The 121,251-nt window shown below is 38.5% G+C and overlaps 1 protein-coding gene and 1 non-coding gene across 3 annotated transcripts; both read left to right on the top strand.

The window, feature by feature from the left end:
• The first annotated feature begins 4,704 nt into the window (after window positions 1-4,704).
• Window positions 4,705-4,844, top strand: LOC122890642. Its single transcript, XR_006381111.1, has one exon. It is a non-coding gene; the product is annotated as a U4 spliceosomal RNA (small nuclear RNA).
• Window positions 4,845-7,870: 3,026 nt separating this feature from the next.
• On the top strand, window positions 7,871-118,952 carry KLHL2 (kelch like family member 2). 2 transcript variants are annotated; one of them, XM_044224797.1, is made up of 15 exons: window positions 7,871-8,059; window positions 21,460-21,585; window positions 33,573-33,679; window positions 45,734-45,855; window positions 69,166-69,328; window positions 84,480-84,589; window positions 89,024-89,140; window positions 90,381-90,530; window positions 105,447-105,564; window positions 109,724-109,921; window positions 110,786-110,887; window positions 112,150-112,278; window positions 112,887-113,027; window positions 116,540-116,683; window positions 117,833-118,952. In XM_044224797.1, the coding sequence occupies exons 1-15, from the start codon at window positions 8,034-8,036 to the stop codon at window positions 117,859-117,861; spliced, it is 1,782 nt and encodes a 593-aa protein (XP_044080732.1). In that variant the 5' UTR covers window positions 7,871-8,033; the 3' UTR covers window positions 117,862-118,952. The 2 variants fall into 2 exon arrangements, with proteins under 2 accessions (XP_044080732.1, XP_044080733.1); XM_044224798.1 differs by lacking the exons at window positions 7,871-8,059; window positions 21,460-21,585; window positions 45,734-45,855 and having other exon boundaries at window positions 33,590-33,679.
• Window positions 118,953-121,251: the final 2,299 nt, after the last annotated feature.

Consider the following 121,251-nt stretch of genomic DNA (forward strand, 5'->3'; position numbering starts at 1 on the left):
CAGAGATGCATAGAACAATGTGGAGAACATGCAGGAGAGTCTCCATCTTGTCAAAGTAGCTCGCCATAGAAAGTTGCATTACCTGTTTCTTCAAAGTAGAGTAACTCTCTGAGTGATTGTATCTTTGTACCAAGTGGCCTTGTCCTGGCTTATCTGTAACTTCCTGCTGGACATTTCGCTTGGATATCTTACTATTACTGCAAATTCTTAGGCTTAATGCCACACCCATTATCATTTATCCCATGTGATTTTCTTCTTTTTTATCAACTCGTCACCAGATGGGACACGTGGTGGCTCAGTCGATTGGGTGTCTGCCTTCAGCTCAGGTCAAGATCCCAGAGTCCTGGGATAGAGCCCCATGTTGGACTCCCTGCTCAGTGGAGAGTCTGTTTCTCTCTCTCCCTCTGCCTGCTGCTACCCCTGCTTGTGTGCTCGTTCTCTCTCTCTCACTCTCTCTCTGCATCAATAAATAAATAAAATCTTTTAAAAAAATCTGTCACCATATTCTCTTTTTTTATCCATATCAAAACCCCAGGGTATTTGACAACTTCATATTCCTTTGCCTCCATGTCAAATTAGTCAACAAGTCGTGCTCCCTCTTTCTGGGGCACCTGGGTGGCTCAGTTGGTTAAGTGTCGTCCTTTGGCTCAGGTCATGACCCCAGGATCCTGGGATCAAGCCCCGCATTGGGCTCCCCTCTCCCTCTCTCTGCCTGCTGCCCTGCCTACTTGTGCTCTCTATCTCTCTGTCAAGTAAAAAACTTTAAAAGAATAATTTTAAAAAATCACCCTTTCCTGTCCAGGACCATATTCTCTTTTCCTACTCTGTGCCTTTCTCTTTCTTAAGTTCTCAAGTCAGTACTCGCCTTATTTGTGAAGACCTTGTTGTCTGGTACTTTTGTTTAGTTAATTTGATTTAATGTATTGGGTTTATTTCTTGTGTCTGAAACTTGTAACAAGTTTCTTAAAGGCATAATTCTTGCCTTAAGTTTTTTTTAAAGATTTTATTTATTTATTTGTCAGAGAGAGAGAACAAACACAAGCAGGGGGAGCAGCAGAGGGAGAGGGAGAAGCAGGCTCCCTGCTCAGCAGGGAGCCCAATGAGGGACTCATCCCAGGACCCTGGGATTATGACCTGAGCTGAAGGCAGACACTTAACCAACTGAGACACACATAACCCCCAACCGCCACCCCCACCAGCTCCCAACCTATCACAGTATGTTCTTCAAATACGTCATTTAATAAATGTTGCTGGTTGACTGGAATCCAAGTAAGTTCGCCTTCCTTATTTATGGGGAGCATTGATTTTATGCTTCTAAAAGAAAAGAGAAGAAAAAATTAATATATAAATGTTGTATACAAGTGTTCAAATGCACATCACACGAGTCTGAGTTAGAATATACATTCCTGGAGGTAAATGTTTTGGTCGGTGAATATAGTAAATTGTGCCAGTATGTTCATTCAAAATATGTGTTGCATGCATACTATGTGCTAGAACTTTTCTAAGCCTGCATATGCGGGGGGGGGGACCAAACAGACTAAAATCTATGCCTTCATGGAGCTTACATTCCAAGGGGGAAGACAGATGATAAATGAAATAAACATGTAAAACACCTAGTTTGTTAAATTGTGATTTATAAATAAGTGCTTTGGGGAAAAATAAATCAGAAAAGGAGTTTAGAGAGTATTGAGAATACAACTGCAACTTAAAATAGGGTGGTCAGTGCTTTCCTTATGTGGCATTAAAAATTGATATAATACCGAAGTATAATATAATTAGCATTTGCTTGAATCAGTTTGCCTCAGAAAGTATGACTGGGAATATTTTTCTTGTGATTTAGTTTTAGTTGGCTTTTAACAAAGACTTCAAAATGGCAGATTAGGTTCATTTTTAGTTCAGTGAAGAATAGTTCTCATACATATGCAGCCTGGATTCAATTCTATTTCTTGGGTTGGATTATTACCAAGATCTTAACAAGGAAAATGAAGAAATATGGATGCCTCAGGAATTGACTAACCACTTATATCGTGCATTAAACATGCTTCTCTGCATCCAGAAGCTGACTAGAACCAGATTAAGAACTAGAAAGGATTTCTTGGCAAAGGATCCTGACTCACAAAAATAATTCCGAGACTTGGGCTGAGCTCAAATTTTAGGATTTATGTGGAAATTCATGACTTATCTTCATATTACCATGTGAACAATTTGAACAAATAATACAAATTCCCAGAGGCTTTGTTCTCAAAAAAAGTCTGGTGTTCAAGAATATTTTTCATCTCTTCTGTCAGCATTGTCCTTTATTTAAGTAAAGCATTCCTTTCCCAGTGTTATACAGTACATTAAAGAAAAAGACACATTTCAACATCATACTTTGTTATCAAAAATATTGTGATTAAAATAATATAGAAGACATTGAAATGTATTTTGGAGAAAGGAGAGTAGGGACTAGGGTATAAAATATTATTTGGCTAAAATAATACTAATAAGGAGTTACCTCATTATATTAAAGCTATTATATTAAAATGTAATCCACTAATCAATTATTCTGTTAACTCATATTAGATAATCTCTAAGTTTTATTAGGGATGAAGAAAGGACATTGGAGATGAGTAGCTGGGGACGGCCAGAGGTGATAGATAATTGATTCCAAAAGGGAAAAAAAAAGGAACAGAATGGGGAAAATGAGAATGCCAACAAAAAATTTATTTCACTGCTTGGGTTAGGGTCCACGCTATGAACAGTCAGCTGTGATGGACACACAGAAGATGTGGGTAGACATTTGTGTGTGTGTGCGCGCGCACATGCACGCATAACTTCAGATGAATGACAGCATGCTAATAATGTTTCCTGTAATTTGTCAAGAATTTTTACTTGCTCTTTCTTTCCCCCAGCTTTGCTGACTGTGTAGAAAGATGTTTTAGATAATTCTCTAATGAGGTATTACATCACTAGACTACATAAATAGATACCATATAACTCTATGCAAGTAAAAATAGATTAAGTAGATTTTCTTTTCTTAAAAAAAGCACAGAGAAACTGCTTACCTGATATACATTAGTGTGAAGTCTATTTTTGGATATTTCCTGCACCAAGTCCAACATATTTCCAATTAAACTTTGCAGCAAACAATTTGCTTTCATTTCTCCTGGAGCCTCCCATACAGGATAATGGGCAGGTGTGCTATGTGAGAAGTAGGGTGGGTATCGTAAAGACTGTGAAAACAAGGAAGCATTTGCAGGGTAAAGTGGAGTCATAAAAATGAAGGATTCCTTCCATTAAGGATTTTCTATTGGTCTGGAGCAGAAGACTTACATCACACCATTTAACACCACAAAGCATGTAATAAATACCTTTAATGTACTGACAAATCCATTTGCTAAACAGCAAAATCTTGCAAAGATATTTTGAAATGCTTCATAATATATTAGGTACACTACGCTTCTTCCAAATCAGAAGAATAAAAGCAAAAACCCTAATTTAAAACTAGAAAAGCAACTCAAGTAATGCATTTCAAACTACCTATTTAGGATAGAAAATAAGATTTTTTTTGAAGGTCTCCATCTTCTTTAAAAGTGTATTTTTGAGTAAGTGATGCTTTTCATACCTGCTATATTTACACTGAGAAGTATTACAGAAACAGGATCTTCCAGCTTTATACTCTTTGGTGAAATTAAGTCTTTTCTTTACTGGATAAGTCTCAGTTCCCAGATTTTTGCCATGTGATGTGTTTGTGCCTGCCATTGTTACTGCAATGTCCGATTTCAACTCAGTCTAAGTAATTTTTGTCACCAGTTACTGTCATGGATGTGTTCCTCTGTGTGCTTCCTCCTCCTTCTCCTCCTCCATCATCTTCTTTTCGTTCCGTCTTCTGCACAAGTGATATATTCGGGTTATTCACATTAGCTTTAGGTTGTAGTTACTAATATGGCTAAAGACTTGTTTTATTCCAACAGTATAACAAATGAACTTTTGTGTCATCCCTCTGTGGGGTGTGAAGAACTCATCTAAAGAAACATCAGGAGATGAGTGGAGCTAATAACCCACGCAGGGAGAGCTCAAACACCTTTGCATATCCAGTCAGCTCCATACCAAGGAAAGTGGAAATGAGAAGTCCTTGGTGGCCTTGGGTAGCTACTCCTAATCTTTTGTGTCCTTTAGTTGAGAAAATGGTGAAACTGACATAAAAATAAAGATGTATTAAACGTTTTTCCCCCCACAAATTGACTTGCTTTCTTCTTGTCGAGCACTGTCATTTACTTTTCTTGTGAATGGTAAAGCATGGTTGGGTCTTGGGGTTGCATCTGGCCAAGGGTCAGCTTTGTGAAGTTACTTGGCCCATGCAAAGATGAAAATGGAAACTGGTTTCATAAATTGCTACTTATCTTAGGCAGGTCTGCTTATATCTGAAAGCCAAGGATTCCACCACTGTCTTTTCAGAAAACAACAAAAGCTCAGTATGGATTAATTAACATTTTTAAATTGCTTCAAGATTCTTAGATGAGATGTTGAGTTGTGGGTTTAGTTCTTCCATTTTTTTGCAAGGAACAGCATCAGGGCAGAGACTTGGATTAGAAATATGGACTGCCTTCAAATCTACCCAGTGTCCACCATGCTAGGATACTAGAGCTTGTAGGCTGACATTTGACTCTCAGTGAGGTTGAGCTATTCTAAGGTAAAAAGACCATTTGTAAAATCTACAAATTTAGCTTTGCGCAGTGGCAGTATCGTAGCCAATGAGGTTTATCCGAGATGCGATTATTGCTAATTGTAAAATCTACAAATTTAAAACTAGATATGAAAAAGTAAAGGTTTGGGTACATACTTAGCATTCTAGATGACCTGGATCCCTTAAGGACCAGAGAATTCTAACAGATATAATTAACCCAGGGGAGGATGTGAAAGGAGCTATGGTTTGAAGTTGTGTGCCTACTTGTCAGACTGATACATCCTCATTTGGGTGGGAATATACACAGCAATAGAATAATTTTTTTTTTCTTCTTGAAAGAGTTCCTGAAATGGCTGATCAAACAGCTCTGCTCACTCACCTTATATGTAGAAAAAGAAAGTCAGGCCAAAGTTTTGATCAAATCTAAGTTAGTGTGTATCTCTTGGGTCCAGTACTTAATCTCAGCTCAGTCAGGTATGACTGACAGTCATGTAAATGTGTAGAAATAATAATAGCAATGACCATTTATTAAGTGCTTTCATTATACACTTATGTTATACATTTTAGATAGATTATTTCATTTCATTCTTACAATGATCTGATAAAGTAGGAAGGTTTATTTTGGAATCTGAAAAAAACACCAATAACTCATTGTGTATGGGGCACCTGGGTGGCTCAGTTGATTTAAGTGTCTGCCTTCTGCTCAGGTCAAGGTCCCAGGGTCCTGGGGCCGAGCCCTGCAATGGGTTCCCTGCTCAGCAGACAGCCTGCTTTTCCCTCACCCACTCCCCCACTGCTTGTGTTCCTTCTCTCTTTCTCTCTCTCTTGCGCTCTCTCTGTCAAATAAATAAATAAACAAAATCTTTTAAAAATCCTCATTATGTATGCCCTATTCACGGTGGATCAATAATGCCACTACATATGGAGAGGTTAGCCTATGCTAAGGTATACTAAAATATTGCTTTTTTTCCTGGAATACTTCACTAGGCCACCAAGACATTTCTGGTCCTCCTCCAATCCCATCCACTGTTCCTTCTCTGTCTCTTTTAATGAATTCTCTTCATCTTACTATCTTAATATTGGAGTGCCCCAGGGCTCATTTCTTTGTCCTCTTCCATAGCTACATGATGTAGTGGATCTCAGCCAGTTCCACGACTTTAAATAACATCTGCATGCTGACAAACTCCACGGTTATGTCCACTTCAGATATACTTATCTAATTGTCTACACCTATCTTTACATGGAGGTTTAATAGAAACCTCCAACTTAATCATGTCTAAATCAGAGTTTACAAATACTTCCCTCCCCTGACCAAATCTGTTTCTTCCTATCTCCCCAATCTCAGTAAATATCAAGTCCATTCTCCCAAGAGCCCAGATCAAAAAACCTGGGGATCATCTTTGACTCTATTCTTCTTCTTATACTCATATCTAACCTATCAGCAATTCCTGTGTGCTTTATCTTCTAAACTGAATCAGAATCTGCCCACTTCTCTCCATCACTCTGAATTTTCCAGGCCATCCTTATTTCCATTCCAGCTAGGCTAAACTGTTTGCTCTCTTACTTCCCCGCATATTCTGCTCATATAGCAACCAGTCATCTTTTGAAAAACAAAACAAAACAAAACAAAACACCACTTTTTTATTATGGGCCTTGAAAAACATACACATACACGTAAATGATGACCATCCTCATGTACCCATCACTCAGCATCAAAAATCAACATTTTGCCCATTTTTAAATAATTTTCCTTCAATTCCTTACCCTTCCTTTTTCTTTTTTGGTGGAGTATTTTAAAACAAATACCAGCAAAGCTGTCCTTTTAATTATCAGATTAATCCGCTCACAACTTCACAGTAGCTCCTCTTCTTGGTGAAAGAAAGCCAGATCTTTTACGATGGCCTACAGTGCCTCTGTGATCTGTCAGTACTCCCCACAGGATATCTCCTCGGACTGTCTCCTGTCCTCACTCTGCTTCAGCCACACCAGAGGTTCTCAAACCTTAGGGCATCAGCATCATCTGGAAGCCTTGTTACAGCAGACTCCTAGGCTCCCCCCCCCCCCGAGTTTCTGGTTCAGTAGATCTGAAGTGGGCTCAGTAGATCTGAAGTGGGCCTCCTGAATTCGCATTTCTAACCAACTGCCAGACGCTACTGTTGTCCAGCGGGCGTATCTGGGTGACCACCTGCTACATTGTTCTTCTCCCTGCTCCCCAACAAGCCAGGCAAGATCTTGCACAGGAGTCTCTGCCTTACTCTTCCCTGGCCCTGAGGACTTTTTGCTTTCCTGCAGATTGATTTTATTCCACCCCTGTTTAAATGATATCATTTGAGGGGACTTCTCAGGCTACTCCTAAAATAGCATCCCATTTTCCTCACTCTGATTTTCTGCATAGCATGCATCCTTCGTTTGTTTCTTAGCCCGTCTAGATTGACAGCTCCACGAGCAAGGAGACCTGGTTTTGCTTTCTTACCGCATCCCCTACCAAAATCTTGTCTAGTAGGTGCTCACTTCACCTGTACAACGAATGGATCCTACACTGAGAAGGGAGGCCCAGGTCCTTGCTTGGGAAACTGGACAAATTCATTTCTTCTTGCCTCAGTTTCACCATTTGCTAAGAAGTAGTTGGTGAATGCCTACCCTTTCCATCTCCCTGGGCATAGAGAGGTTCAAATCAAAAGAGAATGATGTGAACAGCCTGAGAAGCAGAGCAGTAAGTCAAGAGAGAGCGCTGATATGCTGTGCTTTCGGGTGCCCTTTCCCCGCACAGACAACACCCCCTTCTATTTTCTAGCACCCCCCCCCCCCGTGACCCAAACCCCAGCTGCGGGCGGCCGCCGCCCCCGTCCCGCCCCGCACCCGGCTGGCGCCCGCACGCCTCCGCCGGCAGCAACAGCAGCAGCAGCGGCAGCAGCACCCTCCGCAGCGGTAGCACCCTCAGTAGCAGCCGCAGCAGCAGGAGGAGGAAGGGGAGGCGCCGAGGGAGGGGTCCTCGGCCGCCGCGGGAGGCCGCATCGCCGTCCCGTCACGGCGTCGGCGCGGCCGGGGCCGAACCCGGAAGTGGCCGAGCCCGCGCGCCCGCCCGTCCCGCCGCCGCCTCCGCCGCCGCCGCCGCCTCCACCGCCGCCACCGCCCCGCACTCCAGCGAGCGCGGGAGCCGCGCAGGCAGACGGAGCGCGCCCGGCCGAGCGGGCCATGGCCGCGGGGGCCGCCGCCGCAGGTGGTGGCGCGCGGTGAGGCGAGCGCGGCGCCCCCTCTGGGGCGGATGGAACGCGGCTCGGCGGGCGGGCAGTGCCGGCGTCCGCGGCTGGAATGGTGCTGGCGGCGGCGGTCGGTGCCTGCGTTCTGAAGCCTGAGAGGAGCCACAATGGAGACGCCGTCGCTGCCTCCCGCGTGAGTGAGCGGGCGAGCGGGCGGGCGGGCTGGCTGTGCCGCTGCGGATAAGCGCGCCGCTGCGGCGCGTGTCGCCGGCCGCGGGGGCTGCTCGGAGACGGCCGCCCGGTGCCCGCCGGCGGAAGCAGCCGGGAGCCGCCGGGGAGCGGACGCCGGGGGCGGCGGGAGGTGGAAGCTGCGGGGCGTGACGAGGCGCGGTTCCCGCAGTCCTGAGGTGGACGCGGACGGAAACTCAGCCTGGCCAGGCAGTGACTTAAAGCCCTGTCCAGGATTTTTAGGGAAGGGTCTTCCGATCCCAGGCGAATAGAAGATTCGGTGTGGGGCTGAGCTTGGGGACTCTGCCTGTCCTGTGTACGCCTCCCTGGAATGCATGGGCTGCTGGTGTCCAGCTTGCCAGCCCCTTTCTGAGGGACGGGGATGTGCTGCACGGGAGTCCGTTGAAAAAAGGGAACTGGAAAGTACTAGACACCGGTGTCTAAATGAATTGGTCTTAGGTCGCTTGCTTCTCTGAATTTCTAGCAAAATTATTATCTGAGGAGCTTTTACATCACTCTAAAGGAGCCACGGCTCTTCAGGGCATGTGACCTCTTTTACCTGGCACTGCAGAAAATTGTATCCAGAAACCGGAGCATCTTCTGTTTCCTTGGTACCCTAGGCAAATTAGTAGTGTAGCGACCTGCCAGGCACAGGTGTCTTTTTCCTTGGTACCCAGATACATTCAAGATACCTGCAACGAAACTACTTTCCAGAAATAATAACAGTTGCACAGTTATTGTGGGAGCTATCAAAGATTTGCATTATTCAGTACAGTATTATGTTTTGGAAAGTGTTTAGTAAAAGTGGACTATAAAATCCTCAGGAGTTTTGAAAATTTCAATTTTGACTTGCCTTCCTTAGGTTAACCTTTAGGAAGGGACAAGAGCCCTTTGAATCTGACTTTTCAGACCTCAAGCAAACCTCATTCTGAGAACGGAGTACCTTTTCATGGGAGCTTATTCATGGAGCCTTACGTTTTTCACTTAGATTTGGCCAGCTTCTCTCCATGGCACCAGCCTCTTGCGGTTAGTTGGCAGAGTTCCAGCCAAAATGTGGATATTTGGCTTGGGCTGAATAATATTTTGATGTCAAGTTCTTTTGGGAGAGCTAATAGGATCCTGGAACTACAATTTCTAAAAGTGCCTTACAGCATTTTTAGCTTGAGTGGAACAGGTCATCGGGATCTGAGGAGTCCACCGTAAGGCTGATGAATTGACCCTCTTGGGCGTATAGAAGCAAGGCTCTTGCTTCCTGATCATTGTGGCTTTGAGGGGTTTGTAGGCTTTGTTTTCTGGTCATGTTCTTCAGTGGCGTTGGGAAAGCACCTGAAGCCCTAGGAAACATGATGGTGGGTTGTTAGCATCAGCAGTGTGAATACAGCACATGGATTCTGTCCAGGCTCAAAGGCAATTAAGGCAGGAAATGTTACCTGTATGTAGGTAGTACATGATATATAGAATATACCATGTCGGCATGTTAGTTGTAGTAAATCTGCCCCCTTTATATTCCATTTTCTGCAGTCCCATTTTACTTTTGAAGCAGAGGGAACTATAGGAAAGAACAGGGGCTCTTAGAATGCAGGTGAAAAAAGGGTGTGGACAATAAGGCTCTGGAAGGAGAGAGTAGAGACATAGAAAATGGTTTAAATAGACTTAATTGAAAATGAAATTGATGTGTGCATGCAAACATTGATAAACAGGATCTAGGACAGATCAATTAACCATAATTTTGGTATCTAGCACAATTCTTTGGTATTGAGACTCCATCAGTAATGCTGGAACAATGGCAGGCTGAGATGTGATGGAAGGCTAGGAATGCCCGCAGGGATCAAAGAACTGTTAAAACTTCTTTTAATTGTGGGTGTCTAAAGTTGGTGAGACTTTTTCATTGTGCTTATTCATTTAATGATAAATACAAATAGGGTTTGTTTTCATTTGGTCTCTGTAGAATTAATCTTCAGTTCAGAGTTTGTTAGAATCTGTAATAGTTTTCCTTCCTACCACTTGACCTCTTTGCCTTCACTCCCATTAGCTTACTTTTTTCTTCCTCACTAAGTCATGGGGTGCTGTGTTTGAGAATTGCAAGATGGTGTCTTTGGGGAAGGAGCTTTATTGGGCCTCGCTGGGCTAAAGCTTGGTGGATGGAGGCAGTGGAAGTTATTGGGAGGACTCAGCTTTTTGTAAGGTTAGATTTTTAGCCTGAGTTTTAAGGCAGGGAAAGATGTTTGATGTGGGCTTCAGTCTTGGGTGATGTGGTAGGAAGCAGGGACTTAGGTCCTCTTTGGGGTTTGTTAATTCATTAATTCTGCAAATATTTGAATGCCTGTCTCTGCCTGACACTGTGTAGGAGCTTATGCTGGTGCTTCTTCTCTAACAGCTAGTTTCACAGTGTTTTCAAATCCCACCTTGTTGCCCTTTGGCCTGTTAGCACATGGTCTTAGAGGGGTGGAGTTTCTGTAGTTTTTTGGGATAGGCTTGTTGAAATTAGGTTTTGATTTCGTGTACTCTTTCCACTCTTTGCCTCCACTTTCTCCTCATCCTTTTTGACTCTCTTGTTGTCACTGGGCTTCATATCTCTGCGTATTGTTTTTTGCATTCTATATGTAGCAGTTTGATTGTCTTACATTTTGGAGTCTGGGTGATATGAAGATAATGGGACATTTGCCTCTGATCGAACCTGAAGGTGTGTTACTAAAAACTAGATGTAGGGTAGTAAAGGAAATCCAGGTGGTAAACTGAGATATGCAGCCTTGACCCTAGGAATGTTTCACACATTCTGGCTTTTATGGTTATTTTTGCAAAGGATTTTCAAAATGATTAAGTTGAGGGAAGACAGGTATAGAATGGAGTGCATTTCTTTGACCACCCCTCACCAGTTTCTTAGCCTTCATTTTCTTTCTGGCTCCTCTTTCACAAGTTGACTTTCTCTCTACAAGCCTTATATTGTTGCTTTTCCTTCACAAAACTAAGCAAACATGCCTCAGATACAACAGTATCTTGGACCAGTGATTCCACATCACTGGAGACTCTTGGCATCGGAGTTGTTCAAGCGTAGGCAGGCAAACATCTCGTTGACCACGCTCTAAGGGATTTAGACAGCAGAAGATGGGTTGAATTAGAACAGAAGTTTTCAGAATTTTGGATTTCACTGACCTGTGAAGTTAAAAGAAAAAAACTCAGGTACAACACAGGATTGCTAAGTTTTTTGTTTTGCCCAGCAGGAAAAAAGATCTATAAAATAATAATTATCAACTTTTACTGTAACTCTCACTATCTTTTGGTAAGAGAAAGGACGTTTTAGTGTCCCTTTCCAAATACAAAGAAGGGCATTATCTCAGATTAAAGGCTAGTCCTTAAATGGAATAAATTTAGTTTTATGAAACCTTACTACATTTTCCTTATTTTGTCACAGACCAAATAAGGTCTGTGAAGTTCCCTGAAGCCTGACATTTGTAATCCACTGGACCAGATGACCTTTAATGTTCTTTCTACTTTTAAGATTCAATTACTGGGGATTTAGAACCCTGACACAGGTTACCCCCATATTCATTGGTTTGTCTTTTATAGCACATTGGAATATATTCTTGTTTTTGTATAACTAGACATGAATGTTAAGTTGGGCATCTGTCAGATCATAGGTGAATCTCCTCAGTGACAAAGATGTTTAAAATATTTAGGAGCAGTAATGGCTGACAAGATGATGTTGAGAGAAGACATGGATCAGTGAGTTTTAAAGGAAGTGTTATATAAGGAAAATTCTTAAGTGTATTTGGGAACTTGAGATGTGGATTCTGGAAATAGGTAACATGTCAGCAGTAGTTTTAAAATTTTCTGATGCTGGGAAATCACTCGTCCTCCTCCTACTGAATAGCTCCAATCCTTGTTTCTAGTCTGTACTTTCTAATGCACCCAGTAGGCATTCAATCAATATTAGTAAGTATGCTTTCATGAACGTGACTGTAAATTTACTCACCTGTGGCTGTTAAGGAACTGCATCAGGAATGTTTATGAAAACAATTGAACTTCTTAAGATCAGATGGAGGGTTCTTTCCAGGTGATACAAAGAATGAAAATTGTTTTTTAGATGCTCTTCTATAGAATTCTTCCAAATTCCAGATGTATTTACTGTTTATAATAAGGGAGTTCAGGTTTTTCATTCAAGTTTATTGGGTGCTTACTATGACCAGGCTTTGGGGATATCTCAGAAAACAAAGTCCTTGGCCTGGGTGGCTCAGTTGGTTAAGCAGCTGCCTTTGGCTCAGGTCATGATCCCAGTGTCCTGGGACTGAGTCCCACATTGGGCTCCTTGCTCGGCAGGGAGCCTGCTTCTCCCTCTGCCTCTGCCTGCCATTCTGTCTGCCTGTGCTCACTCTCTCTCCTTCTCTCTCTCTGATAAATAAATAAAATCTTTAAAAAAAAAAAAAAAGAAAAGAAAACAAAGTCCTTTTCCTTGTGGTTGAAACTGATAGTGAACAAATGTATAATACATTTACTGTAGTGCATGGGTCAGTATATTTTGTGTTATGTGCTTTACTGTTTTACATTTCAGGCTGTTGGCATTTGCTGAAGTTTTTTTTTTTTTTTTTTTTTTTTAAGATTTTATTTATTTATTTGACAGATCACAAGTAGGCAGAGAGAGAGGAGGAAGCAGGCTCCTTGCTGAGCAGAGAGCCCAATGCGGGGCTGGATCCCAGGACCCTGGGATCATGACCTGAGCCAAAGGCAGAGGCTTTAACCCAGTGAGCCACCCAGGCGCCCCACTAAAGTATTTTTTTGATCAGTTCTTTTCACTGATCCTGCCTTGAAAAATAAGTTCTGCTTTTCATGTCACTACTTTTTCTTGGTTTCCTCCTGTAGTTTTTAGGTTGTTTAATGTGATTTACTTTATTTCGTTTAGTCTTGTCAACACTCTTGTCTGTAGGTCTCTATTATCTTTTTTTAGATGGTTAATTTTCATAGGTTATCAAGTAGAGGAGAAGTTGGGACTCATTGAACACTTTTTTCCTGTTTTACATGGCTTCTCTTCTATTACTGTTTGTTGGCTCCTCCTCACAAATGCAGGTCGTGGCCAGTTGTTTTTAATCAACTATTAATCACTATGTTGTGGGTCCATCTGTATCTTAAGCCTGGGTTCTAGATCTGTGCTTCAGTCGTGAATTGTCAGCTTCTTACAGAACATCTACTCTTAGCTTATAGCTTAGATTCGACATGCCTAAAACTGAGTTCTCAAACTGACTTCACTTTGTAACATCTGCACTTATTCAGTGGTTAATCATTCGTCTGGTCCTAGATACCCAAAGCCATGGAAGGGTCTCTGGTGTCTCTCTCTCTCTCATCGTCTTCCACTTCTTATCAGCTTCCAGGAAATGTAGAGTCCTGGTTTCAAGTGTTCATTCTGACTACTACCATTCTGACCAACGGATTTTATCCCTTGATACCTGCATTTTTTTCCTCCTACCTTTTCTCCTATTAACCTCTATGTGTTCTTTCCTCACCTTTTAATCCATCTATGGTTTTGACCCCAACAACATCTTACAGTCACATCCAATGACTTAGCAAACCAGTGATCAGAACCCTCTTACCATTTTGGCTTAATCTTATAGTATGTTCAAAATTATTATTTGCTTTTGACCTCCGAGAGTAAACTCTGCCTTATCACATAGACTTTTCCTGTCCTGTCCCCAGTTAAAACAACTTGGAATTCTTCCAAGGCCCACTTGGAACCCTGTCTTCCTTCAGAGTCTTCCCTATTTACTCCAATTCGTTTCAGCCGCTCTTTGCATTCCTACAGTATCAGTAATCCATTATCCTGCACTTGCGTACTGACTTACGCGATTCCCTAGTGGTTTCAAATGTGCCTCCCAGTTAGATGGTAATTGGAGAAGTTTCCTGCATTCAGCCTCCTTTATATCCCTCACTCTGCTTAATGTTAGGGCATGTGGTCGGCATCTAAGCAGTGCTTACCTACTTGATTTATTAACAGTGGTGGTTGTCTGGAGTATTGCTAATAACTTTTGATTGATTGTTGCAATTAAAAATGAGGAAGGCCATTAAAATCCATAAAAATAGATCTCTACATTCAGTTTAGCTCCCAACCTCAACATTTTTCTTCTTAACTCTGTATTTACATTCATACAGTACTTAGTGCTTGTACAGCTCCCTGAGGCAAGTAGGTGAGGTGTTATTATCTTTGACTTTCCTATTACATTTCATATTAGACATATTTATGGAATAACAAAAGCTTATTTTATAAGTAAACCGTCTGAAGCTCAGAGAGACCAAGTGACTATACCCAAGGTCACTTGGTTAGTATTAGGTGTAGCAGAACTACAGTGCAGGTCTTCCAGTTGATTCTGGTCCTCTTCTAGTGCCTTTTCGTTCAAGTGCTAGAAAATGTGGCCTAGTCAACTAAATTGTCAAATCAGATTGCTGCCCTCTCTTACTGGCCAAGTGCTGGTAATACTATGAAAAGTGGTGAAAGAAAGGCCAGAAATAGGAGTTGCTAAAAGGCATGGGAGTGTTTGAAATGGATCATCAACTTCCTCCTCCCAATTTTAGCACATCATAAATATCCCACTCTGACAGTGCTTTGTTAACTGTTCATAATGTATTCTTTAAAATAAGATTGATCTTGCATAAGACACACTTTTACCCTGGTCCCTTTCCTGGTAATAGTCACTGCCAGGGACAAAAAGTGCCTGATTGTGCTCTGTTTGTCATGTAGGTGGGAGGGAGAGAGGGAGAGAGAGCTGAGTTGAACTGAAGCAGAGCTTTTTACAGCTCTATTGTTCTACTATCAGAGAACAATTATATCCCAACTTCCATCAGCCTCTCCACTTCAGACATCCCAACCACCTCCTCCTGCCAGTGCTTCTCCTCACACTTAACATAAAGCTACACAACTAAATCCTAGGAGGAAAAGAGGGGACATACGTGATTTCTCCCTCTGTCCTCCAGTAGGTTCAGTGCTCTGCTTTCATTGTTAATCCATTTTAGTAAAATTGGGTCTTTCCAGCTTTTCCAGCTCAGAGAATGCTGAAACATAACTTTTGGGGGGGGAATATATATATATATAAAATCAGTGGCATTACCTTTTGTTCTGTCACCATGCAAAGTTATTAAAATATTGTTGACTATATTCCCTGTGCTGCACCTCTCATCCTCGTGACTTATCTTATAACTGGAAGTTTGTACCTCTTAGTCCCCTTCACCTGTTTTACCTAGCCCCCAAACCTTCTCCTCTCTAGCAACCACTAGATTGTTTTCTATATTTATAAATCTGTGTCTCTTTTGTTGTTGTTTGTTTAGATTCCACATGTAAGTGAAATCATGTGGTATTTGTCTTTGACCTTTTTCTCTTAGCATAATACTCTAGGTTTGTCCATATCTTTGCAAATGGCAAGATTTCAATGGCATTATGATGTTTTTGTAAGGTGTTCTCTGACTAGATGGCATGATTTTTTCTTTGCTTTTTTTATTTGTCTCACAGATGCTTCCTATTCAGTTCTTAAAGGTCTTCATACTGAAGGTATAATCCAAATTCTTACATGTCAGGAGGGCAGATGTTAACGTCTTTTTAAGCTATATTTATCTGGTAATATGACCATATATTTGTAGATTATAGTTAGTCTGCTGGCTCTGTACCTAATAAAAGTTTAAATTCCAAGCACTTGAAGAGAATTTGCAGAGAATGTCTCTTTGTCTTTAGTTAATTGCAAAAATTGAAACCACAACTCTGCCACAAACCAAAACATGTTTCCAGTGGAGAAAGCCCTCTATTTTTACAACCTCTAAATACTGTGGTGGTTATTTGGGTAAGAGGAAGGATGTGAGAGTATTTCATTGGTAAACTGTAGAGTGACATAAGAAATACTAGTTAAAATATTGGTTATCATTGAATCTCTACTTCTGATATCTTGGTTTTGTGAATGGGAGCAATGTTAGTATGATAATTAGCTTCTGAATGCAAGTTTAGCTAGGAAAGCAGCAGAGGAAATAGGAGAGATGTAATAAGGTAATGGAGAAAACTTCAGAGCAGTGGTGGATGGTGACTCTGAAAACAACAGCTGCTGACGTGAACTTGGCAGAAGTTTGTGAGTAATGGTGGGTGACTCATTGCAAGCAAGGGAGTCTTGCAGCTTTTGAGGTGAACAGGCAGAGGGGAGAATGAGATGGTGGCCATCCAGGGGCTAAGTATTTGTGTCCTGAATGTGAAAATGTCTGGTTCCCTGTTAAATTTTGCAGCTGCATCATTCACATGAATTGTAGCATTGTTTCCACCAGAAAACCCTAAAAACATGAACAACCCATATTTTCTAAAGTGTTTGTTCTCAATCTGAGATGATTGTCCCAGGGTGGGAGGTAAGTGGGTGGTGGGACATATTACATCACCTTTTTTTTTTTTCAATTTTAAATTATACATAGCTGCTTTTCACCCCTACTCTTGGAGAAGCTGTCATTCTGATATATCTAGTCCTATAAAAAGGGCCTGCCTGAATCTTCATGTGAAAATTTTTCATGTTTGAAAAAATTGCTTGGGTCATTTTGGTCTTGTCCCCTGCCACTGGGAATCACTATTCCAGATCAAATACTATATATCTAAAGAAACTATGCCTCATTTCTAAGATGGCCTCAGAACCAGCCTCTGCTTGATTATGGATCTTGACTCTTTCAGGGAGATAGCCCTGTTAGAGTCTTTATTTTCTCCTTCTTGGAGAACTCATTCATTGTCTGTAGTGTGTCTGGGGGCAGAGTTAGAGTTACTTAGTTACCCAGTCTGAGAAGCCAATTCTTAGAATGAGAAGCTTCTCTGGAAAAGGCTAGCTCCCTGCTTTAGAAGGGAAGCAGGTAGAAGGTATAACTACACTTGACTGGTATAACCTAAAGGGTAAACCTTCACCTCCCACTTACCTGCTTCCTAGTGTATGTTCATTTTCCATACTTGTAGTTTTAGGCATGATGGGTCATTTTTTTTTTTTTTTTTACTCAGCTCTGCTTTAGAATAAGAGACCGTCTAACACAAAACCACATAGGAAGTGAAAGATTATGGAAAGGACTTTAATGTTGAAAATGTGTCTCTGTGCAGCAGGGTGCTGTATTTCTAAGTAGCTCTTAGTACAGAGAACACTTAAAAAAAATTCACTGTTATTTCTTACTTATTCCTTTAAGCCTTTCTTTTCTTTGTAGAGTTTTTGGAGTACATCAGAAAAAACAGGAAATAGACTGAAAATAGACTGCACCAATAAAAATATTGAGTATTGTATGGTAGCTGTCTTAAAGTTAATTCTCTACTGCATGAAGTTTTAATTCATAATTTCCTAAGCAAATATAAACACTTTTGACTCTTATATAATGATATTCCTTCTAGGGCTGAGTTGCTTTTGCTTCCATTCTGAGCATTGAAAAGCCTTCTATGATAGTTTTGCCAATCTTCAATATTTTATTTCCCCTACGTTGTAAACTCTTAAGTTCTTAAACTAGAAGCAGGTGTAAATTTTAACTTGTTATATATGTGGACATTCAGTGTTAACATGGTCAGAAAGTTTGCATAGGTTGCATATATCTACATAATTTTTTTGTCCTATAATTTTCTTTATGAAAGGATGGTGAGAAATAGTATTATGGAGTATGTCTTTTACTATAAAGTATTTCCCAGTCCCCTCTGCCAGATCTGAATGTTCTTTCATCTTTGGCTCCTAGACTTACTAGCTCTTTTTCTCAGGCCAAGTATAAATCATCTCTCTCTACACACACACACACACACACACACACAGGCCACAGGGCGTAGAGTGCACCCTGCTCTTCTCCCATTCCAGCTGTGGGCTCACCCACTGGAGGCAGTGTCTTGTACTAATTTATTTGTAAGGCCCCTTTAAAAAAACTCTCAAGGGATGGATAAAAAGGACTTATATCTACTTCTAGTTTGCAAACCCTGGAAGAATCAGATGCTTCAACTTACATTGATTCTTGGGGTGCAGAGGAATGGACAAGGATAGCATCTATGGTTGATGATGGAGGTTACATTAATGTTTGAGTGCCTGGGTTTCATTGCTTCATGTGCCTTCTGTGGAATCAATGTTCCCCACATTTCTTTACTGCTAAAGTTTTTCTAGCTCCAGACTCTAATATGTCAATTTGATATCTACTTGGATGTCTGATTATCTTAAAAGCAACATGTATGAAGACGAAGCTCTTGATCTTCCTACTGCAGACTGGTTGCACCTGCAGCCCTCCCATCTCAGTTAGTGGAGACTCTATCCTTCCAGTTGCTCAAACCAAAAAATAAGAGGCATTCTGATTTTCTTTGATGTGCCACATGCATTCTGTCAACAGATTTTTTTTTTTTTTAAACCGGGGGATTTTACCATACTTTTACTAGTTTTTGACAAATCACATAAAAAGAACAAGACTATGAGAGATCTAATATATATATATATATATATATATATATGTAATTAACAATTTTGATCTAGCCTAATAATAAAAACAGTAACATTTAAATAGCACCCACTATGTGCCAGACCCTGTTGTAAACATTTTACAAAGATTAATCCATTTGATTCTCACAATAACCCCAAGAAATGAGTCTGTTATTAAGTCTACCTTACAGATAAGGAAACTGCTAGATATAGCAAAAATAGAAAGATTAAAAAACAACAACAAAAACAACCCTTAGAAGTGTAAAAGTTATTCTTAAACTGTGGATCAAACAGAAAATAGTTGGATGGTACATTCATGGATGCTCGTTATATTAAAAAGTAAGCAAATAAATAAAATACAAAGGCTACTCATGGGCTAAAGATGACAGTGTGTTGTAAGTCAAAGATTATGATTCAACCAATTCTGTCCACTTAAGATCTAGAAAAATAAGAAAGGAAAATTAGAGGTAGAGAAAAAAAAAACTGGCTGGGGAATAAAAAACTAGAAAATAATAATATTGAGAGTACTACTCTGTCAACAGATCTTGTTGGCACTAGCTTTAAGATATACCCAGAACCCAGTCACTTTTTTTTTTTTAAAGATTTTATTTATTTATTTGACAGAGAGATCACAAGTAGGCAGAGAGGCAGGCAGAGAGAGGGAGGGAAGCAGGCTCCCTGCTGAGCAGAGAGCCTGATGTGGGGCTCTATCCAAGGACCCTGAGATCACGACCGGAGCCGAAGGCAGAGGCTCAACCCACTGAGCCACCCAGGCGCCCCAACCCAGTCACTTCTTATCACTGCTCCTACTTCCACTGCTGCTGCCATGCTCTGAGGCCCTGTCACCCCCTGCTGCATTATTCTCCTAAACAGTTAACCCTTTTTCATCTTTGCCCACCTTGACTATTCTCAATCAGCAACCAAAGTGATCCTTTGATAACGTATGTTGGATTGTGTCACTCTTCTGCAATGCCTCCCTGTTGTACTCAGGGTAAAAGCCAAAGTCCTTCCAGCATCCTACAGCCCTACAGCCCTTCTGTCTCACTGTCCCCAGCCCCAACCTTGGTCTCACGGTCCTGGAACACGCCAACTTCATACAGGTCTTTGCTCTAGCTCTAGCTCCTTCCGGACATTGTCTCACCTCCTGATCCTGGTTCAAATCTCAGTTCTCAGTTGGGCTATTGATGATCTGATGACCCTGTTGACTAGTGCAAGTTATATCACTCCATATAACTTCCCTCTCTCCCCTCTTCCCTCCTAGAGTCCAAGCTCTGTGAGGATAGGAGTCTTTTTGCTCATTGTTTACATGTATCCCAAGTGTCTAGAACAGCACTTGGTACATAGTTGGCACTCAAATAATATGTGCCTAATGAATTCACGAGAGATAATGTTTTAAAAATGAATGATTCTTTCAAAATGGGTTAGGAACAGAAGAGGTATAAAGAGAAATGCAGCAATAAATGATGATGTTTGCCGGTTCTTTGTGTGATATATATACAAGTAGGATTTCTTTAGGTTTAATTTGGTATCCTGATTTTTTTTTTTAAATTTTTTTATTTATTTATCAGAGAGAGAGAGGGGGGAAGAGAGCGAGCACAGGCAGACAGAATGGCAGGCAGAGGCAGAGGGAGAAGCAGGCTCCCTGCTGAGCAAGGAGCCCGATGTGGGACTGGATCCCAGGACACTGGGATCATGACCTGAGCCGAAGGCAGCTGAGCCACCCAGGCGTCCCTGGTATCCTGATTTTTTAAATTAATTGCTTTATTGACGTGTAATTTACATGCTATAAAATTCAACTATTATAATTGTACAATTCAGTGATTTTTAGTATATTTCTGGAGTTGTGCAGCCATCTCCTCAAAAAGTTCCCTTGTGTCCATTAGCAGTTAATTCCCCTCCCCACTATGGTACCTTGATTTTATTTGTTAATTTTTTTGCCCCCCGTGTTTCAAAAGAATAATTTATACAGCAATACTGATTTAGCCCATGCTCTTAAAAATTGTGTTTAAATATGAAGTTAAGTATCATTGTTTAATGTAGGACATTGTATTGAACATTAATAGAAAGAATGAGCTTGAAGAATCAGACTGGCTTCAGTCTCACCCAGCTCTACTATTTAGTTACCCAAATTGTTTTTTTTTTGCCTTCATCTTTTTATCTGCTAAATGGGGATAATAATAGTAATGAGTTCACAGAGTTGTTTTGAAGATTAAGCAAATAATTCAGTTAAATGACTTAGCACTGGGGCACCTGGGTGGCTCAGTGGGTTAAGCCCCTGCCTTCAGCTCAGGTCATGATCTCAGGGTCCTGGGATTGAGCCCCACATCAGGCTCTCTGCTCAGAGGCTCTCTGCCTACTTGTGATCTCTCTGTCAAATAAATAAATAAAATCTTAAAAAAAAATGACTTAGCACTGTGGCTGCTGTATAGTGAATACTCAGTAAACTCTAGCTAACATGATTAATCTCTTGTTAGAAGAGTAGGTCTGAAATATGTGGGGTAAATCAGCTGGCAGGTGTAGAGCAAAATTCAGATCAGATTCTGAGTTCCTGAAGTTTGTGTAAAATATGATCCTGTTCCTGTCTTGTAATATGTTTGTAAATAATATATGACTACAACAGATTGTTAAAAGCAGGTTAATTTCCAACACAGAGGATCATTTCTCAGCATTTTTATTTCCAGTTGTCTGCTAAATCACTTTTACTGAATTTTCTGTGCTAGTCTTTGACAGAGTTTTGACATGGTAGAGAATACCCCCTTTTTTGGTTAAAATCATAGTGAACATCAGAAAATGTTCTGAATTGTGCCTTAATCTTACATTGGGATATATTATGAGACTTCTTCTAAATGAGTTTGGAAGATTCATTGTATTTCTTGTAGCGTGATAAGCCTGAACTAAATTATCTGTAATAAGATCTTTTTTTGTTGTTTTTTTCTCTTATGTACAGATGCACAAAGCAGGGTCATCAGAAGCCTCTCGATTCAAAAGATGATAATACTGAAAAACACTGCCCAGTGACAGTGAATCCTTGGCATATGAAGAAAGCTTTTAAAGTCATGAACGAATTAAGAAGGTATTGTTCCATTAGTATACATGTAACCATGGATTTCTTCCCTTAATTTTTTACTTGTTTATAGTGAATATACTCTTCATGCCTCATTGTTGCTTTGTGTGATACAGAGAACATTAAAAGCTTTTTCTGCAGGTTTTTTATCAGAAGCATGGATAGTAAAAGACTGCTCTGCTCTATCCATGTGGCTAGTCTGAATTGAGATGTTCTGTAAGTGGAAATATATAATATATTTCTAAGATTTAATACAAAATAGAATATAAAATATTTTATTAATAAGTTTTAAGAATATCGATTACGTTTTGAAATGATACGGGATATCTTGGGTTAAATAGATATTACTGAAATTATTTTCACTTGTTTCCTTTTTTGTGTGATCAGTACAAGATTTTGACATTGCACATATATTTTATACCATATCTATATCTCTCTATCTGTATCTATATATCTATTTCTGTCTGTGTATCTATCTAATTTGTACTGGACAGCGCTGGTCTAGGGTTTTTAAGTTACCACAGAGAATATGGAAAGAAGACTGTCAGAGAGGGATACCTAGGTGACTCAATCGTTAAGCTTCTGCTCTCAGCTCAGATCATGATCTCAGGGTCGTGGGATCGAGGCCCACATTGGGCTCTCTGTTCAGCTGGGAGTCTGCGTCTCCCTCTCACTCTCCCTCTCCGCACTCTCTCTCTCACAGATAAATCAATAAAATCTTAAAAAAAAAAAAGAAAACTATCAGAGAAAAATGTGACTCTCGTGGTGGTGGAGGTCATAGTGGTAGGAATGTTGAGGATTGGTGACATGTCCCTTGCTAAGGTAATTCTCAGGTTTGTTTAGAGTCACTGATATGAAAGGAGTGGCTTTAAAAGTTGGTGGAGAGATGTCTGGGGTGGTTCAGTCGGTTAAACGTCGGACTCCTGATTTCGGCTCATGTCACGATTTCAGGGCTGTGGAATGGAGCTCTGTTCCATGGTGGGTGTAGAACCTGCTTAAGAGTCTCTCCATCTTTCTCTGTCCCCCCTTCCCAAAATTGATTGAACCACGGGTAATTTTCTTTTTTTAATTAAAAGACGAATGTATGTTGTAACAGTCTTGGTTTTCTTAGCTGTTTGCGGAAGACATGTATTTTTCTTTTTTAATCCCATCGTTCTCTTTGTGAAAGTCAGTATATTTAAAAGCTTGGGCAATGAAGAAGGTAATGACTTATACTTTCCTTCAGTCTGTTTCTGCTATGTCTTCCTAAAAGCCCACGCTTTAGGTCCATCATTTGTTTCTTCTTTACTTAAAGATTTAGTAAATATTTATCTTTTTGGTGCCGGAGATACAATGGTGAGCAAAAACAGACATGTAGCTTATGGTTGAGTGCAGGAAGCAGGCATTAATCAGAGAATTACACACATAGTTTACTGTAAATTTTAATGATAGCAAGTGCCACAAAGGAGGGCTGCCTGGTGCTCTGAACGTGGATTACAGTGGTCAGGAAAGGCTTCCGGGGAAAGATAGAAGTAATTATGTTGAGATTTAAAGCCAAATGAGGTAAAGAAATGAAGCCAGGATGGGGGTGTGGGAGAGATCAGAGGAGGGTTCCAGGCACAGGGAATGGCAGTGCCCACATCTGGTGATGGGAGGGAGCTGGCCTCATTGGAGGAACTGAGGGGCAGCTGGGGTGTTGATGGCCAGGGGGGTCACGGCTAGAGAGAGAAGCCTGAGTGGGCAGGTGAGGCTCAGCATTCTTAGGGCCGTATACATTTTTGTCTTTATCAGGAGTCATCATGGGAGGAAGCCATTGGAGAGTTTTAAACTGGGTGGAGATATGATCAGATTTTCATTTTGAAAAGAACATATTTGCTTCTAGGTGGAAAGTGGATTGGAGAGAGAGAAGTGTAAATTGACTATTACTTGCTTCCTTGTCCTACTCTGACGGCATTTTTATTTTTATTTATTTACTTTTAAAGATTTTATTCATTTATTTGAGAGAGTGTGCTTGCATGTGTGCAAGTGGGGGAGGAGGGAAGCAGCAGAGGGGGAGACTCCCTCTGTCAAGCAGGGTCAAGCAGACTCTCAGCTAAGTGCAGAGACCCACACAGGCCAGTCCTAGGACCTTGAGATCACCACCTGAGCTGAAACCAAGAGTCTGATGCTTAACTGACTATGCCACCTAGGGGTTTCTATTTTTTATTTTTCTTTTTACTAATAATTATTTTTTCCCAAATTTTTGTTTAAACTCTAGTTGACACATTTAACAAATTTTGTTTAAACTCTAGTTAACACATAGTGTAATGACAGCATTTTTAATAAGTGTTTTCATTTTAGTCTTTGGGTGAATACGTAGCAGGTCTGGCTGTGCTGTTTTAGTTTTTTAATTCCATTGTAACAGTCGTTAAAGGTAAACTGTACTGGCTACTAAATAGAACTGCAAGAAAAGTAAGAAACAATAGTCTGGTCATTTTAAAACTGATTTTTAGTGGCTCTTCTTTTTCTTTGAAAAGTCTAGAAAGACTTTTTCTAGGCCTGTTCACATTTCCTCCCCTGCCTGTGGGGTGTGGGAGCTGTGGCCTTCCATGGATGTGAGTAGGTCTCTGTTGACCAAGGCATGACTCACTGAACTTCGGGCAGGTCACACCTTGTCCTGAAGTAGGTGACCCAGGTTTGGGGATGAACTCTTTGACCTTGGGCCAGTAGTTTTACTTCTTTGAGGCTGAGCTGTGAAATGAGGGGAGTGGACAGGATGGAATGTAAGGTTTGTTGCTGCTCTGATGTTCTCTGAGCCTGTGAGCTTTTTTCCTGCTTACCTGCACCTGGTCCTGGGGTTATTTAACACTAGCCTTCCCGTACCTATTTATCCCATTTCGGGTGTGAACTGTGTGGTTCAGAAATAGTACCTTGTTCTTTGTGTCACACCGTTTCAGGAGCTAATGTGTCACCAGGCTGGAAGTTGATGATTTTCAGGACAAAGAGTGACCTTTGAAAAGCTGGAGGGTGTTGGCTGCCAGCTCTATGACCCTGTGATTGTTTTAATAAAGTCACTAGCAGGTAGTGTTTTAAAAAATAAACTCTCTTTGGGGTTCATTAGAACCCCTTTTTTGGTTTGTTTTTAATGTCATTCACTTTTCTCTTACCCCTTACAGCCCACTGAGTAATTAAAAAAAAAAAAAAAAGAAGAAGAAATCTCTAAAGAGGTTTACTCCATAAACAGCTGAAGTCTTATTTCCTGCCATTGCATCAGTTTCCTGCTGCCAGGAAGGGGTAGCTGAGAGTGGTTTCCTGACTTCTGGGAAGGAATATCTTCCTTGTTGTTACCACTCTGCTCTTGGGCCCTCACCCTCTACGTGGTAGAGTAACAGCGGTACAGTAGGGAATGTGTTTTATGAACCTTTGGCTGATGGAAGTGATTGATTTTTGGTTTTGTTTTCTTTTTTTTTTTTTATTTTTTTTTATTTTCAAAGATTTTATTTATTTATTTGACAGAGAGAGATCACAAGCAGGCAGAGAGGCAGGCAGAGAGAGAGGAGGAAGCAGGCTCCCTGCTGAGCAGAGAGCCCGATGCGGGCCTCGATCCCAGGACCCTGAGATCATGACCTGAGCCGAAGGCAGCGGCTTAACCCACTGAGCCACCCAGGCGCCCGGTTTTGTTTTCTTTTTTAGACAGGAGTCCCAGATACAGCTCTATGTCCTACCCCAATATGAGCTTGAATAGCTTAAAACTGCTTGGTTTAAAAACTCTGCAGTCACTCCTAAACAGTGTATTCAACAAGTATTTGTAGGCAGCTTGTTCTCCCTTGAAATCAGCTTGCCTGCCCAAAAGGCTATGTCAGAGCCAGAAACAGTATCAGACTTGGCCCATTCCCTGTGAAATTCTGGATTGCTGCTGGAGATGTCCAGAGAAGAGGAGGAGGTGGTGGAAAAGACTGTGGGCCAGAGAGGATTTTTCACAGGAGAAATCTACAGTGGCCCACAGAAGTGGTTTCTGCTGGGCCTGTTGGTGCACAGTAGCATTCATACAAAGGACAGGAGAGGAAAGGCATCCTTGCCTGGATAATTGCACGAGTAAGGGAGTGGATAAACAGAACTTGTTGGATAAAGTGAATCAAGAGTTCATGCTGGGGAGTCTCTGCAGACGAGACTAGGAAGTGGGAGAAGGACAGAATTGTGCAGGCTTAAATCACATGATGAATCTGGACTTAATCCTGTGGGCAGTGGGAATCAGGGAAGGCTTTTGTCAAGGGGAGCAGCATTTTAAGATTAATCATGTTGGAGGAACAACCTGGCAGTGTGGTGAAAGGACGGGTCTTTAGCAACACATCGTTGGCAGGAAAGTCAACCCTTTAAATTTCCCTAGCATGAATTGGCCGGGGTAGGAGCTTTTCCGAACACTAACATTTTCAGAATCAAATCAATAGGTCTTTACAGAGTGCTTATTATGTGCAACACACTGTATTGGGTCTGTGGCGGAGACAAGCAGACTAAATCTCAGACATGTTTTATTGAGAACATTATGCTGTGTGGGCTTTTTGAGATGACCAAAAAAGGGAAATGTCAAGAGGCAGCATCTTGCCTTCACAATAAATTTTAAACAGAAAAACTTCAGTTTTGTAGGTTATGGGATTAGACTGTATTTGAGCTTTAAAAATTTCAGATACTATTAGTTGGGGGCAGCCTGTTCCTTGTTTAGAAGGAAGATAATTTTGACCCTTAAGTTAGGAGTTGAAAGTTTTTAGTAAGGATAAATCATATGAAGCCATTCAAATGCTCCCCTATACATCACATGTAAGTCATAGATATTTACTGGTTCAGTTATAACAGCAGTTTTTACATTTCCAAAGATAATTTAAACCAGAAACCCTGAAGCTCTCTCTTAAAGGAGCCCTTACTGTATTTTTCCTCCTGGACTTTTAGACATTGTGGGTCCAGATCACTAGTAGGATTAAGTTACCTGTTGTGCAGCTATGAAAAATTTGAGTTGTGGCTCTTTAGTTATTTATATTCTGTTGCTTATTTGGCAAGTGAATTAAAGAACAGACTTAAGTGAGTCTGTCTTTCTCTTCTATACTACTGTTTTTAAAAGAGATTTTAGGAAATTACATATGTGAAATTTTTTATTGCTCTAATACCTATTTCTTCCTATGGTAAAAGATTGTGAGTTCTTTTATTTTCATGTTGTACTAGAGTAGAATATAAAACATTCCTTGAAATATAGGGCAGTTGGGAAGAGCCCCCAAATCAAATAGACTTGTTTATTTAGAAAATTTAAGATAATGGTTTGATGCTTCTAGGCTCAATTTAACTGGTAATCTTCTACAGTGTTTCTTTTTTTTTTTCTTTTTTTAAAGATTTTATTTATTTATTTGACAGAGAGAGATCACAAGTAGGCAGAGAGGCAGGGGGAAGCCGGCTCCCTGCTGAGCAGAGAGCCCAATATGGGACTCCATCCCAGGACCCTGAGACCATGACCTGAGCCGAAGGCAGAGGCTTAAACCACTGAGCCACCTAGGGAGGTACCCCTTCGACAGTGTTTCTTAAGCACATGATTGATCTCTTTTTCAGTGTTGTTTATTTTTTTGTGCATTTTTAAAAAATATTTTATTTATTTATTAAAGAGAGAGTGAGAGCGCGCAAGTAGGCAGAGCAGGCAGAGGGAGAAGCAGGCTCTCCACTGAGCTGGGAGCTCCACCTGGAGCTCTGTCCCAGGACCCTGGCATCATGACCTGAGCCGAAGGCAGCCGCTTAATTGACTGAGCCACCCAGGCTCCCCTTAGGTGGTGGTTCTTGAGGATGGATAGAATCATTGAACATTTCAAAGTGTACGAATAATAGATAGCAGTGAAGTAGTTTACTGACCCAACTTGTTTCTTTTCCCTTTCTCTGTGTTGTTGAATACCTACCACACATGAGATAGTGTTCTGTTTCAAAGCTCACTTTCACTAGGCCCTCTTAAATCCGAAAATCAGAAGCTCTTACTCTGGCTTTTTTCTTTTAATTATTATAGCTAAGAGTACCTCATGATTTATTTTACCAACTAAAAATAAAACCTTTTAATGAGGAAGTCTCTTTGTATACATCTTACATATTCTATCGCATAAGCTTTTCATCTCGTGTTCAGAAACTGCTCTCTGTATTGCTTTTCCCCCTGAAATCCCTCATCTTCCTCATTTCTCTTTCTCTGTTCTCCCTTTCCCTACCAGCTTTCCTCTGTCCCTAATACCTTCTTTCACTTTATTTTTAATTACTTTTTCCATCTTCTCCTCTCAACTGTGACCAAGTGTTCTTGCAGGTCGTCAGCTCTGGAGATGTTACCTTCCCTTTTCTGAGGTGTTCGGTGACACGCTTTCTTCCGTCTTCCTGTGGCTCTGTCTTGTCATTTTCCACATTGTTCTGCTGTCTCGATTCTATTTGAAAAGAATAATATTCTCTATTCTGGGACCCTTAAGTAGTTTTAGGCAGTTTCTAAGTCACTGACTAGTAGTTTTCCCTAACTTTCCAAATTGACTGTCACCACTTCCTGCTTTCTATTTGAAAATCTCAGCAGGTGCAAATCTGTTGAGGGGGTTGTGCTGTTTTTCAGGACTTTTACTATGGTGGTGAATCTTATTAAACCCAGCATCTAGATTTTTCTCTGTACTTAACTGCCACAGAAATTTAAATTCCTATCAAAATCAAACCACCATGGTTTTAAGAAAAAGAAAGAAGACAGTGGTGACACTTGTCAGGGAGTTCTGTTGCTCTTCGAGATTATTGACATTATAGCTGCATTGTATCTCCCTTGTCTGTTGAATAAAATTGTCAGGTACAGGAGGTTTGGTTAAATATGACTAAGTCAGCAGTCATGAAGCCTTTCATGTTTAAACCAGCTCATCTCCCCACCTCACCTCCCTTCGTGCGGAGGACAGTATTCCATGATGCAGCCATGTCCCGAACAGCAACTCCACATCTGCCTCACCCTCTGGTTCCTGGCCAGTTTTTAATTTCCTTGGTTTCTTTCCTTCTTGCCTTGATTTCTGATCCCTTGCCTCATTTCTTTTTATGTCTTGCTGTTATTTCTTTATTCTAACACCTGATGCTCTTTCAGAGATGACTGTGGGCACCTTCTTGGGCTCTAGTTTGTGGTTTGCCCATGGACTCTGGCTGGCAGGTCACCTCTCCAGCCTGCTGCTTCAGCTGTTCCTCTGATTCTACTCCATGTGGCAGAAGTGCCTCCAGGTTTTCCCTGGCATCCGAGGGAGGCAGATGGACAGATGCCATGTGATTGCCTCATGACCCCCACTTCCAGTAGAAAGTAAATACTTTTTTTTTTTTTTTTAAAGATTTTATTTATTTGACAGAGATCACAAGTAGGCAGAGAGGCAGGCGGGGCGGGGCCGGGGAGGGGGAGCAGGCTCCCCGCTGAGCAGAGAGCCCCATGCAGGGCTCCATCCCAGGACCCTGAGATCATGACCTGAGCTGAAGGCAGAGACTTTAACCCACTGAGCCACCGAGGCACCCCAAGTAGAAAGTAAATTCTTGTTTCATGTGACTACTCATTATTTTTGACCTCTCAAAGCTGGATGGCCTATTTTACTTTGAGAAAATAGATATACAACAGTGATAGGTTTTTTCCAGTCTTAGGAATCAGTCACTTTGTATCAGTAAACTAGAGGATGTCTTGGTGTGTTCAGGCATGTTTCATTAATTTTCAAAACAGTATTTATCCTGAGAAGGACCAGTTTGCATGATGATATTTCATTTAGGAGATGGAGTGCCTTTCATTTTTCTGGGCAATTTGAGTTTTACATAAGGCCTATATAATGTTTGCTCTTCTCTACATTTGAGCTTAGAAGCTTCTGCAAAGCCTCTTAAGGTTGGGGTTGGCCTCTCCTGTGTGTTCCCAAACACCCCACGCCTACTACACCTTAAAAGTTATAAGTTCATTTTTGTAATTACGTGCTAGCTTGTGTGTTTCTTTCCAGTCAACTGTCAACTCCTTGTTATTCATGGACGTGATCTTGCTGTTGTAAATGAGTGTAGTGTGTGCTTGCTTCGGCAGTATGTCCAGTAAATGAGCATAGTGCTGGGTGCATAGTAGCCACTCTCAATATTTGACAAATGAATGAATACATGTGAATTTTGCTAAATAGCAACTTTATTTGTTTTGTTATTCAGGAAGACTTTCCCTTCTGCAGTTCATTCCCTCATTAGATTTCAGGTAATAGGAATATAAACTCAGAAACTTACCATGTAGACTTTGGGTATGTGCTGGTAACGAAGTTGCTTTTTTTTTTATTGCCAGACTTTTCTTTTCTTTTTTTTTTTTTTTAAAGATTTTATTTATTTATTTGACAGGCAGAGATCACAAGTAGGCAGAGAGGCAGGGAGAGAGAGAGAGGAAGAAGCAGGCTCCCTGCTGAGCAGAGAGCCCGATGTGGGGCTTGATCCCAGGACCCTGGGATCATGACCTGAGCCAAAGGCAGCGGCTTTAACCCACTGAGCCACCCAGGTGCCCTATTGCCAGACTTTTCATTTGTAGCTCACTCCTTTCCCAGAAGTTATTCTGCTTCTTATGAACATGCACATGTGGAAAGAGGTAAGAGCCAGACTCTTTTAGGCACACAAAGTGTGCCTGAAAGAAGTTTGGCTGAAAGAAGTTTGATCAGCTCTCTCTTGTCTTTTGAGTGCTGTTTTAAAATATGGTATTCAGGGCGCCTGGGTGGCTCAGTGGGTTAAGCTGCTGCCTTCGGCTCAGGTCATGATCTCAGGGTCCTGGGATCGAGTCCCGCATCGGGCTCTCTGCTCAGCGGAGAGCCTGCTTCCCTCTCTCTCTCTCTGCCTGCCTCTCTGTCTACTTGTGATCTCTGTCTGTTAAATAAACAAATAAAATTAAAAAAAATATATGGTATTGCTGGAAACAAAAAGATAAAAAAATGAAACACAAGAACTAAATATGTTATTGTTTTGGAATGTGACCCCTAGATTCTGTGTGACCCAGCCTAGGGTGTGGCTGCATGCTAATTTGACAGTGTGTTTACTTTATTAGTTAACTAACATCAGCTAATACGCTGGGAAGGCCAAGCTAATTACGTGACAACCAGCAGGTGTTATGCTAGATGCTTCAGTCAATGAGTGATTGTAATTGAAGCTAAATGTAATTAATTATGTGATTTGGGGGTGTTCAAGTGTAATTCCACTTAAGTTCCATCTTGAAATTAGAGCACTAAGAAGGACTATTACTGACAGAAGGAAAATAGGTGTAAAGATGTACTTGAGTTGTGTCCAGATGCCCTGGTCATTATAGGAACACCTGGATGGCTGCATTCTTGAGGGGCTGTGTGCAACTCTGCTGACCTCAACTCCTCCCTCTCCTGCTCTTTGCTTGCTCTTCTCTCTCTCTGCTTTTCTTCTTCTGGGGGTCTCCATGGTTCTGTGCTGCTTCAGGTCTGTACAGCACACGCTTTTCTCTCTATTAGGGAGTTCTCTTGTTAAGAGAACTGCTGATGTGTACTTGTTTTTAGGACTCAGCTTCAGGTCAGTAGCTGAAGGAAGACTCTTCTGACCACTCCTCTGATTTAGATATTCCCCCAGCACCTTTACAATGATGTTTTCCACTTGATCCTATGATTTTGGCATCATCAGTCCTTTCTGCTAGGCAACTTAAGGGCACAGATGATCTTGCAGTGATTTGTTGAATTTGATTTTTCTAAATATTCTTGTAAAGGTAGTGATAAAAAACCCACTAAAATTAGGCCTTTTATAAATTATATATAGAACTTTAAAAAATGTTTCTAAAATATAGTATGTCAACTAATAAATCGTGCTATTTGATTTATACTTTTTTAAAAAAAAGATTTTATTTCTTTTTCAGAGATGGAGAGAGCATAAGCAGGGGGAGTGTCAGGCAGAGGGAGAGACAGGCTCACCACTGAGCAAGGAGCCCAATGTGGGACTCGATCCCAGGACTGCGAGATCATGACCTAAGCTGAAGGCAGATGCTTAGCTGACTGAGCCATCCAGGTGTCCCTGATTTATACTTTTTATTCCCTGTTTTATTCAGGTTTTACCAAGTCTTGAAATAGCACAGCTTTAGGTGGTTTTGTGTAGTGGTTAAAAGGCTTTGGAACCAGACTCCATGGATTTGGATCCTGGCATTGCCAATAGTGGGGACTTAATGGCTGGTTGTTCATCTTTAACCTTGACTTTCCCAGCTTTACATTTTGGGGGTAAAAAATCCTAATAATACCTACCTCATAAGGACTATGGTGGGGTCTAAATGAGATAAAAAAATGTAGGTAAAGCTGTTACCTAGCATTCTTCTAAAAACACCACTGGCTTTTCCCATGGTTACTTGTGAACCCATGAAATTCATAGACTTGCAGATTGGTTTTATATCCTCCAAGCAGACAGGAGACTTTGTCAGTTTTCCACAGTGGAGGACTCACAAATGCGTAACCTTAGGCCACCTTTGATGACTCTAATGTGGGACCTGCCTCATGTCTTATAGAGCATTGTGAGCCATTACAGTGACACCCATGAGCCATAATTCAGTCTAAAGGGCATAGCAGACTCATCCATAGGGAGGCCTGCAACACACTTATCATCACTGCTGTGGGACTCCTTTTTCTTAGTTGCTCTTGGATTGGAGGGAAAATAGATGCCAGTAGGATCTCACACCAAAAACTTTTGGTGTGAGCGCCACAGAAACAAATTTGTAAGCAGTGCAGAAAAATGGAAAACTTCGACTTGGTGAAGCTCATTGAAAATGTTGCTTGTGAGCTCCTAGAAAATTACAGAAGCAGACAGGCCACCCTTGTAGAAAGTAGAATATTGGAGGAGGGGGGGCCAGGTGTGACCTACGTGTGCTATACACATAAACTCAGTGCTTGGGTGTTTGAGGTATGGACAGGACTACTTTTTGGCTCACCACACCTGTTTCAGTTATGACATGACTACTGGTAAGGTTGGTTTTAGACTTGGAGCCTCTTTCTTGTTCTGGAAGAAGCGTCAGCACCACTTTTTGCCAAAAAAATAATTCTGTGACATTCTCACTTAGCTGGAAAGACTCATCTAGCAGCTTGTGTAGAATGTAAAAAGTGTTCATCACGTGGTTTTGAATGACTTAAAATGGATAATTCAGAATTGGAGGGATAATTATGTTTGCTGAATAATGGTTTGTTTTAAGGTAACAAAATGCTTTTTAATTTTGTATATGGTAATTTTTTTTAGCCTTGAGGAGTGAGATGGTTTGCTCTGGTAAAATGTTCTGATTAAGTTAAGCTTCAGATGTCTTATATGCCTTTTAAATAGCAGGTGTAATTGAATTTAAGTTTACCTTTGCTTCATGATCAGCATCATTTTAAGTATCATTTTTTTGTGTGTACTTTGACCCAATTTGGTTTTCTACATATGTTTTATTTTGTCATCATCTTAATGTCAGACTGCCGTCTGCCACTTCCGCTGATGTTGTTCTCAATTCAAACTACCTCCCCTTTTACAGTCCATTGATGGTTTGCTGCCAGTAATTTACTTTAGGTTGAGAAATCAGTAATCAAATTGGGAAAGATTTTTCTGTTAAACAAAGGCAAGATTCTAAGTGAGGGCCCAGTGCCTGCCGGGCATTTGTCATGACTGTTTCCTGTGCGCTTCATGTTTAGGAATTCTCTTTTAGAGGATGGCAGTTTTATTTATTTATTTTTAAAAAATACTTATTTATTTTAGAGAGGTAGAGAGTGCATGGATAGGCGGGATGGGTAGAGGGAGAGAGAATCTGAAGCAGGCTCTGTGCTGAGCGCAGAGTCCAAAGATGGGGTATCAATCCCAGGATCCTGAGATCAGGACCTGAGCTGAAGTCAAGAGTGAGCTGCTTAACCGATGTGCTACCCGGGTGCCCCAGAGGATGGCACTTTTAAAAGTTAGCCTCAACTTCAGAAGAGTGGGCTTTTACTGTAATATATTTGCATAGGATGTTCACTACATTTATTATTGGTATCATTAAAAATTTTTTTCTCTCTCTACTTTGTAAACAGTCAAAATTTGCTGTGTGATGTCACAATTGTGGCTGAAGACATGGAAATCTCTGCTCATAGAGTGGTGCTGGCTGCCTGTAGTCCTTACTTTCATGCCATGTTTACAGGTATGAAATGTCTTGTTATGGGTGTTTTTAAAATGTATCCAGATCTGGGCTTTTCTCTCAATATTTTCTTTTCTTATTAATGTTTCACTGTTAGGAAATTCAGTATTGCAGTGGAAGTAAATGCTCTTGCTTTGTTTCAAATTCCTCTTCCTCATTGTTTTTTGTTTTTGTAATCATGTTGTGTGTATGTGTACATTGCATTCACATACTCAGAATTTTATGCTCAGTTTTCCCCTTTATATTTATGTTTACACATATTGACTCAGTTTACTTTCCTGTTATTTATAACAACTTTTGGCACTTTGTTACTTTGGCAGAAGCAAAGTTTTTACTTTTTTACTGTTTACTTTTACTGTTTATGTTTTTACTCTTTCCATTTTTTTCAAGTGATTTTCACATATGCTTCACTTATTCTATATCATGAATAAAGAGATGTTTATTTAATATCCTTTGACTTCAATACATAAAAAAATAGAGTGAACACTTAGGTAACTGCAAAAATACAGAGAATGATTTCAGTACTTCTGGAAAAAAGTAATTTATGCCTGCAACAGTTGAAGTCCTTAACCTCATTCTTTTTTTTTCTTTTTTTAATTTTATGTATTTGAGAGAGCGAGCCTATGAGCACATGAGCAGAGGGAGAGGGAGGAAGAAGCAGATTCCCTGCTGAGTGTGAGCCTGATGTGGGCTCAATCTCAGGACCCTGAGATCATAACCTGAGCCGAAGTCAGACATGTAACTTACTGAGCCACCCAGGTGCCCCCTTAACCTCATTCTTTAAAAAAAAAAAAATAAATAAAAACAATTAAATGTGTTACTGCTGTACAAAGAAATGAATCTTTTTATAATCTTATGAGTATTGGTAGGACAAACAAAATACTTATAAATACAAGCATATTACACAAAAAAGCACAAATATAAAACCATTCATACTTTAGAAGTCATGAAGTATTTCTTGTGCTTAACATTTTGCTTAGATATTTTAAGAAATACAGAGCAGTGTAAGTGTGCTTCCTACTGCCCTGCCCTGGTAATGATATGCACACTTTAAATATGCAGTAGTGTATGGAAGATCTGGGTGCCTAGGCAATGATGCTGGTGGTAAGGGCTGTGATGGGCAGCACTGAGAGAAGGGGATCTGACATTTCCTAAAACCTGATAGGTTTAAAGGGTTCACACACATGAAGATGAAAAGGATGAAAAGGATGGGCTTAGTGTTTTAGGAGTAGAGGAGAGTCTGGAGCCCCCAGTATTCAGCCTGTTGCAGCCTTACTGTTCCTGAACAGTTAAATAATCAAGAATGTAGGAAGGATAGCAGAGGGGCTGTGAGCCAAGTTGGAAGGGTGCCTTTAGCTGAGGCTGATTTGAAAAGTCAATACTGATGAAGTGAGACTAGTAAAATTTTTATGTCCTAGGGTTCATTTCAGTGTCGTGGTTCACATCTTATTTATTTCTCCTGGACAGCTTTCTCAACAGAGTCTCTAGGCTTATGAGAGGAGGGTTCTTGTTGGAATGTGTTGGCCTAGTTTAGGAATTCACTAATATATAGTGTTGTCCCCTGTAAGTAGCATTCTCTCAATTGACATTTCTATTGCTACTTCCTTGTTGGAAACTATGGGAAGCTCATGTCATCAATTTATGCTTCAGTTTCCCCATCTGAAGAAGGGGGATGATCATATTACCCATTTCCTAGGATTTTTGTAAAAATTAAATGCGATCATGTATGTGTATTTCTAAGCTGTTTACTTGGCACATAGAAAATACACAATTAATTTTGGCTGTAATTATGGTTGTTATTATTTTAATTGAAGAATAGCAGACACACAATGTCCCATTAGTTTCAGGGTTACAACATAGTGATTCAGCGTCTCTATATGTTATGCTGTGCTCACCACAAAACTAGCCGCCATCTGCCACCATACAACAGTGTTACAATATCATTGATTATATTCCCTGTGCTGTACCTTTTAGCCCCATAACTTATTCACTCCCTAGCTCCCCTTCGCTCATTTTGCTCATCCTACCACCCTATCTTCTCTGGTAACCACAAATTTGTTCTCTTTATCTGTTTCTGCTTGTTTGTTTGTTCTGTGTTTTCGATTCTGTATATAAATAAAATCATGTGGTATATATATTTCTCTAACTTATTTCATTAGCATGATACCTTCTAGGTCTATCCATGGTGGCTCAAATGCTAAGATCTCGTACTTTTTTACAGCTGAGTAGTATCTATTCATAGTAGATATGTACCAAATCTTTTTTCCATTCATCTATTGATGGCCATTTGGTTTGCTTTCATATCTTGGCTATTGTAAATAATGCTGCTGTAAACATAGGGGTTGTATATATTTTTTCAAATTAATTTTTTTTTTGGTAAATCCAAAATATATAAAGAACTTATACAACTTAACACCACAAAACCCTGAATAATTCAATTACACAATGGACAGGGGACCTAAATAGGCATTTTTCCAAAGAAGACCAGTGATGGGCAATAGACACGTGAAATGATGCTCAACATCATTAATCATCAAGGAAATGCAAATCATATCTGTCAGAGTTACTAGAATCAAAAAGACAAAAAAAGAACAAGTATTAAAGATATAGAGAAAACAGAGCTTTTTTGCGCTTCTGATGGGAATGTAAGTTGGTACAGCCACTATGGAAAGCAGTATGGAAGTTCCTCAAAAAATTAAAAATAAGCATCCCACATGATCCATTATTTTTCTTATGCTCTAAGTTTAGAGTAGAAGATTGAGGAAGAGGAGAAGATTGAGGAAGCCTTAGACTGGAGTATTTTTCTTAAAGATTTTATTTATTTATTTGAGAAGGAGAGATAGAGATAGCCACAGAGAGCACAAGTGGGGAGGAGAGAGAGAAGTAGGCTCTCCACTGAGTAGAGAGCCCGATGTGGAGCTCCATCCCAGTACCCTGGGATCATGACCTGCGCTGCCAGTTTCCCCAACTGACTACTTTTTGATGAATGTTTTATTTTTTACAGAGTTACAAAAAATATATTATGAACTTAAAACTGCAAGATCAAGGTTAATTTCCTTTCTCTTCAAAAGATAGCACTTAGAGTCTCCAGTCTCCCTCAACTTTGCATATCCAGGAACATGAATGCTGGATAGGGGTGGAGGATCTTATTATATCTTTGTTCTCCTTTTCTGTTTACTTTATGATCTAAACTATATTTTACTTTCCCTTTTTTTTTTTTATGTCTAACAAGTCTCAATTCCTCATGTTTTAGCTGATATCCAATTTATGAATATGTGGGCTTTGCCTAATGATGGGAATGAGAGGCCCTGAAGATATTCTGATTCCATAAATATTCCTAGTTTTGCAGTCCAATCTGCTCCTGAGGTTTTGCTGTCTATATGTAGTCAAATGTACCCATTTCTTTTTTTTTTTTTTTAAAGATTTTATTTATTTATTTTACAGAGAGAAATCACAAGTAGGCAGAGAGGCAGGCAGAGAGAGAGAGAGGGAAGCAGGCTCCCTGCTGAGCAGAGAGCCCGATGTGGGGCTCGATCCCAGGACTCTGAGATCATGACCTGAGCCGAAGACAGTGGCTTAACCCACTGAGCCACCCAGGCGCCCCAAATGTACCCATTTCAAGTGCAGTGGTCAGTGACTTTTAGTAAATGTATTGAGTGATCATCACTGTAAATCAATTTTGAAATTTTTTAAAAAAGATTTTATTTATTTATTTATTTGTCAGAGAGAGGGAGAAAGCACACACAAACAGGGAAGCGGCAGGCAGAGGGGGAAGCAGGCTCTCTGTAGGACTCAATCCTAGGACCTGGGAATCGTGACTTGGGCTGAAGTCAGACACTTAACTGATTGAGCCACCCAGGAGTCCCAGTTTTGGAACATTTTTATTCCCACATTAATGATTTTGAATTCATCCATGTCATAATGTGTATCATGAATTTTTTTTTATTGCTAAATAAAAATTGTATGGATACACCACAGTTTGAATGTCTAGTCACCTGTTGATGGATATTTGGGTTGTTTCCAGTTTTGGGCTGTTATGAATAATCCTGCTATAAATATCCACGTGCAGTTGTTTGTGTGGACATTTAATTTTATTTCTCAAGGGAGTAGGTATATAGGAGTGGAATTGCTGGTCCTATGGTAAATTTCTGTTTAACTTAAAGAAGACTGCTATGCTGTTTATATTCCTACCATTAATGTACAGGAGTTTCCACTTCTCCACATCTTTGTCAACACTTGTTGCTTCTTTTTTTTTTTTTTTTTTTTAAACTTGTAGTCATTCTGTTGGGTGTAAAATGGCATCTCTTGCAGTTTTAATTTGTACTTCCCTAAGTACAAATGATGTGATGATGTTGAGCTTCTATCTTTTCATATGCTTACTAGGCTTGACTTTTATGGTTCTTTAGCAATAGATGCTAGTCACCTTTCTGGCAATCTTTGTACATTTTCTACTTTTGAATCCACTGAATAAGTACATCATTTGTCAGAGATTAGGTAAGGAAGATAAGGAGATTTGGTCTAGGTGGTTTATAATATGGACATACATTTATTTATGTTTTGCTAGAATATGAGTCCATTATTTCTTTTTCCTTTTCTTTTCTTTTTTTCTTTGGCCTGAGGCCCTGTTTATTTTTTAAAAAATAGTGAAACCAACCAACCAGTAGACCTTTACATGCTTCCATTGCATCATATGTTATATATATATTTTTTTTTTCCTGCTTCGTGGATAATCAGAAGTGTTTGCAATGGCACAGGGCATTACCTACTCTTGTTTTCCTGTGACTGCCTGTCAGGAAATGGGGAATATGCACATGTCCTTTATTGGCTCTTGTTTTTAATCTCCCATAAATTGTAGGGGAATTTTTCATTCTAATTATAGCACCTAAAAAAGAATTCTGTTACTCATTGTAATTCCAAGTATATGGGTAGAGAAGGGAGGTGAAAAGTAATTCTGTGATATACTCACAAGTTTTTACTCTGTGAAGTATGGGCCTATTTAGAGCAAGGCCAGGTGGTTTAACTGTTACTTGAAAAGCATGTATCAGATAAGAGTTCTTGTGCTGCTAGGTTACTTGTTACAAATGTGGCATTTAAAATGCTGTTTCTCTTACACAGATACATTTGAGGCTTATTTAGTGCCACAGGCTAAAATATCTGACATCAAGTGGGAAATAATGAATTTCTATTTTTATTCTTTGTTTTGTGTTTTTTGATGATTTCTTTTGTCATATTGAACATGATTCAGTAATTTAGAATAGGAAAAGGTAGATTATCATTTGCATAATTAAGAAGTGAGATTTTTAAAAAGGTGTTTGGTTATAATTGTCTAAGATTCATGCTTTCACTCATCAAAAAATATTTATTGAGCTTCTTTTGTGTGCTAGATCTAGGTGTGAGGACTTTAGAGATGAACAAGATAGAGAAGTCCCTGTTCTCATGATTCTTCTTAGCAGGGGAGGAAAGGTTAGAGAGTAGATGCAAAGAAAAGATCATTTCTGGTATCACTGACTGCTGTGAAGAAAATCAAATAGGGTGTTGTGCATAAAGAGCCTAAATTAGGATGCTTTAGTCTACACATGACAGAAACTTCACTTAAACTGGTTTAAATAGTAAGGAAATGTATTCTCTCATAACTGGGAAATAGGCTGGACTCCAGGCCTGGTCAGATCTGCAGTTTGAGAATTTCATCAGGGATCTGCTTCCTTCTCTCTCTGCCCTGCTGTTTGCAGTGAAAATGTTATCCCAGAGTTGCTTCCCCTTGTGAATGACAAGATGCCTATTGAGTGGACCCAGCATCTCAAGGAAGGAGAAGGGTGGGCATGCTTTTTCTTTTTTTCTCTCTTTAAGGTCTAGCAGACCTTTTCCAGAAGTTACACAGACTAGACCAAAACTGGCAGGGGAATGCGGCTACAGTGTTTGCCTCAGATTAGTGGTAGGATTGGGGAATTATGTACCATGACCATCATAGAGAATGGCTGGCAGGGACATCTGGGTCAGCTTTCTGGAATGAAAATACCTGTGTGTCAGTAGCTTCTTTGTGACCCAGGACTAATGACAAACAAAGGGACAATAATGATTAGATTACAAATGGATCTGAAGAGTAATGGAATAAAATTTATGTATTACATGTAGCTATAAATTTGCCATTCACTTTTTAGAATTTCAGCACAGTAAAAGATACTGCTTAGATGATATGATACTAAATGTGGAAAACCCAAAAGACTCCACTCCAAAACTGCTAGAACTTGTACAGGAATTCAGTAAAGTGTCAGGATATAAAATCAGTGCACAGAAATCAGTTGCATTTCTCTACACCAACAACAAGACAGAAGAAAGAGAAATTAAGGAGTCAATCCCATTTATAATTGCACCCAAACCCATAAGATACCTAGGAATAAACCTAACCAAAGAGGGACAGAATCTATACTCAGAAAACTATAAAGTACTCATGAAAGAAATTGAGGAAGACACAAAGAAATGGAAAAATGTTCCATGCTCCTGGATTGGAAGAATAAATATTGCGAAAATGTCTATGCTACCTAAAGCAATCTACACATTTAATGCAATTCCTTTCAAAGTACCATCCATCTTTTTCAAAGAAATGGAACAAATAATCCTAAAATTTATATGGAACCAGAAAAGACCTCGAATAGCCAAAGGAATATTGAAAAAGAAAGCCAAAGTTGGTGGCATCACAATTCCGGACTTCAAGCTCTATTACAAAGCTGTCATCATCAAGACAGCATGGTATTGGCACAAAAACAGACACATAGATCAATGGAACAGAATAGAGAGCCCAGAAATAGACCCTCAACTCTATGGTCAACTAATCTTCGAGAAAGCAGGAAAGAATGTCCGATAGAAAAAAGCCTCTTCAATAAATGGTGTTGGGAAAATTGGACAGCCACATGCAGAAAAATGAAATTGGACCATTTCCTTACACCACACATGAAAATAGACTCAAAATGGATGAAGGACCTCAATGTGAGAAAGGAATCCATCAAAATCCTTGAGGAGAACACAGGCAGCAACCTCTTCGACCTCAGCCATAGCAACATCTTCCTAGGAACATTGCCAAAGGCATGGGAAGCAAGGGCAAAATGAACTATTGGGATTTCATCAAGATCAAAAGCTTTTGCACAGCAAAGGAGACAGTTAACAAAATCAAAGGACAACTGACAGAATGGGAGAAGATATTTGCAAACGACATATCAGATAAAGGACTAGTATCCAAAATCTATAAAGAACTTATCAAACTCAACACCCAAAGAACAAACAATCCAATCAAGAAATGGGCAGAGGACATGAACAGACATTTCTGCAAAGAAGACATCCAGATGGCCAACAGACACATGAAAAGTGCTCCATATCACTCGGCATCAGGGAAATACAAATCAAAACCACAATGAGATATCACCTCACACCAGTCAGAATGGCTAAAATCAACAGGTCAGGAAATGACAGATGCTGGCGAGGATGCGGAGAAAGGGGAACCCTCCTATACTGTTGGTGGGAATGCAAGCTGGTGTAACCACTCTGGAAAACAGCATGGAGGTTCCTCAAAATGTTGAAAGTAGAACTGCCCTGTGACCCAGCAATTGCACTACTGGGTATTTACCCTAAAGATACAAACGTAGTGATCCAAAGGGGCACGTGCACCGGAATGTTTATAGCAGCAGTGTCCACAATAGCCAAGCTATGGAAAGAACCTAGATGTCCATCAACAGATGAATGAATAAAGAAGATGTGGTATATATACACAATGGAATACTAGGCAGCCATCAAAAGAAATGAAATCTTGCCATTTGCGGCAACATGGATGGAACTAGAGCGTATCATGCTTAGTGAAATAAGTCAAGCAGAGAAAGACAACTATCATATGATCTCCCTGATATGAGGAAGTGGTGATGCAACATGGGGGCTTAAGTGGGTAGGAGAAGAATCAATGAAACAAGATGGGATTGGGAGGGAGACAAACCATAAGTGACTCTTAATCTCACAAAACAAACTGAGGGTTGCTGGGGGGAGGGGGGTTGGGAGAAGGAGGGTGGGGTTATGGACCTTGGGGAGGGTATGTGCTTTGGTGAGTGCTGTGAAGTGTGTAAACCTGGCGATTCACAGACCTGTACCCCTGGGGATAAAAATATATGTTTATAAAAAACAATTATTAAAAAAAGGATACTGCATTATACTTTTATATTTTTCTCAGATATTTTTATGCTAAACAGTAATGGAAATTAGAATGATAGGATTTTTGCATTGAAATGGATCTTAAGAGTTTGCTGTCCTAACCTATTTACTTTTTAGAACTTTAGAGTGCATAAATAAAGTCACCAGTTTTTGCTGGGTTTCAGGAGCCTTGATTAAAGGTCTTTGTGATGGAAATGCTTCTATCCACAAATATGTCTGTAAACTTTTATAATTGGAAGGACTTCGTTTTATACTCAAAAAAAGTAGAGATGGTTCAGTGTTCCCTAGTGAAGTACTTAGCTTGCCCTAGAATGTATAGTGGATGTTCAGTGAATTTGACTAAAATCCTTCATAGCTAGAAACCCATGTTCAAGACTAATTCATGTGTTAATTTTGTTGAGTAAAGATGCTACATTTTATTTATTTATTTATTTATTTATTTTTAAAGATTTTATTTATTTATTTGACAGACAGAGATCACAAGTAGGCAGAGAGGCAGGCAGAGAGAGAGAGAGGAGGAAGCAGGCTCCCTGCTGAGCAGAGAGCCCGATACGGGACTCGATCCCAGGACCCTGAGATCATGACCTGAGCCGAAGGCAGCGGCTTAACCCACTGAGCCACCCAGGCGCCCCAAGATGCTACATTTTAGATTGGCACATGTTTCACTTTTTATTCTTCTAGTCATTCCTTTACCCATCCAGAATCCTTTACCTATCTATAATAGGTCAGGCATTATGGGATATAGAGAGAAGATGAAAAAGACATCTTGCTCTCAGGGAGCTCAAGAATCCAGGTAGGGAGAGCTAAGTACTATTAGAACAGAGTGGATTTGCAGGAGGTACCCAGGTGTACCCAGGGTAAGAGCCTAACCCAGCTTTGGGCCACCAATAGGTAAGTCTACATGGAGAGAGGGTCCAGCCGACTCCTGAAGAATGGGGATTAGTCTGGGGAATGAGAGTGTGGGGAGACAAAGAGGACAAAGCTGATAAAGGCATCAAAGGAGGATATTGTTCACTGCATGTGGAAAACTACGGGGAGTTTCTTCTGGATATATGTTAAGGCCAGAAGTGGAAGAGAGAGGAAGCTGGATAGTGAAGCAGGGATGGATTTGGAATGATCACACATGCCTGCACTAGGAGCAGCTGGAGGCTTTTGAGTACCATGGTCAGATCTGTAGAGTTGCCCTAGGGGCAAGGAAAGAATTAGGAGGTTGCTGTGCTGGTGTTGGCAAGATGTGGTAGGACTCCAGTGACCTAGTGGCGGAATGGATGGAGAGGAGAGGGGGCATTGATTTGAGGTCTCGCTGAGGTTCATTCTGAAAGTTTTAGTGAATGATGGGATTTATTTATTTGTGTGAGAGAAAGAGAGCGCACAGCAGAGGGAACGGCAGGTAGAGGGAGAGGCAGGCTCCGTGCTGAGCAAGGAGCCCGATGTGGGGGACCCTGGGATCATGACCTGAGCCGAAGGCAGATTTATAATTGACTGAGCCATGCAGGCATCCCTACAACTCTCTTTAGTATGTGTTTTGATTCTTAGTATTACTGGCATTCTCAAACTATTAGTGCAATCTGTGGCAAGTTATTACTGTTTTTGTAGATTAACATGAAACAAAGATTATAACAATTTTAAAGCAACATATAATAGAAGTTGAATTTGTTGAAAGCAGATACAGTTTTCTGGGGAAAGAATTCATTAAAAAGAACACATATGGAATATATGAATTAGCAAAGTACGTCTTATAGTAATATCTTAAAAACTAGGATATTAAAAACTGCTTGTCATAGGACTGATTTCTCACTCAAATATTTAAGTTAAAGTCAGACTTTTTTTTTTAAGTTTTATTTATTTATTTGACAGAGAGGGAGCACAAGCAAGGGGAATGTGAGAGGGAAAAGCAGGCTTCCCACTGAGCAGGGAGCCTGATGTGGGGCTCCATCCCAGGACCCTGGATCATGCCCTGAGCCGAAGTTAGATGCTTAACCAACTGAGCCACCCAGGCGCCCCAAAGTCAGACTTGTTTTTGTCTAAACTAGGTCATGCGTAAGTCCTGAGGGCTGAATTCACTCCTTGAGAATTGAGTATGTGGCTTTATACTTGTGTGGCCCCAGGCCCTGCAAGGCTTTATACATTGCCATAGCCCTATAGGTGAATTAGATGTGGGCTTTGTCTAAAGTCCAAGTCCACAGTCCCAACTATCTTCACGTTAGACACAAAAGAACTTTGAGATGATACAAATTCCATCTGTCTGCAAGATCCGGAGAGAGTAGGATAGGTGTTGTGCCTTATATGCAAATGAAGAATTATATTTCTGTATTTCTCAACCTTTCTTTTTTCCTCCCTGTTTTTAAAGGGGAAAAAAACAGGCTGAGGCAATACACACATAAGCCAGTCCCTTGTCTTCCTACTGTATGGGCATATATACCTCTTCCTCATTAACTGTCTTCCCTTGTAATAACTGGTAGACGTTCCCCCACCTCCATCTCACCCCTATACCCCTCCCTGGGAGGTGGCAGGATACTTTTGAGATATTTTAGCTCTTAGGGGAACAGCTTCTTTCTGAGATCTTGTCAGAAATAATCTCTAGGGAAGTATGCAGTTAAATGTACATCACAATTATTATTTCTCTCCTCCCAGGGTTTATGTTTACAAAGAATTTGGTGTAATTATGGATTCCCATAGGCTTTCTGATAGCTTATGGTCGCTGACAGTGTACCATGGCTAAAAAAAGAAATGAACTTTCAAGAAATCCTGAGGATGTTATCTTGTTTTTCTGACAGATGTTGGATTTAGGTAAAGGTGAGGGGTGGCAGCATTGCTTTTAATGCTGCTGCTTTTATCTTTGTAACCTAATGGAACCAAACTCTTGTGCCAGGTGTCTCATGCACTCAACATAATTATTAGACTGCCTTCATCATCATTTTAAATGGAAATTTTCTTTCCTCAGCATTTGACACTTTATATTTCCCTATGTCTTGGGTCATTTTATGTTGTCCATACATGTGTGGTCAAACCTGCTTTCTCTCCCTAAGTTCCCTTCTCTTTTCTGCTTCCCTGTTTCTTTCCACAAGAAGGATCTTATTTTTGATCCTTGGATGTTCAATTAGTTCAGTGAGTAAAGGAAAGAGGTCTTACAGCACGGTCTCGCAGGCAGTGAGATAGAAGAACATCTGGCTTTAGTAAGAAGGGCTGGTATGGAAGTGACTTAGGTTTGTGGATAAAGTTCCCACAGATGACAAAGAGGAGCAGAACATGGGCTAGAAGATCTCTGTACGAAGCCCCTTGTCATTGACTAGCCCTTTTGTGATCCCTCTTTTGTCTTGCATTCCCTCAGTGGTTTCTGTAGTTTGTGTCCTAAATGTTTTCTGCATGAGGGTCATGTTGTCCCTGAGGACAAAACCTCTGTGTTCATTGCAGGTCACTCATGCACTTGGCAGCCACTGCTGTGCTTGTTGAATGAGTGCTGCTGACCAAGTGAGTCCTTTTTAGCAAGTGCTCATTGCTATTAGCCAAAAGGGGTGACATGGTGACTCTTCTAGTCATGAGTAGAAATCCAAAAAGAAAACAAGCTGCCCACAAGCATGGACCAAAAAAAACATGGACAGAAGCATATACTGAACTTAATAATTCCATAGGTATTATAGTTGGGCATGTGGCATGGTCACTGCTTTGATGTGATTTTCAGGTACAAGTGGGTGACAAGTACATTTTCTGGTTTTGGGGGAGGTAATGGAATGTTCTAGGCCTGCAAAAAGTGGCTGCTTGTGTTGCTTAAGAAATATAGAGAGTGGCTAGAAAATGGCATTGGTATTTTCTTTTCTCTACAGCAGTGGCTTGCTGTAGCGTCACTCTTCCTTGTTTGTGTTTTAGGTGAAATGAGTGAGAGCCGAGCAAAGAGAGTTCGAATAAAAGAGGTAGATGGCTGGACCCTGAGAATGCTGATCGATTATGTTTACACTGCAGAAATTCAGGTTACAGAAGAAAATGTACAGGTGAGAGTAAACCCCTCATACCATTTAGCTCTTTGTACATGCCATTTTTTTTTTTTAAATCAAAAGAGCATACCTGCACCGCAGGATACTTTTTGTACTAAAGTAATGGAATTCATTGTTAAAACTGAATTTCTAAGGAATATTTGGAATGATTACATCTTTCTAATGATGTTTCTGATTTCAGTATCTTTTATATTTGAATCTTTGAAGTTTGAATCTGTCAGTTCTCTGAATGACACTTGTTTGTGAAAACGCTGTCATACTCATAACTACTGATTGATGTTGCCCACATTTCTCTATTCTCTTGAGGTTAAAATCTACAAAGGGTGTTTTTGACTATTAACAGTCTTTACTTCTTTTACTATTATAGCATCTTCTGTAATTCTAGAATTTAGCTAAAATTTAGCATTGCATTTTCTTACTTTCTTTAAAGAGCACATGTTTTATATATATGATGTAAAGGAATAATACAGATATACATATATATTATATAGTATGTAGTGTAGAAGGTGAAAGTGCCTCTTTTAAATTATCTTTTCAGACCATTTTCTATGCAATAACGTATACTCATGTACTCACCCATGCACAGTTTTCCTGATATAAATACATTTTTACTATGCCTGTTTCTCTGAAATTTGCTTTTTTCACTGTACAAAGTATCTTGAAGTTCTTTACACTTCAATATATGTGGGCCCAGCCCCTTCTTTTTGACTGGCATCCCATATGTTAATCAGTATATATGATTTTTCCACTTTTATAAAGATACTGCAATGAATGAACATTTTTATATTTCCATCCAAAACTAATGGAATAGATTTCTTAAATGTAATTGGTGGATCAAAGGGTACATGCATGTTTTAATTTTTGATAGGTATGCCAAATTGCCAACTGAAAATTTGTATTTATACTCCTTCCAACAGGTAAACTGTGTTTTGAGGACAACAAAAAGAATTAGGACTAACTTCTTAATAAATAATCTCTGAATTATACTTGCTCAGATAGGAAAGTGTGGGCTCAATATTTTGTCTCTTGTAATTAGTTGAAATATGATACAAAAATTTTTGAGTTTGGAGACTGAAATCTTTGGACATTAACTTATTAAGACATGCTTTTATTAAATCTGAGATACTGGCAGTGGTGAAGCCTCCTGATGCTCTTACCCAGGTGGCCTTATTTGCCTTTACTTGGAAATCCAGTTCATGAGGTAAAGCATTTGAAACAACCTTGGTTGGTACTAAAGTTGTGTATAAAGGTGTGAATCAACTGCTGTGTGAATTTTTTTTTTTTTTTTTAACCTGGAGAGTGTTTGGTACATGTCATGAGGGAGAATAGTACCAGCATATCATTGCAATCTGATTTTTTCTGTATAGTTATGCTAGTTTCTGGGTTTTGGCTTATCGTTTTGAAAGAGACATTATCTTGGTTTTCTTCCTGCTCCTTTTTAAAAATTCATTTGAGTTCATGGGCCTCATTGTGCCCTGTATCTGACCTTCAACCAATGAATTGCTGATTGTCATAATATGTGACATGAGGGAAATTTGCAAAAGATGATTTAGGCCTAAGAGAATAGACTGTGTGAATTCAGCCCTCAATGCTGTTTGCAGTAGTTCTTGCGGTGGAGACATTGGCCTATGGGGAACTGGGAAAACGCCTCTCATGTTTCTTTTAATAGCTGTCACGTTCTAGTCTTGAAATATTATTCATCATAGTCTTTCAGAAAACCTCTTGCCATGCTGATTTGCCTTTTGTGTATATATTCAGCTCCTACAGGAATACATTCAGAGTTGTATTTGGCAGACTTACTAAATGCTTAATATTCATGTAGTTTTTATTTTTGGGGGGGATGGTGGGGGAAGAGAGCATAGAGATACCTTGCTATGCAAAGCCTCATTTATATTCCATTGAAAAATACTTCTTTTAGGAAAGGCAGTTTAGAATAAAATTGATTAAAATAAGTTGCCCTTTCTGTAACAAGTATTTTTCAGTGAAATACATAGTAAGGGTTTACCTATGAAGATATGCCAAACTGCTCTCTCTTCTGTTTTGTGTATCTTCATGTACACTTTGTTAGATCTTTCTTATAAGCACTGTTCACCTTAGGGAAGGGAGTGGTATGGTGGAGGTATGTGGTGTACTTGTTAAAGTCAAGCTGAAATTTTAAATGGCCCCAACTGGGAACCTGGCTCTGGGTAGATCTGTTTTGAGAGAATTGACAGTGGGGATAGAACTTTCTGTAGTTCAGAAGTTTGTTGTTGTAGTTATATTTTCTTAATTAGACCTAGAATCAAATGTCAGGTAACCTCTCTTTTAGTAAGTTTCTGTTTTAGTAATAATAAAATATGATTTTAGGATAGCAGATGTCTTAGTGTTTTACTTTGGGATTGCACGTTTTGATGTAGAATCCTGGAGCCATAGAATGTTGAGGTCCAGCTGTCTTGGTCAGTTGGTGCCAGAACAGGACCATAATCCTGCTTTTCCTGATTCCTACTTTAGGGCCTCTTCTGTGATACCATATAGTCTCCTATTACACAAATTAAAAAATTAGATATAACAGTCGTTTGAAGTGAAGGTTGAACTTTGAGTCAGAATGAGGGAATGAATCAATTTGAAACATTAACTCCAGAAAAGGAATAATTATTATGTGTTATGTAAGTAATGGGACTTTAATTTTTGGCTCTTTAGGGTTTCCCTGATTTCTCTTTCTTTCTTTCTTTTTTTTTTTTTTTTTTTTTCTGATGTTGCTGTTTTTTATTTTAAGTTTTTAAACTTTGGTTTTGAGATTAGGTATTTGCTTTTATTTATGGCAAAATTGGGGAGAAATTTGAGCCAAATGAATTTCTTTGTGTGTTTTTTTTTTAAAGGAGAAATAAAAGGAGAATATACATCTTACTACAATCATTTAATTCAGCTTGTTGTTGCTATTGAGTAATTTAACTTGTTTCTAGAATTTCCGTTCAAATTTTATAAACATTCTATATCTGGGAACAGAGAAAATAAAGTCAAAGGCTGTTATAAGGTAGGTTTTTAAACTTGGGGGCATCATGGAGCACCCGAGTGGCTCTTTCAGTTAAGCATCTAACTCTTGGTTTCAGCTCAGGTCATGACCTCAGAGTTGAGATCTAGCCCCACATTGAGCTCCACACTGGGTGTGGAGCCTGCTTAAGATTCTCTGTCCCTCTTCCTCCCCCGCCATTCACTCGTGCTCTCTTAAAAAATACACACATACACAAACACAAAAACTGTTTAAATTGGGGCATCATGAATTTGAGAATGATGAAAAACTATGGATCCTCTCCCAAGCAAAGTGCACATAGTCGTTTATACACACAGTTTCGCATATACTTGTAGAGAATTCGTGCACTTTGTCTCCCCCCCCCACTCTCCCACTGTTAAGAATACTTAGCTTTATATGTATATGTGTGTATATGCGTATGTATGAAGAGATTTTTACATGAGTTTATTTTCAGCTATGTGCTAGGCATTTTACATATGTCTCATTTGATGTTCACCACCTTATTAGATAGGTATTACTCCCATTTTGCAATTAAGGAAGCTCAAGAAGGCTAAGTAATTAGCTCAGTATCACACAGCAGCTGTTAAGTTGTCATTAACTAGTGCTGCTTAAAAAGAAAGTTTATAAATTTGAAAATTAAAATACCTTTATAACCAAAAATATTTTTTTCATTATCTAAAAATTATTGGAGGTTTAACTCTTCTTCTTTTATCAATTAACATTTTTGAAGAAGCCTAAAGCAACTTGAGTTTTTTAAAACATTTACTTCATTGCTAAATTTGTGGTTTTGTTACATACATTTTGACTTCTCAGCTTTTGGGTATTTGTTTTGACTTGCTAAAAGTAGCTAAGAGTTTTGTTCACTTGATGTAAGTGTGAAAAACAAAGGTAAGAATCTTAATAGATAGTGCAATGTAAGTAAATACTCTCATTTCCAAATTAATATTATGAGTGTTCATCAAGGGGGCACGTGGGTGGCTCAGTGGGTTAAAGCCTCTGCCTTTGGCTCAGGTCATGATTCCAGGGTCCTGGGATCGAGCCCCGCATCGAGCCCTGCATCAGGCTCTCTGCTCAGCGGGGAGCCTGCTTCCTCCCAACCTACCCCCACCCTGCCTACCTCTCTGCCTACTTGTGATCTCTGTCTGTCAAATAAATAAATAAAATCTTAAAAATAAAAAATGAGTGTTCATCAAAAGTTCTGTCTACACTAGAACCTTTCTCATTTCAGAAGAATTTGAGAAGCATCTGATAATTGTGAATGGATAGGTTTTAAACAGTTCAGAAAATTTATATGTTGCATAAATTGAAATCATTTGGGAAAGGAAATCTCATCCTTTTAGAAAAGGAACAGAATTTAATTTCAAGAAAGTTAAAATTAATTTTTGGTAATAAACACACCAAAGTGTTTTATACAATGTCAATACAGTAGAAAATTCAACATAGTGTGTCCATTTTGTTGGAGGTGTAGGGCAGGTTGTTTTTGTTTGTTTCAGACTAGAAGTGCTAGCAATATATTGTATAATTGTATATATTGTTTTACCAGTGAGGAATTCCTAAAAAGAAGACATCAGAGAAAGGGGCATCCACAGTAGGAGACCTGTTAACATGGTTGACCAGTTAATCAACAAAAGGCTGTTAAAGTGAAGAAACCATCAAATAAGAATTCATGTATACCCCAACTATTTTATTTTAACCTAGAACTTGCAATTGTACAATTATATGTCAGTCTTTTGTGGTAAAACTAGTATGGTTGGAGAGCCATATTCTTTTTTGCACATGAGAGATCATAATGATAGATCAACCCTAATTTTCTAATTTTTAAAAAAGTGCATCAAGAACTGAGACATGAGCCCTGTATCCGGCCCTCTGCTCGGCGGGGAGCCTGCTTCTGCCTGCCTCCATGCCTGCCTCCATGCCTGCCTCTCTGCCTACTTGTGATCACTCTGTCAAATAAATAAATAAAATCTTAAAAAAAAAAAACAAAAAACTGAGACACTTGAAAAGAAATCTCAGTGCAAAGTCATTTTTGAATTACACAATTTCTCTTTCCTTCCCCATGTGTGATTTGTGAAGCTTTTTTTTTGTAGTAACACATTGTTCAAGTAATTCTAAAGCAATCAACTTAGTTTTCATAGAAATAGCTCTCTTTTTACACTTATATCTCACTGGATTATATATGTTTATTTAAATTATGTAATTTCAGTAACAAGTGCCAATGTCATAAACAGATTTGGGGGTGAAACCAAAATGTATGTGTTGGTAAAATGCAACCCAGCTGGATGGGCAAAAGTGTGCAGGCATATTAGAGAGCAAGGGGGCATGGGAAAGTTGATTAGTCAGGTGGGCAGGTGAAACAGAGGTTGGTAAGCCAGTGCTTTTGCAGTGTGTATTTCTGTATTGTGTAGATAAACACCAAAATGAGATTCCTATTAGATGGGTATTTATTTTCCAATGGATATCAAAGACACCCTGTCAGTTAAGTAGACTAAGTCTTCTGCTAAGTCTCCAGTCCTGTGTTTGGTCCTGATGCTTGGTCCAAAAATGAACAAAGAACAAAACATAGTAAATATACTATAGATGTTGGCAGTGCTATTGAAATACCTTGGCATTTTGTCCAAAGTTCTTAACTTCTCTGAGCTTTATTTTCTTGCCTGAAAGAGGGGGATAAATTCTGTTCTTTCATATATAGGAACTTGTGAAACATCACTCATTAGATAATTGGTTTATGTATAGGTGAGATATGCTGGGTCCTAACTAAAAGCATAGTTGGGATTGAGGCTTGGGCCAGAAATGAATGAGATTAAGAATAGGGGCACCAATCTGGGAGAGCAAGCAATAAGTATTTTTAAATTTATTTTTAATTTTCATTTATTTATTTTTAAGAGATTTTAGTTATTTATGTGACAGGGAGCATAAGCAGGGGGAGCAGGAGAGGTAGAGGGAGAAGCAGGCATCCCGCTGAGTAGGGAGCCCAATGCAGGACTTGATCCCAGGACCCTGGGATCATGACCTGGGCTGAAGGCAGAGGCTTAACCGACTGAGCCACCCAGGCACCCCAGTAAGTTTTTTTTTTTTTAATTGTGGGCAGCATGTAATCTGAGTGAAAGTGCTCCAGGACGAGTGACAGATTCAGGTGTGAATGAGGTGCTCAGGAGGCATGGCAGCAGGAAGTCTTGTGGTGGTGGTGGTGGTATGGTACCTGCTGTTAGGCTAATGGCAGTATCTTTGATCCAGGAAGAGCTGCCCTGAGTGAACAGTGAGTCAAATTGATAGCCCCGAGCTCACTTGTCAGGAAAAAGACTTGGTTAACTCTAGGCAATTGTAATACAATAGCTATGTAAAATTGGGATTGTGGACGGTAAATCCAGGATCTAAGGCCATGTTCAGTTGGAAAGGGCTTTTGGCTCACAGTGTGGGTTGGTAAGCATGAGGATGCTTTAGGGAGCGCACCACATTTAAGGCAGCAGGATTAATGACAGACTAGAAACACTGGTTGGGCGCCCAATAAACATAGTCTTTGTCAGATTAGTTTAGGACTGAGTTGGACTGAACTTGAAGATATAAGGCTTTTAACATTTTCAGCTGAATGAGGATAGATCAGGTAAGAATTAATAACCATTTCACTGCTTCTTTATACATGGCTTGCTCTTTCCCTTTCTTACTTCTAAAGATACTGAGCTTGCCCATTTTTCCATTGCCAGTGTTGAGCCTTATGAATTCCAGTTCTCAGTGGTAGGGTAGTTCAGTAAAAAATTATCGAGCATCTGTTTTATCTACATCTGTTTTATGCTGGGCAGTGTTCCAGCTATTGGTGATGCAATATCAAGATGGATAGACAAGGCCCTTGTCCTAAGATTCTTTACAGCCTGTTGCTCTACAGGGTAATAGGTGTTTCTAGTGACTGGATAGATGTGTACATTATCCAATGTACACTATCCAATGTGCGTCATTCCCTGGACCTAGGTCTTCCAATCAGAGGATTGTTTGGTGAGCATGAAATCTTAGAGAAGGGAGCTTACTTCAGATGGATTAGGGAGGGCCCTCGTTGATTATCATTCTGCTGCAAAACACATCTCTAGTGACCAGGAAATTGATCAAGTGCCATCAGATCCAATTCCTCTCTCCCCTGTATGGTACCCAGAAAAACTGACAAGTAATTTCTCTTTAGATGACCCATTTCTGAACATTTTGTTAGCTGGTAGTTGTTGTTTGTACCTCTAGGCCCTGGAGGCTGTCAGGATCTCTATCAGCCATCATGGCTTATTGAGGCCAGGATTCTTTTTTTTTTTTTTAAGATTTTATTTATCAGAGAGAAAGAGGGGGAGAGAGCAAGCACAGGCAGAGGGAGAAGCAGGCTCCCCGCCGAGCAAGGAGCCTGATGTGGGACTCAGTCCCAGGACACTGGGATCATGACCTGAGCCGAAGGCAGCTGCTTATTAACCAACTGAGCCACCCAGGTGTCCCGAGGCCAGGATTCTTAATTAGAGGATAGGGCCCTAGTATTTTGAATTCTCATCTGTCTTCATAGAGACTGAATAGTAAGAACTATTTTACTCTTCTGTTAACAATGATTTCTTCTGGCAGAGACTATAACTATACGATTGGTTATGCTTTAACCTTAATTACAGTCACATTCCAGATCTGCCCTCTAGTTACTTGATTGAATGACAATTTTCCATTCTCAGCCATACAAATAGAAGTTGCTCGTGTACCAAAGGAGTTCAGTAGCAGATTTGTTTTCAGGGTGAGCAAAAATGTCTAGTGAGTAGTTTTGTAAATATTTTTGGTTTAAATAAAATCATTTAAATCAAATATATAACACTATATATTTAAGTTATTGTTGAACAACTCAGATAATAATAAGGAGGCCCCTTAGATTGGCTCTCTGCTAGAAAACTTTCATGGGCTATTGGACTCTGGCTAATTATTGTATTAGAATTCAGAGCTCAAATCTTGAATTTAACCATTGACTTCAAGAATGGCCTTGAGATTTTTAGCTATTACAAATAAAACTGATAATGCTTTGACACCTCACAGAAATGCTGTGATATATGAAATGTGCCAGTTAAAGCTTATAAAAATATTAAAGTCCTCTATAAATGTTGAACAGAAATAAGAAATGGGCAGCAATAAAAAGTCTTGTGGCCATGAGGAAGAAGAAGAACCCACTGAGACTGTTTGGGATCACTGGGTAAAAAAAAAGAAATGGCTCATGTAACCTTTCCCTTATTTTTTATATTCTGAATCCAGATATGTATTTGTGACCAAACCATAAATCTTAAATTGCTGTAGACTTCTCTCCACCCAGCAGGACTTGGGTGTTTGGTTTAGTGTGGAGACAGCACTCTGGGGTGATTGCAGTACCAGTTTGTAACACCTTCTTCCATTGGTCTGACAGCAGTGGTTCAAGGAAAAGTGCTCTTTTTCCTAGCACAGGTTTTGGAAGCCTTATTGTTTTTCCATTTCCATTTTCTGTTTCTCTTATGAGATAGAAAGTAAGTTCTTTGTTACTAACAGAGTTTGGCAGATGATACGCTTAAAACATAGGTTAAAACTTTACATAAAAAAGTGTTGAATCAAACTGTCAGGATTAGTGGTTGTTTATGGGATAGTAGTGGGAAATCTTATCATTGAAGTGAATTTATCTGACATTCTAATACTCAGAAAACTGTTAAACTAGTATTTTATCAGTTTATCAGAATTATGATAATTTTAGTTTATTATTACCCAGAGGCACAAAATGGTGAATTTCTTTTATATTAATAATTACTATAAACTTAAATATTTACAGTTGATTTTTGGTGTTAATTGCATTTTATTATATTTTAAGTCTGAACTTGGTAATCCTTTTTAATCAATCCTAATTTTAATCAAAATACTTGACCAGGGGCACCTGGGTGGCTCAGTGGGTTAAAGCCTCTGCTTTCGGCTCAGGTCATGATCCCAGGGTCCTGGGATCGAGCCCCACATTGGGCTCTCTGCTCTGCAGGGAGCCTGCTTCCTCCTCTCTCTCTGCCTGCCTCTCTGCCTACTTGTGATCTCTGTCTGCCAAATAAAATAAATAAAATCTTAAAAAAAAAAAATACTTGACCATATCTGTTCTCCAGTCATGCCAGTTAAATTATGTTTTACTTTGTATAAGTTAGAAGTATAGAATAAATGAAAACTTACTTAAAATTTAGATGGAAGAAGCCATTGGAGGTCAGCTAGTTTGAGAAAAATCTAGAGAGTTTATCATAAAAACATCTTATAAATCTTAAATGGGCATCAAATTTGAAGTGTTTAAGTTTTTGTTTACAGAAAAGCTAGATACTCAGGAAATATTAATAACTAAGGTTAGTTGTGGCTTTACATTATTAAAATATATAATTTTTAAAAAAAAGTTTTTATTTATCCAGAAAGCAAGACAGAGAGAGAGTGTTTGGGGGGGGAGCTGAGGGAGAGGAACAGGCAGACTCTGCTAAGCACAGAGCCCAATGCAGGGCTTGATCTCAGGACCTTGAGATCATGCCTTGAACTGAAACCCAGAGTCAGATACTTAACTGACTGAGCCACCTAGTCGCTTCTAAAATATGTAATCTTTGAAGATGTCCAATGTTGAGTCATTTTGTGATTGTTATTTTAATTAGCTTCATGTGGTATATAAGAGGAATTGATCTTGATGAGCAAAGAAATGACTTCATCCCGATTGTGATCTAGCATCTTATAGCAGTGTTGTAATTTGAGCAGTAAAAAGTTAGGTATACATTAAAGTCCTTATTAGGTGGATTATTTCCTTCACGTTTGAGCCGTGCCTCATACTGTTTACATTCGGACCTATGTGCAGCAAAGCACAACTGGGTCAGCTGCCAGTGTTCAGGGTCCAGCTCTCCAGACCAGACTAGGTGGTGGGAGCCTAGAGTTGTTGAATTATCTGTGGTTCAGGCATATTTGGTTTTGAATAAGCCAAAGGTTTTATAAATCCTAGCATTATTGACCCACAACTTTAAATATTACTACCTTTTGGACTTGCATGTCTTAATTCCATTGTCAGGTTTGTAAAATGAATGTGCTTCTCATCATCTAGTTGAAGTGTACATGTGTCTTTCCCCAGGTTATATGATTCAATTTTTGTGAAAACAGAATATAGCTATATTACTAACATTTCTTCAAAAGCTGTTGTTTTAAATTAACTTTACAAATACTAGTATAGAAATTTGGTTATGTAAATACAGTTGATGTATTTTCATTTATTTTCTTACTTGGGGTTCTATCAGGTAGGATTTTTATTTTTCGTTTTAAATTTGTTTTGTAATTTATAAATGTCTTCGACTGACTTCTGGTTACTTTTAGTGTGGGCCTAAAGCACTCATTCTTTTTTTCCTCTAGTGGGCTATTATTCACATGTTCAGTTTGCTAAGTTTTAAAAAAATTTTTTATTTTTTATTAACATATAATGTATTGTTAGCCCCAGGGGTACAGGTCTGTGAATCACTAGGTTTACACACTTCACAGCACTCACCGTAGCACATACCCTCCCCAATGTCCATAATAGTTTGCTAAGTTTTAACAAATGTATACACCCATTAACCCACACCCAAATCAGGATATCGAGCATTTATAACCTCAAGCCTCTTCCTGATAAATCTCTAACCTCTGACTCTAGGCAACCACTGTATGATTTCTGTTATAACAGATTAGTATTGCCTGTTACAGAACTTTATATAAATAGAATCAAGCAGAATATATTCTTTCGATGCTGACTTCTTTGGTATAATAGAGCATTTGTGAGATTTATCTGTGTTGCTGCATGTTCCAGTACTTAGTTCCTTTTTATAGATCCTGAGTATCCTAGTGTATGGATTTATTGCAGTTTAGCATGATGGTGGACAAAGTTTTGGGCTGTTACGAATAGACTTAAGGCACTTTGATAGAGGACATTGAGAAACACATATTCTGTAATTAAGCTGTAGTTGGGGTCAGGGAGAGGCTAATCAGTAAGATGGATAAAGTTATTTAATTGCTTATTAAAAGGGATTTGTTTTTTGTTTTTTTTTGCTTGACATGTGCTTTCTTATCATGTGTTTTCTCACTTTTTATTCTCCAGCAATAATTTGATCTTATCTTATAATCTCTATTTTATGTCAAGCCTGGGCTTTGACACGTGGGGTTGGGAGATGATACATGAAAGGAGAGAATATATAATCTTGAAACAGAAAAAGTGCTGTTTGTCTAAAGAGTGTAAGTATGTGATGTATGTGAGTGTTGGTATGTATGTGTACATGTATAAATAGATGTCCATGTGTTTTAATTTAGTTTTGTATTATTTGTGAAAACAACAAAAACAATCTTTAAAAGATATTAGCAGTCTCTTTGGCTATTCGAGGTCTTTTCTGGTTCCATATAAATTTTAGAATTATTTGTTCCATTTCTTTGAAAAAGATGGATGGTACTTTGATAGGAATTGCATTAAATGTGTAGATTGCTTTAGGTAGCATAGACGTTTTCACAGTATTTATTCTTCCAATCCAGGAGCATGGAACATTTTTCCATTTCTTTGTGTCTTCCTCAATTTCTTTCATGAGTACTTTATAGTTTTCTGAGTATAGATTCTTAGCCTCTTTGGAACCTAGATGTCCATCAACAGATGAATGGATCAAGTAGATGTGGTATATATACACAATGGAATACTATGCAGCCATCAAAAGAAATGAAATCTTGCCATTTGCGGCAACATGGATGGAACTAGAGCATATCATGCTTAGTGAAATAAGTCAAGCGGAGAAAGACAACTATCATATGATCTCTCTGATATGAGGAAGTGGTGATGCAACATGGGGGCTTAAGTGGGTAGAAGAATCAATGAAACAAGATGGGATTGGGAGGGAGACAAACCATAAGTGACTCTTAATCTCACAAAACAAACTGAGGGTTGCTGGGGGGAGGGGGGTTGAGAGAAGGGGGGTGGGGTTATGGACATTGGGGAGGGTATATGCTTTGGTGAGTGCTATGAAGTGTGTAAACCTGGCCATTCACAGACCTGTACCCCTGGGGATAAAAATATATGTTTATAAAAAAAAAAAAAAAGATATTAGCAGTCTCTTTGGTCTTGAAAAAATTCCACTGGAATAAAATTTGATGATTGGTGGGGGTGGGGAGGCTCTGAATAATATAAATCAGTTTAGAAAGAAGATGAAAAAGGAGCAGGCATAGACAAAAAGGCGAGAGGGAGAGAGGGAGAGAAGAAAGACCAAGAAGAAGGAGAGGAAGAAGAGGGAGGTGTGTGTGCGAAAGCAATACAGAGCCCTGGGGAGTGAAGTTAGTGAAGTTAACTTATTTTGATGGTTATGTTTGGCAGTTAATTTGGCAGTTACCATCCACAGTTGTGAGTATATCCATGCAGCAGCTTTGAAAAGCCTGAAGCATCATTAGTCCCTGTGCTAAGACTCATACCTTGCGTTTGTTGATAATCTTGGCCCCTTAAACTTGCTTGCTTTTGTTTCAGTTTTTTATTTTTTTAAATTTAAAAAAATTTTTTAATTTTTTTTAAAGATTTTATTTATTTATTTGACAGACAGAGATCACAAGTAGGCAGAGAGGCAGGCAGAGGGAGAGGGGGGAAGCAGGCTCCCCACTGAGCAGAGCGCCTGAAGCAGGACTCTGAGATCATGACCTGAGCTAAAGGCAAAGGCTTAACCCACTAAGCCACCCAGGCGCCCCCTGTTTCAATTTTTTAAAAAAAATATTTTTGAGTCCTGATGACAGTTCTTGTTGGTCCTTGTTTTCTTTGCTAGGCAGTAGATTGATGCTTCAGTCTCACCACCCTAATGAGTTTAAATTCTGTGTTGAAGGTAGATATGGAGTTAGTGATAGTGTTAGTTTATTCTTTATTCATGAAATTCTGAGGTTGTGGAAAGGAAGGACCCTGGAGAATACAGAGGAGATACAGGGGAAATTTGATCTATAGTAGGAGTAAAATGCATGATCAGGTAGTCAAGAGACTAGTAGTCATGTGTTTTGATTTGAGGTGATTTTAAAGAGGAAGGACTAAATGAGAAGAAATTAAAATAGATTAATGCCCATAAATGATAGCAGAGATAGAATTTAAAGTATTCATTTAGGAAGAAGGAGCTGTCTACCTTCCATATTCCAGTCACTCTGCTAAGTACTGATCTCATTTAGTTTTTATAACATCCTGGACAGACAGTTGTTTTTTACAATGTAGAGAATTGCAGCTCAGGGAGGTTAAGCGATTTTCTTGGGTCACACAGTGAACATGGAGCATGTCCAGCATTCAAGAACAGAGTTCCCACTCTTGAGCCTATGGTGTGGTTTTCCTTCTCCATTCTTTTCATACTAACTCCATTCTGCCCTGAGGCTTTATAGGAACTCAGCGGCAGGTTGGGGATTAAAATCTATAGCTCTTAAGTCCTTCAGGGCCTCCGGACTTTAGACTTTGAGATCTAGACTTCAAGACCACTTGAAGGGCATGAGTGCTGGGATTATGGAAATTACACATGCCCCTACTAAATATAAGCACTACTTGTTAGAATCTAAGCTCTGGCGGGGGTGGGGGGGGTGGGGGGCACCTGGGTGGCTCAGTGGGTTAAAGCCTCTGCGTTCAGCTCGGGTCATGATCCCAGGATTCTGGGATTGAGCCCCACATTAGGCTCTCTGCTCAGCGGGGAGCCTGCTTCCTGCTTGCCTTTCGGCCTACTTGGGATCTCTGTCTGTCAAATGAATAAATAAAATCTTAAAAAAAAAAAAATCCAAGCTCTAGGATGGCTTCACTGCCATATTCCCAGAACTTCAAACTAGTGATTGGACCCTAGGCTGAATGCTCAATAAATATTTGTTAAGTGATGAATGGGGGAATGCCCATAGGATAGGCCTGTTTGATGGACTGAAGTGGAACTAGGCAGGAGGTGCTAGGAGAACAGGAGGAGGGGAGCCTGGGAACAAGCACTCTGCATTTTCTGGGCTGGGACCTGGGGGCAGGATTTCAGCCTCTGGGAGAACTGGTCCATGCCCACTACGGAAGGATCCTAGTTAGAGGTGGCTGGGTCTAGGAAACAAAGCGTTGAAGTGCCTAAGGTCGCACTAGCATTGACATGAAGTTGACCAGGTTGAGCTGCAATAGTTAGAGTTGAGAGATGTTTTCTCTGATTAGAGACAGGATTGGATCCAGATCCAGTGCTTCCAGCTATAGAGCTGACAGATGCGAGGGCAGGGAGCCAAGCTGTTGTTAAAAAGACCCATGCACCGCTTTCTTTACTTAGTGTCTATTATGTGTTAGAAAAATTAAATTGTGTGGAAATGTTCAGTTATGTATTTTTTCTGTCTCTGTCAGCATTGTTTTACTAACCAAATTCCTTGAGATCAAAAGAATTTGACATCTGTTAAGTTTTTCCTGTATAATCACAGGTTAGAGCTAGCTGTTTATCCATCTCATTTTATAATTTTGTATGTTATTGCAAATGTTTTAGAAATACTAGTTTTTTAAAACCATTATTAGACTTCATTGTCATTGATTATACTGTTTCATCATGTGGGTTTAATATAATTCATCCAATTGTTGGCATAGTGCTAAGTCTGTAGTTGTTTCTGTTTTTTTAAAATATTATATTATATTATTATATAATATTATATAATATTATATTATATTATAAATAATGCTAAAGTAAAATTCATTCATTCAGCCTGTTCTAGTTTTTGAACTCTTTTTTCTCAGGGTAGATGTTCGGGAGCATACTTCCATCATCAAATGCTTTAAACTTTATATTTTTTGGTAGCTTTTGATGAGTATTACCTATTTCTTTTCTAAGAGAGTTGACTAGTTTACAGTGAAGGCAGGAACGTGATAGGGGCCAGGGCTTACTATCACTTGGCCTGAGTTAATGTGGTTGAAAATATCAATAGTCGGGCACTTGAGTGGTTCAGAAGGTTAAACGTCTGCCTTTGGCTCTCAGGTCATGGTCCCAGGGTCTTGGGATGAGTCCTGAATATGCTAAGGAGGGAGCTTTCTTCTCTCGCTACCCTTCCCCCTGCTTATGCTCTCTCTCTGTCTCACTCTCTCTTTCATAAATAAATAAATCTTAAAAAAAGAATATCAATAGTCATAAAATGCTCCCTCATTTTATATTTATTTAATAGGTAGGGGGATATCAAATATATTTACCATTTTTGTATGCAGTGTTTGTTCTTTTTCGAATTGTCCCTGATTATATATTTTACTTTGGGAATATTTGATCAAAAAAGAAAGCAACCTTATGCTTATTGTAAATGATCTGGCGTAGAACATCGTCCTGTGAGGAGAAAAGAAATCCTGGCATTCTGTTGTTATGGGATTGAATGTTCAATTCAATCGAAGAAGAAACCTTGAGTTAGAGCTAATGTGCTCCTTTTCCATGTGCCAGGAACTGCATTAAACAGTAGAACAACTTTTTTTTCAATAACTCTATAAGGTAGATGCTATGTTTGTTACACATTTGAGCCGCTGTTGAATAAATGAGAGATTTTAGAGAAAACTTAGGTTAAAAAGAATGGAAAAAGCAGCTGTATTTGAAAGGATAGTAGAAGAGGGGTAGTTTTCAGCCTGTGGGAAAGCCACATTGCCCACATATTTTCTCTTTCTGTACTGCTTGTGCCTTTCTGCCTCATTTATTATACCATTGGAAATGACCTCAATTACAGATGTATTCTGCTTAAGAGTCAGCCTCTCTTAAAACTTTAAATATCTCTGGAAGGGATTTGTCCTGGAAGGTGATGCGTTATTAGCCATTAGTATAAATTAATAATAAGATGTCTTTCCTTTCGACTCTGCTGGCCACAGCTATCCCAAGGGGTGGAGCTTGGGACGGGGGTTATGGGGAGGAGGAAGGTGAGGTAAATACATTTAGAGGATGAAACACTTATCAGTCAGAAAAGGATGATCTTATGGGGGAATCATAGCCGGAGCACAGAGCAGGGGCCAGCTCCTGGTGGTTGAGGTTTAGGGTTTTGAGATGTGGAAGTGTGAATGAGGTGGCAGAATGCCAAGGTCAAACACTTCTTATTTCAAAACTCTGCACCCAGCAAGACCTACATCCCAGAAAGAGGAAGGAAACTTTCTTTCTCCTTTTTTTCTGCACCAAAGCCCTATAAGATCGTAGCAGTCAAGTGGTAATATTATATTCACTAATACTGTGATTTATTACTATTCTTAATACTGTTTTATGATTAAATGAGTATCAAGAAGCCAGTTGAAAAAATAAACTTGTGAAACATGAATAATTTGGAGACTAAATGCAGATTTTAGAAGATGTATGTAGTACTGAAAGTTGTGGGTTATATTTCATAATGAGTTTTTTTTCTTTTTTTTGTCCAACAGTGTATAGCTTAAGTTTGGGAATAATTTCTTCCCTCTCCTCATGCCCTTTGAACAGCTGTTTCTCTGTTTTCAGGTCATTTCTGGTACACAAGGCCCTTGCTCTTTATTTTATTTTTAAAAGATTTATTTGTTTATTGAGTGAGAGAGAGAGAGAGAGAGAGAGCATGTGTGCATGAGAGTGGGGGAAGGGAGCAGCCGGAGAGGGAGAGCGAATCTCAGACAGACTTGCTCTTGAGTACAGAGCCTGATGTGGGGCTCAATTCCGCGACCCTGAGATCATGATCTAGGCTGAAGTCAGGAGTCAGATGCTTAATTGATTGAGCCACCCAGGTGCCTTCCTTGCTCCTTGAACAAACAGGTGCTTCTGATATGAATATAAAATGGCTGGGAAATTAATAAAAACCTTCTTTTTAGCAGTATAGTCACTGTAAAGTTAATAGTGACTGCATTGTTTCATGTTTGCATGTTTTCATAGACATCTGGAAATCTTGTGTATGGAACAGTCAGACCCTTGGTAGTCTTTTCTAATAAATGCACTGCAATGACTCAGGATTTAAAAGACTTACTACATAAATTATTCTCCCCTATGGATTAAATGCCCAAGCTGAAAATAAATTGCAAATCCTAATAGCCAAGCAGAAGGAGTGTACTTGTCTAAGTGAAACATCTTATGTGTAATTTGGCTTGTCAAACAAAGTGAAGTAGGATGAAAGCATCTTACTTAAAATGTGCAGCTGGTGTAAGAGTGTCACACGGGTGCTAATTGTTCGTCTCGGGTATCTAGTGTCTAGTGTTCCTCTTGTCCTCTCTAATCACTGGTAGCTTTTCCCCTTCTTTGTTCATTGTAGAAAATGTCTCCACAGTATAAAATGTTTAGGCGTCTATTTTCTCGGTATTTTGGAAATAAACACATCTAGGTGAAAATAAATTTCTCCTATTTACCAAAATGATTGATTTAAAGTTGTTTATTTAATGAGCTGGTCATGTTCTTTTTTATTTTTATTTATTTATTTATTTGACAGAGAAATCACAAGTAGGCAGAGAGACAGGCAGGGAGAGAGGGGGAAGCAGGCTCCCCGCTGAGCAGAGAGCCCAATTCGGGGCTCGATCCCAGGACCCTGGGATTATGACCTGAGCTGAAGGCAGAGGCTTAACACACTGAGCCTCCCAGGTGCCCATGGTCATGTTCTTTTACTTCACATTTTTCCCAGCACTTAAAGATAATGTTTTTCACGTGAACAAGAAGAAGAATATGTAGAGCCTATGTAACATTCTACAGAACACTAGTTTGATGATCATAGGCCTTTGAGACTCATGGTACTCAGAAGACAGGCCAAACTGAAGCCGTGCCTGGTGAGTGGTGGGTGATAATCACGGAATAAATAGCTGCCTTTATCATTGCTACCAATGCTAGAATTCTAGAGATCCAGAAGTGCATTCTTTTACTTGGTTTTCACCAGGACCATCTGAGGAGGCTTATGAAATGTGTCTCAGAACTATCTGCTTGGGAATAAAGAGGGGAAGCATTTACCTATCATCTTTCTTCATAGGTCAGGGCTGGCCCCACAATCATTGTTCTTCCTGTGCTTCCAGGTGGTGCAGCTGTGAGTCCCCAGTGCATTCCCTGGCTGGGACAGAGTGGGGGAGTGAGGCATTGTTAAATTATATTTTCACAGAAGTGATCACAGTCTACTTAGAACTGGTTGCTGCAGTGGTGGCTTGAGCAAGAGGTAGAGCTGAGGAGATTTGCAGCAGGACACAAATGTCCCATATAGACACATTCTAGAAATAGAATTTGTATTTCTGGGTCAAAGGACATCCAAAATTGTATCTCTTTTAAAATACAAATACCTAGGAGAGTACATTCAGGTTGATTCATTTATTATGCATCTAAATATTCTTCTAGTACCTGAGGCTACAATAAGGTTAAGAGATGTGACCCCACAGGCCCAGAGCATGTATTCTTCTATAGGGAGAGAGACAGTAAACATGGGAGCAGATATATAAAGTCATTTCTGACAATAGTAAGTGTTACAAAGCAGATGAAGCCTGTGTGATGCTGTTAGTAGTGACCTGAAAGGGACTGAGAGATCATGGTGAGAACACCAGGGTCTGAGTGGGGAAGCTCAGGGTTGATAGAATAGAACTAAAGGGGAATGAGGAAGAGGCTGCTGGAAGGGTAAGGAGGGTTGGACCCCAAGGCATGATACCAGCTGTATATTTTATCTTAGGCCTTAACATAATTGAGAGAGATATTTCAGTTTTTGGAGTGTGGCCCTCCCTCAGTATATATACTGTATGGGAATTAATCACTTTTTTCCCACTTTTTGATTCTTAGACTGTATCATTAACATTTGTATTATATAACAAACATAATTCCTTTTTCTTTGATGTTTTGGAATATACTTTAGATCTTAGAGTGCCTTAGGGTTATTTTCATCAATCTCAGTGTTAATGTGGAAAATGGAGCAAATGGAAAATTTCCATTAGGTCATAATGCTTTGTGGCTAGAGGTTTATTGTGTCAATATAATTCCACTTCATATAAGAAGCAGCACTGTTTAACTGCACCTTTGCTCTGGGGAGCCCAGAAAAATTAGTTTTTAAGGCATAAATTTGTTCCTCAGGCCTCTTAATTACAATGCCCAAGATATTTTTGTGACCTAAATAGCAAATTAAGAAACCACCTCTTTACATTGCTAGGTGTTTCCCACATTTGTTGCTAATAGTAGAGTTTATCCACTCCGTAGAAAGTATGCCATGGGATTGTGATAGCCCCACATTAAAGCACAGCCTTCCTTTTCAGTGATAGGCAAAAGCCATAAGAATCAGAATGAGATCACATATTGAAGGATTAGAATAGTGAATTTGATCTCCCAAATCAGAGGTTTCTGAAGTTTCATAATTTCTGTGTCGCCTTCTTGATTTTGCTATATTCATTAAATAATGTTTTCCTTTATGTTGACTTAATTCTTGCTTAAATAAATTTACTTAAAAAGAGTTTATATTATTGAAATAAATAGAGGGTAACTTGAAAAACCTACTCCTAACTAGTGACATAAGAATGTTTATCTGGGTGCCATCTAAAGGCATTATACTCACTCCGGTTAATGCTGCTCTCATAGCAGACTCTACCTGTGCTATACAAGGTGTGTGATCTTGGGCCAGTTACCCAACTTCTCCAAGCCTCTATATTCACTTGTGTATAATGGGGATAGTGAGATATTATTGCCTGTCAAGTGCTTAGCACAGTGCCTGATGTAGTAATTGCTCATTAAGTGGAAGCAATTACAAGACTATATTGTTGGGGGCACCTGGGTGGCTTAGTGGGTTAAAACCTCTGCCTTCGGCTCAGGTCATGATCCCAGCATCCTGGGATCGAGCCCCGCATTGGGCTCTCTGCTCAGCAGGGAGCCGCTTCCCCATCTCTCTCTGTCTGCCTTTCTGCCTACTTGTGATCTCTGTCAAATAAATAAATTAAATCTTAAAAAAAAAAAAAGAATGTATTGTTGAGGTGATTGTTGCCTTTATTACTCTTGCTGAAAAAAGAAGTACTGGAAATTTAGAAATTGGGCAAACACTTCCATTCTGCACCTATAGAGAGGGCTCAAGGTAGTGGAAAAAATCGCAGACCAAACAAAGAGTTGGCAAATTTGATTATATTCTTAGCTTTCCACTGACCAGCTGTACCACTTGGTCGAGGCTTTGGGCCTCTTCTAAGATTGGGTGTCTTTATCAAACAAATTAGAAGGTTTGATTTGATTTGATTTGATCCCAAGGCATCCAGCTCATAGGCTGCCAGCTATTTGAGTGGTTCTGATTGTGGGTTATGGTTCATCTGAAATTAGGAGCACTTTTTATTTTGTTTCATTTTTGCTGGTTCTCTAATAGACAAAGTAATCTAGAAAGTTGGTGTGCCCCAGGCTGTTTTCCTGTTTTCATCATGAGTAACTAATTCATGGTCACCATGGGTCATGTTAGTAAGCCTAGGCCAATTATTCATTGTTTTTGATGCTGTATGTAATTAATAAATAATGAGCTACTGAAATTTAGTCCTGGTAAAATTATATCATAAAACTGAGGCATTTTTAAAGGATTTGCTGACAGAAAGATATTATGCATAAACTTATTTTATACATTTGACTAACACTTAAGGTATATTTAATATTGTTTGCCAAGCATAGGGACCACTTGACTCATCATTAATTATATGTGTGGGGTGCCCGAGTGGCTCAGTGGGTTAAAGCCTCTGCCTTCGGCTCAGGTCATGATCCCAGGGTTCTGGGATCAAGCCCCACATCAGGCTCTCTGCTCGGCAGGGAGCCTGCATTTCTTCCTGTCTCTCTCTGTGTGCCTCTCTGCCTACTTGTCTATCAAATAAATTTTAAAAAGTCCTTAAAAAAAAATAAAACTTATATGTGAATTTCTAACTACATGGCCTACAATTGAAATAACTTTTCTGTCCCTGGCATGCATATTCGACAGTTTTATGAATTTCATTCTCCTGATAAGGTTGGTCTGGGCTTGGTAGTGATGAAGTTGAAGGTAAGGAAGCAAAATAAAAATTTTAAAAGACTGCTGTAGCTACTTTTTTAGATGGATGTGTATATAAGCGAGGGCATCTGTGTGTATGTTACTTAGTATGAATCAATTACTGATTTTTCTCACTTAAGAATGTATCTTAGAAACTGTCCCATTCATGTTGCTTCCTCATTGTTTTGAATGACTGCAGAGCATTCCATTGAGTGGAAGGGATATAAGTGTTTAATCTGTCTCCTTGCAATGGACAGTTAGGCTTTCTCCTAACTTCTGCTCTTACCCTCAGTAGTGCTCAAATGAATGTCTTTTGTGTGTGAGATTTTGTGCATTTATTAGTGTATCTGTGGGTCACAGATTATGTGCATTGCTGGGTCAGAGGTTATGTGCATTTGTAATTTTGATTAAAATGGGCCAATTGTGTTTTAAGAACGTTGAGCCAGTATACACTCTTACCAAAAGTGCATGAGTGAGTCCATTTCTGCTCAACCGCTTTTCTCTGCCAGGGCTCCTGTCTTTCTATATTACCATCAGTTTGAATGTTACTTTCTCACACTGTACTGCCTCTGGGAAAATGTTTATTAGATGGGTGATTGTTAGTATTTGTACAAATTTCATAGGGATTAAATCTTACACTGAAAACCACTTTCTTAACTGTATGTGTTTGCTGAATTAAATGGCAGCACTGTTAAGCATATTGGAATGTACTTTACGTTGCTTTAGAGCACAATTATACCAGAGTAGAAAAACCTCCAATTTGCAAATTATCAACAACTAAAGGTTTCCATGGAGATCATTTTCATAACGTAATGAAACACACTATTCATATTGTATGAAAGGTTTGGCTATAAACAGCATTATTTGCATTTTGTCTTTCTTAAATTCAGAAGGAAAAGGCCGCTAGATACTGTTTCTATATTTTTAGAGAAAACTAATATTAGTTGGTGAAGTTGCACTAAAAACACATGAAATTATTCTCTCCATCCTTCATTCTGGCCATTTGATTGTGTACATGTGAGTTAACTACACATGCAGCCTCTAGATTGGAAGGTAGAATTTCTATGGTTCCTTTAAACAAATAGACTGGTTTGTGTTACAGAATGACATGAACACCTTCTTTCTTTTCCACATTAAGGATTATTACATAGATAGAGAAAACTACTATCCCAAACTACTGTTTCTTTTCTCATTTTCTTCTTGGGTTACAGCTTGGCATATATGAGAGTCGATTCCTGAAGGAACTTGGGTTTTATTTATTTTTTATGCTAATGTGATCTTTTCTAAAATTGACCATTGTTCTAATAGTTAAGGGTTTTTTTTTTTCTTTTGGCTTTTATAAAAGAGCAGCAGATGTTCAAGAACTTTTTTTTAATGAAGTTTTCCTCTTTAATTTGACTTTCAAATGTGGTACTTAACATAACTTCCTACCAGTTCACTTAACAAGAAAAAAATGTTTCCATTATTGACCTATTTGTAAAACAGTTGTGGTGTTGGATATAGTTTATAGTGAAGATACTGGTTAAATCTCATAGAAAAATGCATAATTAATATAAAATCTCTTGGAGTTATTAAAATACAAATATAAATTAAAAAGTTAATATTAGGCAATTACCTTTTGTGTTTTCCTTTTTAGTACATATATTACATTTTAGAGAAACCATCTGATTATACTGAGAGTATTGAATTTAAAATTGTTCTTTCCCCTAAGGAAAGCATTTTGTTGTGTTATTCAGACAGTGGAAGAGCAAAATGAGGCTTTGTTGTGGTATGTATTACTTTGGCTTCATGCCTTCCCCACAAATCACTGAAGGTCATGATACTTGAATTGAAGGGGGAAAAAAACCCATTTTTACTGAACCATAGCACCCCCTAGCATCCTAATAGTTTTTGTTTTGAAAATTCAAAGGTACATTTTGTTTATGCTTATAAAAAAGAACCATGAAGGGCGCCTGGGTGGCTCAGTGGGTTAAGCCACTGCCTTCGGCTTGGGTCATGATCTCGGGGTCTTGGGATCGAGTCCCGCATCAGGCTCTCTGCTCAGCAGGGAGCCTGCTTCCTCCTCTCTCTCTCTGCCTGCCTCTCTGCCTACTTGTGATCGCTCTCTGTCAAATAAATAAATAAAATCTTTAAAAAAAAAAAAAAAGAACCATTAATACCTAATATCTCTTATATTTTTATGACCAGGAAGGGATCTTTGAAAGATTCTATAGAAATTATGGAGAATGTGGGTCGTCGCCCTTTTTGCAAATAATTGTTCCATTACTTTCCACGGAGTGTTCCCTGTGTCCATGGAGTATTCGGGTCAGGATGCAGATCATAAGTTTTCGCTGCATGCGTTGTGATCTGTATAGGAGTGGTAAATATTAAGTGTTCCTCGGTCCACCTGCCTAACCGGACTGACTTACATGTTGCAGGTACTTCTCCCAGCAGCTGGTCTGTTACAGTTACAGGATGTGAAGAAGACCTGCTGTGAATTTTTGGAGTCTCAGCTTCACCCTGTTAACTGCTTAGGAATTCGAGCTTTTGCTGATATGCATGCATGCACGGACCTCCTGAACAAAGCCAACACCTATGCAGGCAAGTGGAATAGACCTCGGCTGAGTTTGAGATGGAAGAATCTGGAGCTCTTGAGTTCTGATATGAATCTGTAGTGATTTCTAGAAAGTTGTGTCATGTTTCTGGATCTGGACTTTATAAAAATACATTTAAAATCTTATAATGTATCACTGCATAATTGAAGTATGTTTATAAAATTCTGAACTTAAAAAAAAAAAAAAACCTCTATAAATTGGTATTGGGCCTAAAGAATAGAATAGCTAGTTTTATGCAAGTATTGAATCCCTGTCTTTTTTGAGAAAATATTTGCATATGAAATTAAGTCATTTAATCTCTGTGGCTTTGTACACCCTTTTCTTAAACCCAAGGGAACAATTTTCTGGCTTAAAAATTTTCAAGGTGTTGAAGTCTAGTTGCCTTTGGGCAGAGTGGAAAAATAGATCTGAAATATAGGCATCTTTCTCCTTAGACACTAGTTCCCAGAATCTCCTGCTGGCACCCTCCTTCTGTGGCAGAGGTAGCCCATTGCTGTTGTCAAGGAAGCCATCACTTTGGTTTCTATATAGGACCCTCTGATCCTGATCCCCATCTCTCCAGTTTAGGGGGAGAGTTTCTTGTTATTGTTTTGGATATAGCTCAAGTACACAAAAGTAACTTATAATTTATTTTGCTGTGAATTTATAAGCATGTAAAAAATACATATTAAAGGTGATTGTTAGGAAGTTTCTAATTTTTTTAAACATCTTTGGGAAGGTAAGTCTGGTAGAAGTTATAACACCATCTCTGTCCTATAGTTGTAAGATCCAGTAAGAACCGTTACTATAGAACCTTCCATGACCACTGCCCCTTAATATGCTTTAGAATCCCAACTTCCTCCAGCCTTCAAATGCAAGAGCCACTTGTCTAAACTCCGCTCCACAGTGCTTACTCAACGGGACACTGTAACGCACTGACCCGGATAAGGAGGGGTGTGTGTGTGTGTTTGTGTGTGTGTGTGTGTGTGTGCTTGCTTTTACATATGTGTGTGTGTGTTTACATATGTATGCACCGAGCACTGAAGAGAAGTATGCTATCATCCCTATTGTATTTATCAAAGAAATAATGGTAAGTGGTTAGCTGGAGAAAAAACCTGCAGTGCTGCAGTGAAACATAATATGACCAGTAAATTTGAATTTTATAGATTTCTTTGGGGTGGCCTGATTGGTCTGAATACTTTTTATAAGATTCTTTCAGTGGGAAAAACATGATCTGAATTTCAGAAGGCTAATTTACAGATGAACTTTTAGCACACAGCCCTTCTGTAAGTTGGGGGATGCCTATATATGTAATGATATTCATGTAATCCTTCTGAGTGGGATGAGACATTTTAAGAAAAACCAAAGACAAATTTGGATTCACTGATGTATTCCAGTGTTCTTTAGCTCTTCTTCAGCTAAATAGAAAATTTTCCTTCTAAATCTGTAAGATCCATTAACTCTAGACATAATGTGCCTGTTATGAGTGATTTATATTGGGAGAATGAAGAAGGCTTGTATATTTTTTGATGATTTTTTTTTTCTGCCTGAACATATCTTTCTTGGGCAGCTAGTTGTCTCATATGACTTGATACACATTACTGACTTTTAAGAGATAGGGAAAGGGACTGGGGACAGAATGAATAAAGCAGGACTCATGCAAAAGATGTGCACACATAATTCACATGATGTACTGGAACTCTTAGTTCTGCTCCTGTCAGAACCAACTCGTGCTCTGTGTGTTTAGGAGATTTTTATTAGATTTAATTATTTCTTTTTCTTATTTAAAATCTTAAATTTAGGGTGGTATACTATAAAATATGAACAGTTATCCACCAGAATTTGAACACCTCTATGTCTTCATTTGTAGAGTCCTTCTTCATAATTATGCAGAGAATTCTTTGTGGACAGTTTATTGTCATTTTCAGCAAAATTATAAAGAAAAATTCTTAATTTAAAAAAAATATTTTTAAAATTTATTTTAAAGAGAGAAGGCTCAGGGAGGGTGAGAAACCAGTGGGCAGGGTAGAAAGTGTGAGCAGGGATGGTGTAAATCCTTCCTGCTTATCCTGTTGCACTCCCGTGGCTGTGGCAGTGTGATGCTGGCAGTCATAGCCCGTCACGCTGGCCCACATGCTTCACTGGGGCCTGTAGCAACATGTTTTTCAAATCATAGACAGCTGAGGGCGACTAGACCAGCCAGGTTAAATGATCTGCATACTGAGGCATGGTGTTCTGGACTGTAATCAGCCTTTGTTATGCTCTTGAATTATTTTCTTAGCTAAAAAGCTAGGTGAAATAGGTAAAATTATTTTTGCTTCATGCCTAAAAAAGAAAATTTTCACACCTAATTCCAGGTTGTACAGACTCGTTTGGATAATTGCTGACTTGTGGATGCTGTTAGTTCCCATGTGTTTTGAGTGGTGTCTGTATTTTAAGAGTTTCCCAAATCACAAATACCTTTGTTTTTAGCATTTTCTCCAGGACAAAAATATGGAGGAGATAAAAAGTGAATTTACTGGTTTCAATGCATTTTAATAGTCCCAGACTGTTTTGAAAGTTATATTTTAATCTTAACTTGAAATATGAATTTTATTTAGCATTCTGTGTTGACAAACAAAAGTTGCCAGTTGTGGAATTGTAAGAATTTAAACAAATTTAAGGGAAACAATAGTTTTCTGTTTTTAATCGTTCATTCATCTCGCCACTCCTGACATTAAAAGTTTGAGAAGCTGCTTACTCTCAGTTCTTAGTGATCTTTGGGAAGATTTGCAGTATCATTTTCAAGCCAGTGTTCTGGCTCAAGTTCTAGGATTGGTGAACACTCAGTATTCCCCCGTGCCAGGAAAACCTGCAGTCTTCTCTAGTCCTTAACATACTTTCAGTTTTCTTTCTTGTCCTCCTCTTGCTATTAACATTAACCCTGTTGTCTGTTTACATCCTGGCCTGAATTGCCACCCTTTTAGCCTTTCTACCTTGCTTGCAACAATGACACTTTTTTATATGCCCAGCTGTTTTCATGTGTGTCCCCTCTCCCTTTGTCTTAAATGAAACTTTGTTTTCCCTCCAAACCAGATTATTGGCCGCAGACTTCTTTAGGGAACACCCTTCCCCCCAACTCTGGGAAGGTGGGTGAAGGGGTACGACTTCAGACTGTTGTTCTGTCCCTTCACCATCCTCCATTCTGCCCCTGCTGGCTGGAGGCCTGCAGCATTCTCTCTGCAGCCTGTTTTCTCTCCAGACCTCCACGTCTGCTTCTGTCTTTGACACCTAGATTATCTCCTCCCTCTCTACTTCCTCTCTTTTGCCGTCAGCAATCTCGGGATATTTCCTCTTGGCTTCCTTGAGATTCCCTTTCATGGTTACTTGTGGCCACCATCTTTCCTCTATAAACAGATGTGCCACCTTAGACCTTGATTCCAGGGCATGTTGAACCTTGTTTGGACACCTTGTTGATATGTGAAACAGCTTTGTGCTGACTCTATTCTTGCCTCCTCATGTATTTCTTCATAAATCTGCTCTCTGATTCCACTTACCCTGCAATCTCTTGGCCCTTTAGCGTAGTCTCAATGGCCAGTCATTTCAAAGCTATGCTTTGTGTGTGTCTACCTTTACCCAGGCTGCTGTGGGTAATAAAGAGACTCAGGGCAATTTAACCCCCGCTTACAGGGCCAATAATATTCCACTTATATCCAGGTTCAGTATCTAGATTATGCCTTATTCTCTGTAAAAGTAGGTCTCATAACATTTAATTTATTTTTGCAATCAGTTTGCTTCAATCATTTGCCCACCATTCTGTAATTTAGGCTAGGAGTCACTGCGTGGGGTAAACATCTGTCAAAAAAAGCCCGTGATTTTGAAAGCTGCCCTTTTGAAAGAAACTTGTATTGAGAGTTTGGTTTTTATAGTAGTATTACTAGCCTTGACTGTGTGATATGCATACTAAAGACTAGGTGCTGATTATCCAAGGGTCTTTGCAGTGTTAATTTACCAATACAGAAGATTTTCCCTTTGGAGAACCATGAAAGCATTTGATGTATGAATTCATACCAACTTAATTGATGCTTCTTACAAGAACTAATCATTTTTATGTTTTTACATTCATAATGGTCCTCATTTGTGTCCTAGTAAGCGACATGCAATCTCTCTGCTCTGCTTTGGGATGATAGTTTTTCTCATTCAGATGAGTAAGCTGTTTCTAGGTTTCACCAAAGCTGTCTGTGTTAATGGAGCTGCTGGAGATATAAATGTAATTTTTTTTTCCCTTTAGAGGCTAATAGTATTCAGAATGAAAGAATCACAGAGTATTAGCACCTGTAGGGAACTTAGCGGTTATCTCGTCTAACATTTATTTTATTAATTAGGATAATGAAGACTGGGGGATTTTTATTTTCCCAAAAACACTTTATCTCTCAGGGATAAGCTGTGTTTTGGGTCTGAAATATGTTATTATCCATGCACTTACCCTCATTTCTCAGATGGAATTCTGTACTAGGTGGAATATAGAGGAATTAGAGGAATTCTTCATGGCACTTAATTCTGATCAAAAAGGTTTTGATGTTGGGAAATCAAACATAAAGGATGCTTTGTAGCTTATCACAGGGTGTATAACTGAACAAACAAAACTTTGGACTTTTATTTTGTATTTCATTGGACTTAATTTAGGATGAGGGACCAGAGCTAATGAGCCCCAACAGACCTTGTGTGACAAATCCCAAGGCTTGCTTTCATTTCTCTATAATCTTATTTTAGTTTCAGCAACGAAGCAAACAGGAAAATTCAACTATCCTAGACAGTGAAGAGAATCATATATAAGGAAGAATGTATATGTATATCATATATATACAATGAATGTGTTTAATATGTATTGCACATTCAAGAGAGAGTATGTACTACTGGAAGTTATGCCTTCCTGCCTTCCTGCGGTTGTGGGATTTGTCTAGAGAAAAGGAACTGATTATTGAATGTCAGCTTAACTAGGCTGGCTTTACTCAGCAGCAGTGGTAAACTAGTAAGGGCAGGTTACTAAAGTCACAGTGAAAGCTCTGTGCTGTAAACAGTAATTTGTTAACATGTGAGTAAAAAGGTTGGAGACAATAGTTGAGCTTGGTAAGGGAGAACCATGAAGATAATGAAGGTAATGAAGATAGGAGGTGACTGAAGCCAGTCTGGGGATATGGGAACTAACCAAACTCTGACGTGATCTGCTCTTTAGGATTGCATTTTAAGTATTTTGTGGGTACATTTTAGTGCATGCAATAGCTGTTAATTTGGGTACCTCGTTGAGGTGCAGTAAGCTGAGTAAGAATTCATTCAGTGAAAAGGAAGAATTTCTTATCTTGGCTTTGTGACAGGTATTAAGCTTATATCGGTCAGCCCAATCCAAAGATTTCAGCACTTTAGCTGATAGTGTATAGTTCTGTAACTGTGTCTAGAAAGATGTAAGGTGATTATCTCATTCTCTTCTTCCAGGGTCAGACCATATCTATAAAACTGAGTTCATTTTCAGGTTATGTGTTTTGAGAGAGACTGACAAATGAAGCCCTGAATTTGGAGCCAGCATGATGGTGAAGATCCCAAGCAGTATTATGTAAGAAATGCTCAAGAGTTAGGAGTTTGTAGACCATGGAAATAAAATTTAGAACATAATGCTCTATAAAAGTTTGAAGGAATTTCAGGAGTGAGAGACATTAATCATGTCTTTGGTGGGCAGAGGTAGTGTCAGTGTTAGAAAATAAGAGGGAGAAAGATTTTAGTGCAACATAAAGCCGAACTGCCACTTATAGTAAGTGTTCAAGAATGGTGTGACTACCTTGCTGTCTGTTGATGTGTGCAACATGTGTAACAGATATTCATCAAATATAAGCATTTTAGAGGTTGCTTTGACAGAAAATGAAGGTTGTGTCAGGGACCTTTCAGATTTCTTATACCACTAAATTTTATGATTTCCCATGGCATTAGAGGAAAAGATTCAACAGGATTTGTGAAAGAATTTATTTTAGGGTTTAAAGAGAGGAAGGGATGTAGGAGCGGGGGAAAGGGAAGTTCTTTAATGGATACAGAGTTTCATATTTGCAAGATGAAAAAGTTTTGGCTATCTGTTACACAACATTGTGAGTATACTTAAAACTACTGAACTGTATACTTAAAAATGGTTAAGATGGTAAATTTAATATTCTTTGTCTCACCACAATAAAAAAGGAAAGAAAAAGGAATGAGGAATTGAGGTTTCATTTAGCCTTGGAATCAGTGCAGATAGTAGAGCCATTAAGACACAAAAGGAGGGATGCCTGGGTGGCTCAGTCGTTAAGCCACAACCCCGAGATCAAGAGTCACAGGCTTGGGAGGCCTGGGTTGCTCAGTGGGTTAAGCGTCTGCCTTTGGCTCTGGTCATGATTGTAGAGTCCTGGGATTGAGCCCCACATCAGGCTTCCTGCTTCTCCCTCTTCCACTCCCCCTGCTTGTGTTCCTTCTCTCTCTGTGTCTCTCTCTGTCAAATAAATAAATAAAGTCTTTTTAAAAAAAAAAAAAGACACAAAAGGAGTATAGGAGGGCACTCTAGGTATCTAGAGGAAGGTACTGACACTCTTTGAGGTGTAGGTGGGTCTTAGTCTTGATTGCTTGAGGGAGAATGAGAGTGAAGTGCACTATCAATTTTAAGAAGTTCTCTGACTGGGCAAGTATATTAGCAATAGGCAAAGGTAGCAGGCCAGTGGAGGACCTTGATTTATTTTGAGAGATAATCAGACTCAGCCAGAGAATCTTTGCCAAGCGTCCAACCAAGGTGGGGGAAACTGGGCAATGAAGAAAAATTCAGATAGTAGAGCCAAGGTGAGTGGCCTAAAGTGGTGAATAATGTGAAGGTTTTAGAGGACTGCTTGTATGGATTACTGGGTGTGTGGTTGGGGATGAATCTGTTTAGAAGAGTCATGGTGATGATTCAGATCACGTAGAGACTAACAGGTGGAAATTCAAATATTGAGGTTTGGAGAGAGGTTGAATCTGGGAGCAGCCATACTGGGGTGCTAGTTAAAGATAGCTGGGGAAACACAAATGTGGATGAGATGGGTAAGGGAGGTTAAGCAGAAAATGAAAAAAGGGCTCAGGGCAGACAGGACAAATAAGTACAGGCAGCAGACTCAAATGTGTAGGGAGCTGAAGGAGACAAACTGAGTGATTAGAAAGATTAGACAGACACCTGGCTGGCTCAGTGGGTAGAGCATGTGACTCTTTTTTTTTTTTTTTAAAGATTTTATTTATTTATCAGAGAGAGAGTGCACGTGAGCAAGGTAGCACAAACAAGGGGAGCGTCAGGCAGAGGGAGAAGCAGACTCCCCGGCCAGCAAGAGGCCTGATGCAGAGCTCTAATCCCAGCACCCTGGGATCATGACCTGAGCCGAAGGCAGACTCTTAACCCACTGAGCCACACAGGCCTCCCAAGCGTGTGACTCTTGATCTCAGGGTTGTGGGTTTGAGACCCACGTTGGGTGTAGAGATTACTTAAAAAAAAAACTTTTTAAAAAAGTTTAGAAAACAGTATTATAGAATCCGAATTGGGAGAGAGTATCCTTAGGGTCAAACACTGTATGGGGGTTGAGAAGTTTTAACCTCAAGAAAAGGACTTCCAAAGAACAAATTCAGGGGAAGGGTGAGCCAGAGGCTACGCTACAACAGGTTAAGATGTGAGAGCACAGTGCTCCAAAATGCAGAGGCTTCTGTTTTGTATGAATAAACTAAAGAAGTTTTGTATGAATATCAACAATGTAGGGCAGTGGCCCAAGATGGGGAGGGTAACCATTTTTTTTTTTTCTTACTTAGGACAGCATTTGTCCACTGAAGTCAGGACAATAAAATGTGTTGATTATCTATAGCAAAACTTTTTTTCCCACTGGGGAAGGAAACTGGTCCTAGTTTGGAAATATTTTGTTATTTTTTCTTTTATAAAAATCTTAAGCACTAATATGTTCTTCATTTTTGCCCCACCACCCCCAGCAACAAGTATGCTGTATCTATCCATGTACAAAATGCCTTTGTGGGACCTGTGGGGTCCAGCATCATACATCATCCAGCGGGAGTCTTGCCCACTTGTGCATTGCATAATAGGCAGACAGACTCGTGTCTTGGCTGTGGACTCTGAAGTGACCCGTGAACCCATTCTAGCCCTTCTTGACTGAAGTCAAGGAGCCACTGGAGAACATTGACCTAGATGGTCACCTGTGATCAAGAGAGTCTTTGAAGAGGTCTAGGTTTCCAGAGGAGAAGATCCAGCACTTACCAGAGGGATAAAAAGTTTGGATTCATTAGAGTGGGTCAGAACAGTTTGTCTTTACACACATCACACCTTCCCTAAGGTGCTACAGCACAGGAGCAAGAGAGAACTTCCTCAGAAAACAATTCTTTTAGTGCAGAAAAGGGAGAGTGTATGAGTGAGTGCCCAGGGACACATATCTACTAACTGTGTGGTGGACTCCCATCAAAAAGCCTTCTTCCCACTAGCTGCTGGGAAAGCCCCCTGTCTCAGATCCTCTCAACAGACCCATGGCCAGCCCATCCCCTGTGTGCTGTGCCCCCTACCTCCACTGTGTGGCCAGTTTCCTGTTTGTGCTTTTGTAGAAAGCATCAAGAGTGGGCTTTGGAAGGTGACAAATAAGCACATGCATCCAAATCTATGGGTGAGGGAGTGACCACAAACTTCAGCTGTAGCGCCACCTTTAAGAAAACAAGAGGCTGTGAGCACTCAGCTTGGTGTGTTGCAGGATGAAGACGAGCATACAAGCTTAAGATTTCTTCCACAAAAGAGAATAAGAAGCTTAGAGCAGATATATCCATGGAAGGTCCAAGAAATCCTCAGAATCTCCAGCAGGGCTAAAGACAGATATTAGTCCCCTAAAAACAGTAAAGTGACTGCTACTTCAAATGCAGAGACAGCAGCACATAACTCCAAGAAACATTAAAAAATCATGGTAATAATGACACCACCAAAAGGTCACAGTAATCTTCCCATAACCAAGCCCCAAAACATCCAAGATCTGTTATTTTCCTGATAAAAGAATTCAAAATAGCTGTTTTAAGAAAACTCAGCTTCAAGAAAACACCAATAATTCAGTGATTTCAGGAAAACAATACAGGAATAAAATAAGTTTAACAAAGAGAGATCATTAAAAAAACTTTTTTTGGAGCTGAAGGATTCAGTGAATGAAATGAAAAATGCAGTGGAAAAGATCAACAGACTTGATCAAGCAGAAGAAAGAATCAGGAAGCTTAAAACTATCCAGTCAGGAGAACAAGGGAAAAAATAATGAAAAGGAATGAAGAAAAGCTGCATAATCTATGAAATTCCATCAGAAGGACCAACTGGTGAATCAACAGAGTTCTAGAAGAAGAAAGGGAGAAGAGGACAGAAAGTTTATTTAAAGAAATAAGGGCTAGGGTGCCTTGGTGGCTCAGAGTGCTAAGCACCTGTCTTTGGCACAGGTCATGATCTCAAGGTCCTGGGATTGAACCCTGCATTGGGCTCCCTGCTCAGCGGAGAGTGTGCTTCCCCCTCTCCCTTGGCCTGTCCCACTGCTTGTGCTCTCTCTGTCTCTCTCAAATAAATAAATAAAATCTTAAAAAAAAAAAAAAAAGAAGAAGGGCTATCTGGGTGAAGATTTGGATATCTAAGTTCATGAAGCTTTTATAGGTCACCAAACAAAATCAACTTAAAGACATTTTCTCTAAGATGCATTATAACAAAATAGTTAAAAATCAAAGTGATCATCTTTTTGTGTGTGTGTTAGTCACCATACTGTACATCATTAGTTTTCGATGTAGGGAGTTTGCTTCTTCCTTCTCCCTCTCCTTTTGCCCCTCCCCTGCTCATGGGCTCTTTCTCTCTCAAATAGATAGAATAGAATACAATAATACTGTAATATGGTGCTGTGTTAATTCTAGCATAAGATTAAATGACAAAAGTATAAAAAATAACTATAGCTATAATAATTTGTTAGTGAATGCACAATATAAAAAGTAATTTTTCAAAAATTTTAATTTTTTTAACATATAATGTATTATTTGCCTCAGGGGTACAGGTCTGTGAATCATCAGGCTTACACACTTCACAGCATTCGCCATAGCACATACCCTCCCCAATGTCCATAACTCAACCACTTTCTCCATACTCCCCTCCCCCGGCAACCCTTGGTTGGTTTTGTGAGATTAAGAGTCTAAAGAGAGGTAATTTTTGACATCAAAAACCATAAACTGTGGAAGGGAGTAAAAGGGTAGAGTTTTGGTATGAGATCAAAATTAAATTTTTATTGATATAAAATAGACAGTTATATCTGTTACAAGTTTTATATGAATCTCATGGTAATCACAAAACAAAACTTTATAGTATATATACAAAAGATAAAGAGAAGGTAATAAAGCATACAACTATGGAACATTACCAATTCACAAAGGAAGGAAGCCAGAGAGGGAGAAAGGAACAAAGGAAATACAAAACAGCCAGAACACAAGAAGATGGAATTAGTAAGGTCTAATTAATTAATACTCTAAATGTAAGTGGATTGAATTCTCCAATCGAAAGGCATACAGTGGTGAGATAGATTAAAAAAACAAGACCCTATTATATGGTGTCTATCAGAGACTCACTTTAGCTTTAACGACTGAGTGAAGGGATGGAAAAAGATAGTCCATGCGAGGGGAAATCAGAAAAGAGCAAATGTAGGTATATTGATATCATACAAAATAGATCTTGAGCCAAAAACAGTAAGTAGAAACAGAGAAGGTAATTACATAGTGACAAAAAGTTTGATTCAATGAGAAGATGTAATGATTAAAAATAAGTATGACCCGGGGCATCTGGGTGGCTCAGTGGGTTAAGCTTCTGCCTTCTGCTCAGGTCATGATCTCAGGGTCCTGAGACTGAGCCCTGCATGGGACTCTCTGCTCAGCAGGGAGCCTGCTTCCCCCTTTCTCTCTGCCTGCCTCTCTGCCTACTTGTGATCTCTCTGTCAAATAAATAGATAAATTATCTAAAAAAAAAAAAAAAAAGTATGACCCAACATAGAGCATCTAAGTATATTAAGAAAGACAGACCAGAAAGGAGAAATAGACAACAATAAAATAATGGTAGGAGGCTTCAAAATCCACTTTCAACAATGGATAGATCATTTAGACAGAATATCAACAAGGAAACATTGGTCTTGAACCATAGTTTAGACCAAACAGACCTAACAGACATGTGGAACATTCCATCCAACAACAGCAGAATAGACATTCTTCTCAAGCACATACAGAATGTTCTCCAGGATAGATCATGTGATAAGTCACAAAACAAATCTTAGCAAATTTAAGATTAAAATCAAACTGGCTATCTTTTCTGAGCACAGTGGTACGAAGCTAGAAATCAATAACAAGACTAAACTAGAAAATTCACAAATGTGAGGAAATTAAACAACATACTCTTGAACTGCCAGTGGGTCAAGGAAGAAATCAAAAGGGAAATAAATATCTTGAAGCAAACAGAAACACACCACACCAAAATCTATGGGATGCTTCCAAAGTAATTCTAAGAGGAAAGTTTACAGTGATAAATGCCTATTAAAAAAGATCCAAAATAAGCAACCTAATTTTACACCTCATGTCACTAGAAAAAGAACAAACTAAACCCAATGTTAGCAGAAGAAAGAAAATGACAAAAGACAGAGTAGAAATAAATGAATTAGAGACCAGAAAAACAATAGAAAAGGTCAATAAAACTAAGAGCTGGGTTTTTTTGCAGAGGTAAAACTGAGAAAACTTTTAGCAAGACTAAAAAAAACGGAGACTCAAATAAATAAAATCAGGAGTGAAAAAGACATTACAGCTTATACACAGAAACACAAAGGATCATGAGACTAATAAGAACACTTATATGCTAATATAATGAGAAGAAATGGACAAATTTCTAGAAACATGCAGTCTACCAACACTGACTCGTGAAGAACTAGAATAATCTGACCAGACCAATAGCAAGTAAGGAGACTGAATCAGTAATCCAAAAGTTCCCCCCAAAAAAGATCCAGGACCATATGGCTTCACGGATGAATTCCGTCAAACATTTAAAGAATTAACACTAATCCTCCAACTCCTTCAAAATACAGAAGAGGAGGCAATACTCTCAAACTCATTTTGCAAGGCCAGGGTTAAAACTAATACCAAAGCCAGATAAGGACATTGCAAGAAAAGATTACATATCAATGATGAATGTAAGTGCAGTAATTCTTACCCACATATTAGCAAAGTGGATTCAGCAGTACATAGAAAATTGAGTGGGATTTATCTGTAGGATTCAAGGATAGTTCAACATCTGCAAACAGTAAATTTGGTACAGCATAGGAATAGAATGAAAGGTAAATATTATGTAATCATCTCAGATGCTGAGAGAGCATTTGACAAAATATGGCATTCTTCCATGAGACAAACACTCAACAAATTAGGTATATAAGGAACATACATTAATGTATTGAACTTTAATATAGTAGAGGTCATATATGGCATACCCATAGCTAAAACTTCATACTCAGCCGTGGAAAACTGGAAAGGTTCCTTTAAGATCAGGTACAAGACAAGGATGCCCACTCTCAAAGCTTCTGTTGAGCATATTACTGGAAATCCTAGCAGAGCAATCAGGCAAGAGAAAGAAATAAAAGACATTCAGTTGGAAAGGGAGAAGTAAAATTGTCTTCGCAGATTATATGATTTCATATATAAATCCCAAGATTTCACAAAAAAAAAAAAACCCCTTAGAATGAATCAACAAATTCAGTAAACTTGCAGGATACAAAATTAACATGCAAATTTGAGTTTCTATGCACTAACAAATATCTGAAAAACAAAACAATCCCATTTGTAATAGCATCAGAACCAGTAACATACCTAGGGATAAATTTAACCAAGAAGGTAAACAATCTATACATTGAAAATTACAAGACTTTAATGAAAGAAACTGAAAAAAAGATAAATAAATGGAACAATATGTTCCATGAATAAGAAGACTTATTCTCCATGAATTCATGAATAAGAGGAATTAATATTGTTAAAATGTCCATGCCCCCCAACTCCATCTGTAGATCCAGTGTAATCCCTATTAAAATTCCAATGGTATTGTTCAACAAGTAGAAAAAAAAATACTAAAAATTTTGTGGAATCATTAAAGACCCCAAATAGCCAAAGCAATCCTAAGAAAGAAGAACAAAAATGAAGGCATTGCACTTTCTGATTTCAAACTATATTACAAAACTATAATAACCAAAAGAGGGGGGGACTGGCATAAAAATTGATACCATGACCAATGGAACAGAATTGAAAGGCCATAAATAATAGGGTCACTTAATCTATGACAAAGGAGACAAGAATATACATTGGGGAAAAGATAGTTTCTTTAAATGGTGCTGGGAAAACTGGACCATTGCATTATACCATATACAAAAGTAAACTCAATGGATTAAAGACCTAAATGTAAGGCCTGCAACTGTTAAACTCCTAAGCGAAAACATTAAGTAATATTCTCATTGACATCAGCTTTCACGTTTTTCTTTTCTGGCTATGTCTCCTTAGGCAAGGGGAAACAAAAGCAAAAGTGAACTACTGAAACTGTTTCAAACTAAAAACTTTTACACAGTGAGAGAAACCATAAAACAAACAAAAAATATGAAAAGGTAATATACTGAATGGCAAAAGATAGGGGTAATATACTGAATGGCAAAAGATACTGACAAATAATATATCCTATAAGGGGTTAGTATCCAAAATATATAAAGAACTCATTCAGTTCAACACCAAAAAACAAAACAAAGCAAAAACCAACCAGAAACTCAAATAATTTGATTAAGAAGTGGACAGAGAACCTGAATAGGCATTTTTCCAAAGAAGGCATGCAGACAACCAACAGACACATGAAAAGATGCTCAATATCGCTAATCAGGGAAATGCAAATCAAAACCATAATGAAATATCATCTCACACTAGTCACAATGGGTAGTATCAAAAAGACAAGAAATAAAAGACCAGTGTTGGCAAGGACGTGGAGGAAAGTTTTCTTGGATGCACTGTTGGTGAGAATGTAAGTTGGTGCAGTCACTATGGAGAACAGTATGGAAGTTTCTCAAAAAGTTAGAAATATTGTATGATCTAGTAATTCCACTGCTGGGTATTTACCTAAAAGAAACCAAAGCCTCTCATTTGAAAAGATATATGCATCCTAACATTTACTGTGGCATTATTTATAATAGTCAAGATACGGAGGCAGCCCAAATATCCATCAATAGATAAATGGATAAAGAACAAGTAGTATATGTGTACAGTGAATGTTAGCCATGGCAAAGAATGAAATCTTGCCATTCACAACAAATGATTCCTTTTTAAATTTGTAAAGTTATTGATTATATGAATAGTTTCCCCCCCATTTGGAGGAGTAGGTATATTTGTGAAATCAAAGGTTCTTTTAAGAATTTAAGAATTCTTAAAAATATTTAAGAATTTTAGGAATTTTAAGAATTTTAAGAATTTCTAGTTTTACCAGTTTCTGGAAGGAGGTTGAGGGTATAAAGTAGTATGCTTTGGTCCCCGGATGAAATACCACAGAATTCAGAGCTATCTATATTACAAATCAATCCTGTTTTTTTAATGATGGTCATATGTTCAGACTGACCAGCATTTAAAATTTCTTTGTTTAAAGTTTTCAAATAAAGTTGGTTTCCCTCCTTATTCCAGTATGTTTTGGAGTCCTCTAATGTTTTACATAATACATTCAAATGTGTGAATATATAATACCATGTACTTTATCTGATTTATATACTCAAAGGTTTTATGGATTTAAATACTGATAGTCTTATTAGCATATAAGGATAAGGAATACATGTTTAATTCTGAAATACCACCCTGTGAAGGAGAAGTGATTCAGCTGAGTATATGATAAGGCAGATTTCCTACCTGTGTCTCTATTTTGTTACTTAAATAGAGAGCACTTCCCCAGGTGAGATTGTTTGGGTTTTGTTAGCTCTTGCCTTGAGGAAATAGTTGTTTTTCTCATTCTTAGGTTAGATTAAGAAAAACTGCTTCCTTTTGAAACAGATTGAGGCTGGATAATGGAATGTTGGTTTTAATGGGTTTTATTTTTAACCTCCAAACAGAGCAGCATTTTGCAGATGTTGTACTTAGTGAAGAATTTCTCAATCTCGGCATTGAACAAGTGTGCAGCTTAATCTCAAGTGACAAACTTACCATTTCCTCAGAAGAGAAGGTAATTAAATTTTTCTTTTCTAGTATATTTTGAAGTAGTACTTTTCCTTTCTTTGTTTCACTTTGTTTTGTAACTTTGTAATCCTGTATGTGTAGTGACAGCCAGTGATCTTTGATGTGGAAGTTATTAGAAACTTCAGTAGTTAAGTTGTTGATTGTCTGCAGATTAGTTTCTTCATTTCATAGGAGGTTCCCTGAATTGCTAAATATTAGAGTTTTGTCCTTGACCCTCACAGCAAGAACTGGTACACATTAAGCTGTTTGAAACAATTCTTTTTGGTACTCAGTTTCTTCCCAAAGCTAGATGTCTGTAAAAATTGTGATCTAAGTAATTTCACTATCACGTGAGTTGGAAGAAGATACCAGGGATAACAAAGTAATAGCTTGTTCTGGACTGAACATTCTTTTTAAAAAAAAATTTTTATTTATTTATTTATTTGAGAAAGAGAGCATGAGAGCAAGGGGGAAGGGCAGAGGGAGAGAGAAGCAGACTCCTTGCTGAGCAAGGAGCCCGATGCAGGACTTGGTCCCAGGACCCTGGGATCATGATCTGAGCCAAAGGCAGATACTTAGCTGACTGAGCTACCCAGATGCCTTAGACTGAACATTCTTAACCATACTCTTCCTTTAGTCTGGTCTCCTGCTACTCATACCCACCCCTACCAGTGCTTCCCTTCTCCCTTCCAGAGTGCTGTGCACCTGCTTTGTCTGGCTGTAGCCTCCCTTTCTCCACATTTTGAGTTGCCTTTGTCAGCCACCTGCACCTTTTTTTTTTTTAAAGACTTATTTATTTGAGAGAGGGAGAGAGAGCGTGAGCAGGAGGGGCAGAGGGAGAGGGAGAGACGATCTCAAGCAAATCCTGTGCTGATGAAGCCTGACGTGGGGCTTGATCTCAACCCTGAGATCATGACCTGAAATCTAAGAGTTGGCTACTTAACTGACTGAGCCACCCAGATGCCCCTGACTTTGTCTTCTACCCTTAGGGTTTTATTCTTTGGTCAGTGTTATATTCTGTGGGAATCAGGGCACAAAAGCTTGTGAACACACTGAGTTTAGAGAAACTGAAACTTTTTTTTCCTTTTTGTTCTTTTCATTTAAAATTATATGAAATTTAGCTTTTATTCTTCAAAGATATCCATCCTGCCTGGCCATAAAAAGACACATTTACTGTTATATTTACTATATGAAAAGAATATGTGAGAAGTACTTGTTAGATGTATAATCTTAGCACTTTAGAACTATAAAGAAGAAGAAGACATTACTAGTCATATTAGCAGACGTTTATTGAGTGCCTACTGAGTACCAGATACTGCCATAGCATCACAGATATGGAAATACTAACAAAATAGAAAACTTTACTCCACAGACTAGAGGGACATACAGCCGGGTAAATAAATGATTATGGAATGCTGTAGAGGGTACTCTAGGAGCATTTCATCATTCCTGGTGTGGATGGCAGTTCAGCCTATCTCACACGTGGGACCCAAGTTCTAAAAAATAAGTAGGCATTTGCTGGGGAAGTCCAGATGGGTGGAAATGGGAAGGGCATTTCAGGTAGAGGTAGAATATGTAAATGTAAAAAAGGTGAGAAAAAATAATTTGCATTATGTTGGTTCTATATGGTTAGAGTTTAGAATATGTTTGGCAGAGTGGTAGGAGTTAAGATGGGAAGATGACATAAAATATCTTCTTAGCCGTATTAAAGAACCTTGACTTCATCCTAGTGGTGGAGAACCTTTAAAGGGTTTTAAGCAGTAGGAGAATAAAATCATAATACCTACATGATAGAAATGTCATGAAAGCTGTTCTGATTTTCTCCTGCTGCATAACAAGCCACCCCAAAGTGTAGTGACACAAAACAATAACCATTTTATTATGCTCAAAATTCTGTGGGCAGAATTCATTCAGGGCATTTTGGGACAGCTTATCTCTGCTCAGTAGTATCTGGGGCTTCTGCTGGCTTGGCCTGAATGTCTGGAGATACCAGCCTGATACCAGATGGGCCATCCTGGAGCTTCAGTCCATTTGCACGTGGTGTCTTATATCTCCAGAATTTCCACAGTGGCTCCTTCATTCACTTGTCTGGCTTTTGGGCTAGAGTTTGGTTGGTATCTCCCTCCACCTCTGTCCTCTTCCTCCAGGCCCCTCCTTGCACTCCCTCTGTGTGGCTAGTTTGGGTTCCTCGTCCCAGGGTAATCTCAAGTAATGAGTCTTCTTCCATGACATCTGTCTTCCCCCAAATGAGCATTTCAGGAGACCTGAGTGAAAACTGAAAAGCTTTAGAAATCACTCAGCACTGCTTCTGCTTCTTTATTTATTTATATATATTTTTTGTTATACAGGGCCAACTTAGATTCCCCGTGGCAGGTTTCATAAGGTGTGGATACTCAGAGGTGTGGTTTATTAGGGGACTATTTTGGAAGCCAGCTGTCACAGTGGTGGTGTGCTGAATGAATCAAAAGTAGGGTGAGGGTCAGATAGGAGGATGTTGAAATCATACCAGTGAGCAATAGGAGCTGATGTAGGATGGTTGAAACAGGTGGAGGAGAGCGAGCAGAGCTGAGAAACAGTAGATAGAATTGACAAGATTCTTTTTATTTCTAGCACCCAATACCTAGAGGTACTTGGTAGGTACTTGCTGACCAAATGAATTAAAGAGCCATGTTAACTATATTGTAAATCATTTTTAGTTTCTTGTTCTATTCCTGTATCAACAGAAGTTTTTTTGTTTCAAATAATCCACTTACCTATCATCAGGCATTTTCTACAAGCCTTTAAAAATTACTGGGTTATATATTCATCGCCCTGGAGGGAAATTATATAGCCAAATATGGGCTTCATATTAGCCTATTAGCTTTCTCATAGGTTGTTAAGTTGTAATGCCCTTGTTATTTCTTTTTTTAAGAAAATTAAAAAACAATAGATTTTTCATTTATTTATTTTCAGCATAACAGTATCATTATTTTTTCATCACACCCAGTGCTCCATGCAGTCCGTGCCCTCTATAATACCCACCACCTGGTACCCTGACCTCCCACCCCCCCAGGCCACTTCAAACCCCTCAGATTGTTTTTCAGAGTCCATAGTAGATTTTAATACATTCCATTGTGAGAAAAGTTGTGTTCATCTATTCTGCACACCCTTGATTTAGAAGTGTACCATTAACATTTATGTGTAAACCTAAAGAAAAAGCCCCCAAAATAGTTGTTTATAAGGGCATGTGATTTTCATTCCACAGAATCACTTAGCTTTATTATTTTGGGTGCTCTATTCCAAAGAGACTTGAGATTTAAATCTAGGTAAGTAGAACCAAATTCAAATTAAGAAGGTTATCAACTCAATTAGATCGTGTATCATCAGATTATCACAGCAACCATTTAAGTTCAAGAATATTAGATAATGTATTTGGTGAAATTCTGCGTAAATACCAAATGAAAAATACTTAATATATCTTAATATATAAAAGTACTAAAGGTACTTATTCAATTAAAAGTAGAACTACTGTATCACCCATCAATTCCACTTCTGCCTCTATCTGAAGGAAATGAAAACAGAATCTTGAAGAGACATCTGCACTCCCATGTGCATTGGTTTATTGCAGCATTGTTCACAAGAACCAAAATATAGAAACAACCTAGTGTCCATCAGTGGATAAATGGATAAAGAAGATATCTCTCTCACACTCACACGCATGCACACACACAGAGACACACACTGGAGTATTATTCAGTCACAAGAAAGGAAATAACTGCCATTTGTGAGAACATGTGTGGACCTTGAGGGCATTTGCTAAGTGAAAGAAGTCAGAAAAAAGACAAATGCTATATATCACTTATATTTGGAATCTAAATAAACTGAACTCATAGAAACAAAGTGCAGTGGTGGTTATGTGGGGTTGGAGATGGGAGAAATGAGATGTTGGTGAAAGGGTATAAACTTCTGCTTGTAAGATGAGTAGGTTCTCGGGAATGTATAGTATGGTGATTATAGTTAAGAGAACTGTATTATATACTTGAAAGTGGCTAAGAGAGTATATCTTAAATGTACACAAAAAAGAAGTACATAATATACATAATTACGTGACATAATGAAGGTATTAGCTAAGGTTATGATGGTCATCATTTTGCAATGTATAAATATATCAGATGAACATCTTAAACTTATGTTATCTGTCAATTATACTTCAGTGAAGCTGGAAAAAAATAAAGTAATTACTAAATACCAAATTAAAAGAAAGAAATAGACTTAATAACTTTTTTAGTACAGCACAGGTCAAGATTTTGAAAAATTTGAGCTATGTGTTAAACTTGGATGTCTTAGCAGGAACTGAATAAAATCTCGTATATACTGACGACAGTAATCTCGTCATACTTCATTCACATGCCTTGGTCCATAACTCATTACTTATTTTTCTTTTCCCCATATTTTCTGCAAGGTATTTGAAGCAGTAATAGCTTGGGTAAACCATGACAAAGATGTAAGGCAAGAATTTATGGCTCGGCTGATGGAACATGTGCGGTTACCTTTGCTTCCTCGGGAATATTTAGTTCAGGTAAAAGCATATGCAAAACACATGAATACACATGGCACTTTGTCACGGGTAGCACTGTGTCTCCGGGCTGACAGCATGTAGATGCCTGTTACACAGTGGTAAGATCTGTAGAATACAGATCCACAGGGCATAGTACAGAGGACAGTAAAGGCATCTGCAGTCCTTGGCAGCTGTTCCTTCTTTGGCCACTCCCCATTCTTGGAAATTTGCTTCCCCCAATTTTTGATGTGGGCAAGCAAATACCAGAGCTTATCCAGAGTATTTATGGTCATTTACACATAAATAAATGCACCTGTGCCTCTGTGTCCCTGCTCTGTATCTTCTTTGCTTTCCTTTTAAGCTTCTTCTGATTGCCCTGCAGAAATGGAATTTTGACATTTGACCCAAATACTATTTAATTCTACATCATAGTTTTACAGCGGCACATATTTGGTTTTGGTCTTTATTTCTAATCTGAGGAAACCCAGGGTATTTGAAATAAGTAGAAATAAATGGATTTTAGCAGTCTATGAGAATTTTTTATTATTAGCATCCTGGTCTGAACATTTTCAACATTTTTATAATTGAAACCATTTAAGGAAACATTCTTTATTAAGAGACTCAGTTGGAGCATTTTAGGATTTCTTGAAGCCTCATTATTTTTTGTGATCTGTATAGTCATTGACAGTCTACTGTTAAGAAAATGAACAGAAAAATCTGTTCTGCATGTGAGGTCAGGAATAGCAGGGACAAGATTTGTTTGTGGTGTAGGCATGTTGTTATAGGTATTTTGAATCATTCTCTTGGGTATTTTATTTGCCTTTTTGTGTTTGAAAAGTGTCTTTAATTTATTAGTATTGCCTACTCCACCTGAAGAACTCATTATCTAAATGTTTTTCTTACTCTTTGGCTTGATGTTTAAAGATAATAGGTGAATATATACAGAAAAAGAAGAAGAGATATAGATGAATATAGTATTACCTAAAGATGATTCTATAGCTGATGTCGAGGTATTTAATTTTGATTGCCATTCTTTTCTTTATTACTTACATGTGTTTTTCTCTGCAGACCAGATATTGAGCATTTTTTGGCTTCATTTATTTTTCTCTCAGTGATTTTCATTGTAAGGAAAAGACTGAACCAGAGAGGATAGTTACTATTATTTTTTTTTTTTTTGCCTCTTCTTTATTTCTGTTTCTTTGCCAGTTTTATCATGGAATAGTTATTCCCATCATGGGATATGTCTTATTTCTTCTTACAGAGGGTTGAAGAGGAAGCATTGGTCAAGAATAGCAGTGCTTGCAAAGATTACCTCATTGAAGCTATGAAGTATCATTTGCTGCCAACAGAGCAGCGTATATTAATGAAGAGTGTCCGGACTCGACTGAGGACACCCATGAACCTTCCCAAAGTAGGATCTATTGTTCACACTTGTTACTGCTTCACCTGAAGGGCCCATAGTGAGGCTGTTAATGTTTTTATTCATCTGAATTTCCACATGCCTGAGAATTCATTGTAGTGTCTATAATTCAGCTTCTCTGTTGGGTTTGTGTGTGGAGGGTGGGGATTGTTTGGTTCATTTAATCTTTATAAACCGCATGATGTCAGAGTTCTGGAACAGAAAGCAACTGATTTTTGTCTCTTCTGAGTTTTATTAGCTTCAGTTACAGTAGAAAGGAAAATCAGAGAAGGTAGAAAGATTTGTCTGTAAGCTATGTGTTTAGGTAGTAACTGAAAACTGAGCAGTTTCATAGAATTACATACTAGAGTTAAGGCTGATGAACAGCTTGTTCAGTTCGTTTCCTTCCTCTTCCCTGTTGTATGCTGTCTGATGGTTCACTCACACATCATCTGTAGTCATTTCACTGTAGGTCTCCCCTCTGTTGTCCAACATCACCAGTGTTCACCTTTCCCTTGTGTGAGAGTTCATATTCTACCTTTATCTTTTTAGTTGAAGCCATTTATGTTTTACTGATTTAATTTTCCTGACAGAATAACCCCACATTTCTGTCTCTGTTTACAATTTCTTGTGCCTTTTCCATCTTCACAGTACTAGAAAACCAGCACTTTATGCATCATTTTGTATGGTCTAATCAGGATGATCCATAATATAATGCTTTTATTTATGTATTTATTTTTAGCTCTTATATGAGTGTGGGGCAATGATGGATTAAGAAATAAGAGTTAATTTGTTACCCATTGTTTTCTTACATCATCTTTAGTTACCACTCTGTCCTTTCCATTAAATTATGTCTTTTAAATTCTTTCACTTAATGCTCTTAGTGTTCTTTTCAAGTTTTATTTTTGGAGTGTACATTTTTAATTTCTTCAAATCTGTGTTGGCATTGTTTTTCTGTTCTGCCCAGTGTTAATACCATTTCTCAATTTAGAACCAACTGTGTATTTTGCGAGTATGCTATTTACTCCTTCTTCTAGATCATTAGTAAATATTTTAATTTAGAATGGACCTCACCGCTCTTCCTGGTGACACCTTGCTAGAAATACTCACTCACTGACAAGGTCCATTTGCAGAAAATTTCAGTCCATAGAATTATGTTTATTATCTAAGCCAAAAATAAGTAATTTGGCCTGTAACATCCAGTGAGATTCAGGATCAAATAGATTCAAATTTGGCATGACTTTTTTTTTTTTTTTTTTTTTTTAAACATCCCTTTGCGTGTTACTCATTTTGTTGTCTCTTAGAGGTTTGGAAGCTTTTCTCAAAATACTCTAAATTTTTGCTCAGAGTTATCACTTAAAAGGTATTTACAAGGCATTCACTTCCTACCCTGTTTTGAAAATTGGTATTTGCCGTTTTTAAATTTTCTGATCTCTCCTCAGTTCTCCAAGATTTTTCAAAAATAATTGTAAGTGGCTCAGTAAGTACATTAGCTAGTTCCCTTAACACTTAGTATGCATGCCATCCGGGTCTGCTGATTTTATAAATGTTTACATTTTCCAAGTACCCTTTTACCTGCTTTTATAAATAGCCATCTTTATAAGTCTACATCACTTCATATTTGTCCATATTATTTGGTGTCAGTTTTTGTTCTTAAAAAAGAAGATTTATAAAAAGTGTTCATAGTCCTAGACCATTTAAATTATCGTTTTTTATGCTAGTTTTTTCAGCATTCTTCTGAGCAGCTTTGTTTTATTTTAATACTTTTTAAAATATTCCATATTTGTAAAAGTTCTCTTCTTCTGGCATCTTTAGCTTTGCTGTCTTTAACTATTCTGCAATGACCTTTAGAGTGAAAACTAACTCTCTTCCAATTTCTGGAATAAACATGTCACTTTTGGAAACTTTCTGAAGTGTTCTTGGTAAAATCCCACCAAGTATTTTATTTTCTCTTTTGTAGAGTTGTGATCATCTGTTCAGTTACATTGATTCTGGGCTTTTCTGGTTGTGGCTTTGGAGTGCCCTTCCAACTCTTCTTAATTCTTGTGATTTCTCAGCTCTTTACCTTTTATACTATCCATCAAGGTTCTTATTCATTCTGCTGTCTCAGGTGGCTGGGGTCGGGGGGGCAGCAGACATGGCAGATGGCAGTATGCTCCACTGTTGCTTAGACTTTGCATTTGCATGGTCCCTTCTCAAAATTTATTTATCTAGGCTCTTCTTGAGCAAGATGTCAGAGGAGTAGGAGACTGAAATAGCATTAGGTCCCAGGGGTTCAGCGAGATAATTATCAAACCGTTCTGAACACCTACAAACTCAACAGGAGATAGAAGAGAGGAATAGCTGCAATTCTAAGAACAAAAAATCGACCACTTTCTGGAAGGTAGGATGTGCAGAGAAGTGGATCCAAAGAGATGGGAAGATAGTCAATGGGAGAGGGACCAGCTCCTGGCAAGCGGTGGAGCAGTAGAGCACAAAATTGGAAGTTTTAGGAGTCTTCTCCACTGAGGGACGTTGCTCCAGAGGCTAAGTGGTGGTGGAGCTCTCGCGGGGACAGTGTGGTCTCAGGATTTACAGGGTCACATAAAGACCGGGGCTGTCTGAGTGTGTCAGAGCTGCCAGGTATTGGAGTGGGGAAGCCGACTACAGAGACAGAACAGAGGAGTGAGCTCTCAACTCAAGGTCAACCTTACATCATGATCCAAGGCACAGTTGGGCCACTGCACTTTGACCAGGGACCCCACCCTCCTCTTCTGGGAGGAGCCTTGCAGGAGCGTGAGACAGGAATCTGCTGGGTTTGGAGACTCCAGATGGGGCCATGCACCAGAGATATAAGGGCTCAATCACAGGCTGGGTGAGCACAGAACGTGCCCGGAGACCAGGGAGACAGAAGTGATTGACTGCTTTTCTCTGAGGGCACACTGAGGAGTGGGGCCCTGAGCTCTCCACTCCTACAGGGCTGGAGATTGGGAGGTCGCCATTTCTATTCCCATCCTCCAAATCTCTACAGGAAGTGTTCAGGGAACAAAAACTACTGAGAGCGAACCAGAGCAGTTTACTTAGCCTGGTCCCTGGGAAGGGCAGTGAAATTCTGCCTCGGGCAGACACATTTGAGAATCACTGCAACAGGTCCCTCCCACAGAAGATCAGCAAGAACATCCAGCTAAGATCAAGTTCACAGATCAACAAGAACTGAGGAATTCTGGAGAACTCCCCTCCAGAGGTAGGGGAAAGCAACACATAGAATTCATGGCTTTATCCCCATGATCCTTTTAGTCTTGCAAAGTTAATTTTTTTTTTAATTTTATTTTTTTTATTCTATTTTTTAAAATTTTCCTTTTTCCTCTTTTGAGGTATTTTAACTCTTTTATTTTAAAAATAACTTTTTAAAAAACTTTTAAAATTGTCATTGTTACAGTCATATTTTATTCCTTCATTGTATTTAACCTTATTTTTTTGTGTACATATAGGCTTTTTTTCTTTAAAATTTTGGGATACAAGTTCTTCTAATAGATCAAAATGTACCCTAAATTAGCACATGGCTTTGTTCTAGTCTCCAGCCTGATCACATTCTCCTCCCATTTTTTTTTCCCTTTCCACCCAACTTAACAATTCCTTTTTTAGAATCTTTTTTATGATTTTTTTTACATATATATATATATATATATATATATATTTATTTATTTATTTATTTTCAGTGTTCCAGAATTCCTTGTTTATGCACCATATCCAGTGCTCCATGTAGTACTTTGTAATTTTCATCTTTACAGTCATATTCCATCCCATCATTGTGTTTACCCTTATTTTTGGATATGTATAAGTCTTTCTTTTCTTAAAATTTTGGGAGCTAGTTTCTTCTAAGACACCAGAATACATCCAAGATCAAGTGGATGGCTCTGTTCTATTCACTAGTCCAGTATATACATTTTGTTAATTTTGTATTTTTTCCCCCTTATTTCTCCCCTCCAGTTTCGGGTCATTTCTGATTTGGTTAGTGTATATTTTTCTGGGGTCCTTGCCACCCTTTTAGTATTTTACTCTCTCATTCATATACTCCTATCTGGATAAAATGACAAGGTGGAAAAACCACACAAAAAAGAACAAGAGGTAGTACCGACAGCTGGGAACATAATCAGTACAGACATTGGTAATATGTCAGAACTAGAGTTCAGAATGATGATTATCAGTATGCCAGCTGGGCTTGAAAAAGGCATGGAAGATATTAGTGAATCCCTTTCTGGAGAAATAAAAGAACTAAAATCTAACCAAGTTGAAATAAAAAAAGCTAATAATGAGGTGCAATAGAAAATGGAAACTCTTACTGCTAGGATAAATGAGGCAGAAGAGAGAATTAGTGATAAAGAAGACCAAATGAAGGAGAATAAAGAAGCTGAGCAAAAGAGAAACAAACAACTACTTGACCACGCGGGGAGAATTTGAGAGATAAGTGATACCATAAGATGAAACAACATTAGAATAATTGGGATCCCAAAAGAAGAAGGAAGAGAAAGAGGGGCAGAAGGTATATTGCAGCAAATTATAGTAGAGAATTTCCCTAATATGGCAAAGGGAACAAGCATCAAAATCCAGGAGGCACAGGAACCCCACTCAAAATCAGTAAAAATAGGTCCACATCTCACCATCTAATACTCAAACTTGTAAGTCTTAGTGACAAGGAGAAAATTCTGAAAGCAGCTGGAGCTGGGGACAAGAAGTCTGTAACATACAATGGTAGAAATATTAGATTAGCATCAGACTTATCTACAGAGATCTGGCAGGCCAGAAAGAACTGGCATGATATATTCAGAGCAGTAAATGAGAAAAATATGCAGCCAAGAATACTATATCCAGCCAGACTATCACTGAAAATAGGAGAGAGAAAAAGCTTCCAGGACAAACAAAAATTAAAAGAACTTACAAACACCAGCCGGCCCTATAGGAAATATTGAAAGGGGTCCTCTAAGCAAAGAGAGAGCCTAAAAATAGTAGACCAGAAAGGAACAGAAACAATATATAATAACAGTCATCTTACAGGCAATACAATGGCACTAAATTCATCTCTTTCAATAGTTACCCTGAATGTAAATGGGCTAAATGCCCCAGTCAAAAGACACGGTAAAAAAACAAGACCAATTATGAGACCAATTATGAATGAAAAGGGAGAGATCACAACTAACACCAAGGAAGTAGAAAAAATCATCAGAAGTTATTACGAACAGTTATATGCCAATAAGCTTAGCAACCTAGATGAAATGGATGCATTCCTGGAAAAATATAAACTACCAAAATTGAACCAGGAAGAAATCGACAACCTGAATAGACCGATATCTAATAACGAGATTGAATCAGTGATCAAAAACCTCCCCAAAAACAAGAGCCCAGGACCTGACGGATTCCCTGGGGAATTCTACCAAACCTTCAAAGAAGAAATAACACCTATTCTCCTGAAGCTGTTTCAAAAAATTGAAGCAGAAGGAAAACTTCCAGACTCTTTCTATGAAGCCAGCATTACCCTGATCCCCAAACCAGGCAAGGACCCTACCAAAAAGGAGAATTTCAGACCAATATCACTGATGAATATGGATGCTAAGATTCTCAACAAGATCCTAGCCAACAGGATCCAACAGCACATTAAAAAGATTATCCACCATGATCAGGTGGGATTCATCCCTGGGCTACAAGGATGGTTCAACATTCGTAAATCAATCAATGTGATACAACAAATTAATATGAGAAGAGAGAAGAACCACATGGTCCTCTCAATTGATGCAGAAAAAGCATTTGACAAAATCCAGCATCCGTTCCTGATTAAAACGCTTCAAAGTATAGGGATAGAGGGAACATTCCTGAACCTCATCAAATCTATCTATGAAAGACCCACAGCAAATATCATCCTCAATGGGAAAAAGCTTGCAGCCTTCCTGTTGAGATCAGGAACACAACAAGGATGCCCACTCTCACCCCTCTTGTTCAACATAGTATTAGAAGTCCTAGCAACAGCAATCAGACAACAGAGAGAAATAAAAGGTATCCAAATTGGTAATGAAGAAGTCAAACTCTCTCTCTTCGCAGATGACATGATTCTTTATATGGAAAACCCAAAAGACTCCACCCCCAAACTACTAGAACTCATACAGCAATTCAGCAACATGGCAGGATACAAAGTCAATGTGCAGAAATCAGTGGCTTTCTTATACACTAACAATGAAAATACAGAAAGGGAAATTAGAGAATCGATTCCATTTACTATAGCACCAAGAACCATAAGATACCTGGGAGTAAACCTAACCAAAGAGGTAAAGGATCTGTACTCAATGAACTACAGAACACTCATGAAAGAAATTGAAGAAGACACATATAGATGGAAGACCATTCCATGCTCTTGGATCGGAAGAATAAACATTGTTAAAATGTCTATACTGCCTAGAGCAATCTATACTTTTAATGCCATTCCGATCAAAATTCCACCGGCATTCTTCAAAGAGCTGGAGCAAATAATCCTAAAATTTGTATGGAATCAGAAGAGACCCCGAATCGCTAAGGAAATGTTGAAAAACAAAAATAAAGCTGGCGGCATCACCTTACCTGATTTCAAGCTTTATTACAAAGCTGTGATCACCAAGACAGCATGGTACTGGCATAAAAACAGACACATAGACCAGTGGAACAGAGTAGAGCCCAGATATGGACCCTCAACTCTATGGTCAATTAATCTTTGACAAAACAGGAAAAAATATACAGTGGAAAAAAGACAGTCTCTTCAATAAATGGTGCTGGGAAAACTGGACAGCTATATGTAGAAGAATGAAACTCGACCATTCTCTTACACCGTACACAAAGATCTACTCAAAATGGATAAAAGACCTCAACGTGAGACAGGAATCCATCAGAATCTTAGAGGAGAACATAGGCAGTAATCTCTTTGATATCAGCCACAGCAACTTCTTTCAAGATACGTCTCCAAAGGCAAAGGAAACAAAAGCGAAAATAAACTTCTGGGACTTCATCAAAATCAAAAGCTTCTGCACAGCAAAGGAAACAGTCAAAAAAACAAAGAGGCAACCCACGGAATGGGAGAAGATATTTGCAAATGACAGTACAGACAAAAGGTTGATATCCAGGATCTATAATGAACTCCTCAAACTCAACCCACACGAAACAGGCAAATGCATCAAAAAATGGGCAGAAGATATGAACAGACACTTCTCCAATCAAGACATACAAATGGCTATCAGACACATGAAAAAATGCTCATCATCCTTAGCCCTCAGGGAGATTCAAATTAAAACCACATTGAGATATCACCTTACACCAGTTAGAATGGCCAAAATTAACAAAACAGGAAACAACATGTGTTGGAGAGGATGTGGAGAAAGGGGAACCCTCTTACACTGTTGGTGGGAATGCAAGTTGGTGCAGCCTCTTTGGAGAACAGTGTGGAGATTCCTCAAGAAATTAAAAATAGAGCTTCCCTATGACCCTGCAATTGCACTCCTGGGTATTTACCCCAAAGACACAGATGTCGTGAAAAGAAGGGCCATCTGTACCCCAATGTTTATAGCAGCAATGGCCACAGTCGCCAAACTATGGAAAGAACCAAGATGCCCTTCAACGGATGAATGGATAAGGAAGATGTGGTCCATATACACTATGGAGTATTATGCCTCCATCAGAAAGGATGAATACCCAACTTTTGTAGCAACATGGATGGGACTGGAAGAGATTATGCTGAGTGAAATAAGTCAAGCAGAGAGAGTCAATTATCATATGGTTTCACTTATTTGTGGAGCATAACAAATAGCATGGAGGACAAGGGGCGTTAGAGAGGAGTAGGGAATTTGGGTAAATTGGAAGGGGAGGTGAACCATGAGAGACTATGGACTCTGAAAAACAGTCTGAGGGGTTTGAAGTGGCGGGGGGGTGGGAGGTTGGGGTACCAGGTGGTGGGTATTATAGAGGGCACGGCTTGCATGGAGCACTGGGTGTGGTGAAAAAATAATGAATAATGTTTTTCTGAAAATAAATAAATTGGAAAAAAAAAACAAACAGACCAATTGATATGCTGTCTACAAGAAACTCATTTTAGACCCAAAGACAGATTTAAAGTGAGGAAAACAATTTACCATGCTTATGGACATCAGAAGAAAGCTGGGGTGGCAATCTTTATATCAGATAAATAAGATTTTAAGTCAAGGACTGTAATAAGAGATAAGGAAGGACACTATATTTTACTTAAAGGGTCTGTCCAACAAGAAGATCTAACAATTGTAAATATTTATGCTTCTAACATGGGAGCAGCCAACTATATAAACAAATTAATAACAAAATCAAAGAAACACATTGACAATAATACAATAATAGTATGGGACTTTAACACACACCCCCCACTGAAATGAACAGATCATCTAAGCAAAAGATCAACAAGGAAATAAAGGCCTTAAATGACACACTGGACCAGATGTCCAGTGAACCAATATATCTTGTTCAGATCTATTCAGAACATTCCATCCCAAAGCAACAGAATACACATTCTTCTGTAGTGCACATGAAACATTCTCCAGAATAGATCACATCCTGGGTCACAAATCAGGTCTCAACCGGTACCAAAAGACTGGGATCATTCCCTGCATATTTTCAGACCACAATGCTCTGAAGCTAGAACTCAGTCACAAGAGGAAAGTTGGAAAGAACTCAAATACATGGAGGTTAAAGAGCATCCTACTAAAGAATGAATGGGTCAACCCAGAAATTAAAGAAGAATTGAAAAAATCCGTGGAAACAAATGAAAATGAACAGACAACTATTCAAAATCTTTGGGGCATAGCAAAGGCGGTCCTGAGAGAAAAGTATATAGCGATGCAAGCCTTTGCCAAGAAACAAGAATGGTCTAAAGTACACAACATAGCCCTACACCTAAAGAAGCTGGAGAAAGAACAGTAAAGAAAGCCTAAATCCAGCAGGAGAAGAGAAATAATAAAGATCAGAGCAGAAATAAATGAAATAGAAACCAAAAGAAGAGTAGACCAAATAAATGAAAAGGTAGGAGCTGGTTCCTTCAAAGAATTAATAAGATTGATAAACCCCTGGCCAGACTTATCAAAAAGAAAAGAGAAAGGACCCAAATAAATAAAATCATGAATGAAAGAGGAGAGATCACAACTAACACCAAAGAAATACTAACTATTATAAGAACATACTATGAGCAACTCTACGCCATCAAATTTGACAATCTGGAAGAAATGGATGCATTCCTAGAAACATATAAACTACCACAACTGAACCAGGAAGAAACAGAAAACCTGAACAGACCCATAACCAGTAAGGAGTTTGAACCAGTCATCAAAAATCTCCCAACATCAAGAGCCCAAGGCCAGATGGCTTCCCAGGGGATTTCTACCAAACATTTAAAGAAGAATTAACACCTATTCTCCTGAAACTGTACCAAAAAATAGAAATGGAAGGAAAACTTCCAAACTCATTATAAGGCCAACATTACCTTGATCCCAAGACCAGATGAAGGCTCCATCAAAAAGGAGAATTACAGACCAATATCTTTGATGAACACGGATGCAAAAAGTCTCACCAAAATACTAGCCAATAAGATCCAACAGTACATTAAAAGGATTATTCACCACGACCCAAGTAGGGTTTATTCCTGGGCTACAAGTTTGGTTCAACATCCACAAATCAATCAATGAGATACAACACATTAATAAAAGAAAGAACAAGAACCATATGATACTAATAGATGCTGAAAAAGCATTTGACAAAGTACAGTGTCCTTTCTTGATCAAAACTCTTCAAAGTGTAGGGATAGAGGGTATATACCTCAATATCATCAAAGCTATCTATGAAAAAACAACAGTGAATTTCATTCTCAATGGGGAAAAACTGAGAGCTTTTCCCCTAAGGTCAGGAACAGGGCAGGGATGTCCACTATCACCACTGCTATTCAGCATAGTACTGGAAGTTCTAGCCTCAGCAGTCAGATAACAACAACAACAACAAAAGACATCTGAATTGACAAAGAAGAACTCAAACTCTCACTCTTTGCAGATGATATGATACTTTATGTGGAAAACCCAAAAGACTCCATTCCAAAACTGCTAGAACTCATATAGGAATTGAGTAAAGTGTCAGGATATAAAATCAATGTACAGAAATCAGTTGCATTTCTATACACAGACAGCAAGACAGAAGAAAGAGAAATTAAGGAGTTGATCCCATTTACAATTGCACCCAAAACCATAAGATACCTAGGAATAAAGCTAACCAAAGAGGCAAAGAATCTGTACTCAGAAAAATATAAAGTACTCATGAAAGAGAGTGAGGAAGACACAAAGAAACGGAAAACCATTCCATTCTTATGGATTGGAAGAACAAATATTGTGAAAATGTCTGTGCTTCCTTTAGCAATCTACACATTTAATGCAATCCCTATCAAAATACCATCAATTTTTTTCACAGAAATGGAAAAAGTAATCCTAAAATTTATATGGAACCAGAAAAGACCCCCGAATAGCCAGAGGAATGTTGAAAAAGAAAGCCAGAGTTGGTGGCATCACAATTCCAGACTTGAAGCTCTATTACAAAGCTGTAATCATCAAGACAGTATGGTACTGGCCCCAAAACAGACACATAGCTCAAGGGAACAGAATGGAGAGCCCAGAAATGGACCCTCTACTCTGTGGTCAACTAATCTTTGACAAAGCATGAAAGAATGCTTGAAATGCTTGAAAAAAGAATTGCATGAAAGAATGTCCAATGGAAAAAAAGACATGGTTTTGGGAAAACTGGACAGCCACCTGCAGAAGAATGAAACTGGACCATTTCCTTGCACCACACACAAAAATAGACTCAAAATGGATGAAAGACCCTCAATGTGAGACAGGAATCCATCAGAATTCTTGAGGAGAACATAGGCAACAACCTCTTCGACCTCAGTTGCAGCAACTTCTTCCTAGAAACATTGCCAAAGGCAAGGGAAGCAAGGGCAAAAATGAACTATTGGAACTTCATCCAGATCAAAAGCTTTTGCACAGCAAAGGAAACATTTAACAAAACCAAAAGTAGCTGACAGAATGGGAGAAGATACTCGCAAATGACATATCAGATAAAGGGCTAGTGTCCAAAATCTGTAAAGAACTTATCAAACTCAACACCCAAAGACCAAATAATCCAATGAAAAAATGGGCAGAAGACATGTACATATATTTCTGCAAAGAAGACAGCCAGAAGGCCAACAGACAAATGAAAAGTGCTCCACGTCACTCAGCATCAGGGAAATAGAAATCAAAACCGCAATGAGATGAAACCACCTCACACCAGTCAAAATGGCTAAAACTAACAGGTCAGGTAACGACATGTTGGAGAGGATGCAGAGAAAGGGGAACCTTCCTACACTGTTGGTGGGAATGCAAGCTTGTCCACTACTCTGGAAAACAGTGTTGTGGTTCCTCAAAAAGTTGAAAATAGAGATACCCTATGACCCAGCAATCACACTACTGGGTATTTACCCTAAAGATACAAATGTAATGATCTGAAGGGGCATGTGCACCTGAATGTTTATAGCAGCAATGTCCACAATAGCCAAACTATGGAAAGAACCTAGATGTCCATCAACAGATGAATGGATCAAGAAAATTTAGTATATATACACAATGGAATTATGCAGCCATCAAAAAGAAATGAAATTTTGCCATTTGTAATGATGTGGATGGAACTAGAGGGTATTATGCTGAGCAAAATAAGTCAACCAGAGAAAGAATTATTATATGAATCTCTTTGATATGAGGAATTTGAGAGGCAGGGTAGGGGTTGTGGGGGTAGGGAAGGAAAAAATGAAACAAGATGGCATCAGGAGGGAGACAATCCATAAGAGACTCTTAATCTCACAAAACAAACTGAGGGTTGCTGGGAGTGAGAGAGTAGGGAGAGGGCGGTTGGGTTATGGACATTGGGGTGGGTATGTGCTATGGTGAGTGCTGTGAAGTGTGTAAGCCTGATAATTCACAGATCTGTACCCCTGGAGCAAATAGTACATTATATGTTAATAAAAACAATTTTATTTATTTTTTAATAAAAATAATTTTTAAAGATTTATTTACATATGTTTTTGAAAAGATACTTATATTGGATGCTGTTTCAGCACACTGTTTGCCATTTTAGAGTGGTTATATTCAAGATTAATTCTGAATAGATAGGTAAGAATAATGTAAAGGTTAATTTCTCATGCTTACATATTTTATAATAATGATGCATTTTATCATGGTATTGATAAGTCAAATCAGACAAAATGTGGAAGTGTAGTGCTAAGAAAACTTTTGCAATATTCAGTAAATTTCTTCCATGACAGTGACTTAGTACTTTTTATATTAGGCTCTGATTTTATGGAATCATACAGATTTGCATGAATGATTCTTTTTATCTCTCATACATTAGTTTTGCTTTTTCAGTGAACAATATTGGGAGTGTGTAAGGCACTCTTGGATTCGGACATCATAGTGAGAAACTATGTTTGCTTCTGTACTTTGTTGCCTTTTCACTTTGGAGTCTGTATTTTTAGAAATGTTACCATATTATTTCTGTGTATGTATTCATTTTACTCAGGATATCTGTTCAGATTTCCAACTGGGAAATTATGAAACTTGATTTTTCGGGAGGCATTTTCTACCTAATATTTAGTAGGTGAAGAAAATGAGAAAACAAAGTTTAATGTGCATTTTCGGATGGTCGCTGGGGTTTGTTTAACTCCCCTACCTCCCTCTTGCCTGCCTTAAACATGTCACATTGAACTTTTCTGTACAAAAAAATGTTTCCAGTTTTCTATTCCTTTATATTAGCATAATTAGTTTGGTGTTTCTCAAAACAGATCAGATGCCTTTTACAAATAACTGTGGTGCCAGAGTTATGATCACTTGTTTTGATGGTTGGTAGCACAGTGGTTTTTAGTGCAGTCTCTTGATCTCATACAAATATCCCTGCTCTCTTTTGTTCCCATTATCCAATCTTTGTCCCTCTTCTCTCTGATTCCTGGGAGTCCCAAATCATCACCTCATTCTACTGTTCTTGGGTGAGCTCAGGATACATAATACTGCCATTCTCTGTATTCATTAGTGCGTTTTCCCTTCTGTCCTCATTGTGATGTGCAGAAGAGAACCACCGCACGGAAAGTGTGAGATTCGAAGTTTGAGAATCATGAAATCTAATAAATCAGTATTTTTTCTGATTTTTTGAAAAATATTGCCTTCAGAGATTTGTTCTGTAAAAGTGATCTTCGGAGATGTTAACCAAGCCTTTGATAACTATTGCCTAACTGCTAGGCAGTGTTTAGAAGTTTAAATGCTGATCGATCTTACATAAATAGCTGGATATGGGGATGATCTTTCTGTCTGTCCTACCTCTATGATTTTACAACCTGCCTTTCTTCTCCCCCTCCCCTTTTTTCCGCTTGGTGAAAGCAGGGAGAGTATTGCAGATTTTCTTAATTCTTCCTTATTTGCGTCAACATTAGAAGAATGACATATCTGAAAAAAATCATGTTACTGGTCTATGCCCAGTCTTCTTTTTTAAGACCTTAAAATTTCTTCTACTCTCCAGTTGATAAATTACTAAAAGAGTCTTCTTTTTGGAAACTTGGGATTTACTCTGATTCAGGAATCATGTTTTCGCCGTACCCATCTTTCTGTAGTTCTAAGTACAGGTAGGTCATTGCTTTGCTAAGCAAACCTCCCCTTTTTGTATGTATGAGTGATTCTGTCTCCTTTTGTGTTGACTTTTTATTTCCTTTGAACATCTGTTTCCTCCTATCATCACATCATCTTTCCCCTGAGGTCCTTGCCATTCTTTAAAGTTTTCCATGCGTGATATCATTAACTTTTATGTTCTTCCAATTTGATAGCTGTGTTTTCAGTGATGCCAAAGAGTGCCCCTTCGTACTCGGTAAAAGACAAACCCAGTGACAGCTAAATTCCATCTGTCTCTCAAGGTTTCACCCCCTCCAGGAAGCCTTCACTGAATTATGGCAACATTCCATTTTCTGATCAGCATTAGCGATTCATGTCTATACTAATCATATACCTTTTTGGTCATGCATAATTGTTCTTGAATTACTTCATGGGTCTTGTCTCCTTAGTGAGATCTGTAAGCTCTTGGGAGGTAGAGACTGTCTTGTATTTCTTATGTGTATGATACCTAGCACAGTTCTGGACAAATATAGATGATAGGCACTTAATGAATAGTTGGATTGAACTGAAGAAATTTGTAGACCTTGTTTATTCTTAACACTAGCCTATTGTACATTCATTCATTATGATTCCAGGTATCTCCATTATCTGTCCTTTAGATTGATTTATTTGTGTGGCATCAAAGGAGGTCTCTACTTGAGATCTAGAAATGTATGCTCTCTTGTGAACTCCAGTTCAGTTACTCCCCCCCCACCTTTTCAATAGTTTTTTTATTTTCCTTTTTTCATGTTTCTTTTAATACCTTACTGCCCTTTTCATTTCACCTACCTACTAACATAGATTTCACTTCTGTCTGTTCTTCTGAATTGTGGAGACCTAATCCCTGGTCATTACAAAGCCAGGGTCTAGTTTATAGCAAGCCCTATGACATATTGCAGCCTTGCCAGTGCTGAGTGCCTGCTGTTTTTTGGCTTTAATACTGCTTTTGCTTGAAGGATCAGAAACTTAGTCTAGTTTCTGAAATCCTTATTTTTGACTAAATGTGGTAGATAATAGAATTGTAGTTCTAACATGTGCCCCCTTTGTTGATGTTTATTAAGTGTTGATTAGGTGGTGGTTTTTCCCCAGCTCACCCTACCATTTTCATCCTAACACTCTCCACATTAGTGTCTTTGTAGGACATTTTAAATCCCTCTATATGCAATAGTTGCTTATTCAAGTGCTTACATTTCTGCCATTCCAGTTGATGGTGGTAGTTGGGGGCCAAGCACCAAAGGCTATCCGAAGTGTGGAATGCTATGACTTTAAAGAAGAGCGATGGCACCAAGTAGCAGAATTACCTTCCAGGAGATGTAGGGCAGGTAAGCATGATGCATTGTGGTCATTTCTCTGCTGTTGCATCATTGGGAGCTTCACTCTGTCTTATTTTATTAGTTAGAAGACTCTTGACTAGAAAAGCTTTGATTAAAGTAGGTATGTCATGAATATGATATGCCCCAAGATACGAAAATAGATATGCTCCAAGACATTGTTGGGAAGAGCCACTCAGTCTTCATCTTTGCATACCTTTCTGATTCTCTAGTAGAAGGTGGCATAGCTAGCAATTTGCTGGATATTTTCCTGGTTACCTTTACTCAAATGTTGAGAAATAATTCTTTAGGTTGGGACCCTTTGTTCTAGAGATTCCTGACTTTGCTATATAATGTGCAGTTAGTTGCCTTCTTCCAGGCATGCATTTTATAAACATTTGTTGAAATAGACTTTATTTAGCCAAAACTGCAAGCAGAAAGGCAGTTGTAAACCCGTAAGGGTTCTTCAAACAAACTCCGTAATTCATGGCTCCCATAGCAAATGGAACGTAGTACTTTAGCAGTTTATCTTGGTTACTTGGTGGTGGTTACATAGCAGCATAGTTATCTCATTCTTTAAGAGCTGTTTAATATTTGGGGGTGGGTCTGGATGTAGTATAGTTGTTGCTAATTTTTGTTGAACATTAAAATTGTTTTTAATCTTGCATTATAAACAGTGCTACAATGAATCCCTGACACTTACCTCATTACGTACATGTGCCAATATATTTTAGTGGGGTAAAACTCTAGAGCTTAAGTACTGATTCAAAGGGTATCCTAAGAGCAAACACCAATTATTACTACCACAAATAGTAAAATATGAAGGTACCCATTTCCCTACATTCCCAACACCACCTTGGATTAAATTTTTTGAGTTTTGTCATTCTGTAGATGGAAAATGTTATCTCATCTTACCTTGTACTTCCTTTATTATGAGTAGAGCTCCACATCTTTCTGAATTGTCAGTTTATGATTTTTGCCATTTTTTGTTATTTCACTGGTTTGACAGATAATATGGTAAGGAAAAGTATCATTTTTGTTTGTCATATGTGGTGTGAATATTTATTTGTATTAATCTTTTCTTTTTTGATTTTATTTGTGTTATTTTCACCACATAAAATATTTGCCATTTTATGAAATTCTGTACATCAAGGTTTGCCTTTGGATTTAAGGATTCATTGTGTAGAAAGGGCTCACTCAAAACTATTTGTGTTATGTGTGTATATACGTGTTTTTTATTTAAGTCAAAAAACTATTTAAAAAAACAAGTTATTTTTAAGCTTTTTATGTTGAAATAATTTTATACTTAGAGAGGAGTTGCAAAGATACTATGAAGTGTTCTGATATATTCATTTCTTAATATTAATATCTTATACAACTGTGATATGATTTGCAAAACTAGGGAATTAGCATTGGTACATTACTATTTAAACTCAATTACAGACTTCATATTTTATGAGTTTTTTCATTAATGTCCTTATTCTGTTTTAGAAACCCATATTGTATTTGTCATATTTTCTTATTCTCTTCTGATCTGTGATAGCTCTGTAGTCTTTCATTATCTTTCATGCCCTTAATTCCTTGGTTAGGTGTTCTAAAGAATGTCTCTCAATTTGATGTTTTCTTATGATTAGATGGAGATTATCATGATTATCTCTGGTGATGTTAACCTCAGTCACTTGGTTAAGGTGGTGTCTGCTAGGTTTCTCCCCTAAAACAAAATTATATTTTAAAATACGAATTTTTCTAGTATTTGCAGAATTTTAATTTTTACATTCACATCAGAGACATCTAGACTTTATTTTGATATAAGAATTAATATGTAGAATTAGTTTTTTTTAATGGTAGCCAGTTTGAAGATTTTTTATTGGCTAATTCAGCTTTTCCCATTCATTTGAAATGCTGCCTTTATCATATACTAAGTTTCTACATTTATTTGGTTTTATTCTGAATATTCAGTCCTGTTCCATTGACTCATCTTGTCTAATTATGCTTCAAAATAGAGCAGTTATCATTATAATTACTATGCTTTATAATTTGTTTTAAGATACGTTGGGACTAGTTACATGACTGGTGATAGGACTTGCTGCTTCTTCAGATTTTTAACATTTTCTTCATATGGCTCTGATGTTTCTTGGCAAGGCCATTCTTTGATATTTTTTCTTTATTGTTACTGTTGGAGTCTTCCCTGATATTTATAACTGGTTTCTCATTTCATATCTGATTCCTGATTCAGTTTCCTTTTTATTGCACCATAACTCATTAGACTGAGTCCATTCCAAAGTGTATTTTTCATGCGTAAATTTTACCTTCATTGTGCCCTCGTGAAAGGCACAGTGTGCCTCCCCACCCACTTCAGACTGGAGTTACTGCCCTTTAACTATGGAATTCTGGCCAAATTACTCAAACTTTTGGGGGCTTCCCTGTAACTTTAGGGAGTATCAGTTCTTTTAGTTCACCCCCTCTCCACCCAGAGTGTTTGGACTCATACGTCGTTTTCTTCCTTATCACCTGAAATACCCTAGCACTTGCTAAGCATATTGTATATCTCTGAGACATGATAGATTTTTGTTTTGTTTGGAGAGAAAAGAAAATGAACACTGCAGTGGTCCAGATTCCCACAGTGAACATTCCCCAGCGTTCCTCATGATTCATACTGCCTGCTGTGTTCCCTCATAGGAGAAATACCACATTTTCTTTATCGAGGGCACGCAGGAAATCCAGGGGTTATTCTTCATCATTCATTAGTTCTCTGTGTACTTAAATTGTCTGTTGCCCACAGCTCTCCTCAAATCCTTGAGATTTACCAGAAAGTAACTTGAGTATTCATTTCCTCATCGAACCAGGGACTGAAAAGTCATTGCTTTCCCTGACAGAGAGCTGCCAACACAGGCAGTTTCATTTGAACTGTAAAGAGTCTTCATGCCATAGGAAGGACTGCACATCCATACATATTTGGGGAGCTGGGGGATCAAGCACCAGAGGGTGAGACAGTCAGGGTTTGTGGTCTGTGCCTTGCCTGATGACATCATATGGAACATTGAGCTGGTCAGCACTTTGGACTGCTGATTTCTGGTCTCCCAGCTGGATTCAGAGAACTGTGAGGCACTGTGCCTGCCCCAAGCTGAGCCGTGACAGAAGCACTACAGAATTGAAGACCAGTAAAACTTGGAACATTGTATAGTGATGAGAATTCAGACTGTGCGAGATTTACTAACCTCAAATGCGTATCTAGGTGCGATTTGCTCTGGGGGGTTCAGGAGCTAGAGGTAATCCCTTCAGGCTAAAGTGATTCGAGAGAATATGGAACTTTCACTGGGACTTGAAACTTGAAGAAAGCAGAGTGGGTGGTAAGAGGGGCTGCTCAGATCGGGACAACCACAGGAAAAAGCTTAGAGAAGTGAAAAAGTGATTAAACCCAGAGGCTAGCAACTTGGCTTCTCCATCCAGGGATTCCCTAACCTCTCATTAGCCCAGGGTCAGCAAACTTTTTACCATACCAGAAAATAAGTACTTCAGGCTTTGTGGGTTATATGGTCTCTGTCACAGCTCAGGTGTCACTGCAGTGTGAAAGCAGTCCTAGACACTACATAAATGAATGGGTGGGGCTGTGTTCCAGTGAGACTTTATGGGTGTAGAAATTTGCATTTCGTGTAATTTTTCCTGTGTCACAAAATACTCTTTTTCTTTTGGTTGTTTTTCACCAATTAAAAAATGTAAAAACCACTCCTGGCTCGTAGTTTCTAAAAAAAAAATAATAATCACAGCCCCTGATTTAGCTCATTAACATGATAAACTGGCAGTACATTATGCAAATTGAGAATAAACATATAGAGTGGAAGATCCAAAATTGAAAGGTGTGGGAGCTGTATACAGGTTTAAGCAGTTGGCAAATATTGCCTCAGTATTTAAGTCTGTAAATAAATATTTGAAAAAGCCAAGAGTCAAAATAATGCCTCAGCCCACACCACTGCATTTTTTAATAATCTTGGAAAGGAGGACAATATAGTGCTTAGATATTCTTGCTAATGAATAGAGTTCTATTTAGTTGGTGTTCTCCTAAGAGCAGTTTATTTTCTGACAACAGCTGTGGACTTACGGGGCCTCAGCCTTAAGATAGTGTGGTCGTCTGGCTGCATACTCATCGTTAACTGCTGGATTTCTTTGGCAGGGATGGTCTACATGGCTGGGCTTGTTTTTGCTGTCGGTGGCTTTAATGGCTCTTTGAGAGTCCGCACTGTAGATTCCTATGACCCTGTGAAAGATCAGTGGACCAGCGTTGCAAACATGCGGGACCGCAGAAGCACTTTGGGAGCTGCTGTACTGAATGGATTGTTGTATGCCGTGGGAGGCTTTGATGGCAGCACAGGTAGCTTTCTTTTGGTCTTTTCTATGTTGTATTAAAATTAACATAGCAGGAGCTCCTGGGTGGCTCAGTGGGTTAAAGCTTCTGCTTTTGGCTCGGGTCATGATCCCAGGGTCCTGGGATGGAGCCCCACATTGGGCTCAGCACTGGGCTCTCTGCTCATCAGAGAGCCTGCTTCCCTTCCTCACTCTCTCTGCCTGCCTCTCTGACTACTAGTGATCTCTGTCAAATGAATAAATAAAATCTAAAAAAAAAAAAAGAATTAACATAGCAATCATGTTTAGGGAATAAATTGTGGCAAATTTAGTAGGAGGCTTTTGAGTGTTTTAACAGGTATTATGAAGGTAAGTTTACAAGCTCCCGTCAAGAGTTCTTTTAAGGGGGGCATGGGTGGTTCAGTCAGTTAAGCATATCTGCCTTGGGCTCAGGTTATGATCCTGGGGTCCTGGGATCAAGTTCCGCATTGGGCTTCCTGCCCAGCTTCTCCCTCTCCCTCTGTGCTCACGCACTCTCTTTTTCAAATAAATAAATAAATTTTTTTTAAGAGTTCTTTTAAATATTCTTGCTAATGAATAGAGTGGAAGAGTACTTAAGTCTATAAATTTTCTTCTTTATGCATATCACTGTCAGTCCTCTTACCATGTTTAAAAAGCTAAGAAGTGTCAGTAGCTTGGATAGGAGCCCTGGGGAAAAAAGGCTAGTCCTATGTATCATGTAATTGCTATTTACATTCCACCATTTTCCTCTTTTAATTTAGACCAGTTTAACATACCTGAAGTACTTTTCCCTAGTAATATATGTAAAGGAACAGTTACCTTACATTTTTTTGTTAGAGGAGGAAATGAAGAGCATTGTGCTTTTTTACAGGTTTATCATCTGTGGAAGCATATAATATAAAGTCTAATGAGTGGTTTCACGTGGCTCCAATGAACACGAGGAGGAGCAGCGTGGGTGTCGGTGTTGTCGGAGGTGGGTGCTGACAGTTGTTTCAGGTGAATTTTTCCAGGCACGTATAACTTTTTGATTGCTAAGAGTGATCCTTCCAATAATCTGAACGCCAGTTTTCTAAATGGGCAAGCACATGATCATTTAAACAAGGAAAGGAAGAGCCGCTGTACAATTTCATCATTTTTTAAAAATTGGCTTGTGTATATAAACTAAACTGTGGAAGCCCTTGTTCTCCAGTCCTCCTTTTTCTCCTTCTGTCCTCTTTTTCATCCCATTCTTTTCTCTCTCTCTCTCTCTCTCTCTCTGTTTGTAACCTATATAAAACTGTTAACTGCTCTCAATTCAGTTGTTAAGGGAACAAATCAGAGGACATATGTGCAAAATTTTATTGCTGGAGAAAGGCTGATTCACATTTAGGAGGAAGGGTTGCCACAACTATTTATATCCTACCTTGTCCACCGAAAAAGCTTAAGAAAGGTTGTAACTATTATTTTTTGGTGCAATTTTTTTTATTTTAAAATCTGCCTTGGCAGATTTGTGGGTTCTCACTCCTTCCCCACTATTGGTATAATTCTTTGTACTTTTTTTTAGAACAGCTTTATTGCAATATAATTCACATACCATACAATTCACCCATTTAAAGTGTACAATTCAATGTGCACACATCACCACAATTCATTTTAGAACATTTTTATTCCCCCAAGCAGCAGCCCCACTTCCCTTAGCTGTCACCCCCATCTCCCCAGCTCTCAGCAGCCACTAATCTACTTTGTCTGTGTATAAATTTCCCACTAATGGACATTTCATATTAATGAAATAATACAGTATGTGCTCTTTTGTGATTGGCTTCTTTGATTTAAAGTAATGTTTTTTGGGGTTCATCTGTGTTGTAGCATTTACCAGTACCTCATTTCTTTTTATCGCCAAATAATATTTCACTGTATATTGGTATTAATTTTTGATTTAACTTTTTTTCCCATTTTACTAAGATTACCAAGGTATTTGTTTCCCACGATATTGTTTCTTTACCAAATGTTATCCAAAGATGCGATGAATGTACTTTATTATTCAGATTTGTTGATGAAAATTTTAAGTTAATATCATCAGAGATGCCCTGCAGAGCTTCTTAATGTGGTTTTATAATGCCTTTGGTCACCACTAGGGAGTATCTTTATAGTTTATAAAAATAATAAAAGAGAAACTGCTATTGTAGAGGAAAATACTTAATGCCTTGAAGAAATCGCTTTTGATGATTCTGGCTTTCTTTGTGATTCCATGTTTAGGTTTGCTCTATGCCGTAGGGGGTTATGATGGAGCTTCACGTCAATGTCTTAGCACAGTAGAATGCTATAATGCTACAACAAACGAGTGGTCATATATAGCAGAAATGAGCACCAGACGGAGCGGAGCCGGTATGTAGGCAACTCATTTAGCTTAAAGCATGAAAATGATGGGAATGAATTAATAAACAAGTAAAATGATTCATTGGCTGCTCTTTATATTACCAGAAAATATATTACATATCCTGATTTTAATGACACTGTTAAATTCCTTTGAATTAGGCAGATAGGTGGATAGCTATATTTAAATATCACTTTGTACAATTCCTAAGTGCTATATTAAAGGCACTTGTATCACTTAATTATTTATATTATTTGGCATTCTTTGAGTTTTTGTTCTTAGTATTTACTGAACTTCATAATCAAGTCTCTTCATATCCATTTCTTACAAGTTTTATCCTTTAATACTGGTTTGCTTTTACTGTGAAAGTTGTTTTTCAGAAGCATTATGTTAAAGGACTTCCCTCTTTATGTTTCACCCTTATATTATTTTTATTGTATTTGACATGCCTTTTTTAGAATAGTAGTTCTTACTGAGATTCTCATTTGTCAGACCAATTCATTTCCATTTTTTGTGTGCTTTAATATTGACTTACTTTTACAATCATTTGAATAAATCCTAGGATCTTATAAATTTGTCACTTTTACTCTACTATAGTTTGGTTCTTTGTGTTTTATAGGTGTTGGTGTGTTAAACAACTTACTGTATGCTGTTGGGGGTCATGATGGTCCTTTAGTACGAAAAAGTGTTGAAGTGTATGATCCCACCACCAATACATGGAGACAGGTTGCAGATATGAACATGTGCAGAAGAAATGCAGGTATCTGTCTAGCTTACAATTATGGAATTTATATTGATTTGTATTCAGAGTTTTACTAGTATTGCTGTATATTTTCATTCTTCTTTTACTGGTTTGGGTTTCCTAGTAGATTAGCTCTTTAAAATGAAACTTATATAGTAATCTTATATAGTGAGTGCCTAGCTTAGTGGCTACTTTTTGGTGATAATGTAGACTAAATCAGAGGAAGAACCCTCTATATTTGATGCTTAAATTCATTCATTCTTACCACAGATATTTTTGAGTGTATACATACGTATCATGTATTGTGTACTGGAGTTCCAGTCCTCAGAGTTTATCTGGTTGAGTATTTGTATGCGGTTAAAAGCTAGTAGTTTATCTGAATCTGAAGAAGCTAACCCTAATTTAATATAGTTCATGATTTCTAAAATTGGAAAAGCTAAAACAACATCAACAATAAGTAATTTTTTAAAAGATTTATTTATTTTATTTTTTTAAAGATTTTATTTATTTATTTGACAGACAGAGATTACAAGTAGGCAGAGAGGCAGGCAGAGAGAAGGAAGGGGAGCAGGCTCCCTGCTGAGCAGAGAGCCTGATGTGGGGCTCGATCCCAGGACCTCGAGACCATGACCTGAGCTGAAGGCAGAGGCTCAACACACTGAGCCACCCAGGCACCCCAAGATTTATTTATTTTAGAAAGAGAGAGCATGAGCAGGGGGAGAGGCAGAGGGAGAGACATCCTCAAGCAGATTCCCCACTGAGCATGGAAGCTAACATAGGACTTGATCCCAGAACCCTGAGATCATGACCTGAGCCAAAATCAGGAGCCAGACACTTACTTGACTGAGCCACCCAGGTGCCCTACAGCAGCCAAGTAATTTTAAGAAAGCTGAGGTCTTCATGAGGAACTAACTACTTAAAAAGAAGAACTATGGAAGGGAAGTAGAAATGGAAAATAGATTCAGCATAGCTAAATAGTCTTTTCAGGAAATGCTAGTCATCTTTAAAATTCCATTATCTTCATGCTATTTCCCATAGTCCAAAATAAGTTCCTCATGATTTTCAAACTCACTGTACACTACCGGATGATTTTACAAGATGCACCCGCCACCCCCCACCCCCCGCAAAATGCTCTTCTTAATCTCTCTTTATTTTTAAAAAATTTCTAATTAAGTTGTGTGATTATGAGGGGAAACTAGTATATGGGACTACAAGCACCTTTCCCATCATCTAGTCAATTGTATTTGGTGAGATACCAAAAATCTCTTAGTTATAGATAATCCAGAACCATGGTAAGACCCACAAATCTGCGCCCTAAGTAGAATAAGTGCTTGACCCCAATACTATCAGGTTAGAAAAGCCACAGTAATATGTGCCTGTGCCTTGCTGGATTAGGGAATTTATTTGCATTCTGAGCTTTCATTATTTTCCTAAACACTGGAATAGTTTGATTTTTCCCCTGCTACTTGTGTTTTATTGTTTTCAAATCAAAATTAGCTCATTTCTTCTAGCTAAAAGAATAAGGCAGTAAATTGTATATGTAGAACGATCATCCTGCTCTTGCTTTTTAAACAGTTGAACTATATTAAAATTTGCTTTTGCTTCTTGTCAAGAAATCGCATTTGCTTCTTGTCAAGAAATTAGAATAGTAACAAAACTGAATTTGAGTAGTGAAAATCCATTCCATTTGCACAGAAGATACTACTGCTGGGGCACCTGGGTGGCTCAGTCAGTGAAGCGTCTGCCTCTGGCACAGGTCATGATCTCAGGGTCCTAGGATTGAGCCCCACATCGGGTTCTCTGCTCCCTCTGCCACTTCCCCTGATTGTGCTCTCTAATAAATAAAATAATTAACAAAAAGAAAAAAGATACTATTGGTAGAGTACTTTTAAATGTTATATAGAAATTTGGACTCATTACTTTGTTATGTTAAAAATCTACAAGCAGCGCGTCTGGGTAGCTCAGTTAAATGACTGCCTCTGGCTCACATCAGGTTTTGATCCTGGAGTCTCAGGATAGAGTCCCCCATCAGGCTTCCTGCTTGGCGGAGTCTGCTTCTCCCTCTGACCCTCCCTCTTCTCATGCTCTCTCTCGCTTTCTCTCATTCTCTCTCTCAAATAAATAAATAAAACCTTTAAAAAAAAATCTACAAGCATCTGTTAATTAGGTTAGCAATACCATCTACAAAACTACAGAAACCAGTGTGTGAACAACATCCTCTGGTCGTTGTGATGCTCTCTGGTACCAGTTAGTTCTGAACCTTGTTTAAAATTATTAAAAGTATGCTTTTAAAGTATATATTAAAATAAAGAGCTTTTACAAGTTTACTTTTTAACTCAGTTTTCTTTGTAAAAATTTATACTTAGATAACAGTTGCCTAGGTATGCAAAAAAAGTATGTAAGAGGGATTCTTGTTCATTGCAACATTACTATAAGAGCAAAAAAACCTGAAAATAGGGGCACCTGGGTGGCTCAGGGGGTTAAGCCTCTGCCTTCAGCTCAGGTCATGATCTCAGGGTGCTGGGATCGAGCCCCACATCGGGCTTTCTGCTCAGCAGGGAGCCTGCTTCCCCCTCTCACTCTGCCTGCTGCTCTGTCTACTTGGGATCTATCTCTCTCTCTCTCTCTCTCTCTCTGATAAATAAATAAAAAATCTTAAAAAAAAATAAAAAACCTGAAAACAACTTAATATCTATCAGCAAAAGACAATCATATTATGGTATTATAAATGGAATATTATGCAGCCATTAAACATTATGTAGATCTATATTAACTTAGGGAAATGTCCAAGGTATGTTGTTTGGGAGTGGGTGCGTAATAAAGCAGTGTGTGTAGTATAAGCAACTTTAAGGTTAAAAAAAGAAGTATCTGAGTATATATGCATAGATAAGAGTCAGCAAAAGTAGTGATCAGAATTTCAATGGTCATTATTCTAATTAGTACAGAATTAGAGGTGATCTTTTTTTATATATACTTTTCTAGATTTTTGAATTTTTGCAAAAAAATGAGTTATTTTAGTAATAATGAAATAAATAATGCTTTCTCTCTTTATAGGAGATAAAGTAATCATTCAGTTTCATTTCTGAATTCATATCATTTAGTGGTCATATAAAACAACTACTGCATAAATGGAAGAAGTTGGAGCTCAGAAGTGGTATTAGACTATAGATACAAAGGGAATTTTTTTTTTAAAGATTTTATTTATTTATTTGACAGAGAAAGATCACAAGTAGGCAGAGAGGCAGGCAGAGAGAGAGGAAGGGAAGCAGGCTCCCTGCTGAGCAGAGAGCCCGATGCGGGGCTCGATCCCAGGATCCTGGGATCATGACCCGAGCCGAAGGCAGAGGCTTTAACCCACTGAGCCACCCAGGCGCCCCACAAAGGGAATTGTTTTCATGTTCATCACTTTCTCTCCTTAACCCTTTTCAAGGAAATAAGGGTCTCTGGACCACCTCACCAAATACATAAAGGAATATGTATATTTACCAGATTTTAAAAATAACTGTTTTCTCTGCATAATTTTTTTAAAGGAGTTTGTGCAGTTAATGGTCTGTTATATGTAGTTGGCGGGGATGATGGTTCCTGTAACCTGGCATCTGTAGAATATTATAATCCAACGACTGATAAATGGACAGTTGTGTCATCTTGTATGAGCACAGGGAGAAGTTACGCAGGTAATAAATGTCTGATTTTCTTAAAGTCTTCTATTAGATGGAAAAAATACATCATCATGATTTTTATATTATGAATATTCTAAGGAGAATTTTCTCAAAGTTTATTTCTTATTCTCTATTGGATGTATATATTCTAAAATAAAGCATTGGTATTGTTTTGTCATTCTGCAGTCATTTGAATTCAAAATCCCAAAACTTTCTAGTGCAGAATCATATAATAAAACTTAATGTGGCTAAAATCTGTATGCATAGAGTGGAGTTCACTATGTGGCAAGGCTTTCATTACTCAGATAGCCAAGAAATATGACCACTACAACATCTCCCTTGGCAGGGTGCCATGTGATAGTACTGTAGTGAGACTGTGGAGTGATTTTTCTTAGTTACACATAACCCTGGGCGAATTATAAAATACCATTTTTGGTCCATTCTCTTAGTAAGAGAAATAGTAATAATCTTTAATCAATATAATGATGAGTCTTTACAGTTGTATGTTACATATTATTCTAATGATAGATACGTATGTATATTGACTTAAATTCCAATATTTATTCTAATATTTACCCAGGAGTGGAGAGAAAAGAATTTATATTAATTAGCCATCATTGTTGTTTATGTATCATCCAAAACAACACCTAACAGAAGAACTATATATAGTAGGCTCCCAGAATAATATGGCTCAAAATTAGGTGAAATTTTTAATAACTTTTTATTGAGCTATATCTGATACAGAATAGTGTATACTTAAAGTGTACAATTTTATTAATTTTGACATACGTATATACCTGTGAACCCATCAGTCACAATCAAGATAATGACAATATCCATCACCCCCCAAAGTTTCTTGTGTCCCTTTGAGTATTAGGTGGATTTTGATATTTTCTAAGAAAAATTATTTTCTCTTAATTATAACCATAAAGAGCAAAAAAGTAGTTCTGGATTAAGTAGTCTGATGTAGTTCTGGTCCATAACTAAGTAGAGATCTCACTGTCATTTAGATTAAATGATAGCAGTATTCAAGTTGAGGAAAGAGATGTTGAAAACAAGCTGATTCATTCAGTCCCTATTGTTTCAATAATAAAGAATTCACTCTTTTCTCAGAGGTACAGAATGCTGCCTGTGACCATCTATTCTCTTTCTTTCTTTGCTCAGGCGTCACAGTTATTGATAAACCATTATGAGCCAGAAGGACATTTTTGGCGTATTTACACATGAAAAGCAGGCTTCACCACGTATTTATGAAGCGACTCAGAGTCTAGCACTTCTCCACTTGTGGCTGCTCTTTAAGTCTCAGCAGAAGATCAGATCGGCTGCCTTAATAGGCCTCAGATACTGAAGATTATTTTTGGTAGAAGTACTGCATAGGGTTTTTCTGCAATGAGCAGCAGCTTACTGAATTTTAATAAGAAACCAGGACTACAGTACTTACTCTGTGGTCTTTAGACAACAGTTGCTTTCTTACAGACTAGTTCTTACCAACCTCGAATGACTATGGATTATTTTGTGAAGGATGATAAAGTAATGTGTGTTCTTGTAAAATTAAATTTTATCTTAATTCCTTCTCTTGAAAATCGGTATACACAGGAACTGAAAATCTTTGAAAAGGTATTAAAATCTGTGTAAGTATACAAACTAGCTGAGGGATAAAACTGTTTGCTTTTATAAAATATCTTTGATTACATGAGTATAATAAATTGTGTGCATATAAATGTGTGTCTATATGCTTTCCTTTAAATATGTTTGAAAAGATGTTTGAAACTTGATTATACTATTTATAATTGGCACAGTACTTTGAATTATGCCAGTACTACATTGTAAAACAGAGTTGTATTTTTTGATATTTAACAATGCTTAACACTTTAAAATGCCACTTCTGAGGAATGAACATGGTGTAACACACTTGAATATGTGTGATGCCAAACTTTTTTAAATAAAATATAAATTATGCTTATTTATTATTTCCTTTAGTTTAATCTTGGTCATGTTTTGGTGTGTATTTTTAATTTTTTTCTTAAAGTAACACTTTGGCATGAACATTACTGCAGGTTTTTGATGAATATAATGAATGTATGGAATTCAACTGAATTTGCATGGTCTTAAGAATTTTTTCTGTGTGTATAAATTTAGCTGCTATTAACAGAAGAGAGAACTTTCTGTGAGTAGCCATGTGTGTTGATCAAATACAGTTTTTCTGGGATCTTCAATTAATCTCACTTTAAAATGACCAAAACATGTCTTTCTTGAATATCTTTGAATAAAAGTTTGTATATTATTTGTTTCACCTTGTCCTTGATTTTTATCTATTTAGTTTCATATTAAGAAAGTTGTCTGCTTTGTTTTTGTTTTTTTTTAATTTGCATTTTCTAACTTCACAAATCAGCATTTTTAACTTGTTGCCAAAAGAACGTAAAAGGCAAGTCTGTTATCAGTAAGTGAAGTCATTGAAAATTGTAATCCAAGGGGCACCTGGGTGGCTCAGTGGGTTAAGCCGCTGCCTTCGGTTCAGGTCATGATCTCGGGGTCCTGGGATCGAGTCCTGCATCGGGCTCTCTGCTCAGCGGGGAGCCTGCTTCCCTCTCTCTCTCTGCCTGCCTCTCTGTCTACTTGTGATCTCTCTCTGTCAAATAAATAAATAAAATCTTTCAAAAAAAAAAAAAAGAAAATTGTAATCCAAGAAAAAGTTATCTCAGCCATCAGGGAAAAGTCTCGCAAGTATTGGTGAAATTTCGAGTTTTTATATTCCTCTGTCCCTACTATGAGCACAAGATAGATGACAATGAAACAAAGAGCAAAGGACCAAAAAGTAAGTCAAAGAAAAAATACCCACTCTAGAGCAACTGAGACATAAATTGTGGTTTTGATACAAATCAAAGGAATTGAAGGAATTAGAGCTTGTCCATTGGGATGGACAGCTTAGGTTGTGGATCCCTGAGAGGGTGCAGAGGGGAGGGAAGGAGAATGAGGAGAAAAGATGGGATGCTGTGGCTATGCCTCAGAAGAGAATTTAAAAGGTTAGCATGAAAAGAAGTTGAGCCAGAACAATCGATAATCAAGAGCAAGAATTAGACCTATGATAAAATTTCCATTTAGTTTAGTACAGAGTACTGAAATTTAAACATAGAACCATATTTAATACTTACTTGAACTTTTAATTATAAATGGAAACATAAGGAATTTAATCAGAAAAAGAGCCTCTGCTTACCTTATGAAAGAATGAATTTCTGCATTAGTGTGGCTCCAAGCACATCCAATGTCAACAAACATGCTGAAGGTCTAATGAATTTGGAGCACGATTAACTGTTTTCAGCGGCATCAAGGAAAATGTGTGTATCTTCCTAGTCACTTCCAAACACTGATAGTCCATGAAACCTCTGTGAATTATCAATTAAAGATTTATCTAAAAAATAAATTAAGCTTTTCTTGAAATGCAATCTATTAAGGTAGCAAAGTCTTAGATATTAGCGTGTCAAGTATCTCTTTGTTTTTACTTCCTTTGAAGCTTTAATAGCTAAACTGTAAAGTAGTTTGCCAAGGTTTGTCAGTAGGTAGATTCATAACTCTGTCTTCAGAGGCTTTGGATATACCCTGCTCCCCCACACCCCTCTGTCCAGTTTGGAACGCCCCCTTTAAAAAGGGGGGGGGCATATAAAAGCATTCTTGGCTTATTCTATTATTGTACGAGAAAGACCATAAGTTAAGGCAGAGAGGCATTTCAGAAATCCTGTCAAGAAAACAGTACCAGGTTCAAGTGGAGTTCAAGGCTAGATTTGGGTACCTGCATTGTGAAGCAACTCTGCTGCCTGCTTTGCTTGGATATGTGCCTTGTTAGCCAAAAGCACTGGTGGCTATGGTTAAGGTGGATGATACATATACTGCTAGAAGACTTTGACTTCCCTTCCTTTCCCTTGTGCACTCTGACATATGATTCCTAGTTTTTGTTATCCTCCCTTATAGCATGAAGACCTGAGTATTTATAATCTCAGCTGCTGATGGGTTGTGAAATTTCTCCTTTAATAGATACAAGGACAGCATAATATTACACAGTGATGTGCTAAACAAGCCTGCCTCTTGTTTCCGTTTGGTATTGAGCAAATTGCCTCCTACTGACTTGTATGGCAGCCAGTGTCTCATTTTGGAGAGGAGTTCACATGGGAGAGTGGAATCACGCTTTGAATCAAGACTCTGAGGTTCCAGCCTGGCTTTATGACTCCAAAGAAAAAAGCAGTGTGTGTACTGGAAAATCCAAGGGTATAAGAACAAGAAGGTTCTGCATTTGCATCCCCCCTCTATTAGCTGCTAGCTGTGACTTTAAATATGTTATTTAACCTCTGCCTCTTATCTTTCTGCTCTAAAATGGCAGTGTAGTGTCTGTGTCACAAGGTTATTGTAGAATTTGAAAGAAATGATGTATATGAATATGCCTGGAATACAGAGGACCCTCAATAAATTACCATTTTTGTTAACATTCTCTGAACTTCCTATTTCTTTATTGTAGGGAAATAAGTGAGTTGAGCTGCCCTATCTGTATTTCCTTTCAGTTCTAAATGTCTAAGATTTAAAATAGTAATTTG

This window comes from Neovison vison, chromosome 11 (assembly GCF_020171115.1).
Source record: "Neovison vison isolate M4711 chromosome 11, ASM_NN_V1, whole genome shotgun sequence".
In the NCBI taxonomy this organism is placed as follows: Eukaryota; Metazoa; Chordata; class Mammalia; order Carnivora; family Mustelidae; genus Neogale; species Neogale vison.

Coding starts and splice junctions, on each gene's coding strand:
- KLHL2 (XM_044224797.1), top strand. CDS start 8,034: ATGGAGACGCCGTCGCTGCCTCCCGC. Junction 33,680..45,733: donor CTTTCATGCCATGTTTACAG/GTATGAAATGTC, acceptor TTTGTGTTTTAG/GTGAAATGAGTGAGAGCCGA. Junction 90,531..105,446: donor CACCCATGAACCTTCCCAAA/GTAGGATCTATT, acceptor CTGCCATTCCAG/TTGATGGTGGTAGTTGGGGG.